Source organism: Jaculus jaculus, chromosome 6 (genome assembly GCF_020740685.1).
Source record: "Jaculus jaculus isolate mJacJac1 chromosome 6, mJacJac1.mat.Y.cur, whole genome shotgun sequence".
Lineage (NCBI taxonomy): Eukaryota > Metazoa > Chordata > Mammalia > Rodentia > Dipodidae > Jaculus > Jaculus jaculus.
Genome location: NC_059107.1, coordinates 26,750,275 through 26,894,453, shown reverse-complemented (window position 1 = coordinate 26,894,453; position 144,179 = coordinate 26,750,275). Strand labels below are relative to the sequence as shown.

The 144,179-nt window shown below is 38.8% G+C and overlaps 1 protein-coding gene and 1 pseudogene across 1 annotated transcript; one reads left to right on the top strand and one right to left on the bottom strand.

The window, feature by feature from the left end:
• The first annotated feature begins 3,822 nt into the window (after positions 1–3,822).
• Positions 3,823–4,359, top strand: LOC105944527 (annotated as a pseudogene).
• Positions 4,360–27,048: 22,689 nt separating this feature from the next.
• LOC123461474 (ran-binding protein 17-like) lies at positions 27,049–92,720 on the bottom strand. Its single transcript, XM_045152175.1, has 14 exons — positions 92,649–92,720; positions 91,117–91,207; positions 85,137–85,303; positions 83,528–83,593; positions 80,821–80,925; positions 77,220–77,385; positions 75,008–75,081; positions 70,941–71,060; positions 67,986–68,132; positions 66,086–66,258; positions 62,175–62,368; positions 42,290–42,395; positions 38,090–38,225; positions 27,049–27,177 (listed from the first exon to the last, which is right to left on the bottom strand). The coding sequence occupies exons 1-14, from the start codon at positions 92,718–92,720 to the stop codon at positions 27,094–27,096; spliced, it is 1,701 nt and encodes a 566-aa protein (XP_045008110.1). The 3' UTR covers positions 27,049–27,093.
• Between the last annotated feature and the right edge of the window lie 51,459 nt (positions 92,721–144,179).

Below are 144,179 nucleotides of genomic sequence, written 5' to 3'. Positions count from 1 at the left end.
TCCATAAGCTAATACCACTGACCTGAAGAGTAACTATATATTTCTTTTCTAAACTGGCATATGGAAGTTGTATATACAACAGGGAAAATTGGCCTCTGCCCTTCATCACTTAGTGCAAATTGAGAGAATCTACAACAAACAACAAAGCCTTCTTGGTGATGATGGGAGCAAATGATAGCCTAATATTCTGAACTACATCAGGTTTCCAGTCCTCTCTCTACAAGTATACATTAAATGCCACTAAAACCATACGGGTACAAGTTTATGCATTCTATACTGATTTTAAGGTGTTATAAGACCCTTACAGCTCAGGAACAATGAAGGAAAACACTGAAGTGTTACATATAAACACCTCTCAATTTTACTATGTCCTTCTTTCACCGTTTTTAAAAGATTTAATACTCACTTTTAGATTTCTGGAATTTAAGATGAATAAGTATCCAGAAAAATATAATACAGTGAACTGAATTTTTCAATAACTTAATAAATCATGAATCACCAAGATTGATTTTAGAATTGAGTAGATAGATAACCTGTGTCTCTCTTTGGGGCCTAAGAAACTCTCAAAAACTAAAGCTGTCTGAAGTGAGATCATGCCTGAAATGTGACTTACCTGACAAGAAAAGAAACTGGCTTAACATACACACTGCCTTGCCCTCACTGGACCCTTAGACTGTGGTCCCTGGTTCAGATGCTGATGGGTCAAATCGTTCTCAAGGAGGAAGAAACCCGACTTGGACAGGTTTGCCACAAGCCCTCCACAGGAAGATGTCAGTCTTCTGTGCAAGACAAAAAGAAAAAAAAAGGTACAGTGGCAGTGAATGAATCCTCCGTTCATGGGAGAAGAAGAGAGTCAGGCATGCACACTCTCCGTTAGCTGCTACTCTTTTCTGTGCACACGGCAAAGAGGAGGGGCTGCAAAGCTGGGAGAGACAAAGGTGTCACGTCCAAAACCATAGGGGACAACAACTGTAACCAAGGACTGTCACAGAATCCAAGTTTGAGGTCAACAGCCAAGCTCTGCATTCATGGACAGAGTAACTGTCCTAAAGTGTTTTTAAAAATCTTAATGAGACTCAGAAGACATTCACAATCTAGCATCAGCCCAGCTGATTAAATTATCTTCACATAGTGCAGATGTTCTAGCAGTAATTCTAACATTTAAATGATCGGATACTTCAGAGGCCAGTACCCGGGATGTTTCTAGCATATTCTAATCAAGTCTTCATGGATACAAAATGCCATTACTTAAGCTTCCAAAGAAGTCTAAAAAATGTGTTTTGTCTCCAAAGTTGATGACTGCCTTCTTTTAATATTAGAATCTGCATTTAAAAATATTATTTTAGAGAATTAGTAAGCTGTAAGATTTAGCAATGTCTATTTTTAACCTCAATATTACTTTATATGAAAAATTTATTAAGCTTTTCACCTTGTTGCATATAAATCTCCACTATAAATTTATATTGCTTTAACTATACTTCCTCATGTGGAAGTCTGGGAATTTCAATGTTCTGTGTATAAGGTATAACTTAATTTTGGGGTCTTACCAAGCTTCACTTTGAAAAAAAAAATCAAGCACAATTTCTGTATCTCACAGACAGAAGATATGGGGGAGCTAATAAATGATACTTTAATAAAGTACTTAAAATAGTACTGGTTACAGAAGTTTAATAGCTACAATAAAGGTTTAATATACCAACTAATTAATAGTATACAAATTTATATAAAATCAGTCTTTCTTCTGCAGTTCTAGTTTTTACTTCGCATTCTACAAAATGACCAGGAACTACTAGGTCTTGTAGTCCATGGTCTTCCACACAGTTCAAGAGGCAAATTAACAAGTTGATCTCTGGAACGAAAGTCACTACACTGAAGGCTACCTAAGTATATAAGGAAATTACTATGAAGGAAACCTCAATGACAATAATACCACTATCATTAATTATAATATGCTACTGGGGTTAGCTCAAATGTTTTACAGACTCCTCTTGCATATACACGAACTAATTTCTTATGAAGGCGAGTTGGCAAAGAGAATTTACAAGTGGAGCTACAATCCTGTTCAGAGCTCACACACAGGAGAACGCTTAGCTCTGCCAGAAGGTCTCGGGCATGCGCATTACAATGCATGAGCATTGTAAGGATTTAAAAGGACCTATGACAAAAAGGACCTTGGCAATACTTAGCAAACAACAACAAAAAGTTAGTTCTTCGTGTCACTGATCTAAAGCAGCTGAATTTTCACACCATGTATTTTGACATAATCCCCCCTTACATGATTTTGTTACCCTTCCCTTGAGGCCATAAGGCAGTTGGAGTTTTCAGAATCCTGCAGCAGGAAGAGGTTCTCATTTGCTTATGTATGTATACATAAGTGGTACAAAGTTGTTTTGTTGTACCATAAGAAATTAAGTTACACATCGCATACAAGTTAAACCCCTAATATTTTGCATGTCTCCTGAGAACAGCAGTTTGCTTATACATAATCACAATACTGTTATTCTACTTGCAATGCAGCAAGGTAAGAGTGCCTGCTGAAAGCTCAGGGGCCGCAGGGGCGTGACACTGCTTCTGAGCTACTTCCCAGAACCCATGTAAACACGTGGGTGTACCAACACTCCTCTAACCCCAGACAAGCTGCAGCTCCACATTCAAAGACAGACTTGGTCTCAAGGAAACACCCAAATAAGTGATAGAGGACAGACAATCAATGTTCTTCTGAGAGTACATCTGTATATATGTGTGCAGACACCATACGTGCTACACACGCAATCACACACACACACACACTCACTCACTCACACACCTAATACAGTCCAAAGTTTCTTCATTTGTTCCAATACTGCCCTCAATAGCATTTATAAAAGTATGGGAACTAAAGGTATACATTATGCTTATTGTATCTCTAAAATATTTTTGTTCCTTTTTGTTTTTACAATATTCACATTTTTTGAAAATTATAATCCAGCTGTTTTTAGAATTCCTGTATTTTCATTTTTCTCATCATTGCCTCAATATTTGATCTGCTTAAGCAATGTTGCCAAGGATACTACATAGCTAAGGAATGAAAATTAATGTATTTTGCAGAGTGCCTCCAGCCAGTGATGAACTATGGCTCAAATATAGAAAAGAAACAGCCAACCTTAAGTTTATATAGTTACCCTGCACATGTCAATTGTGTATCACATAATTGTTGCCTATTTTCATTTAGTTGGCTTTATATATATATATATATATATATATATATATATATATATGTATATATGTATATATGTATATATGTATATATATGTATATATGTATATATGTATATATGTATATATGTATATATGTATATATGTATATATGTATATATGTATATATATATATATATATGTATATATGTATATATGTATATATGTATATATATATATATATATATATATATATATATATATATGAGCTTTTAAACTTTTTTTTAAATTTATTTTGAGGTAGGATCTCACTCTGGCCCCGGCTGACCTGGAATTTACTATGTAGTCTCAGGGTGGCCTCGAACTCATGGCGAACCTCCTACCTCTGCCTCCTGAGTGCTGGGATTAAAGGCGTGCACCACCATACCAAGCGTTGAACTTTTTTTAAAGAAAGTAATCACCCTAGCAATTATTCTATAGCGTTGTTTTTGGATGTGGGGGTCTTTGTTAGTTGAGACGGTTCTACAATTTAGCTAAGGCTCGCCTTGAATGGCCAATCCCCTTGTATCCACCTCCAGAGTGCTAGGAATGCTGGAGTGGACCAAGCCTATCTTTACAGCTACTTTTAAAAATCATGGTCTTGGCAGACATGGTGGCTCCCCTGGGCAGCATGTTCACCGGGCAGCCCCTGGGCACCCCCTGCTGCTTCCAGGTCTCCCAGGCCAAACCATGCTCCTTCAAGTGGCGCCTGGAGCTTCCTGGTCATCGAACAACATGTTGGTGGATGAGCTGGAGTCGTCCTTGGAGGCTTGCTTTGCTTCTCTTGTGAGTCAGGATTATGTGAATGGCACTGAACAGGAAGAAATTCGAACTGGTGTTCATCAGTGTATCCAGGTTTCTAGATGGTGCAAGACAGATAAGAGTGTTTTTCCTACAAAAGATTGCAGTTGTCTGTTCAGAAACTGGAGCAGGTTATCATAGAGGATGTATCACAACTAAGGAATGAACTGCAATGGAAAGCTGCTCTGGTCTAGAAGCACTTGACAAAGCAGAGGCATTGCAGCAGGTGCTGGAGGACGTCAACACACAGCACAAAAAGCCGATGAATGAAATCCCTCAAGGCCCCTGGGCCTCTCTCGAGCAGGCATCTGCCAACATTATCCCTGCATCTATGAAGCACAGCTGAGTGCTCTGGCCAGTGAGGATTCCTGTCCAAACAGTTGACCAAGCTTCCTTCTTTATGGCATTTTAGAAGAACTCTGTGGAAGAATAATGATAGGCTGGGTGTGGTGGCACACACCTTTAATCCCAGCACCTGGGAGACAGAGGTGGAAGGACTGCTGTAAGTTCGAGGTCACCCTGAGACTACACAGTGAATTCCAGGTCAGCCTGAGCTAGAATGAGAACCCACCTTGGTGGGGGGGGGGGGAATAATTTAACACTAATTTTATGTTCCCACTATTATTTTTTTATTTGAGGTAGGTTCTCACTGTAGTTCAGGCTGACCTGGACTTCACTGTGTAGTCTCAGGATGGCCTCAAACTCAGTGGCGACCCTCCTACCTCTGCTTCCTGAGTGCTGGGAGCAGCCCACGATTATTGTTGAGTGTTAGCTCTTACTCTCTCCTGAAACAAGGTCTCACTGTCTACCCCAGGGTGGCCTGGACTGCAGCCCTGCCTTAGGCTCCTCAGTGCTAGCTTCTTGGGTACTTTGTAGAGTGCATGTCTTTGCCAAGTCAAGGAAGGATTTTGTTTTCAGTCAAGTTCAGACAGTCAAGAGTAATGACAAAGATTCCCTCTTGCTTCATGGATTCTTTTGTTGGGTTAAATATCCTTCCATAGCTTCATCTCCATTTTTCTGGTTGCAGTTAGGATCTGAAGGAATAATAATCTGAGAAGCCATAGGCAAGGGTTTGATTGCTGGCTTTAACAGCTATTTGTCCATGGTAGTGCAGACAGATGCATAAATTTTCTGTTTCAAGACTCTGAACTACCTCAAGACAAGGAGTCTAATAAAGCATGTTATGCTTCCAGAACAGTACACGGTGTGCATACTTTTTGAGTTACAAAAGAATAAAGTATGCTGTTAGTGTCGTGAGTATTAGAGGTTTGATGCTGGCTTCTACTTGGGGTGACTTTGTATTTGCATCGTGCTTGCTTACTTGGGGATGGATCGGGAGCAAGCCGCCTCGGCCAGTGTGAGGACAGGCAGACCTTGTCTCAGCAGTGTCACAGTGGGGACACAGGTGAACTGTAAGGAGTTGAAAGATGACGTAGATGATCCCTGCTTTGAGGATGGTACAGTTTGATCTTTTCAGAGCAGATTCCATCCCTTGACCAGAGCAAACACTGCGCTGTCCTGAGTAGTGTCTCCCATTCAATGTCTTGGCCCACATTGGTCTAAATACAGCCTTGATGTCCCTCACATTGACACTCATTAGTGTTCCTTGTCTGGTCTGGATGCCGCCTGGTCCATGGAGCTTCCATTGTTCCCCAAGGTACAGGACTGTGTGTGCGTCTTTTACCACTCTTTTTAGGTTTTCCTCAAGGGTTATGATTCATACTCATCTTTATGTCTATTGCTGCTTTATGTCCCCAAGAATTAGGTATTATTCCCCCTGAACATAAGAGATCATATTTTTTTAACATGGAGTTATTTATCTTTCTTTATGGGCTTGGATGTGTGATAATTGCTACATGGACCATGTGATAATTGGCCACATGCACCTATGCGTACCAGCCTAAGGCCAGCACAGTCCCTCTTACTAGAACAGATAAGGTAAACAAAGTTTCAGAAGTTATTCTAGGTGAAACCCACTGCAGACATGCACTAGCTCCTGGGCAACAGAAGGAAGATCAGTTCAAAGTTATCCTCAGTTATACAACAAGTGTGAGCTCGGACTGGGATTTTTTAAAAAATCATGTTTGGGTGACATGAGACTTTTATCTTAAAAAAATAACAAAAAAGATTGCTATTACTTACATAAGGCTTTGACTGTTGGTCTCATACTAATTATGCTAATTAGAAGCACTGAGCCAGGGCATGGTGGTGCACACCTTTAATCCCAGCCCTTGGAGGAAGAGGTAGGACAGCTGTGAGTTCAAGGGCAGCCTGGGCTAAAATGACACTTTACTGGGGGGGGGGGGGAGAAGCAGCTCTGACTGACAGTTTTAGATTTCTTGGTAAAAACCTAATGTGACTACCTCCTAAAACATAATTATTTGGACCTTTATGAACATTCTGCAAATTAACCATATTCCCATCTGTTTATCTTATTTTGTCCCCTCTTCCACCCCCATACCAATGAGGGCACTCCTCAATGGGGACATAGGTGATCACTAGCTCATGAATGTACCAGTCTGTTCCTGCCAGGAGGACAATACCTCACAGTACGCCTTCCCACCTTGTGGCTCTTAACCTGCTTTCCACTCCCTTTTCCACAATCTGTTACATTTTCATTAGTCTTTCAGTAATAAAGGTGTTCTTGGTGAAAATTAAAAAAAGATCATGGTCTCGCTGGGCATGGTGACACACACTTTTAATCCCAGCACTCAGGAGACAGGAGTAGGAGGATCGCCATGAATTCTAGGCCAGCCTGATAATACCTTGAAAAAAACAAAAAGAAAAAAGAAAAAAAAAAAGGTCTCTAGTTTTGTGCTCTTGATGTAAACATTACCTAGAGCAGTAATATTACAGTTTTTGTTTTACATTTTCCTAGGATATTGTTTAAAAAGCTTTTTTAAAAAATCAGAATTCTGGCTCTTTCTAAGAGGGAAGCAGCACTGGCAAATGTATACTTCCATATACGAAAGCTGATTCAATGTTTAGGCCTAAAGAAAAGATTAGATTGTGTTTTTACCTGTATTATCATCATTTGCTGCTTTATTTTCATTTGTCTAATGAAGGCTAGGGAGAAGGCTCAGAGGTTAAATGGCTCTTGTTTGTAAAGCCTCCAATCCGAGTTTGATTCCCCAGTACCCATGTGAAGCCACAGAAAGATACAAAGTGGGACAAGAGCCTAGAATTCAATGCAATAGCCTCATCAGGATTTAATTATAGTATTAGTCTTACAAGAGAAACTGAACTCTCACTCCTTTGAATGTACACAAATAGTGCTATTTGAGGGCTGGGCAGATGGCTCACCAGTTAAGAGTGCTTGCAGCTTAAGCATGAGAGGGCCTCTTGGGCCAGAGAAATCCAAATTGGAGGCCCCAGAACCCCCACATGGGTGCAGCCATGTACCACTGTAATCCAAGTCCACGTGTGGATTGGATGACAAGAGAATGAGACTGGACATTTTCGTCTGGTCTCAAGGCACACACATGCATACTGCACACATCAGTACAAACGTGCACACACAAACTCCACACACCAAACAAAAATGGAGCTATTTCTTCCTCTTAATATTTGAAAGAATTCATGAGCAAAGTAATTTGTATCTGGAATTTCCTATATTGGAAGATTTTTGGATATAAACTTAATTATATTTACCAAGATATGAACTATTTAGATTTTCATCTTTTGTTAGATTACATTTTATTTTCAAAAGATTTAATCATTTCTCGAGGTCATTCATAAGGCTCCTCAATTGCTTTCAATATGTATAACATCTATACTTATGCCCTTCTTTTATCAGATGTCTCCTCTTTGTCTTACAGGTTTGTTATTGTATTATTAGTCTTTACAAATAGCCATGTTTCTAGGTCATTGATGCTCCGATTATATTTAATTGAGTCCCCCCTCTCTCTACACACACAAACACACGTGTTTTTCGAGGTAGGATTTCACTCTAGCTCAGGCTGACCTGGAATTGGTCTCAGGCTGGCCTTGAACTCACAGTGATCCTCCTGCCTCTACCTCCCGAGTGCTGGGATTAAAGGCACAGGCCATCACGCCCTGCTTCTATTCATACTTTAATGACATCCTAGCATATTCAGTTTGAGTTTAACTTACTCATCTTTTCTAGGAATACAGAACAAAACAGAACTTGCTGATTTTAAAGTCTTCTTTGTAATATAAACACCCATAATTTTATTATGATTTGTTTTGGCCACAGTAGTGTTTCCTTGTTTTCTTTCTTTTTTTTTTTTAATTTATTTATTTGAGAGTGACAGACACAGAGAGAAAGACAGATAGAGGGAGAGAGAGAGAATGGGTGCGCCAGGGCTTCCAGCCTCTGCAAACGAACTCCAGACGCGTGCACCCCCTTGTGCATCTGGCTAACGTGGGACCTGGGGAACCGAGCCTCGAACCGGGGTCCTTAGGCTTCACAGGCAAGCGCTTAACCACTAAACCACCTCTCCAGCCCTCCTTGTTTTCTATATATGCTTCAAAGTGTCTTCTGTAATTGCATTAAAAATGTACTTTTAGAGTTGACATCTACACTTATGGTTTTATTGTTTTTAATTAAATGTAGAATAACATGGTCAATATTTCATTAGCTATTTAGAATCACAATTACACAGGTGTTATGGCTGCCTGATACCTTCTGGGGCCTACAGGCTGTGACAGTCAGTCTCTACTGTCAGCTTACTGGGTCTAGAATCACCTGGAGACAAATCTTTGCATACGTCTGGCAGGAAAGTTGCATTAGGCTAATAGAGGTGCCAGCATTGTCCACATGTTACTGGTTTTATAGGAGTGAAAGATCAAGAATGAGGGGGTTGTGAAGTCTTGCTCGGTGAGTTCAGAGAGCCACCAAAGCCAGGTAATGTGTGGCAGGGTCAGAGTCCCTGTAAGGCCAGTAAGTGAAGCTATGAAAGTGAACCCTAAGTTGCAATAGAGACTCAAGATGTTGGAGATCCTGGGACATCTGCCAGGGAAAGTCAGGCAGGCACAGAGTAGAGCTGGTCCAAGAGGCCATATGTCCTCCATGCAGCCGAGCTCAAAGGCTGAGGCTACCCAGGCTTTCTGGAGCCAACATGGCTCCCATCACAAGTCCTAGACACTAGGCACCCAGCTTCAGGACTAGGTGTTTGTTCTGCTTGGTTGTTTTCTTGCTTTGGCCCAACCTTTTCTTACCATGGCCCCAATTCCTCCCTCTTGGAACAGCACTGTTGACTCTGTGCCATTGCATTTAGAACTCTGTAATCTATGTTACTCGTGTGTGTGTGTGTGTGTGTGTGTGTGTGTGTGCGCGTGTGTGAGAGAGAGAGAGAGAGAGAGAGAGAGAGAGAGAGAGCGAGCGAGCAAGCGAGCACGCACGAGTGAGCAAGCAGGCATGTGTGGAGGGCACCCGACACCTTTCAGGAGTTGGCCCTGGCTCTCTCTCTGGCTTGAGGCAAGGTCTCTTGCTCATTGTTTGCTGCTCCCAGGCTAGCTGGCCTGTGTGCTTTGGGTGGGTTTTACTGTTAAGAAATTGTCGTGAGGTGGTTGCACCTTGCTGAAAGCAGTGGGTATCTGTGGGCACACCTTGAGGTTTTATAGCCCCATTCCACTTCCTGTTATCTTTACTTCCTGGTAACGTTCCTACTGCCATGCCTTCTCCACATGATAGACTGTATCTTCTGAACTTACAAATGAAAATGAACCCTTCCTTCTATAAGCTGCTTCTTGTCAGATATTTAATCACAGCAACAAGTAACTAAACCCAGAAAATGTTAAGAGATGTGTAATAAGGGGAGATTGTTGAGAAGTAAAATACACAGTAAACAGGACCAACAAGCTCACAAACAACAACTTACAGTGTTGTCCCCAGGAATGCTGTCCCCCTTTATGAGAGACAGGGTCTCTAGAGCTCACCGATTATGCTTGATTGGCTAGCTCCCAAGCAGGGATTTGCATGTCTCTGACTTCTTCCCAGTGCTGGGATTACAAACCTATCCAGATTGTGCATGGGTCAGGGGACTGTCCTCATGCTTGCAGAGCAAGCATTTCATTGACTGAGCCATCTCTCTAGCACTCCATTCCCATCCTTGCCCATGTATTCATGATTAAGGTTCAAAAAGATAGTATCAAATCTGAATCATTTAATATTTGTTTATAAATATTACTTATAGCATTGTGAATGTACTTTACAAGACTCCAGCTCTAGATAGCAAGTATATAGTAAGCTTAATATTTCAACTAATAGATGTGCATAATAATAACAGCAATGCTTACACATAATCTTCCTTTATTAGCAGTATAAAATAAAGCCAGTTTATAGCAATTGAAAAACATGGCTAATTTTATAACAGATTACTTTTCATTGTAACAATATGTTAAGGTGGCAAGACACCAATGTGTAACTAGTATCAAGATTTTGTTTGCAAATAAAAATATACTTTACACTGGGCGTGGTGATGCATCCCTTTAATCCCAGCACTCGGGAGGCAGAGGTAGGAGGATTGCCATGAGTTCAAGGCCACCCTGAGATTACATAGTGAATTCCAGGTCAGCCTGAACTAGAGTGAGACCCTACCTTGAAAAAAAAAAAAAAAAAGAAAAAAATTACACACACACACACACACACACACACACACTTTACAAGTTAATTGTGGTAAACAGACTTATGTTCTACTCATGGAAAATGCATTAATGTAATGATTTAGGAAAAATAATTTGGTAAAATCATTTCATTAGGAAAATAAAGGTCTATATTCCAAGTTGTTCTTGCAAAATTAATAGCTATGAAACACTGGGCTGATCTCAATTGTTACTATTATTCTTTTTTTTTTTTTGTAATGCTGGGAATTGAACCCAGGGCTTTGCACATCAGCAAGCCCTCTCCTAAATGAGCAGTATTCTCAGCTGTGAAAGTTCCAATGCTATTTAGTATACATAATAAAATGAAAGCTTGGAAGCAAAAGGGTAAGATGCAACAGTCTACTTTAGACAGCGACCATTCACTTTTTACATCTACAGAAAACACAAATGATTGAAAACCTTTCATTTTTGTTTAAAAAACAAAACCACAGAAATTTAAAACATCAGCCCCAAGTCCTGCAATGCCCTCTAACAATTCTTTCTTTCAAACTGCAATTACTTCATTCTCATTGGCAAAAGTTTTTAGAAGAAATAAAGCACAACAGACTAGTCATGTGATGGACTTTTAACTAGCAGTGGTTAAAACACCTCAAGAACCTCAACTAGAATATCATGCTATTCAGTCAGAGACAGTAAATTTACAGCGCTGTCCAAACCCGCTACTTTTAGTGCCTTCTGGGAGGAGGAGACATTACCAGGGATTGAACCTAAGGCTTTGCTCACGTGAAGCAAGTGCTTTATCATTAAGCCATATCCTCAGCCCTATTTTTCTTTTTTCATTATCTTGAGTCAGAGTCTCACTAGGTTCTCGGGTTAGCCTTGAGCTCACTCTGTAGGCCAGGGAAGCCTCAAACTTATGATTCTCTTACATTAGCCTTCAGAGTATTAGTATTTTTAATACATCCTTTTGTTTTCTCTTTTATAATATGAGAGAGAGAGAACTAGTACAACAGGGCCTCAGCCACTGCACTTGAACTGCAGACTCTTGAGCCACCTAGTACACATATGCAACCTAGCGTTTGCATCACCTTTGTGTATCTGGCTTACATGGGATCTGGAGAGAGATAAAACATGGGTCCTCAGGCTTCAAAGGCAAGCACCTTAACTGCCAAGCCATCTCTCCAGCCTTTGTATGAACGTTTTTTTTTTTTTTGGTTTATTTTTATTTATTTATTTGAGAGTAACAGACAGAGAAAGAGGCAGAGAGAGAGAGAGAGAATGGGTGAGCCAGGGCTTCCAGCTGCTGCAGACGAATTCCAGATGCGTGCGCCCCCTTGTGCATCTGGCTAACGTGGGTCCTGGGGAATCGAGCCTCGAACCGGGGTCATTAGGCTTCACAGGCAAGCGCTTAAGCGCTAAGCCATCTCTCCAGCCCTGTATGAACTTGTAATGTGAACTCCTTTTCTAAAACTATGTTTACTTAACTAATGTAGCTATTATCATTCTGATTTTTTTTTTTTTTTTTCGAGGTAGGGTCTCACTCTGGCCAGGCTGACCTGGAATTCACTATGTAGTCTCAGGGTGGCCTCGAACTCTCGGCGATCCTCCTACCTCTGTCTCCCGAGTGCTGGGATTAAAGGCGTGCGCCACCATGCCTGGCTCATTCTGATACTTTTACATGAATATATATTACTAGGAATATAATGAACTTTATAAAACCAAGGTTATGGGCTGGAGAGAGAGCATAGAAATCAAGGCACTTGCCTGCAAAGCCTAAGTGCTCATATTTGACTCTCCAGGTCCCACATAAGCCAGATGCACAGTGATGCAAGCACACAAAGTCACACATGTGCACAAGGGTCTCATGCATCTGGAGTTTGATTGAAGTGGCTGAAGGGGCCAATTCTCTCTCTCACACACACATTAAAAACAAAGGCCAATCTTCTGGGCTTCATCCCAAAACAAAACAAAAACAAGGTTATATAAATGAGCTTCTATGTCTTCTTATAATGTCTTCCATTTCATAATGGCCTGAGTATTCTTACTGGAAATAGCAACTGCTCCAATATTACCATTTTGTTCAAAATGGCACAGCTAAAAATGTGTGCCCATAAAAACAAAATTCTCCAAAGTCAATGACTAATTTATACATTTGGCAGACTTCAGAACATACTATAAAACTAAATATGAAATTGTCCAGGCAAGCATAAGAGCCTGCTACACATCCAAAGCACCTAACTGCACAACTGTACATGTATGTGTGTGAATTTAAAGTAGTCCATTTCAATGCAATAGCTCTTGAAAGCACTTGTTATTCAGTATATTACAGTGGTTTGTTTCTACTGTGTTGAATTAAACATATTATGTGACTACAAGTTATGTAACAAACTATGTATACAATAAATCTTTAAAAATAAAAAAAACTAAATATGATAAAAATTAATGTGTATATTTAGCTTTTTGTGTATAAAATCAAATGAATTGTGAAGACAAAGGGGCAGATATTTTTAAATTTATGTAGTGAGGAGTGATGATTTTCTAATAAGAGATTTCTATGAATGGGTCAAAGGATATGTACTTTAAAAATATTTTAATTATTTGAGAGAGGGAAGGAGACAGAAAGAGAGATTGCAAACAAACTCCAGACACATGTACCACCTTGTATATCTGACTTACGTGGTTACTGGGGAAATTAAGCTGGCCCTTAGGCTTCCAAGCAAGCACCTTCACTACTAAGCCATCTCTTCGGCCCAGAATATGCACTTTTAAGACAGCTATTCCTGTTTCTACCTCCCAAGTATTAGAATTAAAGGTCTGGGTCACTAGGGCTGGTTGAGTGTACAGATTTTATGGCTTCTAACATATGTTACAAACAGCCTAAAAGAAAAATTAGATTAGTCAACAAGTATTTATTGACCAAAAGATTGGGTTTATAAGATTTCACTAAGCCAACTAGCAGCCTAAATTAAATAACAGATATACTTGTGGGAGGACTTATGCTATCATCATTGGTAGTAGCTCTGTGTGGGCTGGGAAAAGAACTTCGGAATTAATGACCATCCGAGAACACTAGAATCACCAAAATCAAAATTACCAGTAATGCTTGATAAAATATACATTTCTGGGTCCTACGCCAGACTTACTGCACAAAAGCTTCTGAGCGACACAACAACCTGCATTTAACACAGCCTCCCAGGTGAGCCTTCGTGTTCCTATGCACACCACAGGTCTAGACGTCACACTGAAGACCAAGAGCCATAATGGATATTTCAGTGGTTCCTCCCACTTATAGCTAGAAAACACTAATATTTTTATTTTCTTTTTAGAAATTATTACAAAGCCAAATCAGAATACAAGGAAGATTAGTTGATCTCTTGTATTAAAAGGAAGAACTCATGATGACAATGCAGCTTTAGATACATTTTTAATTTTCATAATCAGACAGATATTAGGTAAAAATTAGAAACCTAGGCATGATGTACATATGTTATGCATTCTAGAATAAGATCCACCTAAGTCTAAACTCTGTCTTCATATTTATCTCCAAAACTTTTTATTGTGTTATAACTACAAAAACAAAATTCTCTACAGAAAAAAAAAACATTCTCATATTCACCCAGGATAATGAATGAAAACTAGTTAATACAGTTTAAGTGAAACAAATATGCAATTTCAAATGACCAAGTTAACCAACTTCATGAAATCCATGTTAGCTTCTTTTATATCCTAAGTACTATTCCAGTCCCTCCATCCATCTCTGGTTTCTGCAAACTAGTTTCTACTCCTATAATCTTTCATTGCATTGATACTGTTGTTGACTAGCAACCCCTGTCTTCTTACTCATTGCCTTATTTTTGAGAGGGAAACATAGCTTCAGTTAACATTCAGAGTTACTAACAAGTAGAGAATAGAGAGAGTCCATTGTCACCCTTTCTTTTATACCTTCTAATAAACAAGTTGGAGGTGCTCAAACTATATAGCAGGCATCAGAATCAGTTCAAAGCTTCTTGAGGCCACCCATCCTCACACCTTTGGATTCAGTAGAGTCTGAGAATCTGAAGTTCTAACAAGCTTCCAGGAAGACTCAGTGTGAGATCTTGATCCAACTTGAGATGCTAACCTTTATTATTTCTGGTGAACATAAAAATTTTACCTCTCTACTTCTATGACAATCTCTCCTAATCCACTATATTCCACAGAAACAATTCATTTTAATTCCTTTTAGAATCATTGGCCACTCTGCGGTATTCTCCCTTTGCACACTGCATGAGATATGCACAAAGCTTCTGTCTACACTTTACACATGTATTTATCGAGTATTCAAAATCCTATTAAAAAGACAAAGCAAAGCTTATTTTTAATGTTCTAGATTCCTACTGTAAAATGCCCTTCTTGCTCTCTCTTCTTTTGGTAAACAATTTCTTTGCTTCTCTCAAATTGTTTTTCTATTTTGGTTTCTTTGACCAAATGTATAATATAACTAATAAATAAGATGAAGACAGAGCTGGGGAGATGGATTGAGGCACTTGCCTGCGAAGCCTAGGACTTACGATTGGAAGGCAACTATGCTCACCACTATACTGCCAGTGCCCTGCAAGGATTCACGTTTGGCCCTCTGGATCCCATGTTAGCCAGACTCACAAAGTGACACAAGCACACAAGGTTGCACATGTACACACGATGGCACAAACAACTGAAGTTCAATTACAGTGGCTGGAGGTGCTGGTGTGCCAATTTACTCTCTCAGTCACTTGCTCTCTCGCTTTCAGTCTCTCACATTAAAAAAAAAGGCCAGTCTGTTGGGCTTGCCTCAAAACAAAAAAATGAAAAAAGGACTGGAAAGATGGCTTAGCATTTAAGGTGCTGTGAAGCCTAAGAACCCATGTTACACTTTCCAGATCCTACGTAAGACAGATGCACAAGGGTGAGGCCAGCAAAATGTAGCACATGCCACCTTAGGTGGCACAAGCATCTGGAGTTCGCTTGCAGTGGCTAAGGCCCCGACATGCCAATTCTCTCCTTTCTGCTCTCTCTCTTACTCTTCTAAAAATTAAAATAATTTATAAATCAGCAGACAAGAAGAAATAATAAAGATTAGGGCAGAAATTAATGAGATAGACACAAAAAAAATCCAAAGAATTAATGAAACGAAGAGTTGGTTCTTTGAAAGGATAAACAAGATTGATAAACCCTTAGCAAATCTGACCAAAAGAAAGAGAGAAGAGACACAAATTCATAAAATCAGAGATGAAAAATGTAACATCACAACAGACTCCAGAGAAATTCAAAAATCATAGGGATATACTATAAAAGCATATACTCCACAAAGTATGAAAATCTGAAAGAAATGGATGATTTCCTTGATTTATATGACCTACCTAAATTAAATCAAGATGATCTGAACAGTTATCAATAATCTCCCAACTAAAAAAAAGCCCAGGCCCAGATGGATTCACTGTTGAATTTCACCAGACCTTCAAGGAAAAGCTAACACCATTGCTTCTTAAGCTTTTCCAGGAAATAGAAAAAGAAGGAATTCTACCAAACTCCTTCTATGAAGCCAGCATCACCCTGATACCAAAACCAGGCAAAGACAGAACAAAAAAAGAAAATTACAGACCAATCTCCCTCATGAACATAGATGTAAAAATTCTCAACAAAATATTGGCAAACAGAATACAAGAATATATCAAAAAGATCATTCACCCTGACCAAGTAGGCTTTATCCCAGAGATGCAGGGAAGGTTCAATATATGCAAATCTATAAATGTAATACATTATATAAATGGGTTGAAGGACAAAAATCACATGATCATCTCATTAGATGCAGAGAAAGTGTTCGACAAAATCTAACATCCCTTCATGATAAAAGTCCTACAGAGACTGGGAATAGAAGGAACATATCTCAGTATAATAAAAGCTATTTATGACAAGCCTATAGCCAACATATTACTAAATGGGGAAAAACTGGAAGCTTTTCCACTAAAATCAGGAACAAGACAAGGGTGTCCACTGTCCCCACTGTTATTTAATATAGTACTGGAAGTCTTAGCCATAGCAATAAGGCAAGAGACACACATAAAAGGGATACAAATTAGAAAGGAAGAGATCAAGTTACCATTATTTGCAGATGACATGATTCTATACATAAAGGACCCTAAAGACTCTATTAGCAAACTGTCAGAGCTGATCAAAATCTACACTGATATAGCAGGATACAAAATAAATACACAGAAATCAGTAGCCATATATATGCTACAACAAACACACAGAAGATGAAATCAGAGAATCACTCCCATTCACAATTGCATCAAAAAACATAAAGTACCTTGGAATAAACCTAACCAAGGAACTAAAGAATCTCTACAATGAGAACTTTGAAACACTCAAGCAAGAAATTGCAGAAGACACTAGAAAGTGGAGAAACATCCCCTGTTCCTGGATTGGAAGAATCAATTTTGTGAAAATGGCAATCTTACCAAAAGCAATCTACACATTTAATGTAATCCCTATCAAAATTCCAAAGGCATTCTTCATGGAAATAGAAAAAACAATCCAAAAATTCATATGGAATCACAAAAAAACCCTCAAATATCTAAAATAATACTGAGCAACAAAAATAAGGCTGGTGGTATTACCATACCTGATTTTAACCTATACTTCAGAGCCATAGTAACAAAAACAGCGTGGTACAAAAACAGACATGTAGATCAGTGGAACAGAATAGAGGACCCAGATGTAAGCCCAAGTAGCTACAGCCACTTGATATTTGATAAAAATACCAAAAATACTCATTGGAAAAAAGACAGCCTTTTCAGCAAATGGTGTTGGGAAAACTGGATATATATCTGTAGAAGGATGAAAACAGATTCTTCTCTCTCTCCATGCACAAGAATTAAGCCCAAATGGATTATAGACCTTAACATCAGACCTGGAACTCTGAAACTGCTAGAGGAAAAAGTAGAGGAAACCCTTCAACATATTGGTCTTGGCAAAGACTTTCTGAGTACAACCCCAATTGCTCAGGCAATAAAACCACAGATTAATCACTGGGACCTCATGAACTTACAAAGATTTTGTACTGCAAAGGACACAGTGAAAAAAGCAAAGAGGCAACCTACAGAATGGGAAAAAAATCTTCGCCAGCTATATATCTGATAGAGGATTAATATCTAGGATATACAAAGAACTCAAAAAGTTAAATAATAAGGAATCTAACAAGCCAATCAAAAAATGGGCTATGGAGCTAAATACAGCATTCTCAAAGGAAGAAATACGAATGGCATATAAGCATCTAAAAAAATGTTCTACGTCACTAGTCATCAGGGAAATGCAGATTAAAACTACATTGAGATTCCATCTCACTCCTGACATTTTGGCTACCATCATGAAAACAAATGATCATAAATGTTGGCAGGGTTGTGGAAAAAGAGGAACCCTTCTACACTGCTAGTGGGAATGCAATCTGGTCCAGCCATTGTGGAAATCAGTGTGGAGGTTCCTAAAACAGCTAAAGATTGATCTACCATGTGACCCAGCTATAGCACTCCTAGGCATATATCCGAAGGACTCATCTCATTTCCTTAGAAGTACATGCTGAACCATGTTTATTGCTGCTCAATTTATAATAGCTGGGAAATGGAACCAGCCTAAATGTCCCTCAACTGATGAGTGGATAATGAAGATGTGGCACATTTATACAATGGAGTTCAACTCAGTGATAAAGAAAAATGAAGTTATGAAATTTGCAGAAAAATGGATGGATCTGGAAAGAACTATACTAAGTGAGGTAACCCAGGCCCAGAAAGTCAAGGGCCACATGTTTTCCCTCATATGTGGATCCTAGCTACAGATGATTGGGCTTCTGCGTGAGAAGGAAAATACTGAGTAGCAGAGGCCAGTAAGTTAAAAAGGAGATATAAAGGGAGGAGAGAAAGGAAGGGAGGAGGGTACTTAATAGGTTGGTATTGTATATATGTAAGTACAATGATTGAGATGGGGAGGTAATATGATGGAGAATGGAATTTTAAAGGGGAAAGTGGGGGGGGGGCGGGAGGGAGGGTATTACCATGGGATATTTTTTTTATAATCATAGAAAATGTTAATAAAAATTGTGAAAAAAAAAAGATTACAAACCCTTCTAACCAATCCAGGTCCTGTTCATTTTCAGCTTTTGGTGACCTCTAAAAACAAACCCACTTGCAAGAGAGACATCATTGGTGGTGTAAGTGATCTTCTTCAGGGGGATTGGAAGGCAACCAGCCTTACATTACCACTCTGCTCAGCCTTCCACTGTCTCCCCACCACTGCAAACATCACTCACTTTAACTTCTCTTTTCCATGAGCAAAGTGGGCGGAAGGGGAGTAAGCTGCTGCTTTTAGCAGGCTGTGTTCCTAGAGTCCTCTAGCTCGGGGCAATGAGTGTAAACTTCCCATTTATTAAAGGCTCAGGAGTGGAATTCACTCATATTTCTATAGAGAAAATGCAAACCTTGGGCTGGAGGGATGGCTCTGTGGTTAAGGAGCTTGCATTCAAAGCCCAAGGACCCAGGTTCAATTCCCCAGTACCCATGTAAGCCAGATGCACAAGGGACGCATGCATCTGGAGTTTGTTTTCAGTGGCTGGAAGCCTTGGTGTGCCTATTCTCTCTTTCTCTCTCTATCTGCCCTTCTCCCCCTCTTTCTCAAATAAATAAAATAAAATAAAAAATTCTTTAAAAGAAATGAAAAAAAACAATGAGGATATAACAGAATTAAATTGCCAAAAAAGCAGGTATGTTTTTCCTAATAAGGAAAACAAAGTGTCACACACCTGTTTAGTATATGTTGTATTTTATGACTGCTGCCCAAAAGGAGAATAGAAGAAATGATGAAACACAAATTAAATGTAAGCATCAAAAACAAGAGATATGCAGATTTTAACTAATAATCAATTTGAAAGGGTTAAAAGTCAGACTTGTCTTTTTCTAGAACCGTGGCTTTTGAATCAAGGATGTTTGAATTCCAAATTCTGCCTGATATTAAGAGAAAACATGACCTTTGCTTACCTGACACTATTACCATTCCTTGCCCCCAAAACACAGTTTCTAAATTCTCTACTAAAAGAAAAAAATCACTATGTGATAACCTGGTTAGCCTCCAACATAGATTTTGAATCATATTAAATGTTCCAAAGATTAGATTATATGCAATGACTTCAGAGAATTTCATCATAACTTAATTTTTTTTACAGAGAGAATTTTTAAAACTTCTTTTCTTTATCCAATAAAACCAAACATCTGTACTGTATTAAAATCTTATTTTAGGGATATGCCATATTTAACTTAATCCTCAAGCTAAGTATCACTCTGGTTGACAGCTAATGATGTGAATACTCTGATTGACAGCTAATGGTGAATACTCAGGAAAGGTTACGGATTTGAGGCCAACTCCATGGGAGGAATCTACCTAGTACTAAAACCTGGTGCTTGTGGAAGTCATAAGATCTAGAAGATAAATTACTATTGTTGTTGGGCTAAGTGCCCACCAAACTGCCTTCTACATATTACGTTTATGCTTATGGGTTAGTACAGCTTTCAGCTTTGGTGACTGCTAAGGAGACTCAAAACCAGTCTAAGTGCTGAATGATCATCACTAAATGAGACAGGTATGTCCTGCTCTCCAAGGTTAAGTGGAAGAGAGAGGAAAGAACGAAGAGCCAAATGATGGAGAGGAGTGCTGTGGAACCCTGTCTTATGGACATAATGTAACCATTTCATTCATGACTTCCCTCACAATGAATTGTTACAAGCACAAGATATGCACAATACTGCTCCCATTGACATTCTGTCACGGATAGAATGGGACAGGGAGACAAAGGAGAAGATGGGCTAGCTGAAAAACAAGAAGCAGTTCCCTGGAAGGCCTGTGGAATAAGACAAGGCAATGGGAAAGTATGCTGATCAAAATACATTAAATATATGCATAAGACTTTTCAACAAAAGTTGTGTTTGTGTGTATGTGTGTGTGTATGTGTGTGTGTTTTAAGACTATGGATTTACCAAGAGTTGTAGAAGCTACTACAGAGAACAGAGCTGCTTGGATACCTATCAGACTAAAAGCCCAAGATGCTTCAACACTGTGTCTTTATTGCAAACAGACAATCCCTTTCTTAACAAGACAATTGACAATGACATTATTTTGGGAAAGGAAAAGAATCACAAGCAAAGTTTCTAGGATGCATAGTCTCTATTTCTCCACACTGACTACAGATAAATAAGGCACCCACCTTTGTAATTTCTACCTTGGCTTCTTTCTTAACATATGAAAAATAATCACCCTTATTCGTTATAATATATGACAGAGGTTATGTGCAGTTCTCATGATGATGCTTCCTTAAACTCTTAACTGCTAAACTTAAATGAGAGGCATTTGCTACAATCTGAAAAATATTCAGTTCAATTAAAAGTAATTGATGCATGGTGAAATAATTCTTCCCAAAGCTGCTGTAAAATCTTCAAAAAAATAAACCTACTTAATAATTTTCATCTCCTACAGGCTACAGAGAAGCATTATTGCATATTAAAAATTGGAGTGTAGTTTTCCCAGAGGTAAAAGAAAGTTATTAAAACAACCTATTTATTGTTGATATAACTATCCATTTGTGCCACGCAAAAAGTAACAAATTTCAGTACATTAAAAGAAAAGCTAATTAAGGCATAATTAGTATTTTCTGTATTTTGATAATTAGGGGTTAGTTGGCTATTCCTTTTCAAATTTCCATTTGATGCTCCATGACAATGCCTTTAATGAGCAACTAACGCCACTGAATCCCTCGTGGCAGGGGAGTTTAGTGACCACTACTACATTACTTTCATTTATCACTGCCTCTTTACCTATAAATTAATCTAGCCCTGTAGCAATGCTGATCTACTTTATATCAATTTCTTCATCCATATCAGCTGAATATGTATGGCATTAACCTCATTTGCTAGTTGAGAAAAGCAGAATTAAAATGAGATCTAATTTCTTGTGCACAGCACAATTTCAAAACTGCCTGCTAATTTCCACCACCTGTCAGTGTGAAGAGCCTTTACTTTCTTGTAATTAAATAAAACAGTATATTTTTTAGCAGCTCTAAAAAATGCTAATCTTTCAAAAGTGTCCAGTGATCATTAATCATTAAGACAGTAAAAGATCCTTCTCCATAATGCTCATTTATCCTTTACTTAAGCAAAAACAATTTTTGGCTTTTCACAAGAAAAGAAAAATAAATAAATGTATCATATAAAACATAAGCACTAACAATTATATTTCATTTCATTAAAGGTTGCATTCATCTGGTTTATAAACACATGGTGGCAAGAAGACTATATAACCCAGGGTTGATAGTTTGACAAAATATAAGTAGAAATATAAAACATATATAATTTTCTCTGAAATCAGTAGGCATCTAATAAATGTAAATCATAGCTATTTATGTATAATGGAGCTAAATTCACATGATATTGAATATAGGAAAATTGAGCCTAAATTCACAAAATATTGAATATAGGAAAATTGGGGGATAATTACTGACAACGTACTTTTTAAAACTTCATTTAATAAACTTCAAGTATGTTATGAACTAGTTTGCTGTCCAGAAATATAATCTGAACAAAGTCAGTAGGAGACTCAAACAATCATACTTAAGCACTTTCAATGGGATGTTACTACAATTTTCAAATATATATAACAACCATTAGGAAATATTCAAAACTATAACAAAATAGAAAACAAAGATAATTCATTGTTCTAATACCACAGAGAAGTTGTTCATATTTTATCATATTTCTTATTTTTACTAACATTTAAACTCTTACTGTTTTACATTTATACCACTGTAACAATACCACATCCATGTAAGTTAATAAAGTCAGTGATTGTGGCATAACACTACTATATATTTTTCTATAAATCTAATTTGGTTAGATAAAGCAGGAATTAGTGATGAACAGTATATGTATGTGAAATAAATAAGCATAAGCCCCAATATATTATTAAAATGTTCATTTAGTATTAAACTCTTAGGCTAAACATATTCTTAAATAATAATGTGCCCTGAGAATAATATCCTATGACTACACTTTTTTTATACTTACCTACAAAAATTATGAGATATTAGTACATCAATGGTTAAGTAACTAACATAAGGACTTCTAATTATGAAACAAATATTTAAAAGTAAAATTATCCATGATTTTTCTATGTTTTGTAGGAAACATGTGATACCACTAGAATCACTGTCTTGAAGCATATATCCCCTTCTGGAAATTATCTCCACATTTACTTAAAAGCTACTTTTTATGATAACTTATTTTTAATGGTCCAACATTCACAGCTAAAAGTGAAATGTGGAACTGATAGTTTTACACAGACTGAGTAGCTTCAAGGTTTCTACAGCAGAAGTGGAATGGATTCATGTTAACCATAATTCCCTTCAAGAATTTACCTTGAGCAATTATGATCAAAGGCAAACAGAGATGTTGTATCAGTCTCACTGAAATTCTGACACTAAATTTTAATGAAAATCGCCAGTTTTAGCATGAGCATCACAGGTGAACATATTCTAGTAGGACTTCAGAAGATTTGCATGACTCCATATTCAGAACACTAAAATTAGCGACAAGACCTTCCTTTAAGCAACTGGAATAATTTTCAGAGCAGAATCCATAGCAACACTTTAATAATAAAAGTTCCCTATTTCAATCTTAAAAACTGGTCCATAAAGTATTTGGTAAGAGTCTGAATTTTCAAAAATATCAATTAATGTTCTAGAAGACAAGACTATCAAATAAAGGCAAGGATCATGAACCATTATACAACTTAAATAATGAAAAATATTTTCTCAGGGAAGACTGTAAATCTCATCTTTTGAATTGTGAGGGAAGATTATCCAGTATACAACATCCACAAGACCCAAAGAGCATTGAGAAAAATTACAAGTCAATGTCAGAGATAATTAAGAATTGTAAATTTTTGGCTTAGCAGTTGAGGCGCTTGCCTACAAAGCCAAAGGATCCAGGTTTGATTCCCCAGAACCCAGGTAAAGTAGATGCACAAGGGGGTACATGCATCTGGAGTTCATTTGCAGTGGCCACAGGCCCTGACACGCCCATTCTCTTTCTCTTTATCTGCCTATTTCTCTCCTTCCCTCTCTCTCAAATAAATAAAATAAATTTTCAGAAAAGAATTGTAAATTTTAGTCCTTAAATTTCCTTGAGTAGTTTTAAGCAGTGAAAATGATTTAAAAATACATCAATTTTTACAAGATATTTCATTTACTGTTTTTACTAGTTAAATTTTGTCCAGCCATTTTAAGATTCAAACATCAAAAGTTGTCATTAGCTGGGCATGGTGGCGCATGTCTTTAATCCCAGCACTCGGGAGGCAGAGGTAGGAGGATCGCCGTGAGTTCAAGGCCACCCTGAGACTACAGAGTTAATTCCAGGTCAGCCTGGACCAGAGTGAGATCCGATCTCAAAAAACCAAAAACAAAAAAAAAGTTGTCATGAATAAATGTAAAACAAAACTTAATAAGCTCTTGCAGATCACTTCCATTTTATTTAAAGATTAATTATCAAGTGTATATATTATGCTTACCAAATTTCCCAGTAAGCACTTCTCTTAATATTTATACCCTTATATTAATGCTACTCTCACTTTGGGTAGAGAATCTTCTCTTATCAGATGGCAGTGACCTTGGGATGACTCAGAAGGTATCATAGTGCTGGAAAGAAATGACTGGAGTACTGAGTAACATCTCAATCACACCTTCCAAGGCTCAGGGTCTAATGCAGAAGAGGTGGCGGAAAGAATGTAAGAGCCAAAGGAAGGGTAGGTGAGCTCACTCTTGCTGTTTTCTTCCTACTGAAGTGAAAAGACACCCTGGCTGGCTGGCTGCTCGCATGTGCCACGCTTTCCCTGCCGTGATGAAGCATTTCCTTGAAACTATGAGCTGAAATAAACCCTTCCTTTCCATAAGCTGCTTCTGGTCAAGTATTTTGTCCCAGCAATAAGTAACTAATACTTCTATATATACATGAATTTTATAACTATGTAATTCACAGGAGAGTTCATGCCAAATAATAGTATAATTAATTTGACATGATAAATAGGAAACACCTATATAAAAAAATAGAAGCATGGTTTTTCAAGAATAAATTTAAACTTTCCATTTTATATTTCTCAACTTATATTATAATCTCAATTACCTATGGCAGCTAAAATTTTAACCCCAGGACTATTTGGCCCTAACTTTTTTGTGTAGTGTTTAATGTTTGTGAATCAACATTTAATGTACTTAGGTAAATAATACTTTAAAAGTTTAATTTGGCAACTTTATTTGTATAATCACATTCCTTTAAAATGAAATAAGCAGGCCTTTTGTCTAGTCTACTCAACATTTTAAAAAGTAAGGGACAGAATATGCTTTTATAACTAATGTACATTAATTATCATATGAGAAGAGTTAAGTGCAAAGAGGTATAGAAAATACTCCTTTTAAATGGGGCCTTTACAAATATTATACCATAGTATTCAAATAAGGTTTATTATTTGCAGAATAACCCCCAGGCAACCAAACAATCAAGCCAGATGAATACTAACTTGGATTACAAGCACTAAATACTCACCAAGAATAAAAAACCTTACTAGGTGAGGCCACATCAAAATATTATGATAAATTTATACAGTTAATGACAATCTGATAGACATTAATACTGAATAATAATATTAATTCTTATAATCATACATAAAGGCTGAAGAGACTGCTTAGTGGTTAGGGCTCTTGCCTGAGAAGCCTAAGGACACAGGTTTGACTTCCCAGGATCCACATAGAGCAGATGAACAGGGTGGCACATGCATCTGGAATTCATTTTCAGTGGCTAGAGGCCCTGGTGCACCCATCCTTTCCCTCTCCCTTCTTCTTTCTCCCTCTCCTTCTCCCTTTCCTCCTCCCCCACCTCCTCTTTCTTTATCTCAAATAAATAAGTTTAAATAAAAATAATCATACATAATATATAATTAAAATACCAGAAATAAGCCTCACAAAGTTTTAACCTAATTAATAGAGAAAACTCCAAAATTCATTGAGCATTATTAATAGTCAAGCTTCAAAGCATACTCTTAACTGCCAAAGATACTTTCCCCTACAATTTGCCATCATATTTAGTATACTAGAATATTTAAAATTAAGCCTCACTGCTAAAAATAGTATAAATTCTATGCTCAAAACTGCTTTTCTGTGCCTGTATTTCTTAAACACTTTTCCTAAAACTGTCAAATTCAAAGACAGGTTTTACAATCAAAATGTGTCAGTTCTTAGACATAGCCACTGATACATTAGTTCAACACTGAACTGCAATATTTGCAGCAGTTCCTGTTAGTTTCAGTTATGCTTTTTGGCTTCACTAGTCCAGTGGTTTCCCACTAAATCTAACAGCAACTGCTACCAACATATGCCAGAGGACCGATAGTTGTAGGGAGAGAATGCCATCTGCTGCTGCCTATGTGTACTGGGTGATTATACACATCATTTAGAAATTCATATACTCAAGTCTCATTTTCATTTCAGTCGAGTTACAAATGTTCAGTGAAGGCATACTTTTTAAATGCAAATTCTAAGTAATCCCACAGATTTATAAGGATAAGATATACTTATGCATCCCTAGTTCATGTTTGTAAACAAGGTTTTGATTCAAATACTGAGAAGGGGCCAAAGAAAAGGATCACATGTCTACTCATAAAGATACTTAGTATTTGTAAATTCTTATAATCTCCTATTTGTAAGCATGTGACCTATATATAGGGTGATCATATGATTTATCTTCCAACCAGGGATAACTTCAGAAAACAGAAAATGGGGCATTAACATTTTGCCAGGGTAAGGGTCAGGTTGTAAAGCAGGGGCAAATCTATGAATTAGTGTCTTGCCTTCCCCCTCTCTGCATCATAACCTTCCCAGTGCCTTGAGATCCTTCCTGAAAAGCTACTTGAAAATTTTATGCAAATACCTAGTTTCAGGAAAAGAAAAACAAAACAAACAAACAAAAAAATCAGGCAATTAACACCCAGAAAAGATAATGATTCCAATCAAGCACCACATCACAGCCTGATTTTTTTAAAAGTATTTTTATTTATTTATTTATTTGAGAGCGACAGACACAGACAGAAAGACAGATAGAGGGAGAGAGAGAGAGTGGGCACGCCAGGGCTTCCAGCCTCTGCAAATGAACTCCAGATGCATGTGCCCCCTTGTGCATCTGGCTAACGTGGGACCTGGGGAACCGAGCCTCGAACCGGGATCCTTAGGCTTCACAGGCAAGCGCTTAACCGCTAAGCCATCCTCCAGCCCACAGCCTGGTTTTTATTTCATTGTTACTTCTTTTGAATTCCTCTGAAAGAACTCACTCATGTTCTAGCATGGTATCTTTAAACTAAAATCCTTTCTAGCTGGTATCTGGCAGATTCCATCTACTTGGACAAAAACAAATGTTTATGTCTTCATGTGACTTCCGCTGCATGTTGGAGTGGCAAGAGGAGAGAGAAGATGAAGGTCCTTTGGTTGTGATAGATAGGACTGGATGGAAAAACAGAGCGAGGAAAAGGAGAGAAAATTTGAATTACTCATATTACAATTTAAACCCAAACAGGGAAAAGGGAGTTTTCTTCTCTCCAAATCTCTATCATCCTATACACTGGGAGGCCAGAATTCTGGAAAATCCTAATAATTCTTGTAAACGTATTTTTTATTTTTAATTTTACATGTTCATACATGTATATAATGCATTTGATCTTATTTCTCTCCAGTTACCCTCTGTTCTTCTCCCCCTAAAATAGTTCTTGTCCTCAATTAATCTCTATCCTACTTTCGTTCTTTAAAGTTTTTAACTCACTAAATTAATTAGGGCACCATGAAGAGAGTGGGAACTCTTCATTTACTTGATTATATGCAACTAATCAGTGGGTACAGCATTGAAGACCATGACTCTCCCTCCCCTAACAACCAATGGCTGCCACCAGCTACTCTGGAAGGTCCTATGAGACCTTCCTCCACTCACGATGAAATACTGACAGGCTCAACCTTGTGCAGAAAATCACATCTGCTTTGAGCTCATGAGTATAACAATTAAGGCATATCCAGAAGCCAGCATTCCGCAGACCTCATCCCTGTCCTCCTGCTCTTGTATAATCTCGGGTCCTTCTTCCACAAGCTTCTTTGAGCCTTGTGAGGGTGGTTTAGATGTCCTGATTAGGGCTGAGCACAAAATAGTCAATTATTCTCAGCAATTTTGTTAATATGCATCTTTGCATTAATTCTGCCCACTGAAGAGATAAACTTCTGTGATGGTGGCTGTGGCCAGCACCGGTCTAAGAAAAGCAAACACAATGTTTAGAAGGCAGCTTAGCACGTTGTCCACTTTTCACAGCAGCCAATAGTGGGACTGATGTGCCTGGCCACAGGCTTTTGTCCAGGTTTATAGTATCTGGCATGGATTTCCTCCTATGGAGTGAACCTCAAATCTAATCAGAAAGCGGTTGGTTACTCCTGTAATACTCCTGCCACTACTGCACCAGTGGGCACAAAATGCTTGCCTTGAAGGTCAACTGTGGAGCACTCAGCTCCACAGCTGGGTAGGACTGTAAATGACTACGCTTCCATTATCTTACACAGCACATTCCGGTATGAATACAGCTAACAGGGAGAAAGCTTCCAGCTCAGGTCCTGAATCTATATTTTAAATTTTATTTGTTTATTTATTTGAGGTGTGGGGGGAGAGAGAGAGAGAGGGAGGGAGCGAGGGAGAAAGGCAGTGCACATGAACTCCAGACACATGTGCTAGCTTGTGCATCTGGCATACGGGAGATCTGGGGAATTGAACCTGGGTCTTTTGGCTTTGCAGGCAAGTACCTTAACTGCTAAGCCATCTCTCCAGCCCTTGTGAATCTATATTTAAAGTAAAATATATTCCAGAATTAAAACAATCACATGTTTACTAACTTTTCAAATTTCATTTACTAATGAACATTTGTAAACAGCTAATACAAAATTGGAGGCTATGATAGAGATGGCTTGAATAAAGAAATTTAAGAAAGGAGATCAAAACTTCTAACTGTTGGTAGATAGTTAAAAGCCAAAGTAGGTGTATCAATGTATGTGCCTGTGTATTTTAACAGGTTTTGAAAAAAATCTATTTTAATTGGATTCAAAATTAAAATGAACTTTCCTACTAAACGAATGGGTATCTAGAAAAATAACATATTTAAATGGCTCTCATTTTACAAGTTGAAAAAATTTTAAATTATGTTAAGTGGATACAAATATCATATGATGAAATAAAGGAAAGCAATAGTAACATTTACCAACACAATAACTGATGGACACAAGAATATAAAATAATGCAATATAATCTAACAACACTACACTTAGAAGTATTTTAAGGTTTCAAATTGTATCTTAATGTTTTTAGTAAGTAGATTAAAAAAAACATAGAAATGTATCAAGGTGTGGTGGAACACACCTTTAATCCCAGCACTCAGGAGGCAGAGGTGGGAGGATCGCTGTGAGTTCAAGGCCACCCTGAGACTCCAATGTAAATTCCAGGTCAGCCTGGGCCAGAGTGAGACCCTACCTCGAAAAAAAACCAACCAAACAAAACCCCAAAACATACAAATGTATACGGTTTTAACTTTTTGCCACATTATAAAAAAAACCATTTTATTTACTTAATTATTTGAGAGTGAGAGAAAGAGGCAAATAAGGAAGGGGAGAGAGGGAGGGAAGATGGAAAGAGAAAGAATAGGTACACCAGTGTCTCTAGGCACTACAAATATCTCCAGACACATGGGCCACCTTGTGCATCTGGCTTTATGTGGGTACTGGGGAGCTGTGCTCGGATCCTTAAGACTTGTCAGACAAGTGCTTTAACCGCTGAGCCATCTCTCCAGCCCTACTTGCCACATTTTTTACTAAAATATTTATTCCATGATCACGTGGTATAACTGTAATAATACACATTACTAAACTCCTGGGTAAAATATTTATATATCTTGGTTAGAACCAATGCGACAGTATGATATGCTAGCTAGTCTGTAGCAACCTAAATCTGCTAACGTCTCTTGCCTCAACTCACAAATAAAAACATGAAGGCTGAGTAACTTGATTTATAAACAGAATCAGGGAGATGACTCGGTATTAAATTCACCTGTTTGCAAAGCATGTTGGCCCAGGTTCAATTCCCAGCTACCCATATAACAAAAGATGGATGTACAAAGACCTTGGTTCATGCAAACAGAAAAATAACAAAATAAAACATAATTTAAAAAAAACAAGATACAGAGTAGGATATAGTACAATGGGTGAGAGCACATGCTGCATAAGTATGAGAGGTTAAGAAGGCCAGAAACACCCTGACTTAGATTCCCCAGTACCCACACATAAATAGCTGGACATGGCTACACACCTGCAACTCCAGTCCTGTGGGAAGCAGAGACCTGAGAAACACTGGGGCTCACAGGCCAAACAGTCTGACTGAAAAAGGCAATTCTAGGACCAGTGAAAGACCTTGTCTAAAGGAAAGTCACAGGTGAGCTATAGACACTCAATGTTCTCTGAGCATACATGTGGTATATACATCTACACACACATACATACACCATACCTCCCCCGACCCAAAAGGATCAAAGTATATTGTCTGTAAGAAACACTGCTAGTTAGCAAAGCCATCCACCAACTGCAAGTTAAAAGGATGGAAAGCAACCTATCAAGCAAATGGAAACTTTAAATGAGTGGGCATAGGTCTTACATCTGATGAACCAAAGCTAATCAAAAGGGATAGTGCCAATCATATTAATTAAGAGAATAATTCAAGATGACATAATAATTGTAAACATTTGTGCATCAATTATCAGGGTTCCCATTTTCATAAAATAAATACTAAATGGCGCAAAACTTCATACACTTCCAAACACAATTAAGAGTGGGAGACATTAATACCCTACTTACATATTTACATAGAGCCTCCAAACTAAAAAGTCAGCAAAGATACTTCTAAGTTATAGCACTGGCCAGCTAAAATTATCAGGTATCTACAGAATAATTTGTTCCAGGAGACCAAGAATACACATTCTTAGCAGCACATAAAAGCTTCTAAAAAACTAATCACATCTTAACAACAACAAAAATCAGTACAAATCTCTATATCCCATCTGACCACAGAAGAATAAACCTAAAAATCAATAGCAAGATGAGCTTTAGCAACTACACAAATACTTGAAGACTGAATAATACACTTTTGGATGAATAGTGGATCATTAAGAAAAGATAAGAAATTTGAAAATGTAACAAATTAATGAAAATTATTTTTTAAAACCCTACCAAAAACAAGTAAGAAAACCCTGAGGTAAGTTTTATTTGTAAGTTCATATATTAAAATTCTGAGATCTCAAATAAACAATCTAGGGTACAAGACAAACAAAAGGCAAATCTCAAACCCTCTACATCGGGTATAACAAAAACAAAAGGCCAATCACAAACTCAGTAGATGCCAAGAAATAATGAAGACCTAGGCAGAACTGCATAAAATAAAGAGATAGAAAGAACAGTACACCAAAATCAACCAAGAGCTGGCTCTTTGAAAAAGTTAACATTAACAAACTAACTGCAAGAAAGACCCAAATAAATAAAATTAAGAGATAAGGAATTTTTAGGATGCAACCAAACAAAATCTGGGAGATCCTTAGGGAATACTATGAAAACATATCCAAAAAGCTTGAAAGCCTAGATGAAATAAATCAATTTTTAAATGCATATGACCTACCAAAATTAAAGCCTGAAAATATGAATAATTTAAACAGACCCATAAAAAGCAATGAAACTGAAACAGTAACTAAAACTCTCCCCACAAAGAAAAGTTCAGAACCATAAGGATTTCGCTGCTGGATTATATCAAACTTTTAAGGAAGATCTTATAACACTTCTGAAACAGTTTCATAAAACAGAAAGGGAAAAAGCACTACTGAACTCATTCTATGAAGCTAACATTACCCTGATTTTGTACACACACACACACACACACACACACACACACACACACACAATGATAAAACAACAGAAAACAGATAAAACAAAAAACTACAGACCAATTTCCTTGATGAATATAGATACAAAAATTCACAACAAAATTAGTTAAAAATAGTGAAAGTCATCATTGAGTGGAATGAAGTGTTCAAGCTAAGGCTGCAGAAGTGATCAAAGTCTGATCATAGAATAATTAATCTTGAAAAAAACTGAAAAACCAATAAAATATGTTAAGCATAGGAAAAAGTGTTTCCTAAAGACTGGCAATACATAAAGTCCACAAAAGTAACTATTATGACAATACAAAGAAATAAAAACAACCTCATAATCTAACAAAGCTGAAGATATGTACATTCCATGGTTGGCCTTTTTCTAATCTTACTGTCTTATACGTTAATGAAGAAATAGGTACCAGGAAGAATGTATACAGTAGAATGTTTTGAGAAATTGAAAGACTAGAAATAGTCTAACATCAACAGAAAAAAAAAAAAAAACGAGTATACAATTCCACAGCAGTACACTGTACTACCATTCCAAAACTGAAATAAATTAAGCAGATCTGTATATTCCATTATGGATAAATCTGAAAAGCAGTACTGGGGGCTGGAGAGATGGCTCAGTGGTTAAAGATGATTGCCTGCAAAGCCTTCCATCCCTACACGCCTCCAACAATGGGAGGCAGAGCCAACGGAATCCAAACCTCTTGGGCCAGCTACACTGGCATTCTTTGGCAATGGCAAGAGACCTCACCTCAAAAAAGGTGGAAGAAGAGCACAGATACTTCAAGGCGGTCCTCTGACTGCCACATGTGTGATATAGCATGAGTGTGTGTCAACACACACACACACACACACACACACACCAAGTAAAACAGCAACAACAAAAGGCAGCCATGATCAAGAGGCAAGTGACTGAGAATCTGATTGGCACAATAATTTTATACAAAGTGAACCCACTTTATTTTGTATATAAATACATGGAAATGTGGACAAAGAACAAAACCATGGATTACTAGTGCCAATAAATTTAGATACTTGTTAGTTTTGAGCAAAGAAAAACAATGAAAGCAGCAAAGGGTCAACAATATTTAATTTTTTTAAATATTTTATTTATTTATTTATTTATTTGAGAGAAAGAAGAAGAGAGAGAAAAAGAGAGAGAGAGAGAGAATGGGTACACCAGAGCCTCCAGCCACTGTAAATGAACTCCAGATGCATGCACCCCGTTGTACATCTGGCTAATGTGCGTCCTGGAGAATTGAACCAGGAGCCATTGGCTTTGCAGGCAAATGCCTTAGCCACTAAGCCATCCCTCCAGCCCAACAATGTTTAATTTAAAAATCACAAATCTGAAGCAAATAAAGTGAACAGTAGAGAGTTCATTATATTTTCTCTCGTCCCCTAAAGAATGTGTAAGATTACTACAGCAAGTGTGGATAATGGACTGCAGTGGAGACAAAGAAAATGAAAATAATTTGGAAATCAGTGAGACGTAACAATTATGAGAACAGAGAAGGAGCAGAAGCAAGGGGTAGATCTATAGACCTGGGAGAAATTTAGAGACTAAAGTCAACAAGATTAGGAGACACATCAGAAGTGAAAGCACAGGGAGACAGTCTGGATTCAGTATCATCCTTTATGGGCCCATTTAATATCCCAGGGGAAAAGGGCCAATAAGAGGCAACATAGCACAGGGCTTAGCAGCATGGTTCTGGACAAGGCAACCAGGTCTAGCCACTGAAACACATTAACTCAACATCCAAGCCTCACTTTCCATGCCTATAAAATGGAGGATATTAAAGAACAGTGTTTCCATACTGGTTTTGTGAGAAACAAATTAGATAATGATTGCCAAGTTCTGGCACAGAGTAACTGTTCAATAAACAACTATAGCTACATTTATGTTTCTTTCTTAGAATGCTTCTTTCTCACTCATAGAACACAATTCTCATATGCATCACTTAAGACTTTGGTATTTCTACCTTTGTCTCTGAACTAATTGCTTACGTAAAGTATACTGTTATACAAACAAGTTTAGGTTAAATTATCAAGGCCCTTAAAACCATATGCTACCTACAATTGCTGAATAATTTCACTCAAGTTAACATAATTTTTCCAAATCAAAAATATACCCTAAAAGCACTAAGCAAGAGATGTAGGCTAACTTCTTATAGAATTCTACACCCCATGCATTCAAGTTAGTAAAGCTTGTATAAGCAACATGTCAAGACCCTGGGGTGGTAACAAACAACAGACATGAGACTAACTCAGATTATAGTCCTTGTTTCACTGCAATTAAGGTGCACTCTAAATGACCCCCCCCCACACACACAGCATTAAGAAGGGGATTTGAAGAATACAGTGTCTACTGTGAAAGATTAAGGAGTATGAATAAGTAAGGCAGAGAAGCAAGGGTCCTAGGCAGAGGGAATATTTTACTCGAGTTCCTAGGACTGACAGGTGCAGACCATTAAGGGAGTAGATAATAAGCAGTGCACATTAAGGGTGAAGTGGAAGTATGGAGTCCTACAGCCTGACATGGAGAAAATGTGCAGAAGATATTGGAAGAACCACATAAGTCATAGTCTACATGATGCAAGATCATAGTTAAAGGTGCTTAGGTCAGTTCCTGGCACGAAATAGGTATGCTTTAATTGTTAGACCTTCTCTATGGCCATACCACCATGTGCATGCCCAATCTCATCTTTATTATTAAATATTACTCACCACTAGCCAATATAATCCTCTTTTTGGTCACAATTTGTAATTAGGAAATGCACCTATGAAGTAAGTTTCCACCTAGCTGTCCTTAGGTAGCTACTAAGAGGAGCGCACAGTCATCCTTGAATGTCTGTTCTGTTCCCGATGGTTGTAACAAAATCTACAGGGGCTCAAGTCCCTGTATACAAGATGTCACAGTACCTGCATATAACACCCACACACACACCAAGTTTAAATCCTTCCCAGATCATGTATAGTCCAAATACCATGTGGTTTAGGTAAGTAATTGCCAAGCTTTACTATTTAGAGTATTACAACAATCTTTCTACTTGTTTTGTACAACTGAAATTTTTCTGTTCTGTGAATTCTTCCATTTACAACTGGCTAAATTCATAACTGCAGAACCTGTGAAAATGGAAAGCTGGTTGTATGTAGCACTTACTGAAAGTCACAGAGTACATCCTTTCATTAGTAAGATAGGAACAGTAATGTCACACTTCTGGAAACTTATTTTTGTGGGTGTGTCTTAAGGAAAAAGAGTATGTCAAGTTCTAAGAAGAGTGATGGGCGCACACTCAGAATTCTCCAGACATGGTTCCTAACGTGGACCAGCACACAAACCACAGAAACCAAAAAGTGGGAAGTTGGAGCTTTACCTGGAACTATGCAAGGGGAATGTCACAGAATCTAGAAATACCCTTAGGGGCATGAGTGACAACTCAGGCATTCAAGAGGGGAGTGGATTATGAGAGCTCTAACTTCCCAATGGATAAACTACATTGATGAATTGAAATGTATGGATAAATCCTTAGCTGAATAGACTAACAGGGTGTAAGGCTTGGTCAGAAGAAGAGCATCATGGGGAAAGAGGGTGACAACCTTTGAAGGGAATGGTTTGTACGGGGATCTTCCAGGATACTGTAAGATGAGCAGCTCTGCCTACTGTACCTGCCTGTGCCATGATGCTCTACTTCACCACATACCCACAAAGACGTGGCCAACTGACCACAGACTGAATCTCTGAAATACCAGTGAAATACCTTAAAAATATCTTAAATGTAGTAACTTTGAACAAAATTCCTTTGATAAAAGCTTAAGGTACAAACACCAAAAACACTAGTCAAAATAGATCAACAAGTTTGATGAAATGTATATCTTTTCCTAGCATGTAAGCATAACTAATCTATGATTCACTATTTTCATAATTACCTTAAAGTTAGGTAGATATGTATGTTTATATCTCAAGCAAAAATTTTGAAGACAAAATTTTCTGTTTTTAAAAAGCTACTCGTGGACCTGGAAAGGATTATACTAAGTGAGGTAGGTAACCCAGGCCCAGAAAGCCAAGCGCCACATGTTCTCTCTCATATGTGGATCCTAGCTACAGAAGATTGGGCTTCTGTGTGAGAAGGAAAATACTTAGTAGCAGAGGCCAGTAAGTTAAAAAGGAGACATAAAGGGAAGAGAAAGGAAGGGAGGAGGGTACTTAATAGGTTGATATTGTATATATGTAAGTACAGTGATTGAGATGGGGAGGTAATATGATGGAGAATGGAATTTCAAAGGGGAAAGTGTTGGGGGGGGGGAGAGGAAGGGAATTACCATGGGATATTTTTTTATAATCATGGAAAATGTTAATAAAAATTAAAAAATTTTTAAAAAGCTACTCATATTATATTTTTCAAGTATTTTAAAGACAATAATTAATTTAAAGACTTTTCCACTCCACATCACTTTTCTGAATTAAGAAACAGGCCAAAATAAATAGAAGTTTTAGGAGTTATTCACTTTTCTTAAAGCAAAATAACAAAATCCTTTGGAGACATTCAATAAGACAATCACCGTAATTTAATGTTTAAGTAGTATAAATGGACTTAAAAATAAATTTTGTCTTACTGACAACCTAAATCATTTACTTTTACTCTTTTTTCCTACATAATCATGTTATTCAGTGATAGTGAAATTCTAAGAAAATTTTCAGACTACCCATCTTAAATGGAAATAAAACATCATCATATATTTGACAAAGGAAGTATCAAGCTGTATCACCTATTACAAAGAAGAGAAAATTTTACCTAGAATGTTAATCTAAAGAATTTTGGGGGCTGGAGAGATGGCTTAGCAGTTAAGTGCTTGCCTGTGAAGCCTAAGAACCTCAGCTTGAGGCTCGATAAGTTAGCCAGATGCACAAGGGGGTGCACGCATCTAGAGTTCGTTTGCAGTGGCTGGAGGCCCTGGCATGCCCATTTTCTATCTCCCTCTTTCTTTGTCTGTCTCTCTAAAATAAATAAATAAAAATAAAGAATAAATTTTGTTTTAGTTTACTTATTTGCAAGGAGATAGATACAAACAGAGAATATGGCTGCACAAGAGCCATAAAAACAAAGAATTATCTTTTTTTCGTTTGTTGATTTTTTTTTTTTTAACTTGGGATTGGGGCTGGGGAAATGGTTTAGCAGTTAAGGTATTTGTTTGTGAAGCCTAAGGAACCCGGTTCGATTCCCCAGGACCCATGTAAACCAGATGCACAAGGGGGCACATGCACATGAAGTTCATTTGCAGTGGCTAGAGGCCCTGGTGTGCCCATTCTTTGTTTCTATCTGCCCTACCCCCCCCCAAATAAATAAACTTGGGATTGAACCCAGGACACTGTGCATACTAAAAAGGCACTTTACCACTACAGTGCATCACTAGCCCCATAAAACCAAATATTTATGGCATTTAACCTACACACATCTTCCCTTATAATTTAATCACTTGTAGATTACTTATAATACTTAGAACAAGTGCTATATAAATAAACAGTTGTTTCACCATATTGTTTGCAGAAAAGTGACAAGGAAGAAAACTGCACGGTCAATACAAATGCAATTTTTTTCAATGTTATCAATCCATAGTTGGTTGAATCCATGCATGAAGAATCTGTGAACATCGAAGGCCAAGTGTACTGAATATTCCCTTAGGGTTCACATAAACACCCTTAATAATCTTTCATTATGTCTCAAAATCAATTTATCTAAACTTACTGATGTTAACCTTTCAATTATATTAAATGTATTCCCTACATTAAAATGATTTAACTGCAGTCTGTCAAGTATACATCTAAATTCTCCTAGTATGCATTACTTATCATGCAAAATTGCCAAGAAATGACTTAAATGTACTTGAAAACATGTAAGTAAATGTCCCAAACCCCTCTAGCCTACTAACAGAGTAAACCTTGCTTCTCACCTTGAAATGAAAAGGACAGTATTATTAACACAAAGTAATCCTTAAGAACATAATGACTACCCATGTTAAAAAATATTTACTACTCCTTAGCTGGGCATGGGGGGGGGAACACCTTTAATCCCAGCACTCGGGAGGCAGAGGTAGGAGGATTGTTATGAGTTCAAGGCCAGCCTGAGACTACACAGTTAATTCCAGGTCAGCCTGAGCTTCACAATGAGGCCCTACCTCAAAAAACAACAACAACAACAAAATTACTACTTGTCAATTAACCTTCAGAGAAAAAGGTAAATGTACATATAAAATGAGCAGGTATCTCAATACAAATTCAAATGGGTTCAATGATTACGTGTCTTCTGTAGAAATTCATCAAAAATGACACTCACCCCCCCCCCCGCTGTCTCATGTGTACCTCTGTCATCTCGAATAATGTTTAAAACATCTTTTTATTGTTAAAAACCTACCTTCGAGTTTCTTTGAAGTTGATCACCAACATATGTTTTACGAAACTGATCCAAGAACCACAGAAGTGCAAGCTCTATCTTCTCATTAGAATGCCGAGGCAATCCAGTATCCATTAACGATATAAGCTGAAAAACTCTTCATGAGGGGGGAAAAATGACTCAGTCCAAATTCTCAGAGAAACAATCTTAATGCATACATCACAAATATAATAATCATTCTAATAAGTGGGAAAATACAAAAAGCATATAAAGAAAATGTTTTTTTTAAATCATCTGAAATCCTATCTCTATAAAATACAATTACACTACTTCCTTCTTGTCTTTTTTTTCCCTAACACACATACACAAATAACAATCAACCTAAACATGAATATATAAATATTTTATGAACAATTACATATATAGATACATGGCATATATGCACAAATACATACATGTGGATATAAGTAAATATGTTCATACATTTTAATAAAAGATTTTTTTTTTGCTCATTTTTATTTATTTATTTGAGAGTGACAGAGAGAGAGAGGGAGAGAGAGACACAGATAGAGAGAGAATGAGCGTGCCAGGGCTTCCAGCCACTGAAAATGAACTCCAGATGCGTGCGCCCCCTTGTGCATCTGGCTAACGTGGGTCCTGGGGAATTGAGCCTCGAACCGGGGTCCTTAGGCTTCATAGGCAAGCGCTTAACCGCTAAGCCATCTCTCCAGCCCAAAAGATTTTTTTTTTTAATATTTTTTGTTCATTTTTTATTTTATTTATTTGAGAGCAACAGACACAGAGAGAAAGACAGATAGAGGGAGAGGGAGAGAATGGGCGCGCCAGGGCTTCCAGCCACTGCAAACGAACTCCAGACACGTGCGCCCCCTTGTGCATCTGGCTAACGTGGGACCTGGGGAACCGAGCCTCGAACCGGGGTTCTTAGGCTTCACAGGCAAGCGCTTAACCGCTAAGCCATCTCTCCAGCCCCAAAAGATTTTTTTAATATACAGTTTTTCACTTGACCTTCTATTTTCTAGATAGTTAAATGTTTTAAGCTCATGAATCAATTTTCAAACATCAAAACAATATCATTACATCACTCTAATAGTGAATCATTAAATTTTTACCTTAAAAAGCTTGAAAATTACCTTAACAAAAATTTTAGTGCTAGAGAGTTGGTTTAGCCATTAAGGTGCTTGCCTGCAAAGCCTAAGCCCATGTTCAACTCTTCAGATCCCATGTCAGCCAGATGCACAAGGTGATGCAAGCACGCAAGGTCGCACATGTGCAAAAGGTGGTGTGTGCGTCTGGAGTTTGACTGCCGTGGCTGGAGGCCCTGGCACACCAATTCTCTCCCTCTCCCCCGCTTCAATCCTCATTATATTTTTAAAATTCTTTTTGGCGATATATATACACAATGACATTTTATTCAGCCATAAAGAAAATGAAAGAAATTTGCAGGAAAATGGATGTTCTAATACTCAGTTCCTAGCTTCTAAATGTTAAACATGTAAAATATTTAGGTGAATATGGGTAAAAGTCCAGGAAACAAGAAAGGGGCCTAGGGCTAGAGAGATGGTTTAGTGGTTAAGGGGCTTGCCTGTGAAGCCTAAGGACCCATGCTCAATCTCTCTATAGATCCCATGTAAGTCAGATGCACAAAGGTGAGGCAAGTGCAAGGTTGCACATGCCCACTAGGTGGTACAGATATCTGGAGTTCCATTGCAGGGGCTGAGGCCCTGATATGCCAATTCTTTCTCTAAAAAAATAAAAAGGGGCCTATAAGTTATTTTTAAAAGGCATTAAGGAAGAGGGCAGGGAAGAAATACAACACACAAGACATTAAGGTGGAAGGGAAAATATTGGGGACAAAAGGATACTGTGTAGAAAGTGGGAAGGAGATGAGGATTGTGGGGAGAGCTGGGAGAGGGATAAACAGGCCATGGAAACAAGACAAGTAGGTAGATGACCCCAGTGCCCTCCCTGCTACAGACTTTTTTGAGGCAGAATGGTTCCACAAGACCTCTGAAGATAGGAGAGTTTTGTAAAAGCAAACAACCAATTGGGTTTCTCAGTAATGTGTAAGTTAGTTCACATTCTTCATGACAGTTATGTTCTGTAATGCCATTGAGAATACTGGATTGGTGAATACCAAATCACTGCTTCTAGCAGAAATACAGGTTAGGCTTTGCAGGACTCTGGTTACTTGTTTTTCTATCAATGGATCATAACTTCATTTTATGTCTACCTCTGTTCAAAGATACTTTACTTAGTATTTACATTATTAATATGTTAGACCGAGCTCAGGGGAAATAATACTAAGACTCATGTGCAGCACAAAGATTCCTCTAACTGATTTTTTTTTTTTTCTGAGGCCTACAATAGCCTTATTGTGTTTAAGGACACTGAACGGTACTTAAGCATGACAGCTAGGTCATTTTCAGCAGTAGAAAAAAAACAACAAAAAGCACAAAAACATAAAAAAGGTCCTCTTAAAAAGCCTGCATTTAAAATGGATTCATTTCTGTTATGACAACTGCAACAATAAAGAAGAGACTGCTTGCCCACAGCCTTAATGAGAAGCTGAGCAACAAGCCCCTGGGATCTCTCACCTCACAGGTGACAGGAAGGCATCGTGAGAGTAGTTGGAGGATTATAAACATATGCAACAACAAGGCAAGTTCACAAAAGCAGAATCCAGAATAATGAGGACTGATAATATCTTCTCTTACTCTCTCACCAATTTTCTTTTTTCTTTTTTGCTTTCTTCTCTGAAGAAACTTCACCTTGTCCCAATATTCCAATAAAATACTAGCCCACAAATTCATAGTGAGTACAGGCTGGTACACAAGATAAATCTCATTTGAAGTATGTTTGGCATTTGAAAACAAAATTTTTCTTCTAATTAACACAAAGACACCCACTTTATGTTCTCTTGTGTATGTTGTCAGGCAATAGTGCCAGTGTGTTATTTTTCTGCTTAATGAAGAAAACTTAAAAAATATCAATGGTAACAAGAATATTTGTTCCACATTTTGCTAAATTTATAGTGTTACTTTAAAGATGGCACAAAGGCAAGGTTTTACTTGTTTTTAAAATTACACAAGCATTTTAAGAAGGAACCCAAGTACTTACTATTCATATTTTCCAGAGACTTAATCCAATTAATACATCTTAACTATTCTATAAGAATCTATGTCTAGTTACATTGAATTTTTTAGAAAGACAATTGGTTCATAAGGATATGCAATGGAAATTTTTCTGCTTAAAACTACAACAGTACATGCTCTGGCAGCCCATATACTAAAACTGGAATAGCAGAGAGATTTCATGGCTCCTGCCCAAGAATGGCTTGTAAAATTACAACAAATATCAAACAACAATATATTTAATAATAATAATGAAGGAGGTGATAATAACTACATATGATGATTCTAAGGACTTAATGGAGGGATAATGATATAACAATAAGACTTTTGGATCAATGGGAAAATAAGAAAATATGAAACGCCTGGAGTTTTGTGCAATATAAATAAGTGGCATTTCAAACCACTAGGAAATGGAGTTGGTACTATTTCACAGTTTGATTAAAAAATATATTAGTATCTATAAGCAGGTAAGATACAGTGAGCTGCTATAAGTTGGATAAATGTTATGATCACCTGCTGATATAAAATGCCAGTACACTTTTACCAGTTATTCACCATTTAGGCACAAATTGTACTGTGATTCTTTCAACCTCTGTCAAGCCACTGTCATTGAGATCTTACAATCTGAAAATCAAAGGTCTATGTAAATTATCAAATAGCTTAGACTAATGTCTGTTAAATGTTCACAATATTATGTTTGATTTGAAGAAGTATATGTGTAACACATCACAATTTGTCATGCACTGTTCTAGCATTTTTTAATCTCCTCTTTTTGCTTACAAAGCAGTGTGGCTTTTGTTTTTGAAAACACACACGTAAGTATACACATGCATACATCAATTACATCAATTAAAAGACTCAAAGGATCTTGACCAAATGACAATAATATTCTCTGAACATATGGTTTTTATTTTCAATGGAATTTTAAGCCTTCAACAAGGAAAACTGCATGATCATGCAGGAAACATGCTATTAAGTTAGGATGAAATGATATACTTGCCCTCATAATACTAACTCAACTAAGTTTCTTAACTATATAGTAAATCTCGAGTTATATTACTGGACTTACCGACAGGATAATTCTCCATCCATGGCATCATGTTCATCAGTACTGGTATATGTCAATCTCCCTCCTAAAACTGTCCCAACTAAGTATATCAGCCACGCAAGGCGCCCTAATATGTGGGAAGAAAATAAAAAGAAGTATTGATAGAAATGAGCTTATCTTTCAGAAAATTAAAAAAAAAAAAAAAAAGTAAAACGATCTGTTCTTCCAAACAGGTGATGAGCTATTGTGAATTAAAGTAGAGAGCTGTGTTTAAAGTCTATTAAGGCACTATAATAGTGAAAATGACAGGTCTTTGAGCCAGGTAAGATTGTATGTGAATTTCGGTTCTCCCAATATGCTGTGACTTTGCCTGACTTCCCTCTTTAAATCTTCAGGTTTTCTACAAAATGAAGAAAAGTAAGACTTATGATTAAAATTAAATTTTATGCAAAACTCTGATTTTAATATATAGAAGCAGGTTTGTTACTCACTAAAAAAGGTACTACTATAAAGCTGGGCATGGTGGTGCATGCGTGAACTATCACCTACCTCTCCAGGGACAGGGTTGGCTACGGCAGGAGAACAGGAGGATCTCTATGATCCCAAGGCTAGCCTAGGCTGCAGAGTGAAACTGTCTAAAAAACAAAACTACAACAATGAAAAGTAGTAATATGGATGGTTACAAAAGTACATGCCAGTGTCCCAGGACTTGGCAGGATTAGGCAGAAGGATGACAAGTTGGAAGTCAGGCTGACCTCCATAGCAAGACTCTGCCTTAATATAAAAAATATAAGGGTTGGAGAGATGGCTTAGTAGTTAAGGCATTTGCCTGGGAAGCTGAAGGACCCAAGTTCAATTTCCCAGAACCCATGTAGGCCGATGCACAAGATGGTGCATGTGTCTGGAGTTCATTTGCAGTGGCTACTGGTACATCTATTCTCCCCTCCCCCATAAATAAAAATAATCTTAAGTTTTAAAAAATAAACAAAAACACCAATCTATTTTCATCTGATAACCAGCATTTCTGAATGGTAAATTTCATGACAACTCCAGTCTAATCATTTTCAAACTGTTGCTTCTTAAAACATAGTAATAGATGGTAATGAATCACTGTGGATTTTTTTTTTTGGGAGGGGGTTAAAAGAATAAAGTTTATTTCAAAGTAAGAGGTTAAAAAAAAAAAAAGCAGAGAAAACACAGACTCCTCATGGAGAAAGGAATTCAGAGCTGGAAAATCCCCACTTGGGTTTTAAATATACATCTTAAAGGACATAATTTTGATTACTGATTTAACTTTATGGCCACAGGCATCAAAGGATTAAATAGCTTTAAGTAGTGATATTAATGGAAGTATCTACAGTTTTCCCAAATCTTACTGTAGGAAAAGCCCAAACATTAGGAATGGAATTAGTAACTGAGTGAGTTTTAAGGGAAATTATGCTATGTTGCTGCATTCATCAATCTAAGTATGATATCCTCCATAACTTTTAACACTTTTATGAATTATTAACAACAGAAATACTTTGCTACGAAGGAATTTTATATCATTTTGGAAACTTATTTTTCAAAGGCTATTTGCACAGCTTTGAAATCGATTATGTTTCTTTTACTCAGAAATCTTTTCAAGTGAGCTTAATACTTCTTTACATATGAAAGACGAAAAAGTCTATTAGGAAGAGTAAGTTTTGTTGAACACACTTTTCCTATTTTACTGCACATACAGCAGTCATAATTATACTACAACAATCAGCAAACCACTCCCTTATAGCTGGAAAAAATCTACTGAGATGACAAACTTCCTATAAATTAGAAATATCTGTCAAGTACACCCACTCATCCCTTTGTCTATCACCAAAGCTCGAATAAGTCGGAATTAATAAATTATGCATCCTGTATATTGAAATAGGAAACCAATAAATTAGGAGAACAAGAACATGAGTTTGATCAAGTAAGCCATCACAAAACAGACAAGTTACACGAACATGTCTTAGTGAAAAAGGTAGCAGAACAAAAGCCCAAGGAAACTGAAATGACTCAGTAAAGGACTCTATGTACTTCAGAAGTGTTTCATGGGGGCTAGAGAGGTGGTTCAGGAGTTAAGAATATTAGTCTGCAAGCCTGCCAAGCCAAATTCAATCCCACACCCACATAAAGCTGGACACAAAGTGGCACAAGTCACTACAGTGCCAAAATGCCTATGGCACTGGGAGGCAGAGCCAGGAGAAACACGAAGTCACCAGTTGGCCAGCTAGCCTGACTCACAGCAGCAAACCGAGAGATCCTTTCTCAAAGGGGGCAAGGCCTTCAAGACAGGAATCCCCTGACCTTCACACACATTATACCATCATGGAACACATGTGCCCATACACCCACACATATGTACATACATTTCCACACACACACTCAAAAGATGCTTTCTCGTAGTATCTGTAACACAGAGTCTCTGCTAACGACTGCCTTCTCTGTAGGTCCTAAGGCAGCAACTTGTTCTCTTCCAAGCATTTTGGATCTTGTGTCCTAAACCTTGAGTATTGTGTTCCTCATTTCTACTTCCTGAGTACTCTCCTCTGCATCACAAAAGCACTCTACACCTTATAAACAGTAAGTGCTCCAGCTTGATGCAGGTACCCGCTCTCAGACATGATCTCCCCTTATTCTTCAAATTTGGCCTTGGCTCACTGTCACTCTTTCCAACAAGATTTGAACATTGCTGATTTAGTTAGATATTTACAAAGATGAATCTAGCTACTACAACAATGTCTGTTCTAATGAAAATCTTTAATCCATGAATCTATCACATTTTTACCAGGGTTACTTATTTCATTCATATATAACCTCTTTAAGCATATAATTTAATGTTCTGGTATAAAGTCACAGGATTATATAATCATCACAATTTTTTGAGAACTTTCAATATATGAAATATAATAATTTGATCATGTTCCCATTCCATTATCCTGTTTTGTTCCCCTCTCCCCTACTCTCAACCCCTGAGGACCCTCATCTTGCAAGGTAATCCTTCCTGTTTTGTTGTCTCATTCCTTTTGTCCTCCTCTGTCCTTCATGTCAAAATGTTGATGGGCTCAGAACTGTGCAGGTTATGTGTGGGTATCAGTAACCACTGTGGGGCCATGAACACACCAGTACTTCATGTCTGGAAGACAGTGCACCAAAGTATTTCTTCCCACACTATGACTCTTACACTCATTTTGCTCATGCTATGGAATGTTCCCTGAGCCTTGGAGACAGTGACAGAAGTCTTCTTTACTATTGAGCTTTCTTTTGACAGCCTCATTTTTTACCTTGAAAATTTGGTCTCCACCATCTCCACAGAGATAGTTATCTGGACAGCAGGTCGTCACAAACTTTTAAAATATCTTCCTATCTCAAAAATTAAATCCCATGCTTAATAACATCACCGGTTTCCACTCCCACCTCCAATCTCAGCCCTAAACAACCACCTACCTCACACTCTTCCCTTTCTGGCTACTTCGTATCAGAAAATCTTATAGGATACAATATTTGTGACTATATTCTTTCACTCATTAAAATGTTGTTAAGGGGTTGGAGAGATGGCTCAGTGGTTAAGGTGCTTACCTGTAATGCCTAATAACCAGAGTTCAATTCCCCAGTACCCACATAAAGCCAGATGAAAGCATTTGGAGTTTGCAGTGGCTAGAGACCCTGGTAAACCCTTTCTCTTTCACTCCTTCCAAATAATTGTTTTAAAAAATTTTATGTTAAGGTTTAGTACCAGTATTTCAGTTTTGTAATATATCTATTGTTTGGATATGTCATATTTTGTTTACTTACTTAATTGATGGATGCTTGGATTACTTCTACCTTTGGCATTATATATAATACTATAATGAACATCTTGCCTAAGTTTTTATATGTGGCTATATGTCTTCATTTCTCTAGGGTATACTTAGGAATGGAATTCCTAGGCTACATGGTACCTTTATGTTTCATATGCTGAGAAACTCTCAAAACAATTCTCAACAATGGCACCACCATTTCACATTCCACAAGTAATTATGAAGTCCTAAATTCTCCAAAGTGAAGAAGTTAACATTTATCAACTTGATGAATATTAAAATATATACTCATTAAAGATAAACATTAAGGGTAATTAATTCTGTTTCTAATGCTTAATTATCTTACTTAAATTTAACCAATTTATTTTCAAAATATACTCTATGTAAAATACCATATAATTGATCTAATTTATCTGTGAATTCACCTATATAGTAAAACTTATTTGCAACCCCCTAATATTCAAATTAACTTAGATATGTGCAGACTAGTCAAAATACTGAGTTGTCTGGTGCACATGACCCTAGCTCAGGTCGAGCAACATGACACTCTGCCTTGTTCCAGCTTTATACTATAACAACTATTCTTTACACAGTCTGTGTGTTACCATGGCTTCACAAGGTTATGTCCATTGTTAATGATTTTGCTCTCTGGGATGGTCCACATGTCATAGTGAAGTGCTGAGTAATGTTCCTGAATGCAAAAAAAAAACCCATCAGATAAGCTTCCTTTGAGTAAGAGTCAACAGTGATCCTGGGCATGAAGTCAATGTTAACAAGCCATAAGAAACTTATACAAATAAAGAAAAACACGTAAAATAATAGCATGTGTTGACTGGCTGGTAACATGTGATGAGCCAAGATCCACAGGAATGAGTCAGTATTTGTGAATACAGCACTCAGTTATTTTAGAGGTTTTAATGGTCAAATAAAAAGAATCACCTCTATTTCACAGAGTCTTAGAGGCTACTGTACTCTCACTGACTCTAAATGCGTAACAGACTAACAGACTTTGAGTGGGATATGCTAAATATTTTCTGAAATGAATTTAATTCTGAAATATTATTAATATAATTATAGTTAACGGTAATGTTTTTCCTGCCTTAAGGGAGTCAGTATTTTAAAAAATACATCCCATTATAAGCTAGGTATGAATGGCACATGCCTACAATCCCATAATTTGGGAAGGCTGAGGCAGGACTAGCGCCATGAATTTGAGACAAGCCTGGGCTACACATCAAGAATCTGTGTCAAAGAAACAAAACCAAAATAAATAAATAAATTATCCATTTTTCAGGGCTGAGGAAATGGTTCATTGGGTAAACTGCTTGCCACACAAAGATCTGAATTCCGATGGCCAGAATGCAGGTAAATGCCAGACACCATGGCTGTGTCCATTCACCTCAGCACTGGGGAGAAGGAGAGAGGCAATACCTGGGTCCCACAAACTAGCTAGTCTAACTGAATCTGTGAGCTCTAAGTTTCAGCAATAGACCCTGCCTCAAAGAATTAAAAAGTAGAGAACTGAGGAAGGTATCTGACATCAAATTCTGCCTCTACACACAGGTGCACACCACATGGAAAAACAGTGTTCTATACTTCAAATTAAAATACATTAAGTGTAAGTAATTACTTCAGTTTATATATTTAGATGTTAATTGCTGTTCTGCCTGTTTTGGTGCTAGGGACCAAACGCAGGGCCTTCTACATGCTAAATAAGTGCTCTACCACTAAGCTACATCCTCAGCCTTGGCGACTGAAAAAGGAGTTGTTTGCTTGTGTTGCTTTTTTGAGGCAGAGTCTCACTCTAGCCCAGGCTGACCAGGAGATCACTCTATATCTCAGGCAGGCCTCAAACTCATGGTGATCTCCTACCTCAGTCTCTCCAGTACTGGTATTAAAGGCATGAGCCACCACACTTGCTCAGCCCTTGGTTTTTGGAGACAGGATCTCACTATGTAGCCTACACTGGTCTCAAACTCACCAATTTTCTCAGCCTATTTAGTGCTGGGATTATGGGCATGTATACCACGTTCAACACTTCTTAAAAGCAAGCTCTATTATTGCTAAGAAGTATAGCAAACATTTATATAATAGGTCCAATGCACTAAGAACTGTTCTAAATAACTATCTATTACCAAAACCTATATTCATTTAACAATACAAATTCATGTTTAGAAAGGGCACAAAATTGCCATGAGTTCAAGGCCACCATGAAATGACAGTTAATTCCAGGTCAGCCTGGACCAGAGTGAGACCCTACCTCAAAAAACCAAAAAAAGAAAAAAAGAAAGGGTACAGAGCTGTAATTCAAATATAAGCAGTACATTTTACAAGAGGCCAGTTTTAAAGTATTATGTCCTGGGCTGGAGAGATGGCTTAGCGGTTAAGTGCTTGCCTGTGAAGCCTAAGGACCCCGGTTCGAGGCTCGGTTCCCCAGGTCCCATGTTAGCCAGATGCACAAGGGGGCGCACGCGTCTGGAGTTCGTTTGCAGTGGCTGGAAGCCCTGGCGCGCCCATTCCCTCTTTCTCCCTCTATCTGTCTTTCTCTCTGTGTCTGTCGCTCTCAAATAAATAAAAAAACATTAAAAAATTGAGGAAAAAAAATAAAATAAACCTTATTCTGGAGGCTTTACATTACTATTAATCAAAACATGAACTAATTAGACTTTGATAGAACTTAGAAGAGACAAAGACACCACCATGTATATAATCTTCATATTTCTGTTACAGGACATTTCCTTCAAAAAAATAGATGTAACCAGGTGTGGTAGTAAATGATTGTAATTTCAGTGCTCAAGAGGCTGAGGCAAAACCATGGCAGAGTTTAAGCCCAGCCTGGATTATATACCAAGACCCTGACTTAAAAACTAAAAACAAAAATAGGATCAGAAGCTGCATAATAAGCTAGCAAGAGCACAGCTGTGTCCCAAGTCTTCTGTTTACTATTAGTGACACCCACTTGTCTAAGACTTCTACTTCCTCCTTTATAAACATAAATCCAGTAGTTATGAACTAACAGGGTCGTAACAAGTACTAAGTGGGTGTTTTTTTTTTTTTTTTGCATTTAAAGTACTCATAATAATGTACATGAGTCAGCATATTAAGTTCTCTGTAAATTTTGACTATTACTATTAATACAGAAGAGCTACTCCTTTGAATGATGGTTCTGCATCCTAGCTACAAAAATGAAATACACTAAAGTGCAGTATTTATATATTTATTCTGTGTCTTTAGACACTGCTCAAGAAGAGTCACATATTATCCAAGAGATTTAAGTTGATTCCACTGCCCCAAAGGTAAATGTTAGAATGAAGCACATATAATTCATCACATATATTTTCTTGTTTAAAATTCTATTTATTTATTTGAGAGAAGGGGCAGAGAGAGAACTTTGTCTCAAAAATTAAGCTGGACAGCAAAAGACAGAGACACCCAGCACTGCACCTCTGGCCTACAATACACACGCACTCAAACCCACGCACCCAGATAAGCATGGATACACATATGCATGTACACCACAAACATAATAAACACACAAAAAATTAAAGTCAATAAGAAAAATTTGTAAGAAAAGATTTTTTGAAATGCTGTATCATGAGCACCATTGCCTAGCAGATTTACTACTGCACAACTGATATCAGTTTCTCAAATTTAAATTATTTTCAATTTATCATTACCAGAAAATGACACCTTGAATAGCAAAGAAAATGATGCAAAAGTAGCATGTGACAAATCTATAAGCATTTTTTTCTAAAATGATAGAAAGCTTCAAATGAAAATGCCTTTATTTGCTTTTGAGAAACCAGAGTGCAGGCTTACCAGTTCCTTGTTTTAGGCAGTAAACAGTATATGGGGAGCTGAAAAGGTCATACTGCTAAGGAACTGTCAGGAACTTAAGATGAGCAAGTCCGAATTAATAGTAGAATAAATGGTGAAATATAAGTAAGTATAATTAAGCTATGAAATATAACTTTGATACTTAGCTAAAGAGAAGGTGGCATTTCTCACAATTATCAAACCATTCCCTACATTTAAACTTTAAACTCACAATTTCCAAGCTTTTAAAATAGCCATTGAAAAGTTACTATGAAAAATAAGCCACAGACTGAAAAAAAAAAATACTGCATGTTCTCACTTGCATGCAGAATCTACCAGAAGTGAGATACACAGAAACAGCAGAACAGTTATTACCAAAGGCAGAGAAGAGCAAGAAAGTAGAAGGGAGTAGGCCAAGGGTGCAATCCTGCAGTTACAAGGGAAGGCTGAATCTGGAGGTCTACTACTAGACAACAGGAGGAGTATAGTAAATAACACTGTGCTGAATAACGGAAACTGCTGAGTAGACTTTAGGTGTCCTTATCTTTCTTTCCCTCACACAACAGGTAACTGGGAAGTGATAGGTAGAAGTAAGCCTTCCTGTAGTATTCACTTCTTATATGTCTATCAAAACATGTTGTATACCTTAAATACAAAAAAATCACAACCACACAGTTTAAGGAACCATGTAAACACATAAATCAAAAACTGCATTTAGAAAAATATCTGATACATGACTATCAAATCTATATTTTAAATGTCATTTTATAATTAAGATATTTCCATTACTGTTTTCCAGTTTTCATTTATTCTGAAATGTTCAACACACTGTTTGAGCAGCTGTTAAAGCACAGAACATTTTTTCTTAACAAAATAATTATTGCTGTAATAATCTGTAATTATGGTTTATAACTGCAATAATCCCAAAGAAATCAGTCATTACCATAGATCACAAGCAATCGTTAACTACTGTTAATGACCTATTTCTTAGGGATTATTGTTTTCACAAACCATGACCATATCACCACAAATATAAAAGAGCAAGTCAATATAATACAAATGGGATCATAATATAATAACAAACTTATTTTGTAACATTAAAAGCCATTAAGCATCTAAATTAAAGCATACAAAACTAACACATATAATTTTCTTTGTTCAACACTGACTGAACTGTTTAGTCTTCACAAAAAAACAGACACTTCTACATACAATGCACAAACTACAGCAATGTCTGGCCTTTTCTGGTAACATAAAGGCAATTACTTTCAGCAAACGATGGGTATCTTTAATAGGCAGATAAATTCCTCCTCAATGGCACTTTAACTAGAAGGATGGCAACAAATATGCATTACATTTTTTTGTATGTTCAAGGCAGATATTCAAATGCCATTATACATGAACTAAACAGTATATCACACTGTAAAACATTCTCTAATGTGTGTTAATTAATGTTGACAATATAGATCTACTTAATATTACTGAATTGTTAATTTTAGTTAATTCTATTCATATACCTCTGAACATCCAGTTTCATTCAATACCCTTCTGGAGAAAACCAGGTTTTTGATTTAACAACTCAATGTTTTAATGTAATACAGGAACCAGTGGCGCATCAACACTACCACGTGTCCAATCCGTCACTATGCTTCTCCTCCTGTATCTCACCTTAGCAGTAGCCACAACCTTAGATTTAGTGATGAGACATTTTAGTTTTATTATTTATGCATATGTAATTAGACACTCTTCTCGCTTGTTTGGAGCCCTTATTTAAAGTTTCATACTATCTATAGCTACCTGAGAGCTCCTTTTCAGTAAGCATCTGACATTCATAATCACCGAGTATACTTGCAGTTGATTCATTTTTATCACTGTTTAACATAACACTGTGTAATTCTATCATGATCCATGTTGTAAAACTGTATTATCTACCTGCAGGTACTAGAAATGGAAGCTGCTTCCACTTTGACATTATCAACAAGGGCGATGTAGGACTGCATATACTGGACTGTCTTGAGAGTAAGTTTTCAAGAGGATCTATACTAACAATAGAAAAGTCAGGTCAACAGGCACTCAAATATTTCATTTAAGAAGGTAATATCAAATTCATTTCTCTACCATTCTTAAATGATTACTGTTACATTATCAGAAGCACATAAGAAATCCACTTTGGACCCACATTTGTTTGCAAAATTTATTTTTGTAGTCTAACTGGGGAAAAATTGAATTTTATAGAGCTGTAAATTCCATTTCTTATGCCAACTAATGAAGTTAGAAATTATTTCACATATAAGAATCATTTGTTTCTTTTTCAACACAATGCCCACTTGTAACTAGTAACCATTTCCTAAAGAATTATTTTCTTGCCAAGGGTGGTGGCACATGCCTTTAATCCTAGCACTTGGGAGACAGAGGTAGGAGAATCGCCGTGAATGCAAAGCCACCCTGAGAATTCCAGGTCAGTCTAAGCCAGAGTGAGACCCTAACTCAAACAAACAAACAAACAAACAAAAAAAATTATTTTCTTTTACTGAATTTTAGGAATTCCTTCTATGTTCTACTAATGATGATCTTTTGCTTGTTTCATTGCTGTTGCTTCTGTCTCTGTTGTAAATATACTGGTCTACTTCTTCTAACCTTTAAAAATTATTAATCCTAAGTAAATTTTATTATTTATCACTATGAATTTATTCAAGCTTCCTAATTTAGTTGTTTAAATCTGTATCCATATCATCTTCTTTTTTATCTTTTTTTATTTATTTGAGAGTGAGAGCGAGAGACAGGGAGAGAGAGGAAGAGAGAGAGAATGGGCACACCAGGGCTTCTAGCCAGTGCAAATGAACTCCAAACGCATGCGTTCCCTTGTGCATCTGGCTAACATGGGTCCTGGGGAATCAAGCCTTGAAACGGGGTCCTTAGGCTTCACATGCAAGCGCTTAACCGCTAAGCCATCATCTTTTGTTTCTAGTATCACTTACTTGTAAAATCTTTCTTTTTTAAAAAATATTTTATTTATTTACTTGCAAGGGGGTGGGGAGAGAAAGAGAGAAAGGGCATGCCAGGGCTGGTTGCTACTGCAAACAAATGCCAGATGCATATGCTACTTTGTGCATCTAGATTTACTTGGGTATTAGGGAATCAAACCCAGGCCATCAGGCTTTGCAAGAAAGAGCCTTTATGGGCTGGAGAGATGGCTTAGCGGTTAAGCGCTTGCCTGTGAAGCCTAAGGACCCCGGTTCGAGGCTCGGTTCCCCAGGTCCCACGTTAGCCAGATGCACAAGGGGGCGCACGCATCTGGAGTTCGTGTGCAGTGGCTGGAAGCCCTGGCGCGCCCATTCTCTCTCTCTCCCTCCATCTGTCTTTCTTTCTATGTCTGTCGCTCTCAAATAAATAAGTAAAAAAAAAAAAAAAAAAAAACAAATTTAAAATTAAAAAAAAAAAAAAGAAAGAGCCTTTATCTACTGAGTAGTGTCTCCAGCCTCCCTCGCAAATCGTTCCTTTTAAACTCATGAGATTTTTCAATTTTGTTAGTTTAACATCTAACTTCTGATTTTTTTAATTTATGGAATATTTGTTTCCTACTTCACTTATTTCTGATGTTTTTCTGAATCTTCATGCCTGCTTCATCCTTTCTAGTATAAACCTTTTCTTTAATAAATTTTTTTAGAAATAAATTTAATGGACTCCAAAGCTCCATATAGTTCTATTTTTAACTTTTTATGCATGGATGCTCGTGTGTTTGAGTGCACATGTATATAAAGGCCGAAGAAGGGCTGGAGAGATGGCTTAGCGGTTAAGCGCTTGCCTGTGAAGCCTAAGGACCCCGGTTCGAGGCTCAGTTTCCCAGGTCCCACATTAGCCAGATGCACAAGGGGGCGCACGCGTCTGGAGTTCGTTTGCAGAGGCTGGAAGCCCTGGCGTGCCCCTTCTCTCTCTCTCTCCCTCTGTCTTTCTCTCTGTGTCTGTCGCTCTCAAATAAATAAATAAATAATTAAAAAAAAAAAAAGGCCGAAGAAAACATTTGAGTCTCCTTCTTCAGGCACACCTTCCACATTTTTTGGAGATAAGATCTATCATTGGACATAAGCTCATTAATAAAGCCAGAAAGTGATCAGGCAACCTCAGGATTCTGTTGTCTCCACCTCTACCAAACTGAAATCCTGGGTGTGTACCATCATTCTACTTGGCACATTTTAAAGTTTTTATTTATTGAGAGATAAAAAGAGAGAGAGAGAATGGAGGCACGAGGGCCTCTAGACGCATGCGCCGCCTTGTGCATCTGGCTTATGTGGGTCCTGGAGAATCGAACCTGAGTCCTTTGGCTTTGCAGGCAAGTACCTTAACCACTAAGCCATTTCTCCAGCCTCTACTTGGCACTTTTATGTGGCTTCTAGGGAGTGAACTCAGATCATGCTTGCAAGACAAGCACTTTACTAATTTTTTTTATTAGAAAACAAACATAAATCTTGAGTGGATACAAGGTAAGCTATGCCATAAGCAGACCTTGTTATGTAGATTTACAAAGTTTAAAAAGCAAGTAGTAATAAAATGGTTTTGGTAGGGGACCAACAGTATGAAAAAGCAGTGTAGAGAAACATGGAAAACACACTGTCTTGCAATGGTGCTACTTTTAAACAGTTGAGGATCCTGATCCACACAGTAAGAAGCCAACTTTACAACAGCCTGCTGCTGGTTCTTAAAGAAAGCTACTTTTGGGCTGGAGAGATGGGTTAGTGGTTAGATGGCTCGGTTCCCCAGGTCCCACGTTAGCCAGATGCACAAGGGGCGCACGTCTCTGGAGTTCGTTTGCAGAGGCTGGAAGCCCTGGTGCGCCCATTCTCTCTCCCTCTATCTGTCTTTCTCTCTGTGTCTGTCACTCTCAAATAAATAAATAAATAAATAAAATTTTACAAAAAAAAGAAAGCTACTTTTGAGAGGGCATAATCCAGGTGTTCCTTCACTTCACTAACTCTGCCTAACTTTACATGTGTGGAAGGTGCAGGTATACATGTTGCTTGACTGATCTTCTAAAATAAAGTTGTAATGTGAACAATAAATCAAGGAAAAGAATAAAGTCCTACTTATTGTAAGTGCAGTATTTCTTCACAATAGGGGAATCTTATAGTTAAGTTACAAAGAAAGGGCAAAGAATTTAATACTAGAAATCTAGTACATTCTGCTAAATGTTTTCCCTTTGCTGTCAGTTTCCTCTGATGTCACCATCAGGATCTACTTCACTGATCATCTCATCAAACTATCTGTTAACATCTCTCAAGCATCAGCACATGTGAAAGGTCTGTTGCAGAAGTGCAGTCATTACCAACCCTGTCAAACACATGACCTGCTTCTCTGATTTCTTCATCACGGTCTCTCTTTTCTCTTTTCCCTTCTGTGGGGGGCAGGGGGGGGCTGTACTGTCAGATGTGTTATTACCATCAGCATCTAGCTCATTAATTACACCCTGACAGTTGCCATTTCCTTTGCCGTCATAGTTTTTTCTCGTACAGTTCAACAGTTTGTGTCAACTCATTAAAATCCTTCTTTGAGTTTGGCAATATTCTTTTTAAGCAGTTTGGAAGCTAGAAGTGATACAGACTTCTGAGACATGACCACAAAATAAGTTAGCTCACTCCACTCAGACTAATGCTATGGCTTTATTTTTAAATTATATGCGATGGTAATATGCATGTTGCTTTCACTTGTCTGAAATCTCTCTATGTCTCATCCTACTCTTAAAAAACACACCTGCTAGACAGGAATGGTCGAACACTTTTTTTTTTTTTTTTTTAATTTGAGAGCAACAGACATAGAGAGAAAGAAAGATGGAAGGGGAGAGAGAGAGAATGGGCACGCCAGGGCTTCCAGCCACTGCAAACAAACTCCAGACGCGTGCGCCCCCTGTGCATCTGGCTAACGTGGGACCTGGGGAACCGAGCCTCGAACTGGGGTCCTCAGGCTTCACAGGCAAGTGCTTAACCACTCAGCCATCTCTCCAGCCCTCGAACACTTTTTGATTCTAGCACTTAGGAGGCTAAGGCAGAAGGACTGTCATGAGTTTAGGCAATACAAGGGTGACAAAGCAAGCAGTTGACCCCCCCCAAAAAAAACAAGACAAGACACTAAAAGATAAACTTGCTACACAATGGGCTGGAGACAGTATTTTGCCACGTTTGGCTTTTGTATTTACTGTTGAAAAGTTAAGTTAACCATTTGTTTCATATGTCTCCAAGTGGTGTTTCTTCACCAGCTGCTTTCAAGGGTTTCTGTTTGGAGGTTAAACAGTATGGTCAAAGGAATACTGTCTTCTGTTTGTTACTGTTATCTGTCAGCTCGCTGTAATAACAGATTCCTATCCGCCACCATTTAGAAAAATTCTCAGATAAGCTCTTCAGTTATCGTCTCTGCTCCACCCTTTCTATTAACCCCAACTTTGTGGGATATAACCTGACATGTATTAGATTCTCTGAAATTTTTTTACTATTACATTTTCCTTCTTCAGCATTCTTGAAAACTTCAGAACTGAGCAGATTTCTACTTCTAATTTACTATTAAATTCAGCCATTAAATTTTAGATCACCGAGTGTTTAACAAAAATTTAATGGTTTTCAAATATTCCTGGACATTTTCAGTTTTCATAGTCTGATCACTTGTTCATTTATGATTCTATTTTTAATTTAATCATTTCATGCATAATTATTTTATATTCTGATTTACTTGAGGGTCTTAGGAGTTTGGGTTTGTTGTTTACTATGAGAATTTATTTATTCACCTTCATCTACAGGAATCCTAAGGTGCAAAATTACAACTGTCATTCTTGAGAAATTTTAGTTTGTTCCTGCTGGAAGCCAGAGATTTCAGGTTTACACACCTGTCTGACAGATGGCATAAGGCCTGGCATCAATTCTATCCTGATGTTGACCATCTGCCTTTGAAGACAAGCCTGCTTTTGGCCCTGTTTGCTGCCGATTAAGACCACTCATTTGACTATAAAAAGATACAGACTAAATGGGTTAAGTAAAAATGAAGGGCGGGAGAGATTGCTCAATGGTTGCTAAGTGGTTAAGCTTGCCAGCAAAGCTTAATGACCCAGGTTTGATTCCCCAGTACCCAGTTAAAGCCAGACGCACAGAGTAGCACATGTACCTAGATTTCGTTTGCAGTGGCTAAAGGCTCTGGCATGCCCATTCTGTCTCTCTCAGCTTGCAAATAAATAAATAATATTTAAAAAGAAAAAAAACAAGATGGAAAGATGCTCAGAGGTTAAGAGCACTTCCTGTTTAAGTATGAGGGTATGAGGAAGGCTGAAGGAACAATTTCACTTCAGTCCCCAGGACCCAAATAATACCTGGACGTGGTGGACATACTTTAAAAAATATATATTTTATTTTTATTTATTTATTTGACACAGAAAGAGGGAGGGAGAGAGAATGGGTGCATCAGGGCCTCCAGTCACTGCAAATGTGCCCCCATTCCAGACACATGTGCCCCCTTGTGCATCTGGACATAGATCCTGGGTCCTTTGGCTTTGCAAGCAAACACCTTCACTGCTAAGCCGTTCCTCCAGCCCCAACATACTTTTTTATACTCTAATTCCATGGGGAGCAGAGACCCAAGAATGGCCAGAACATGGAAAAAAATGGCAAGCTTCAGGATTACTAAGAAATTCCAACTCAAGAATGATGGTGCGGAACACCTAACATTTCGTTGCAGCCACCACAGGTGCATACATGGGGCACCACAATGACACACACATACCATACAGAAACTATAAACAAGTGGATAGAGCTATTCTTATATGTGATAAGTAGATTTCAAACTAAAGTTAATCAGAGGAGAAAGAGAGCCACTACAGTTTAATGAAGGGAACAATTCATCACGAAGACATACCAGAGGATGGAGAGATGGCTCAGTAGTTAAAGCACTTGCTTGCAAAGCCTGATTGCCCGTAATTAGTTCCCTAGTACACATGTAAAACCAGATACACAAAGTGGCAAGTATCTGGAATTCATCTGCTGCAAAGAGGCCAAGCTTCCCCATTCTCTCCTTACCTGTATTTCCCTTTCACCTAAATAAATGCTAAACAAGAAGCCATAACAATTGTAAATATTTATGCACTAAATCTTGGGACTCCCAACTGCACAAATCAAACACTGACAGACATAAAAGGTCATGCTGATCTTGACAGAGTAATAGTGGGGAGCCTTAGCAGCCCACTCACATACTTAAGATGAGTCCTGTGTGCTTAAAATTAGCAGAGACACACCAGAGCTAAGTTATACCAGAGATGAACTGAACTTATCTATAGAATGCTCCAACCTGAAGATACGGTATATATAATTAATGTAAGTTTCTCTAAAACTGATCACATCATAGGCCATAATTCAAGCCTTAACAAATACAAAGAGAAGTGTAAGAACACAATTAAGATAATTCCTTGTATCTGATCAGACCACAGTAGAATAAACTAGAAATCAACAGCAAGAGAATTAATTATCAGAAATTACAAAAAAAATACTTTGAGACTGAACAAATCAATTTTATAATTTTTTATTTTTATTATTTATTTGAGAACAATAGAGAGAGAGAGAAAGAGAGAGAGAGAGAGAGAATGGGTGTGCCAGGGCTTCCAGCCACTGCAAACGAACTCCAGATGTGTACATCCCCTTGTGCATTTGGGTAACATGGGTCTTGGGGAATAGAGCCTCAAACCAGGGTCCTTAGACTTCACAGACAAGTGCCTTAACCACAAGCCATCTCTCCAGCCTTGAACAAATCACTTTTAAATGAACTGGTTAGTCACTGGAAAAAATCAGTGAGGAAATTCAACTATAACTAGACACAAATGAAAATGGCAACATAATCTGCCAAATTTGTGATAAAGTGAAGGCAGTCATAAGGGCAACGTTTATAGCTACTAAGTGCTCACAGTACAATTTTGGAGATTGTAGACAAGCAACCTAACAAAGTAACAGGATTCTAGAAAAACAGCAAGCCAATCCCAGACCAAGTAGATGGCAACAAATAATAAAGAACAGGGCAAAGATTAATGAAAAAGACACTCAAACAACAATATGCAAAATCACTTGGTTACTTGAAAAAGTTAAGAAATTTGACAAACCAAAAAAAGATAAACCAAATAAATAAAACTGAAAGTTAAAAAGGGTGTTCTACAATACACCCAAATAAAATTCAGAAGCTCAATAGGAGTATTATGGAAGTTACCTCCTCAAAAGCTAGAAAACCTAAATGAAATGGATACATTTCTAAATACAGAAGATATAAATAATTTAAACAGATGTGTCACAAGCAAAGAGACTGAGCTGTAACTATAAGCCTCCTCACAAAGAAAGTCCAGGACAGGTGGATTCACTGTCAAATCACATCAAACTTTTAGGGAAGATATAATAGCAATACTTGAAGTGTTTCATAAAACAGAAATGGAAAGGAACAGTACTAACCAACTTCTATGGGGCCAATATCCTAATTCATAACCCAGATAGAGACAAAAAGGAAGTAGACATTAAAGAGACTGAAGTCACTAAAAGATGGAAAGACCCCACCCCCAGGCTGATGGACCAACAGAATGAATGTCGTGAAAATGGTTTTATTACCAAAAGTGATTAACAGATTCAATGAGCTTTTCCATCAATGATATTCTTCATCGAATGAAATAAAGCAATCCAGAAATCCATACTGAAACATGCAAGACTGAAGGGCCAGGGCAAACCTTAGCTGGATGCCCAATGCTAGAGGTATCACAATGCCACATCTCAAATAATAGTACAGAACCATAACAACAAGAACAGGGTACTGGCAAAAACCAGACATATACACCAATGGAGTAAGACGGAGGAGCTAGAAACAAATCCATACAGTTCTCATGTGTAGAACCTATACTTAAAATTACATATATAAGTATATACATAAATGTGAATATATATGTGGGTGTGAATGGATAACAAAAGTAGAAAAGTAGTCATGAGAAGTAAGAAGAGCTCTTAACAAAGGAAGGGAAGAGAAAGGGAGGGTTATGGATTAGATGGAATTGTAAAGTAGAGGCACAGGAATGTAACTCCAAGGTGAAATGCATGCATGAGGCCCCTTGGTTCAACCCCCAAACTGAGTAACAGCAACAAAGCAAAGACAGGGGCATGGGACACTGAGGGAGAAAACCATGCATGAAGGGCAATGAGGCAGGGGAAAGAACGAGAAGAAAGGAAGATACAAATGTATAAAAATGCCAATTGAAATCTATTACTACCTTAAAAAAAACAGTAATAAAACAGTATGAATCTACCTTCATTTGTATAAAATAGTTATTTATAAGCTCTGGAAATCATTTTTATTCCCTGCTATCTGAAATAATGTAAAGAAATAAATTTTAAAAATAAAGATATAAAGAAACAAATGTACTGTCCCTCAATAAAGGATTTAAAACAAAGTAGGGGCTGGAGAGAGAGCTTATCAGTTAAGATGCTTGCATGTGAAGGCTAAGGACCCACGTTCAACTCTCTAAATCCCACATAAGCCAAACACACAAAGGTGAGGAAAGCACAAGGGTCACACATGCCCACTAGGTGGCAAAAGCATCTGGAGTTCGATTTCAGTGGCTGAGGCCCTGGCACACCAATTCTCTCCCTTTCTAAAATAAAAAAAAAAGGTTCAAAACAAAACAAAGTACAGAGTAAGCTAGAAAGCAAACAGAAAGGGAGGAAGGGGGGGAGGACTTAAGGGATGGTATTGTATATATGTAAGTCAAACAGATTAATGGGGGAGAAAAGGCCTAAGTGAGTCAGGGGAAGAGACTGAGTAAAGGAAAGGTGGAGGAAGAGCTAATCAAAATCTGAGGATATAAATAAGTCATATGGAAACCTATTTTTTTGGACAATGGAACACTCAGGAGCCATACATTGTTACTAGAAAATTTTCAGTGCCAGTGATGGAATACCTTCCAGGGAGTTGTTGGTCAGGGAGGTCCTTGATGCCCCCAAAACATTACAGGCCATTGCCAAGGCCCTTGGTTTCCCATCAGGAATAGATGGCAAGACCCTATTGCTGAAGATTCCACATACATGGGCTGTAAGGTCACTGAGCAATCCTGATGGAGCTGAGCTAAAAACTGCCTCCATGTAGACGAGCTGACAGAAAGCTGGAAAAAGCCATGTTGCATGCAGTTCAATAGGAGAGAAAGAAATCATAAGTGATACTCAACAGTGGACAATACAAGCCTTGTATTTGACTACCCAGGTCAAATGAGCCAACGGGTACAATAGTGGCATGTTTGTTATGGGGGAGTCCTGCTCCATGGGAGGGAATACATCCCTGATTCTGAAAACCTATAACAGGGGTAGTCATGAGCCCTAGGGGTGTAACGTCTGCTACTATCTGGCTAAATGTATATTCTATTCTCATCAAATTGCCCAGTAAGCACTTCTCTTAATGTTCATGCCCATATATTAATACTAATCTCACTTTTAGTTAGGAAACCTTCTCTTTTCAGATGGCAGTGACCTTGGGATGACTCAGAAGGCATCATGGTGCTGAGAAGTAACAAAGGAGTGCTCAGCAATGAAATATCTCTATCACGCCTTCCAAGGCTGAGGGTCCATTACGGAAGAGTTGGTGGAAAGAATGTAAGAGCCAAAGGAAGAGCAGGACTACTTAGAACATGCTCCTCCAGACACAAATGGCCTGGACATCCAGGACCTCACAGTGCCTGACACTACGTACACAAGACCATCATAACAGGAGGAAAAGACAATGACATCAAAATAAAAGAGAATGATTGAGAGGGGAAAGGGATATAATGGAGAGTGGAGTTTCAAAGGGGAAAGTGGTGGGAGGGAGGGATATTGTTTACAATTATGGAAGTTGTCAATAAAACATAAATAAATTACAAAAAAAATCACAAAGCCACAATGAGGGCTAATGCATAACAGTAAAATCATGATAAGATCTTAGTACTTTTTTGTACTAGCTACAATTTGGCTCTCAATTTCAACTGACTAATGGAAAGAAGGAAACATGATCAATCAAAAATGTTATGTCATCTCTGCTCAAGGATCACTATCAGTTCTTCTAGATACTGATTCCATAATAAAATTAAAAATCACCTATCAAGACACCAAAATACCCTAGCAGCTTAATAAAACTGGTGGGTAAGGGACCAGAAACTGGGGAAATACATGTTAATTTGTAGTTACATTATTAACGTGATTAATGTTACTTAATATTCAACATGATATTCATAATTATTAACCTAATTGACTGACCTTCTTGAATTGCCATGTCAACAGTTATTCCAGAAGCTGAATGCCGAAGCTCTTGGTAATTCTGTGCATTTTGGTCAAATAGTTGTATAAGAAGAGTACATGTCTTTTCATATTCACATCTGCTGACAGTGCACAACTGTTCTAACTGCTGAAACACTGTAGCAGTATCATCCAGGGGGTCATCTAAATGATCTCTGGAACATAAAAGAGGACGTTTGCACAGAAAATTAAAATGTAATGGACTCTTACTCACCACAAATAACCTTGGTTATACCAGACTGTTGTGATAGATCAAGAAATAAAAAACAAACGTTATTTGTTTGGAAGGTAAGAAATAGCTCAGCAGTGAAGGTGATCGTCTTCAAAATCTAATGACCCTAGTTCGATTCCCCAGTACCGACATAAAACCAGATACACAGGATGGTGCATGTATATGGAGTTCATTTGCAGTGGCTAGAGGCCCTGACGTGCCCATTCTCATACTCTCTCTCTCTCTCTGCTTGTAAATAAATAAATAAAAATATTTTAAAACAGCTAAATATAAGAAATAAATAACCATACGATACAAAGTCACCAAAAGCTATACAACATACTTGAGACCTGAAAGCTAAATAAAAAAATGTGTTCATTGGCCAAAAGATCTGATATTATTGTATTCTCCCAAATTAATGAATGGCTTCAATACAATTCCAAACAGAATCCAAGAATTTCCTAGTGGAAACTGATAAAGTGGTCTGGAGAGCTGGCTCAGCAGTTTAAGGTGCTTGTCTGCAAAGCCTGATGGCTGGGATTCAATGGCCCAACACCCAACTTAGCCAGAGCCACTAATTGCCTCATACCCCTAGAGTTTACTTGCAGTGGCAAGAAGCTCTGGTATGTCCATCTTCATCCTCTCTCACTCACTCTCTCTGCTTGCAAATAAATAATAAATAAATATTTCAAAACAAGAAATTGATAAAATCATTGTAAAATTTCCATGGAGAATGAAAGGAAGTACACAGCTATAATTATTTTGAAAAGTAAAAATTAACTTGGAAAACTCATACTATCTGGTTTAGGTATTTATTACAAAGCTGGAGTAACTAAGATAGATCACCAGGGAAAGAAATGTGGATTAATTGCAACAGAGTCCTGAACAGAGTAGAAGAACATCAATATAAAAAGGATAGTCTTTTCAAGAAATGGTGTCAGAGAACTAATTGGTCACCCACAGGTGAAAGAGAATACGGAAATATACACAGACACACACACACACAGAGAGAAAGAGAGAGAGAGAAAGTGTGTGTGTGTGTGTGTACATGAGAACAGGAGAACAAGTACCTGAACTTTACCTTTTGTAATATATAAAATTAACTTTTTCTGCTTTGAGACAGGATCTTCCTACTTAGCCCAGGTTGGCCTTAAATGCATTATATAGAACTTGTGATTCTTCTGCCTCAATTTCCCAAGTGCTAGGATTATAAACATACATTTCCACACCCAGAGCAATAATTAACTTGAAATGGGTCATTAACTTAAAAGTACCTCCTAGAGGGTCCATTGGGAGGGGGTAGATCATGAATGAGCCTAAACAATGGTACCAAACTGCCTGTATTTGCTGAAAACTAATAAATTTAATTTTTAAAAAAGTACCTCCTAGAACTACAAAAGTTCTAGAAGAAAAAACTAATAGACAATCTCTATGACCAGAGGTCAGATGAAGAACTTTCTTTTACAAATGAAGTCAAATGTCAGGGAGACCCAAGAGTCATCTAACCGAGAGCAGAAAGCCCACTGCTTTGCACTGGTCATCTCTACTACACCTGTGGGCTCAGGGGACACTGCTGAGGAAGTGGCACATTGAATATGAGTGCTGCTCTAAAAGCTAGCCAGAGTGCCTTCTCCAGGGAGATGGTAGCAGACACCAAAGAGACTCAAAAACTCATCAAAGAAGATAAAAAGGCTGCCGGCTGAGAGATCAACACTAAAGAGATTTCTAACATGCCATCTAAGGCTCAGGGAATATTGCAGAAGAGGGAGCAGACAGAATGAAAGAGCCACAGGATACATAGGCATCCTCTGAGACCCTGTCCTGTATGAACTGACTGACTGCATTCATGACTCCTCAGTGGATACTGATACCCCAACAAGACCAACATGGTTCTGAGGCCATCAACATTTTTGCCAAGAAGGACAGACAAGGACAAACAGAAGGAGACAACAAAACTACAGAAGGACTACCTTGAAAGAGAAGAGTCCTCAGGGGATGGGGCAGGGGACAGAGGAAAAAGGATAATGGAATAGGAACACAAAAAATTACTGTGCATTCATATATTAAGTTTCCCAATTAAAAAATGCTTCTTTATGCATTATACCAAACACATGATATGTATGTATGTGTGTGTGTGCGCATATATATATATATATGCGCACACACACACATACATACATATATATGCAGGTATATATATGTATATACATATACATATACATACATATACATACATATACATATATATATGTATATATATATACATATGAGAATAAACTTGAATGCATCAAATTTCAAAACTTATAATCCTTTGAAGACTCAATTTTAAAAAACAAAAAGGGGGCTGGAGAGATGGCTTAGGCATTAAGACATCTGCCTGCAAAGCCAAAGGATCCCAGTTCAATTCTCCAGGACCCACATAAACCTGATGCACAAGGGGGTGCATGCATCTGGAGTTCATTTGCAGTGGCTGGAGGCCCTAACGTGCCCATCCTCTCTCCCTCCCTCCTTTTCTCATTCCCCCCCCAAATCAATAAATAAAATATATTTTAAAAATGGCAAATGATGGGCTGGGAGAAAATACATAACAAAAAGACTTGTGAACAGAATATAAACATTTCTCAAATCTCAATATAAGAGAATAACTTGGTTTAAAAAACAGAGAGGAGGGCTGGAAAGATGGCTTAGTGGTTAAGGCACTTGCCTGAAAAACCTAAGAACCCACATTCAATCTTCCAGGTTTCATGTAAGCCAAATGCAAAAGATGATGCAAGTGCACAATGCATATATGCACCTGGAGTTTGATTACAGTGGCTGGAGGCCCTGATACGCCAATTCTCTCTCTCATTAAAAAAAAAAAATGTGTCTGTTGGGTTTGCTTAAAAAAACAAAAATAAAGAGAAAGAGAAGACAACAGATTTGACAGGCACTTTGCCAAAGACAACATACAGATGGCCATGAAAAAAATGTTGATCATTATGACTCATTAAGCAACTACAAATTAAAACCAAAATGAGGTGCCATGACTTACCTCTTAGAATATGAATTAGTCTAAAAAAACTACCATGTACTTTAGGATATGTTACAGCCACTGTGGAATAGTTTGGCAGCTTTTCTTACAACAAAATGTTTAATTACTATGCCACCCAAGAAACCTATCATCTAGGTATTATCCAAAAGAAATCAAAACTTAGGATCATACAAAAATACATATAGGAATATTTACTATTGCTAAAAGAATAACCCAAATGTCCAACCGATACACAAGATGGAATTTTATCTAGTAACAAAAAGGGAACTACTGATAAAACAGAGGAATTTCAAATGCATTATGTCAGGTGAAACAAACCAGGCTTTAACAGCTAAATACTAAATGATTTATTTTACACAATATTATAGAAAAAGCCAAAACTACGGAGGAACAAAACACATCAGTCATTGCCAGAGCTGTGAGTTCACTACAAAGGGACCCATAAAAATCTTTGGAGTGATGGAACTATTCAATATCTTGATTATGCTGGTAGTGATACAACCGTATATACTTAGTGGGACTATAAAACTTTACACTAAAGTAGGTAAATTTTAACATTTGACCTCAATCTTTAAAACTTCCAAGATAAAACAAATGAAAACAAAACAGAAAAACACAGTATTTTAATACCTCACAACTATGGCAACAGATTCCAATCGGGAAGTGATAAAGGCCTTGGTGATTTCAGGTGCATAAGTATCTAGCAAGTGGGGTTGAGTTGACTTCACAAAAGGAACTGATGCTACCATCCTTTGCCACAGAGTTAATAAATAGTGAACACTGTTGGGAGCAAACTCCCAATGCTACAAAGAAACAAAGCAAATGTTATTTAAGATGACAGAGCTTTCTAGATTAAGAATCAAATAGCAAAATTACAAAGATAAACAACTTTTTTAGCTCTATTTTTGTTTTGATAGAGAGACTCATATACCCCAGGTTAGCCTCAAACTTGCTATATAGCTGAGAATGACCTTAACTTTGGATCCTACCTCTACCACACCCAGTATATGTGGTGCTGGGGATCAAAGCCAGGGCCTCTGCCAACTGAGTTACAGACCCAGCCCCAATAAAATTAACTGTTAATCTAATTATATAAGGACCACTTAATGCAAAAAGTTTTATAAATGCAAAAAATATTAAGTAATAAGTATTACTGATTATCCTACTAGTGAACCATCACTATTAAAATGTCATTATATTTTCTTATAATCATTCCAACAAATGTTTTTAATACAGTTGACAACATATTCAAAATATGGCTTTTAACATCTCTCAAAAATTATAAAGGCAGGCTAGAGGGATGGCTAAGCAGTTAAGGCACTTGCCAGCAAGCCAAAGGATTCCCCAGGACCCATGTAAAGCCAGGTGCACATGGTGGCATATGCATCTGGAGTTCATTTGTGGGGCTCCCAAATTTCTCTCAAATAATGAATTAAAAAAATTTTTTTTTGTTTATTTTTACTTATTTGAGAGCAACAGAGAGAGAGAGAGAGGAGGCAGATAGAGAGAGAGAGAAAGGGCGCACCAGGGCCTCCGGCCACTGCAAAGTACTCCAGATGCGTGCGCCCCCTTGTGCATCTGGCTTTACATGGGTCCTGGGGAATCCTTTGGCTTGCTGGTCCTGGAGAATCAAGCCTCGAACCGGGGTTCTCAGGCTTCACAGGCAAGCGCTTAACCGCTAAGCCATCTCTCCAGCCCTCAAATAATGAATTTTTTTTAATTATAAAGGTATTTTTCCATAATAAATCCACGAAAGAACTTGTTTCTTCTGATTTTGCCACAGCTTCTCACATCATCTTCAAATACTTAAGAATCTCAATTTTTAAGTACTGCAACAATTGTTTTACCTAAACTCTATAAAGAACTTTTTTTTATTTTTTAAATAAAATTCTATTTTAAAGTGTTTTTTAATTTTTATTTATTTATTTGAGAGAGACACAGAGAAAGAAAGAACGGGTGTGCCAGGGCCTCCAGCCACTGCAAACTAACCCTAGGCTCATGCGCCCCTTGTGCTTCTGGCTTGTGTGGGTCCTGGGGAATCAACCTGGGTCATTTGGCTTTGCAGGCAAGCGCCAGACCACTAAGCCATCTCTCCAACCCAATAAAGAACACTGTCATGAAAATACTCAAAAACTACTTTAAAAAAGAAACCACCCCTATCATTATCAAGAAATTATTTTTTTTTTAAATACTTTTTATTTATTTATTTGAGAGCGACAGACACAGAGAGAAAGACAGATAGAGGGAGAGAGAGGGAATGGGCGCGCCAGGGCTTCCAGCCTCTGCAAACGAACTCCAGACGCGTGCGCCCCCTTGTGCATCTGGCTAACGTGGGACCTGGGGAACCGAGCCTCGAACTGGGATCCTTAGGCTTCACAGGCAAGCGCTTAACCGCTAAGCCATCTCTCCAGCCCAATAAAGAGCACTGTCATGGAAATACTCAAAAACTACTTTAAAAAAGAAACCACCCCTATCATTACCAAGAAATTATTTATCTATAGTTTAACATCAACTAGACATTTTTACCTACCTGTAGGCTAGTAATAGTAAAATCAGCAATCAATCTGATTACTTCAGGATACTCTTCTACCATAACTAATTCTCCCAGCTGATAATTTGTCTTTAAACGAGCCAAAAATCGACAAAATTCATGATAATTACCTGGATCAGACAAACCCTACAGTAAAAGATACAAAGAAAGATTTTTCAAAAATGCGAACAAAATTCTAATTTATTTTATCATTTACCTGGATTTAATGGGCACCTTCTTTGTGATAAAATGGTTAATAACAATATAAGAAATGAGGAATGAGTGGTGCCAGATAAAGCTAATACTATTGTCAGTTATTAACTTATTAATAAGGAATACAAAGTAGAGATTTTGGAAGCATTCTGCCAAGATGACTAAAGTATTTTGTTTGAGAACCTATTACATTAAAAGTATGTATCTGGGGCTGGAGGGATGGCTTAGTGGTTAAGGCATTTGCCTGCAAAGTCAAAGTACCTAGGTTCAATTCCTCAGGACCCACATAAGACAGATGCACAAGGTGGCATATATGTCCGGAGTCCATTTACAGTGGCTGAAAGCCTTCGTATGCCAATTCTCTTTATCTGCCTTTTTCTTTCCTTTTTCTCTTTCTCTCCTCTCTCTCTCAAATAAAATAAAATTTAAAAAAATTTAAAGTATGTGTCTGAGTGTATATGTACATTTGTGTGCACAACAAGAGAAGTTTCTTTAAAATCAACAATTGTTGAGTACTTATATGCACAGTGGCATCAAGTTTACTCTTTGAAGTGAACTGTCATTCAAACAAAACAAATAACTCTAGTGCTGGGAACAAAGTTTAACAAAATACCTCCAAATTTCACAGGTGATTTTGGGAGAAAGATTTTTAGAAAGGCCACCCCAGTTATCAGTGATGTGCTTGGAAATGGGGCATGTACTATCACCCCCACAGTCTGAACACTTTGCAGTATGTGCTGTATCTGACATGCAATCAGGTTTTAAAACTTGAAATCTAAAGAATCTAAGCAATTTCACTCAGGGGCTCCAGGAAAAAAAATATCTAATTTTTAAGGACAACTTCCAGAGAGACATTTAAAAAATGTGTCATTTTTGGGTGTGTGCATGTGTGTAGTAGGTATGGTGTGATGTGGAGAAATGGAGAGAAAGTATGTGTGTGTCTGCGCGCGTATTGCAGAGAATGTTGGTGCCCCCCTCCATTGCTCATTTATTTGTTTTCCTTGAGACAAGTTTCTTCACTGATTCTGGAGCCTGCAGTTTCACAAGCCCCAGGAGGTCTGTGGTCTCTGCTCACCACAAGGCAGGAGTTTCAAACTGCATGGTCTTACATAGATATTTAGGTGGGTACTGGGGACTCAAAACTCAGCAGTCTCAGGCACCCTCAGGCCATCATGCTTCTGTAGGAAGTGCTCTTAACCACTAAGCCATCTCTCCAGTCCCAAATCACAAGTCTTTTAATACACACTCGTGATTCTAAATAATATACCATTCAGACTAACTTTTACAGTGAAATATCAACATTAGGTTGTAGGAAAATCATTTGAGAGGGTATCTGCACTGGCATAATATCTCCCACAATGTGACATATAACTGATGATAATGAGTTAGCAAGCAAATTAAAATTTTTATATCATGCTGGTAAAATCCTATTTATTAACAAAATGGGTAAATATTACCCTGTACTAAGACTGAAAAGGTAAAGAAAGGCATAACCTGTAAGATATAGATAACTTGAAGTAACAATTGCATTCATAAAATATTTTTAATTTTTTTTTAATTTAAGAGTGTGTGGGGGTCAAAATGGCCTGGATATCCATGGCCTCACAGTGCCTGACACTACCTACACAAGACCATCATAAAAGGAGGAAAAGATCATGACATCAAAATAAAAGATGCTAATTTAGAAGGGGAGGGGATATGATGGAGAATGGAGTTTCAAAGGGGAAAGTGGGGGAGGGAGAGTATTACCATGGGATATATTTTATAATCATGGAAGTTGTTAATAAAAAATTTGAAATAAAAAAAGAATTGGTTAACAGGGCATGATCAAAATAAACAAACCAATGTAGGTAACAATGGTATCAATAAAATATACCATAGCAAAGAAAAAAAAAGTGTGTGTGGGGGGGTGTATGGATGCCCCAGGACCTTCTGTCAGTGCAAATAAATACAAGACATATGTGCCACTTTGTGTACCTGACTTTATGTGGGTACTGGGGAATCCAACCCAGGCTGTCAGGCTTGCAAGCAAGCACCTTTAACCACTAGTCAATCTCTTTAGCCAGACTTTTTATTTTTATGCAAAGCTATTATTTAATATCTCCCCCCAATTACAACCAAGAGGTTTAAGTAAATTATTTTAAGTTCCTACTTATCATTTTAAAATCAATAGTTTAGTTATAAATGCTTTCAACCAAAAACCAAAATAAAAGTGAAATAAATATAGCTAGGCATCCAATCTCACTTATTAATATCTTTTGAAGGTTCTGAAATGCCTATTACCACTAAAGCTCTGAAGCTAATGCAGAGGAAATTTCTAAATCTACAAATTCCAAAATGTCCACAAGAGGGCAAAAGACACTTCATAATTCAAAGCTTCTTATTTCATCAATATTAACATCTAGGCTTGTATTGTCCCCTGATTCAAAAGGTGGATGTAATTCTGAACCAATCTCTGCAGTACTTTATCAAATGCAAAGAAATGAAGCACAATGATAAAAGACACAAGCACATGATATATGGCCTATTTACCTAAAAGAAAAGAAAAACAAAATGAGAAAGAGAGCAATATGTTAAGCCTGCCATGGAAATTCCTCTTCACATTACAAATGAGACCTATGCTCATGAATATGATGCTAAAGATTTTCTTCCAGAATAATGACTTCATGGTTTATGACATGCCTTGGAACATTAAGTATTATTTCTATATGCCAAATGTTAATTAAATTATTCCATAAATACCTGAGGGTTTTCAAGTATCCTTTTCACTCCTTTAATTAAATTACTGAGATACTTGGCACGTTCAGAACTGCTAAATAAGGATCTTCTTGTAGACGCAAACTGAACTAAACATGACAGTACCTAAAGACAACAAAAAGTATTAATTTCAACTTTAATGTAATTATGGTTACTATACCACCACCCACAGTCCTTCTGCACATTTGTATGTATTTCTTTCACATTTCCTTAGTTTCCTTTCCTAGGATTGTTTCGTTAGCTTTCTACTGACTTTTACAACTTACACTTTTTTTTTTTTTTTTGAGGCAGGCCCAACAGACTGGCCTTTTATTTATTTTTAAAGTTGTAGGTTTTTTTTTTAATCATTTATTTATTTGAGAGCGAGGGGGGGGAGAGAGAGAGAGAGAGAGAGAGAGGGAGGGAGGGAGGGAGGGAGGGAGGGAGGGAGGGAGAAGGGGAGCGCACATAAGAGAGAATGGGCATGCCAGGGCCTCCAGCCATTGCAAAGGAACTCCAGATGCATGTGCCCCCTTGTGCATCTGGCTTACATGGGTCCTGAGGAATCAAACCTGGGTCCTTGGGCTTTTTGTTGTTGTTGTTTCATTGAGGTAGGGTCTCACTCTAGCTCAGGTTGACCTGGAATTCACTATGTAGCCTCAGGGTGGCCCGAAACTTGTGGTGATCTTCCTACCTCTGCCTCCTGTGTGCTGTGATTAAAGGCATGTGCCACCACGCCCGGCTTTTTTTTTTTTTTTTAATAAGAGAGAACAAGAGTAAAACAGAAAGAGAGAGCAAGAGAGCGAGAGAGCACACACGAGCATGAGAGAGAACTGGCATGCCAGAGCCTCCAGCCACTGTAACTTAACTGCAAATGTGTGTGCCACCTTGTGCCCATGAGCAACCTTAGGCATGCATCACCATGTGCATCTGGCTTATATGGGATATGAGGAGTCGAGCATGGGTCCTTATGCTTTGCAGGCAAGCACTTTAACTGCTAAGCCATCTCTCCGGCCCACAACCTTGACTTTAAAAATATATATATTTGGTTAACATAAAGGACATGGGTTTCACTGTGATTTTCAAATACACATACAAACCTACATACCACTGTACTTTGGTCTCATTTCACCTTTACCCTCCTTCAAACCCCTTCTTCTCCTTTGTGCTGGTTCCCTTTGTTTTCCTTCCTATTTCAGGGCATACTCCACTACTTTCATTTGTATACGATAAATCTGCTGAAGCGGGGGCACTGCATGCCCATGTTCAGAAAGCTAACCACTGCTTATGATGCCCATTCTGTCTGTGAACCAATGAACTTGGTGTTCCAACAACAAAAATATGCTTTTCTGTAAAAATACGTTTAGGAATATTGTAACTTATGCATCATGGATCCTAAAAAAGAGGGGAAAAATCCTACAATTAATCCAGCCTATTTCAAATCTATTTGGTTATACAGTATTTTATCGCATCCATTAATATCTTAGGGAAGAATTTTGAAAACGCTGCTAGAAGAGTTCATTATTTTCTGAAAGTTCCTATAAATATTACCCGTGACCTAGTTATCTTCCTAAAAATTTCATATAATTTCATTACTTAAGATTTTTTTTTTTTTTTGGTTTTTTATGAGGTAGGGTCTCACTCTAGCTCAGGCTGACCTGGAGTTTACTATGGAGTCTCAGGGTGGCCTCTAACTCATGGCAATCCTCCTACCTCTCTACCTCTGCCTCCCAAATGCTGGGATTAAAGGCGTGCACCACCACGCCCAGCTCAAGATTCTTATTTTAATGACACCTGCTGAAGTCTCTTCAGTAAGACAGCCCAGACTGATAAATCTAAGGCCAAATGGGCTAATGTATGCTTTATTTTGGTCCACATGTTCAATTGCCACTTAAAAAAATTGCCATCCACAGCCAATACTAAAACATTTCAATTAGGAGATTGCATAGAAAATATCTGGCACTTGTGGTAAGGGTGCAAGATAAGGACAAAATCACTAGTACTTTTGTTTTGTCTCAAAACATAATTATATGAGCATATGCTTTGTAAACAACTAATAGCAACTGTTCTGGTTGAAAGACCAGAGGCTATGGTACCAGCTGGAAACATGAGTACCCTGTGGAACCCAGTGTAAAAACTTCCCAACTCAAGATTCAATAGCAGACATGTTGGCCTGGGGATGTAGTCAAGTCTAGAACGCTTGCCTAACATGCCTAAATTGGATCCCTACCATTTTTTTAAACCTCTGTTTAACAAGCGGAGCATTGTGTGAATATGTCCTTCCTTCTAAGCAATAATGTATCTAAGTATTTGTTGTGCCTGTCAACTTGGCAGGATTTAGAATCACCATGAAAACAAATCTCAGGGCTGGTCTGTGATAAGAGATTTTCTAGATTAGGTTAATTTAAGTGAGAGGATCCACCCCAGCTGGGTCCTAGACTGTATGAAAAGGAAAGAGACAGCGGAGCTGCAGCATTCATCTCTCTCTGCTTCCTGACTGCGGACTGCATGGGAGCCATCAGTTGCTGTGCTCCCGTGCCACGCCCTCTCCACAAGCATGCACTGTATCCCCCTACTGCAAAAGCTCAAAGAAACCCTTCCTCCCATACAAGCAGACCTGCGAAGCACATGCAGTCTGTAATGCCTTTTTCAGAAAACAGCAGTATTAGAATTCCCTCAACTTCTAGAAGCTTACATATCAAACTTAAAATTTTTCAGCTTCGCCACATCCATTTTAGACTCAAATATGGTGCCAATAGACTCAAGTTCTATGTAACAGTTTCAAAAAATTTCTGAGCATGCAGCCTACATAAGACTAGGCCCCACCAACATTCTGACATGTATGGCAGAGGAACACATGAGGCCCCACACCTCCTTAAATAGTTATTGGCAGTGGATCTGTGGGGGAGAGGAGTCATTTTTTTCAGTGGTATTGCCAATGCCAAATTGCCCATGCTTCATTAAATAACCTCCCCCCACCATATGCTGATGCAAGCAACCTTAGTTAAATTCAGTAGGGTATGGACAGACGGACACACACAAACAGAGAACCTAAGTACAGGTGGAACGAGTTGGCAAGTAAGGGTTCAGTATCAGGAATAATAGGATAAGAGAACGTAATGAGGGATGATCAAAAGATACTACATATAAATGTCAAAAAACAAATGCTGAGCATGCAATAGAATCTGATTCAAAACATACATGAGGGCTGAGATGGCTTGGTGGCTAAGGCCCTTGCCTGCAAAGCCAAAGGACCCAGGTTAGATTCCCCAGGACCCAGGTACACAGGTAGTACGTGCATCTGGGACTCGTTTGTAGTCACTGGAGGCCCTGGCAATCCCATTCTTCTCTCTCTCTCATAAATAAATAAAAATACAGCATTAAAAAATACATGAATAAAAGGAGACAAGAGCACAAAACCAAGTACAGAGATCCCCCTTGTTTCTCACACAAATTTCTGATGTAGCCTATCAAATCTAAGACAGGGAGCCAGGCATGTCTGAGAAAGAGTTAACATAAAGGAAGGTTCTAGCTGAGAGGTCAATGCTGCATTTGGGCCCAGTGAAAACTGTTTAGAGAGTAAGGTCTATTTAGAGGCCTATTTATCCTGCTCTGGCAGGAAGATAATCAGTAACTGGTTCTGACTTTAGTTATAAAGTGGAATGGGCTGTTAATAAAATAAAATCTGACAACCAGCTTAAGGAATATACATCCAGAAAATGAAAGAACTACTCGAGGTCAACACAATCAAATATATTAGATATGCAGAATTGTTATAGTGCATGTACATCACCTTTTTCTTTCATTTGATTAAAAAAAAATCACAGGTACTAACTGAGCAATGTGGCATATAATCTGAATACTAGGGAAGCTGAGGCTTGAGAACTGCAAGTTAAAGGGCACTCTGGGCTACACAGCGAGCCCTTGGCTCATAGAAACCAGAAAGATTGGGGATACAGCTTAGTTACAGCACTTACCTAACATGCATGAGGCCCTAGGTTCAATCCCATTTCTAAAAATCAAAACAACAAATAATCACAAGTACTTTTTAATGAATAATGATTTTTACTTACTAACTGAGACAGAAGTGGTGGAAGTGAATGATACAAATTGAAGAAAAGATCCAATGTTTCTGGTTCCAGAAAAACTGGGGGGAAAAAGATTATTTTCTAATACCATTACTTTCAATAGAGTAATCTTTCAAAGACATTATCAAGTAAACAAGCGCCACTAGACCTGTATGTGAACTGTTTCCAGTACCTTCTTTCCTCTGAGATAAAACAATATGAAGGCTTAGGGAGAAGACTCAATGGGTAAAAGTGCTTGCTTGCACCACATGATAGCCTGGGCTCAGATCCCAACATCTAGGTAAAGCCCGCTGTAGCAAGGACAGACTCTCAGCCCACTGATAGTGAAAGAGGAAACAGAGACAATAGAATTCCTGAAGCTTACTAGCCAGCTAAGCCTGCCATAGGGATATGCCTCAGTGATTTTTTTTAAAAAAAGTAAAAAAAAAAAAAAAAGAACCTGCTTCAAACGAGGTGGATTACGAGGACTGACACCTACAGTTATCCTCTGACATACCATGGCACACACATGTATGTACTCATGGGGACACCCAGTTACATCACACACACACAAAACCAAAAACATTATGGAGATGAACACTAGCCAGCCAACAGTGGGCTAATATTGGTCCTTATTTCTATGTAGCATCTACATTTCTAAGTAGGACAACCTTTTCATTTGCCTTCAACATTGACAAAGTATCAGAATGTGAAGGGCACAAGAAAGCTTACAATAAAAAGCAGAGATATTCTGCCACCTTGCAACATACTTATATTTACAAATATCATTTACTGAGAACACCACTTCAAGCTGGGTGTGGTGACACATGCCTTTGATCCTAGTAATAGGGAGGCAGGGGTAGGACAATTGCCATGAATTTGAGGATACCCTAAGACTACAGAGTGAATTCCAGGGCAGCCTGGACTAGAGTAAGACTCTACCTCAAGAAAAAAAAAAACCTACTTCATTTGTTTTAATGGAGATACACCAGCTGAATTCTTGTTTCAGTGTATGAGACCTTAGCTAACTAACTTACTCTGTAACCCTGTCTCCAATATTCTCTTCAACAACCCATACCGTCATTTCACTATGATTACATTTGTAAATGTTTACATTTAACTACGCAAAGACCGTTAAGAGCTGAGCCACGAAATATGCTACAATTAATTCATATTAATAATACTCAGTTTACTTAACTTTGGCATCTTTTCTATACTTAGTTGTATATCTGTCTTTCACTAATTCTTTCCAAAAGCTTGGCAATTTGGCAAGATGTTCTTCCTAAAATTTCAACACAATCAATACTATCAAATAACTTATTTCCATTTTGCTCTCTCATTCCTCAACTTGAACTGGTTATTCCTTATTTATTTAACGTTTTCCTTTTTGTGTATTCACTGCCATCTTGCTAAGGGGTTCTTTTCCCAAATCCCCTTCTTCCATTTTCTTGGCTGACTTATCAAAAGGTTACTGAAAGCACCTTTCATGTGCATGAGGAATCAACTTGGGAGGACTTACGTGACTAAGGTCTTATCTTATGCTTAAGAATTTCTATTTTGTTTGAAAATTATTTTCCCTCAGAAGTCTGGGGATACAAGAGTATTTACTTCCAATGCTGCTACTATGAAGCCAACTATTATAGACCCCAATCCCACAGGTGTCAGAGAAGGTCATGTTTTAGAATACAGTCAATTCATGAAACCTTTCAACACCACTCCAAACCACTGACTTCAGGGGCTACCTACACCTATCATTTTTTTCTGGAATGTAGGGAAAACAAAGCAGCCTAGTTCTTTTTGCTTTTGTTTTGATAGTCTTCCTGCAGTAAAGCAAACTGCTGCCTTGATTTGCTAAGTCACTTATGTGAATCCATTCACTTTATAACACTCAAAAACATATTGTATTTCAACTCTTTCACATTGTTTATCTCAGTTTATTCCAAACAGGTTCTGACTTGATTTCCTAAGTTTGTTTTCTACATGCTCTGGAGTTAGCTTCCTCTCCCCCGCCCTGCCAAATGCAATAAATGGCAGTCATTAGGATATGAATCTGAGTAAAGCATTTCCACGTTGGGTATGAGTAGCTACTCTGAATTATAGATTGTGCACATCTTTTGCATTCCTTAATGGAAGTACAGACAAGTATATGTAGATAAGCATGCTTCTCAACCCCACGTGAGCAGACCACCCATGTGTGAAGGCGTTCTCTTTCTCTTACGTGTTCTCCAGGGTGCTGGTATCTGCACTGTGCAAAGATCGTCCACAGACTCATCTGCTGAACTTCCAATGAAGTCAAAGGTCAGGCAGTTGAGAACCAGTTTTAAGACCTGCATCACCAGGTTTTGTTGACTTTGATCTTGAAGATTTAAAGGTTTGCCCAATATCTTCAAAAAGTTCAAAATAAAATAAACCATTATGAATAAATCAAAGAATTTGAGCTTCACAAATGTTAACACTACTTTAGTGACAAATGAATTTTTAAAAAGTTTACAAAGCAGTATTGTTCTAATTATTAGGTAAAATCACTATCGACAAATTCCTACAATAATAAACTATTTTCAAATTTCATTTTATAAAATAGAAATAAAAAAAGACTACATTTTTCAGGCCACCATCAAAAGTTCTAAAGGTAACAGTACCACAATTCCAGAAGTACAGAATTCATTAAAAGGTTGCTTTTGAATTATGCTAAAATATAATTTTCTTTAGGAAAAGCCAAGTTAATTTCTTTTATAAAAGACCCATTTTTATGTAAGTAGAACAGCTTACAGGGAGGGGAAAGCCCTAAGTGAGGTCAGGGGAAGAGAGTGTGTAAAAACGGGGGGGGGGGGAGGGTCAATCAAAATTCGAGATATTCTGAGTAAGACATATGAAAATCTGCTTTCTTGAATAGTGTGGCATATCCAGAAGCCACAGATTATTACTAGAAAATTTTCAGTGCCAGGGATGGGATACCTTCCATTGAGTTGTTGGCCAGGGAGGTCCCTGTTGCCTCCAAAACATTATAGACTTTGGCCAAGGCCCTTGGTTTCCTGTGAGAAAGAGACGGTAAGACCCAATTGCTGAGTGGCAGTTACTGAGAAGTCACGCTGGTGACGAGCAGAAAACCTTCTCCCTGTAGCCCAGCCAACTGAAAGCTGGAAAAAGCTGCAATGTTTGCAGCCTTATAGGAGACAGAAGTCATCAGCAGTGAAAACAGTGGACACTGGAAGCCTCAAGTTTGGCCAGACAGACCAAATGACTGAACAAGTGCAATAGGGGCATGTCTGCTCTGGGGGAAAACAGCTGTGCTCTAATTGGACTGAAGGCCCGCTATATGGGAGGGAATACATGCCTGGTAGTGAAAACCTAATCAAAAGTCTATGGCAGGGGAGGTCATGAGCCTTAGGGGCATAAAGCCTGCTCTTGTCTGGATAAACACACACACACACACACACACACACACACACACACATGTATGTATATATATGTGTGTACATATATGTGTGTATATATATATACACACACACATATATATACTCTCACCAAATTGCCCTGAAAGCACTACACTTAATATTCACATATTAATGCTAATCTCATTTCTGGTTAGAGAAGCTTCTCTTTTCAGATGACAATGACCACTGGGATGACCCAAAAGGCAATATAGTGCTGAGAAGAAGGGACGGAGGAGTGTACAGCACTGAAACATCTCACACACTCCATGGCTCAGGGTCCATTGCGGGAGAGGTGGTGGAAAGAATGTACAAGTCAAAGGAAGGGTACCACTCCTTACATACAACTGTCTGGACAGAAATTGGCCTCAATATTTAAGACCTCACAGTGCCTAGCAATACTCACACAAGACCCCCATAATAGGAGAAAAAGATGATGAATCAAATTAAAAGAGACTAATGGAGAGCAGGAAGGGATATGCCAGAGACCAGAGTTATGGAGGGGAGAGAAATGCCATGGTTTGTTGTCTATATGTATAGAAATCATCAATTTTACATACATACATACATATATATATATATATATATATATATATATATATATTTTTTTTTTTTTTTTTAAGAGCCATTTTTAAAGCCAGGCCTGGTGGCACATGCCTTTAATAGCAGAACTTGGTAGGAGGATTGCCATGAGTTCAAGGCCACCCTGAGAATACAGAGTGAATTCCAGGTCAGCCTAGGCTAGAGTGAAATCCTACTTAGAAAAACCAAAGAAAGAAAAAGAGCCATTTTGAGCCATCAAAGGCTGTCCAGACTGTGTGGGTAAATAGAGGACATCCACAAGCTTCTGCAGACCAATGGTGACCATCACAATCATGTCCACTGTAACACAGCCAGAAAAGATGTATCTTTTAAGGACACATTATGAAATATTTACAGAGAAAATGGTAGGACACTTGGAACTGTCCAGCAATACAAAAGGAATGTGGTGGTTAGAGAGAGATGCATATAAACTAGACTGGTCATGAACTGTTCCTGCTTAGCTGGTTGACAGGCTTAACACCAACCATACTGTTTTACCGACCTTGGAAATGGTTACATTTTTCCACACTTAAAGACTATCTTTAAAAATAATAAAGGATAATCCAAAAATCTAAAACCTGAAATAATCTGTAATCCAAAGCCTCTTGAGCACTCAAGGAGGTCTGAATTTTGACAATTTTCAGGTTTTCAGGAGATAAGGATGTTTGCTGGTAAAGTCTATGCAAATATTCTAAACTTCCCAAAACTCCCAAATCTGAAGTAATTCTGGCACTAATTATATACAATAGGAGACATTCAACCTATACCAGAAACTAAAATAAAGAGAAATAGTACTTAGAGAAACATGCTTCAGGAAATGTTTTGCTACACCGAATTTAGTATGGACAGCATGATGGAATCCCTCTACTATATCAGGCAGCAAAATTTAATTATGAAACATGCAATCACAAAAGCTTAATGGAGTACTAAGTAACAAGTGAGGTGTTCTTATTTCCCAAGGAAATTATTAAAGGTATCTTGGCAAAACTTATGAATAAATATTAACAAATGATTAATTAGAATAACTTACTATCATTGTATTTTTATCTGTGTCCAATCAAAGCACGGAGAGGCGGATAAAGAAATTTTAAAACTCAGTTTTCTTCTGCAACTGAGAATCTACAGTAGGAAGAAATTACTACCTAAAGATGAGAATTAAAGTTTCTAATAATTTTATCATCTGGGCCCAGTGAGTAAAAGTGAATTTTTTGGACTCTTCCAGAGATTTATACAAATTAACTACATTTAAAAAACTGTTCATCCAGTTGTGGTGGCTCATGCCTTTAATCCCAGCACTTGGGAGGTATAGGTAGGAGGATCATCATGAGTTTGAGGCCAGCCTGAGACCACATAGTGAATTCTAGGACAAAGGTTCAGGAAACTGAGGAGATAGCTCAGTGGGCAAGAATGCCTGCTACACAAGCATGAGGGCCTGATTTACCCAGAGTTCAATTCCCTAGCATCCATGTGAATAGCTGGACATGATCACACAGTCTCGAGAGGAGCAGAGGCCAGAGAATAAGTAGGAATGACTAGTTATCCTGTCTGGATTCAATGAAAAACTGTTTCAAGTAGACAATACAGAAAGAGTGTGAAAGAGAAGAGGACACCTGATTTCTCCTACAGCCTCTGCATGTGCGCGTGTATGCACGCACACACACACATACACACACACACACACACGACTGTCCACGATAATTTTTTAAGGTAGAACTCGATAATAATCCATTAAAATTATTTTTTGCATCTCTTAAAATTTCCATAATACTCTAAGTGAAAAATAGAATTAATTATAACATCACTTACCTCTTTGAGAAGAGAGCATGCTAACACTAATATGTCTTTGAGAGAAGTGTCACGAAATGAGGTAGCTATTTTTCTGTGTTTTGCTGAGGGTCTGGAATAATCAACCTAAAAAGATCAAGATGATCGTTAACCAAACCTACAGAAAAGAAAAAAAATTTACTTAAAAAAGGACAGATGTAATGATTAAAAAATTATAAACTAAAAATCTACAAAAGCTTTTAAAAAAGCTGCCAGAGTATGTGACCAGCCTGATCACTCAATGGCAGAGTCAGGGTTTGAACCCACATTTCTGGACTATTTCAATGTTCTTCCAGAAGGCATATTGACCCCAACATTAAAAGGCAGAGTCGATTATACTTTCAGAGACAACATAAAAACATGCTTAGTCAGGCATGGTGACACATGCCTTTAACCACAGCACTCATGAGATGGAGGTATGAGGATCACCATAAGCTCAGAGTTTTGAGATTAGCACATATAAAAGCCCAATAATGGACATGTAAGATTATTAATCTATTTTCTTCAATTTTATGAAGTATTATTTAACTTCAGTGGTTGGGCTGAGGCAGGGTTTCACTCTAATCCAGGCTGACTTGGAACTCACTCTGTAGCCCAGGCTGGCCTCAAACTAATGACGATCCTCCTACCTCAGCCTCTCAAGCGGCAGGATTAAAGGTGTGCACCACCACACCTGGCTTTATTATACTTAAAGAAACCCACCATTATTTAGACTTATTTAGAGTTTAATGAAGGTCAGTCGATGTCCCTGTCATAATATCCCTGGCAACCCTATTAATTACTATTCCTGGAAATAGAGCACACAAACCTTCGGAGTCTGGGTGTAGAGGCAGGCCATGGTAAACTAAAAGATCAACATTAAGTTGCAGAAATCTATACATTCAGAACATTTTTTTCTAATTCCTCACTGAACATAAGCAAAAACTAGTGATTTTTACATTATTTTTTACATTTTTATGTATATATGTATGTGTGCATGCATGTGTGCCCACACAAACATACCAGGGTCTCTTGTTGCAATCCAACACCTGTCCAGCATGTCCATGTAAAACATGGATGGCTAGAAACTGAGCCAGAGCTAGCAGGCTTTGCAAGCAGAGGCCTTTAACTGCTGAGCCAACTCCTTAGCCCTTATTTTACATTTCTGAAACACTGTTGCTATGTTGTCACTCCAAAAGGAGTTGACAAGTAGTCCCGAGGAAGCACGTTTCATTGTACATTCATACACATCCCATACATGTGCTGAGGGAAGGATCAGGCCTGCTGGTTCCTCTCTAGGGGTTGAGGGGGTGATGAGTGTCGGACGACCCAGACCTCTCCTGGCCACTGGAGAAAAACCACACTAAGTCAGAAGTCTTGTCGATGCAGGAACTCACAGAAAAAACTCGCTTTATTGCTATGAGCAGTTGCCTATATCATGTTGGGGACGAAGGCGGGGATTTTAGTTTTTTTTTTTTTTTTTTTGGTTTTTCGAGGTAGGGTCTCACTCTGGTTCAGGCTGACCTGGAATTAACTCTGTAGTCTCAGGGTAGCCTTGAACTCATGGCGATCCTCCTACCTCTGCCTCCCGAGTGCTGGGATTAAAGGCATGCGCCACCACGCCCGGCTTCGAAGGCAGGGATTTTAGGATGGGGGAAGAGGTAAGGGCCAATAGTAAACTGTAAGTATTGAAATGGTAATTACAATTGCCAGGCAGAAGTGGCAGGCCAGAAGCCATTAGGTGTCTTGCTGAGTCCTAGCTGGTCAGAGACAGGTCGCCAAACTTTAGCTAGGCTCAGGAAGTTCCACTAGGCCGCACACCTGGGCCTCTCAGAGCCCAACACATACACACAAACATCATGTGTGAGGATAATGACAGTTTTTAAATTTAAACACGATAATGCTTTTATAAAATTATTCCATGGCTAGTGAGATGGCTTAGCAATTAAGGCACTTATCTGCTAAGCCTAAGGACACAGGTTTGATTCCCCAGTATCCATATTAAGCCAGACGAACTAGATGGCACATGCATCTGGAGTTCGTTTGCAGTGGCTAGAGGTCTCAGTGCACCCACTCTTTCTTTCCTGTCTTTCTCTGTTTGCAAATAAACACATAATAAAATTATTCCACATAGAACCCAACTTGTGCTTCTGTCCCATTTAGAACTATGCTAAAAGCAAAGGAAAGCAGGAGCAGGAACCGTGTCCTCAGATGCTGAGTTTATAAAGAGCATTGCTGGGGCAGGCATAGCTTCTGGAAATGATACTTGTACAGAATAAAGATTTCAGCCTTGAAGTGGAGAACTGCCAGTGAGTCCTGCTACCTATCCACAGCTGAGAATCCATCTACCAAGCTCTTTTACTTGTGAGGGAATAAAGGTTTGTTTCTCCTTTCCATCTAATTTATGTCTTGTGATTAATATGTTACTGTATCTACCTAGGATGAAAAGACAAGTACCATTAGAGCAAGTCTCATTTTCTTTTTTTGTTTTGTTGGTTTTGTTTTCTGTCTTTTCTACTAAGGCTGTGATCTTCAATAATAATGAAAGTATTCCACTAAATTTTCCAACAAATAAAAACAAATGTACAAAAAGACTTGACTGGTTAAGAGTTTTATGCCACACAAAGGTACATTGTGCCATAAATAAAAGTAGCAAAGAAACACCTTTGTTTAAGCAAACCTTATATCTCAGTAGATGGGGAAGGCTTACCAGGTTCATTTCCTGAGTCAATTCAGAAAGGATCATTACTCCTGTTATGCAGTGTTCCACTGTGCCCTGGAGAAAATAGCAAAGTTTAGGCTAAGTGAAGAGAGGAGCTTGGTTTTTAATGTGTAAACCAGGTAACACTTACAAAAAAAAAAAAAAACTAAGTATCAAAACATTACATTTACCCAGTAATATGTCTTTAAAGTTACATAGAAGAGTTACTATGACTTCTACAAAGAAAAGAATTCCGCCCTCAGTTTTCAAGGATAAGCTGGGTCCACAAAGCTAAGGGGAATGCACAGCCATCTGAGAACTGCATGGCACTTTTATGTAATGTCTCCAGTATTTAAGATGCATAAAACTAGATTCAAAATATAAGAGTTTACTTTAGTACTTTCTCTAAGACCATAAGTAAGAATGAGAAAAAAATATTTTTATGCTTTAGAAATGTGCTTGAGGCCTAATGTGATAACTACTTTCAAGTAAATTATTAATAAGCAGCTTAGGAACTAATTTAAATTCCTTGATCTAATACCAGAAAAGATCTCTTAGGCCCTTTTAATATTCTTTAGTGGTACACAAGGTATGGAACTGTTGAGTGCCTATAATGAATACATCCACAGTGAGTACCCAAGGTAGTAGGGTAATTATGTCACTATCAACATGGCATATAGTTTCATAATTTCCACAATGTCTTATGTTTAATTAGCCTCTAATTTAATCTCAAAACTTCCTACATATCAAAATTCAGGTTGCATAAGCACATTACCAACAAACTGCCCTATTGCAAAATACCACTGGAAGTGCAAAGATGAAACATGTAGCACGAACTGACAGTGCAATAAACCAAAATATAGACACATATGATATGCCTTTCAAATCCTAATAGATATTAATAGCTAATTCTTAACAGATACTCCTGGTAAATGACAAGCGGTGGCTCGACTGTGTCAGTCACATTACAAGTTCTGGTCTAGAGGAAGAGTTCATTACTTCTGAATAAACAATCTTTTGTCCCAGTGCACCCTTCACTCGCCAAGCTAAGAAAGTACTTACTTCTAAGTATCAGAGACTATCAAATACTTGAGTCTTGACAACATAAATACAAAGAGCTGTACAGTCTAGGATTTCTGAGGTTTTAAGCACAGCACTAAAAGATAGTTATGCCTTACAATAGAATTAAAATACAAAGTTACAGCACGTAAGTCATTTAATAGGAGCCTCAGTTTTCTAATTAATAAAATAACACCCACTTTCTAGAGCTGTAGTGAGAATTAAATATGAAAAGCTTTATGCACATGGCTTGTATATACGTACATATCATCAATGAAAGAATGTACATTTTTGAAATTAGAAACCATAAGTACTTGCATTCTTGTGGTGGTTTGGATATTATTTAACAGCATGATTTTTAGTTAATGGCAACAAACAATAAGGAACTCAAAGGATAAATAGTAAATGACAATATAAGAATAATGCTACAGAATAAACCATACAGCTTTAAAGAGAGCAGTATATTGAACCAAAAAAAAAAAAAACACCAAAAGAAAGTAACAAAAAAGCAGATAGTAATATCCTAATAGTAATCATAATAATAATAAAGCCTTTTTACCTGAAGGAATTTCTGCACATTAGTAATAATGTCTCTGAAGAGAAACTCATCTTTTTGAACTTCAAACCACCCCAACTTAGTGAGTTTAGCAATGACTTGAATAAGAGCTTGGAGCACAAAGGGAGCCAGCTTAGGCTGTGTTGCCACATAATTCAGGATGTAGTTTCCTAGGAAAAAAAGCATGCTGTGATCACTCAGACACTGGGGAATACAATGAAAACTGTGAAGAAAAAGAAGGGGAAAGATGCTCTTCAACAGGCTGAGTTAATACCCTTGCCTCAAAACATTAGCCGGGCATGGTGGCACACACCTTCACTCCCAGCACTGGGTAGGCTAAGGTAAGAGCATGGCTGTGAGTTTGAGGCCAGCCTGAGAGTACATAGTGAATTCCAGATCAGCTCCGGAGCAGGACCCCACCTCGAAAAACCAAAATAATAATAGTAAATAAAATGTGCTTATTTATATAGTCCATTCTATAAAATACACGGAGCATAATATGACAAAGTACATAAAAAGGGTATTTGCCACAGATGTCTACCAACCACTCTGTTTCATCTCATGTGTTGCCAGCCACATCTCATATGCTGCTACAATCTGCCATCCTACAGTAATCCAACAGTCTCCTGTCCATCACTGCCGGAACCAGCGAACCACAACCTCCATGAAGCACTGCACAGACTTCCATCTCATGGACACAGTGCTCTCCGCTACACTACTGACATGTTTCATCATCATCTAACACACTCAACTCTACCACTCATTCTTAGATTAAGAGAAAAACCAAACCTGCCACTAACAAGGTTTCTGAACGTTGTCTCCACAATCTAATTTCTCTCATAAATCCTGTGGTTTTAATTAGGTATCACTGTACAAATATGCTATAGAAAAACTAACTACACAAGCGAGGGAGATGGCTGTGTGTGTAAAAAGCTCAAGCCCTGAAGACCTGAGTTTAGATCCCCAGAACTCAAAGCTAGACCCAGGAAGAAGCATCTACAATCCCAGCCCACCTACAGAAAGGTGGAAGGTGAGACAGAGAATGCCTGGAAGTCTTCTGACCAGTCAGCCTGGGATACAGGCTGGTGACTAATAAAACCTGCCTCCAGCGAATGGAAAACAAAGACCAACACCCAAGGTGTCCTCGGACCTCCACATACATGCTGTAGCATGTGTACCTCTTCATTCACACCCATGAACTTGCACACATGTATACACAAAAAATAATTTTTTGAAGACTGGCTAGGGAGATGGCTCCATGGTAGAGTGCCCACCACACTATTTTCTACCTTTACCAGGCAATAGCTTTACTAGTACTGATTTTCTCAGCTTGATATTGAGCTTGTCATTGAAGGGCCATTTTTTTTAAGGCAACCCAATAGACTGGCCCTTTTTTTTTGTTTAGGCAAGTGAGTGAGTATGTGTGCATGGGGGAGGTGGGGGTGGAGAACTGGCCCACCAGGGCCTCAGCCACTGCAATCGAACTCTAGATACATGTACCCCCTGGTGAGCATGTGTGACCTTACACTCTTGCACCACTTTGTGCGTCTGGCTTACGTGGGACCTGGAGAGCCAAACATGAGTCCTTCCGTTTTGCAGGCAAGTGCCTTCACCACTAAGCCATCTCTCCAGCCTGAAGGATCATTCTGATAGGTAACCTTTTTATCTTCACTAATACCAACCTACTCCTTGTGTCAGAAGATCTTATGCCAATTTGTTTCTGCCTTAGCACCTTTTCCTGTGGTCTGTCTATATGGAAATGCAAACTTTCACTTCTTCAAATGAGCTGTGTAGCTTTAGAATGGTTGCTTGTATAACTCAATCCTTCCTTCCTTCCCACCCTCCTTCCTTTTGAGGTTTACTCACTATAATATACTATACCATAAGGCTAACTTCTTTGAGGTGTACAACTGATGAGTTGTATTAAATATATAGATGTACAAACATCATGACAATTTGGTATGAGAACATTCCATCACCTCAAAAAGATTTTTTTTTTTTTTTGAGGTAAGGTCTCACTCTAGCCCAGGCTGACCTGTAATTTGCTATGTAGTCTCAGGCTAGCCTCAATGTCACAGCAATCCTCCTACCTCTGCCTCCCAAGTGATGGGATTAAAGGCGTGCACCACCACGCCCGGACCCCCTCAAGGGTTTTTTGCCTCTATAGATTCACTTTTCTATGAACATTTCATATAAATGAGATTATGCCATATATAGTCTTGTATCTGGTACCTTTCATTTAAGCAAAATATCTTGTTTCATCCATAATGTGGCATCACTATTTCATTCCTTTCTATTACATTCTTTTGTGTGGATACAACTCTTTGAAAGCATCTGCTTACTAGCTGAAGGAACATTTCAACCATTTCAGTTTCATTACTGGGTCAACATGACTAATTTTACTATGAACATTTATGTTGGAGTGTTTGTGTGATCCTATTTTTTTCTTCATTTCTTTTAAATAGCAATGCAGGAGTGAAGTTGCTCAGTTATAAGGAAAGTTTATGCTAACTATAAGAAATTTCCCAACTGTTTATCCAAGGACTCATGTCATTTGACATTTTTAATCAACAGTTGTTACAGGTTTCATTTTCCATAATCTCCACCTCAGTGAATCTTGATCATCTCTTGGCTCCATTTGTTCCTTGTTTTCACCTCTGCATCAGGTCACAGGCTACTCCAGTTTACTTCTTCCAATGTTCTTCCTCTCTCTATTTCTCTCAATAAGAATACTTTTTTTAAAGGGGGGATAGAGAGATGACACCACAGTTTAAAGGCACTGTCTTGTTAAACCAAGTGGCCTGGGTTCAATTCCCCAGTACCCATGTAATGCCAGATGCACAAAGTGGCATATGTATTTAGAGTTCGTTTGTAGTGGCAGGAAGCCCTGGCATACCCATACTTTCTATCTATCTGTCTGTCTGTCTCTCTCCCCAATAAATAAATTAAAAAAAAATAAAAATGCCAAGTGTGGTGATGCATGCCTGTTGCAGTCAGGTTCACATTGCTGGTAGAAATCCGCTTTGGGGGGGAGGTATTTTGGCTTACAGGCTCGAGGGGAAGCTCCATCTTGACAGAGGAAAACGATGGCATGAGCAGAGGGTGGACATCACTCCCTGGCCAACATAAGGTGGACCATAGCAATAGGAGAGTTTGCCAAAGACTGTCAAAGGGGAGCTGGCTATAACACCCAATAGCCTGCCCCTAACAATACACTGCCCCTAGGAGGCATTATTTCCCAAATCTCCATCAGCTGGGAACCTAGCATTCAGAACATCTAAGTTTATGGGGGACACCTGAATCAAACCACCACAATGCCTTTAACCCCAGCACTTGGGAGGCAGAGGTATGGAGGATCACCATGAGTACAAGGCCACCCTGGGACTACATAGTGAATCAATCAGCCTTGGCTAGAGTGAGATACTACCTTGAAAAACAACAACTATATGTATGTATGTATATATGTGTGTGTGTGTATGTATGTATACACACACACACATATATAAATTTTCTTGCAATTTGAGTAATTTCTTTCAAAGCATTTGGCATTGAGTAGCTCATTAATAATTTTGCTGTGCTAAATAGCATTTTTATAAACATCACTTTATTCTTTATGCTTTCTTTGCATGCTTGTTTTATCTTGTATTACTTAACTAGGATAACATACAGTGAGGTTTTCCCATTAGCCTGAAAAGAGGCATCTATTTTAATATGTATAGGTAGGTGTGTGTGGTGTGTATATGTGGTATATCTGTTCACATTTGTGGGTGCACATGTGGAAGCCAGAGGTTGATGCTGGGTATCTTCTTCGATTGTCTCTGCTTTATTTATTAGGGCATCTCTCATTGGAATCCAGAGCTTTTCAATTCAGCTACTCCATCTAACTAGTTTGCCCTGGGCATCTGCTTCTCACCATGCCTGCCTGGCATTTACATGGGTGTTGGAGATCCAAACTCTGATTCTTACTAGAAAGACACCAGCTTTATCAACTCAATCATCTCCTCAGTTCCTTAAAATATCTAAGAACTTGTTAACTCAAGCCAGGCATGGTGGCACATGCCTTTAGTCTCAGCACTTGAGAGGCAGAGGTAGGAGAATCATCATGAGTCTGAGGCCACCTTGAGGCTACAAAGTGAATTCCAGGTCACTCTGGGCTAGAGTAAGAGCCCACCTTGAAAAAAAATAATAATAATTTGTAAGTCAAATGGACAATCTGAATGCTTGTAACTATTAAAGAATTGGTAAAGCACACTATTATAAAGATTGGTAATTCACACTTCCGGATGTGTCTATGACAGTATTTCCAGTGAACATTAAACTAAGGGTTAATGTAGCTGGGTTGAGGGTCTGGAGAGAATAAAAGGAGAAAAAAGCCAGTTAAGTGCTAGCATTACACTTTTCTCTCCTTCCCATCGACCAAGACATGAACCTAAGTCTCCACCACAAGCTCCACTGCCATAATGTTCTGGGCAAACACGTGGGGCCAAGCAATCATGGACTCCACACTCTGAACCCATGAGCCAAAACGAATCCTTCCTCCTTTAAGTCAAATTTTGGTCATAGTTACACAAAAGTAACTCATAAATAACCATTCAAAACAAAAGCACCAAGCCCACCCACATGGGTTTACTAGTGGTATCGTAAAAACAAAACACATTCTCACCACACAATGTAACAATCATTTCCTCTGGTATACCCAAAGTAACTGAAACCATGTCCATAAAAACCTGCACATAGATGCTTCAAGCAACTCTACTCAGAACTGCTAAAACTTGGAACCAACCAAAACATCTACTCAATGAAGTATTACTGTTACTATTATTCAGAACTAAAAAGAGAAATAAGGTTGTTAAGTCATAGAGAGCCATACGTATTACTAAACAAAAGAAAGAAATGTGAAAAGGCTGCATACTATATTGTTCTGAGTATCTGACAGTCTGGAAATGGAAAAACTGTGAAGATAAAAGGTCAGGGGTTGAGTGAAGTGAGGGAGGGATGCATAGGTAAAATTTTAGGGCAGCAAATATAATACTATAATGACAGACACATATTATATATTGTCAAAACCCACAGAATATAGACCAGTGAACTGTAGTGTGAATTGGTCAATGTAGGCTCATCAATTATAAAAAAATGTACCACTGTGGCACAGGATGTTCCTAATAGGGGAAGCTATCCATGTATGGATACACAGGGCATATGGGAAACTATAGTTTCTGTTCAGTTTTGCTATGAACCCAAAAGTGCTCTAAAAATTTTGTCTACTTAAAATGTATATAAAAAAGTGTTCAGGCATGGTGATGCATGCCTTTAATCCCAGCACTCGGGAGGCAGAGGTAGGAGGATTTGCCATGAGTTCGAGGCCACCCTGAGACTCCATAGTGAATTACAGGTCAGCCTGGGCTAGAGTGAGACCCTACCTCGAAAACAAAACAAAACAAATCTGTGACTTCTGAAAAACATATTGCTACTGTGTATCATCAATATTCAACTAAAATAGATTTTCAAATGCATCCAATTTGATCCTGATGTAGCATCCTGAGAAATACTGGAGAGCTACTTTAGTTCCATCGTTCATTTGCGTATCAATATACGATAAAGGCTAAGAGCATGGATTCAGCAGACTGGGTGGATCTGAATGGCAAATAGTAGTGCTTCCTAGCTGAGTGATCCTGGGAAAAGCCTATCACATTCAATTTACTTATTTGTAAGATGAGGATAACTCCTTGCTTGGAAGATGAAATAGGGTAGTGAAAATCTTCACTAACATTATACATTAAAATAGAAATCATGATTAGTAAGTATTTTTATAATTATACATTGCTTCATATAGCAAATCATCATTCACACATAAGACAACTATTCCTCTTAAAAGAGATAAACAAAATCAAATTAAATTACAAGCCTGGTAATAGTTCAGTAGACTTAAAAGGAAAAGTATTTTTAAAGTGTCATCTTTTAAGCAGCATAATCAATCACTTACTGATATCTATCCTTTGTTCAACAGGTAAAGGACTGATCCGGGTAACAAGTTTTGAAAGACATGTTGCAGCAAGAAGCTGGGCGTAGGATGTCTGCAAAAAACAATACTTTCATTATTATCACCAAAAAAACAGACTGATCAAAATATTATGATAGAGAATTTTTTCTTAGCAAAAACATCAATTTTTCTGGTTTTCAAAGTGGCATCTATTTGGGAGGCACGTTTGTAGAGGCACACATCATCATATGTAGACACACACAGGCATATGATGTCTCATAAGGATCATCAGTTGAAGGAAGAAGCATGCAGAGCCATCTCAACAACAGCAAGTGATGAGAAAACTAAATGACGATAGGCGAGTTTAACTAACACACTCTCCTGGTGATCTACACAGCCTAATCTGCCGTTCTCTCCTCAGGTTCATCAGTTCCACACCACAGTGTGCTGCCACCACAAAAGCTTTTTGGTTTCTTGCATTGCCTTCCCTGTCCCTACTTTCTGGTCATCAGTCTTCTTACTAGTATATTTCTAGATGTACAATCATCCTTCAATATTCAGTTCAGTTATTTGTTCCACTCCCTGAAATTTCTTGCCAAAATTATTTTTTCCCCCTAACTAGAGACTGGTAAATAAATAAATAAATAAATCAGTCCTTCTATCAAGTCTAAAAGAAACAGTCCATAAACCAAAGCCTATTTTTTGCATCATCTGTGAGCTAAAAATGGCTTTCACAGTTTTGATCAGTTGAAAATTTGAAGAACAGAAATATTCTGTGACATGTCAAAAAAAAAAAAACGTCTAGGAAGTCTGAATTGCAGCGCCCATAAGTAAAGTTTGTAAGGCATATAGCCTTGCTTGGTCAGGTACACACCATCTACAGCTGCCTGCATGCTGTGAAAAGGCTGGCAGACAGAGCTCAAGAGTTAAGGCTGACCACCTGTGCTGCACAATGCTGCTGATGCTCAGCGCTGCAAAAACTGCAATGACATAACCCAGTGTCTCAAATGCCATGGGTACAGCAATTGTATGGCACATACCTTTCTCCAGGAAAAAATAAAGATAAAAGTGGGCGTGAAATATTTTATTTGCAAGACACAATATGAAATTAGCAAAGTAATGTAGCTTTTTCATTTTTTTCCACAATGGTGCTATAACTGTCCTAAAAGAATGCAGTATATGTTAACAATTTCAAACTAGGAACTCTACAACATTCCGAACTCACAGAAAATCAGGAGTCAGAAAAAGGGGAAATTTTAAATACAACTCCTAGGCACTTAGGAGGCTGAGGCAGGAAGAATGCCTTGTGTTTAAGGCCAGCCTAGGGTACAGTAAAACCCTGCTGCAAAAAAGAAAGACAAAGACTCTCAGAAGAGCAGAATTTCCTTTTCATTTTAATTTTTACTTATTCATTTGGATTTGTGTAGGCATGTGCATGCACATCATGAGCGTGAGGTCAGAAGACAATTTCAATGTGTCTCTGCTCCAGCTCCTTTGAGACAGGGTCTCTTGACACTGCAAATGAACTGCCAGACTGCTCGAGAAGTCAAAACTGGCTGGCCCACAAGCTTCAGAGTCTCAGGCTCCACCTCCTGCTGCAGGTGCATTGGGATTATCTGGCTTGAAGTGGGTACTGGGGAGTAGAATCCTAGCTGACAGGCTTTGCAAGCAAGTACCTTTAACCACTAAGCCATCTTCCCAACCCAGAACAGCAGAATTTTTTGTACAGAAACAAAAAACAACCGAACTTAAGCTTCCAAGTGGCTCATTTGTTATTCAAGCAAGGAAAGCAACTTAATATTAAAGGGTTAATTAAATCACCACTCTTTTATTGTAGCAGCTAAAGTTAAATATGTAAAGAAATAAACTTTACTAGGCTTTCTGTGAGAACAAATGCTCAGAGTTGAAGACACTGAAACAACATCAAAAGACTATTTAATTTTAAACATATTTCACTTATTGTGCATCTGATTTATGTAGGTACTGGGGAATTAAACCCAGGCCAGCAGGCTTTGCAAGTAAGCACCTTTAACCTTGGAACCATCTCCCCAGCCCTCAAAAGATAATTAAAAAGCAAGACAATGACGACACGCCTTTAATCACAGGACTCAGGAGGCAGAAGCAGACCATACCTCAAAACAAACAAATAAAAACAAATGTAAGATAAATAACTGGGAAAGATTGCTACAATGTTCAATGAATAGAAAGATGTTACTAAGATTGCTTGTGATGGTGATGTTTTAGACACTTGCTATCTTTTTACTCTAGAAGTCAATATTTCATGTTAAGCAACTAAAGAACTAGCCTCTAATAAGAGTCTGTGGAACTACAAACCAGAATATTTTCAAGGAAACATTAATTCAACATAACCTTAGGTACAATCTGTAAGACACAAGGAGTGACAATATATGAAACAGAGAAAGGCTTAGCAAGGCATACAAAAATAATAAGAATTTATAGCTGGGTGTGGTGGTGTATCCCAGCACTTGGAAGGCAAAGGTAGGAGGACTGCCATGAGTTCGAGGCCACCCTGAAACTATATAGTGTATTCCAGGTCAGTATGAGCTAGAGTGAGACACTACTTCAAATAAAAAGAGGGGGGTGGAGGCTCGAGAAATAGCATAGTGGTTAAGGTGCTTGTCTGCAAAATCCAAGGACCCAGGTTTGATTCCTTGGTACCTACATGAGCCAGATTCTCAAGATGGCACATGCATCTGGAGTTCCTTTGCAGTGGCTGGAGGTCCTGGTGTGCCAATTCTATCTGCCTCCCTCTCTCTCTTGTAAATAAATTTAAAAAACCACATATAATATATATAAATATATATATGAATTCAAAGCCTATGATCATTCATTGTAGTAAAATTCATTTACTTTTTTGAGTTTACCTTCTGTTCTGCAAATTTTTGTCAAATACAGAAACTAAATATCCTCAACACAGTAGTTTAACAGCCTTCCAGTGGTGAAGCTGTATTGTAATTTTTTGGTTTTGTTTTTTGAGGCAGTTTCATTCTAGCCCAGGCTGACTCATTCTCCAGCCCCAGGGTGAGCTCAAACTCACAGTGATCCTCCTACCTCAATCTCCCAAGTGTTGGGAAAGTAGGCTAAGAATTCACACCTCTAAGCTCAGAGCTGAGAATGAAATTGTTGGATAAAATGGCCAAGTCACTATTGCACAATACTAAGTAGCTTGAGAAACTACTTTTTAATACAAACTTGATAACTGCTAATGAATTCAGTCTAAAACTGCCTAAAAGGTAAATATACTTGTATGCAGAATGACAGCAGTGACTGACACTGAAGTCATTTCAGTAACAAAACTGTATGAATCACAAATTTCAAACTATTTACACACTTCCTACATTGTTAAAAAAATAAATCTCTTTCAGGCTGGAAGAGATGGCTTAGCAGTTAATGCACTTGCCTGAGAAGCCTAGGGACCCAGGTTCGATTCCCCAGTACCCACGTAAACCAGATGCACATGTTGGCACATGTGTCTGCAGTAGGTTTGCAATGGCTAGAGGCCCTGGTATGTCCATTCTCTCCCTTCCCTGTCTCTCCCTCTCCCATATAAATAAGCAATGGTAAAAAACCTCTCTTTCTAATATATTTTCTAATCACCAAGTATAGTCCCAGCATCACTGTTAACTATGAAGCAAGTAGAAAGGAAATTTCCATACTTCAAAATCCCTTTAACTGTGCAAGTGAGGAACTTGCCCTTCATCGTCCAGTGGAGAGGACGTCCTGCCATGCAATGACAAGCTACCAGGTAAACATCAAGTAAGCACAAGTCAGAATTCTATACCTGCCTTCTAAAACATAAACATGCTCAGCCAAATCATGCTCACATGCTACACCTGTTTTTGTGAAAGTTATTTTCAAAGATCAGATATGTAAAATTTCATCACAAAGCATCATGAATACATGGACTATGAACATTTGAAAATAATAGGAAGCACCAACTTTGAACTCCAATTAATCCCCAAAAGAACTGAATTACTTAGTAGACCCATAAGTATGAACAAAAGAAGTATATTCAATGATGGTATTTTTAATTTTCAAAAAAAAAACAAAACTTCGTTGATATTTTTTTCTCACCTATTACAAATGTTCTTATAAAGGATCACCGATTTTGCTTCTTGGCCCACGATACATAAATATTTGCTATGTGTCCCTTTACAAAAAAAGGGTATCAACTCTGTTGTAAATCATACCATCTCTTACTGTAGCATTTTGTATAAATATAAATAGCTTCATACCCTTGTAGTTACACATCTAAGGCTCTATAAACAACAATCTATTTTAATTCATGTACATAAACCAAGCAAGTAGTATAGCATTTGATTTTATAAAGTATTTTCTGACTGCTCAATGAACAGCTATGAAGGGAGGCCATAAGGAAAAAGGTAACCAGCATTCTTCTGAGCAATCCTTTCATTTTTTAGTTAATTAAAACATGCTTAGATCACTGAGATTTTCAAAGTTGTTTCTAACATGTAAATTTCAGGACTAGGAAAGTATCTCAAGGCCCTGGATTTATTCCCCAGCACTACCTTCCTACTACGGCAGAGAGAGGGAGACAGAGAATGGCATGCCAGGGCCTCCAGCAACGGAAAACAAACTCTAGAGGCATGCACCCCTTGTACATCTGGGTTACGTGGGTCCTGGGGACTTGAACCTGGGTCCTTTGCTTTGCAGGCAAATGCCTTAACCACTAAGTCATCTCTCCAGTCCCACATAAATGTAGTTTTGACCACTAATATGAAACATTAAAGGGAACTGAGGAATCAAGAAACTGTTAATTCATCTACTTTGTGGCTCTAACCTAAGTTTCTTTCCTTGGCTTTCCAATTCCTTCCCTGCAAATTCTTCACTTTGACAATGAAATTAATCATAATAAACAGGTATATGGCAAAACCTATGACTATCATTGCTAACACATTGCTGTCATCATTAACTATTCTTTCATGTTTAATCACTGTTATCACATACTTACTGTTCCTTGTTCTAATAAAAGTTGGCACTTGCTGAGGCATTCTGGGCTGTCAATGAGTTCCAAGAGTGCTTTCTCAGCCTCTATTCTTTGTGTGAGATCAGTCCCTATGTAGAGATGAGTACATAATGCTTCCAATTCAGGCAAGCTCTTCAGAAAGGGAAAAAAAAAGTTATCACTTAACATTTGAGTTGAATAAAAACTAGGATAAATACATTAATCATAGAAAACAAGAAATGCATATACTATGTTTGCAGTCAGGTGTGCATTGCTGGTAGCAATCGGATCACCCAACCACAGGCAGCTTGTGGGAAAGAGGTTTATTTCAGCTTACAGGCTCAAGGGGCAGGGGGAAATGATGGCATGAGCAGAGGGTGGACATCAACCCCTGGCGCACATAAGGTGAACAACAGTAACAGGAGAGTGTGCCAAACACTGGCAAGGGGAAACTGGCTATAACACCCATAAGCCCGCCCCCAACAATACACTGCCTCCAGGAAGTGTTAATTTGTTAATTCCCAAATCTCCATCAGCTGGGAACCTAGCATTCAGAACACCTAAATTGATGGGGGACAGCAGAATCAAACCACCACACTATGCCGGTATGTTAACTCAATCACAGTCATTGAGCTGCAGCCACTTACTGAAGGATACAGGAGCAAGTAAGAGACACATCTCCTACTTCCATAATTATTTACTTATAATTATGCAATGAAAATATAAGGGAATGAATAAAGAGAAAGGAAGGCTTACCTAAGGAATTAGAGAAGGTATACCCAAATAAGTAGCATTTACACCTAAATGTTCAAAAAACGGTGCATCAAATCTAAAAGGGTATGCCAGAAGATAACAAGACTACAAGTTCATCCAAACAAAGAAACGGCATGTACAGTGCCCTGAGGTAAAATGTCACTTGCTCATTTTAAGGGCATCCAAAGGTCATTGTGACTGGTAAGCATCAAGGAGATGCCTGACAACACTGCAGATGGGGAAGGGGATGACCACGCACAATTGCAAACAAGTTATCATCATTCTTTTTATATGGGAAAATTTCAAATTATGTCACCTATAAAAAAGAACAAATAATAATTATACATATGCTGACTTGGGCCTTTTAAACTCAGAATACTTCAGGTGAACTAGGTCATGATTTATTTTTTATTTTTTTGGTTTTCTGAGGTAGGGTCTCACTCTAGCCCAGGCTGACCTGGAATTCACTATGTAGTCTCAGGGTGGCCTTGAGCTCACAGCCATCCTCCTACCTCTGCCTCCCAAGTGCTGGGATTAAAGGCGTGCGCCACCACACCCGGCTTGGTCATGATTTTTGACCCTACAGTGTTTCTAATAATGTAGTTAACAATATTATTATACGGGGTATCTTATAAGCACAAAGATTCACCATTCTGTTTATAAATTTGCTTTTATATGATGATAGGTAACATAAAAACAATCTGAAAGGAAAATTTTAATTTTTTGTTTATTTATTTATTTTTGTTATTTATTTGAGAGTGGCAGACAGAGAGAAAGAGAGAGAGAGAGAGAGTGCAAATGGGCATCAGGGCCTCCAGCCACTGCAAACAAACTCCAGACACATGTGCCCCCTTGTGCGTCTGGCTAACGTGGGTCCTGGACAATCGAGCCTCAAACCAAGGTCCTTAGGCTTCATAGGCAAGTGCTTAACCACTAAGCCATCTCTCCAGCCCCAGAAAGGAAAATTTTTAAATGAATTCAGGATCCCTCTTAGCTCAAAAGAATTTTTGTTAAGCCATCTTACTAAATTATGTTACTTGGAACTGGAATTACAGACTTATCCCTTGGAGAACAAAAAAGGCTGGCACAGGTTTCAAAATCAGACAGCCAAATAGACATAATGGGCTATTTCTGAAGAAATGCCAATTATGATCTACTCTGATAAGCGGCAGCCTCATAACCACACTAGCGCACACATTCCCTCACGTATACAAACCTTCTTACAACAGGAAGACACAAGCAGCTCTGAAGTGGATTTTCCTTTGGGTCCCAATTATTCATCCAGGTCTAGGATTCTTTGAAGTACACTTTAACTACAAAAGGAACTAAGCCAGCCAGGCCTGGTGGCGCATGCGCACGTCTTTAATCCCGACACAGGTAGGAGGATAGCTGTTGAGTTCGAGGCCACCCTGAGACTCCATAGTGAACTCCAGGTCAGCCTGAGCTAGCATGAGACCTTATGTCAAAGCAAAACAAAACAAAACGCCAAAAGGAACTAAGCCAGAAAGAATTGTGAGACCCCTTTAAGGCAGCAAAACAAAAGAGACTAAGAGCAATGCCTACCTCACAGGTTTGCTTGGAGCATTAAGAGTTAGAGCCTTGCACTGGCACATAGCACACATTATAGAGGCTTATTATTGTAATGGGGTAAATTCTACCATCTAAAATATATATTCAAGTTCTACCCACCCCACGACCTATAAATTTAATCTTATTTGACAAAAAAAAAACAAAAAACAGTCTTGGGGCTAGGGAGAAGCCCAGTCAGCAAAGTGCTTTCTTTGAAAATTAAGTCTTTACCAGTATTTAGTTGAGGATCTCAGGATTATCCTAGATTTAGAGTAGGCCCTAAATCCAATTAATGGTATTCTTACATGAGAAAGGAAGGGAGCCGAGTGTGGTGGCACACACCTTTAATCCCAGCACTTGGGAGGCAGGGGTAGGAGGCTCACCTGAGTTTGAGGCCACCCTGAGACTACATAGTGAATTCCAGGTCAGCCTGGGGCAGACTGAGACCCTAACTCAAAAAAAAAAAAAGGAAGGGGAAGTCAGGGATAGTGGCAAATGTATGTAATGTCAGCAGCACTTGGGAGGCTAAGGCAGGAGGATGAAGGGTCCCAAGTCAGCCTGGGGTACATACGAAAACCCTATCTCAACAAAACCAAGAACAGAAAGAACAAAAAAGAGAGAGAGAGAGAGAGAATTTATTCTCTGGCAGCCAGAAATTGCTGTCCACTTAACTATGCAGTATGACCTGATCCCAAAAATGTATGGAAGTATTAGGACTGGTCAGGGATTTAAAACATTCCTTATATTAAAGCACCACAACCACAGGGGAACATGTTACCCACATGTTCCCACACACTTCTGAGATTCTTAAAGCACTTTTCAATTTGAACACAAGACCTGAGCCCCAAACATAGAATGCTCTTATTAGTCTTAGATCTTCACTTTACTTCAAGTTTTGTTTGTACCTCTTTTTTTTAATCCATTTTGAGAGACCGGGGGGGGGGGGGGGGGGAGGGAAACGGGCACACCAGGGCCTCCAGCCACTGCAAAAGAACTCCAGACGTGTGTGTCCCCTTGTGCATCTGGCTTACGTGGGTCTTGGAGAATTAAACCAGGATCCTTTGGCCTTGCAGGAAAACGCCTTAACCACTAAGCCATCTCTCCAGCCCTATTTATACCTCTTAACAAAACTGTTTGCAACATGGCAGCTGTTTATACTTTTAACAGTCACTACCAACAATGTCACCAAAACAAGAAATATTGCTTTCTGAAAAGAAAAAACAGAAATAAAAAGGGAGGTTTCAGATGCAGAAAGACACAGGGGCGGAGACTTGGGAAGACTAGTCCAGGATGGCCAGAAGCTGTCAGAAGCGTGGGCCAAAGCATAAAACGATTCTCCTTTGGGGACTCCAGAAGGAACCAACCCTGTCTGCTTTTTGTTTCAGCTTTCTGGCCTTCAGAACTGTGAGAATAACACTGTGTTTTAAGCTACCTTATTTGTAAAAATGTATTACATGGGTTTCTCATGTTGATACTAAGTCTTGTATAAGCTTTAATTACTCAAACCTGATGTATTAACAAATTGAGACAGGATCCACTTCTGAGGCAGTCTCATGTCAACCGTAATCTCTCTCAGGTGTCAGTTTATAAAACTTAGATGTGCGTTTACAAATCTCCTGTGAAAAAACAAAATACAGATAGATTCTCTGCAATCAAGTGCTAGTCAGAAAATTGCTTCATTGATTATCAGTGCCTTTTATCAGAGTTAAGTGTCTTTATGTACCTGTTTATCTAAAAAAGTTCAGCATACCAAACCTTTGTTTATTATTACAGTGAAAGAAAACTTGATGCTCCCTTTGAATCTTTTATAAAAGAAAGTTCAGGTATTTCCTTTTTAATCTTGTAGAATTTTTCACTTGCTAGTAGTTGCTAATAATTAGTAATGCTGATAATACCTTTGGAGAAAAAGGGTGATTGGTAGTGTTGACTAAAGTACTATTTAACTACCTTTCAATCTTTATCTGTCTGGAGGATAAATCAGTATTGCAAGGCAAATTTCCAAATTTTTCCAGAGTCTTTCCAAGTAGGTTTTCTTAGCTAATTAGGTACCATTGAGTTTGATAATACTAATATTTGTATTTTCTATTTATTTACTAGGTCTTTTGCACTGATAATCAATGAAGCAATTTTCTGACTAGCACTTGATTGCAGAGAATCTATCTGTATTTTGTTTTTTCACAGGAGATTTGTAAACGCACATCTAAGTTTTATAAACTGATACCTGAGATTACGGTTGACATGAGACTGCCTCAGAAGTGGATCCTGTCTCAATTTGTTAATACATCAGGTTTGAGTAATTAAAGCTTATACAAGACTTAATATCAACATGAGAAACCCATGTAAATAAGTAGTAAGTACAACAGCATGACATACCCACAATAACTATCAAATCTAAACAAAAAACATTCGCCACATGCTAGCAGACAATGACCATTCTGCCTTCAATCTAAATAACAGCTTTCCTAATTCTGTACTTACTTCTGACCTTCAGGTTTTTTTTTTTTATTTTTTTAAAAAAATATTTATTTATTTATTTGAGAGCGACAGACACAGAGAGAAAGACAGATAGAGGGAGAGAGAGAATGGGCGTGCCAGGGCTTCCAGCCTCTGCAAACGAACTCCAGATGCGTGCGCCCCCTTGTGCATCTGGCTAACGTGGGACCTGGGGAACCGAGCCTCGAACCAGGGTCCTTAGGCTTCACAGGCAAGTGCTTAACAGCTAAGCCATCTCTCCAGCCCTGACCTTCAGTTTTGTGGTGGTTTCAATTAGGTGTCCCCATAAACCCATGTGTTTTGAATGCTAGGTCCCCAGCCCATGGCAATTTGGCAACTACAGCCTTATTGTAGGAGGTGTGTTTTTAGAAGCATTACAGCCAGCTCCCCTTGCCAGTGTCTGGCATATTCTCCTGCTGCTGTTATCCATCTGATGTTGGCTAGGAGGTGATAGATATCCCGTCTCTGCTCATGCCATGGTTTCCCCTGCCTCGAGTCTGTAAGCCAAAATAAACCCTTTCCTCTCAAAAGCTGCTTTGGTTAGGTACTCTGCTCCAGCAATGTGATTGTAACCGCAACAATATTTGACACAAAATTGGCCCCAAATGATGTGACTTTATATAAAGCAATTCATACTAATCTATCTACCAACAGATAATACTGAATAAAAGCCATGACAAAAAAAAAAAAGAATATGTATTTTGTGGTTTGTTAGTAGAAAGCACACACTGGTGTCCTGGCTGGATGGTGGAGGCAAGAAGGAGCAGGCAGCCAGGAGGGTGACAAGGGTCACAAGAACAAAAAGGAACTTTTGGGGATGATATTTTCATTGTCTTGAACTCAGAGACAACTTCAGAGATGTGTACTTGTGCCAATACTCATTCTATTTGCACAGTTTAAATACTTGCATTTTATTGTGTGCTAATTATACTCCAATAATGCTAATAACAGAATAAGGGCTTTTGTTGGTGGGGGGGAGAAATCCCTAACAATAAAGACAGAAAGAAGCCACGAAAGTCCCATTTCGACTGAATTTAAGTAAAGTTCTTTTCAATTACTTCTCTGTTTCTTTCCTGCCTTCTGGAACTAAGCTTTTTGCTTGCCGTTAATAGAAACTGCCTTCATTTTAAAGTCACTCATTTCCCACAAACTCTTTGTTTCTTCTACTTTCTAAGCAACTGTGAAAGCTTATTGGAGAACCTCTTGGAAAGCTTCCTTCTACAATGAGTTGAGTAATTCTTGTTAAGCACTTTACAATGTACATGTGTATTCCTCTTTTTCCAAACCAATCCTGAAAAACCAATTCCTGCAAAGTACCTATTCTAGTTATGCCAATATTGTTTTTTCAGCATGCTAATTTCAAAGATGAGAAAACTAAAGCTGATAGAACAAGCACTCATAAGGTTCTCAATAGCAGAGTATTTTAAATCAGTAACTACAAAACTATAGCTCCAAGCGTGTTATCTCCTCACTAGATGCCCCCTTACACATCTACCTGCAAATAGCATCTGAATCCTAAAATTATCTATTCGTTGTCTTGGTATTTGTCTACAAAGGCTTCCAAATGTCAAGACTGAATTGGACATGTTTCTCAAAGATTTCCACTTGCTAGTTTTAAAGGTACAAAGGGGTCTCACCCTAGCTTAGGTTGACGGGGAACTCACTCTGTAGTCCCAGGCCAGCCAGAACCCATACAGGGATAAAAGATGTGGTCCACCATGCATGGCTAGAATTCTACTCCAATAGTTTCAGAAGTAGACCAGAATCAAGATTTATCAGCCTATTCTTCTTTTCCCTCTCCTTGGTCAGTCCCTCCTGCATAGTTAAAAAAAAAAAAAATTAGCACTGCCCAAATGGAGGTCCACAATCGATGTTATCCACAAAGGGGCTACTTTTGTTTAGGTCAAGAGCTGTACAAACCTGGTAGGCACCAGTTGGTGGGTTTGTGTTTTAAGGTGATGCCTTTGTTCATAAAGTATCAGTGGAACTAGAGACAATCAATCATGCCTCAATAAAAATCCTCCAGACTGAAGCTTGGGTGAACTTCCCTAGCTGGTAATATTCCATAATGCATACTGCTACCTATCTGTGCCAAGAAAGTAACATGTCCTGAAGATAAGAGAAACTTTGTTTTGGAACTTTCACAGTGTCCTACTTGCAACCAATTTTAATCCGAATTTTTTTTCTCCATAAGAAACTGTAACTGAATTGGTGGTTTGAAGGTAAAACGTCTTCCTCAGCCTCATGTGTTTGTGACTAAGCCTCAAACTTAATCCTCAGCTGGTGGAGCCTTAAGGAGGTGAGGTCTTGCTGGAGGAGGTATGTCACTGCGAACTGGCCTTAGTTCAGCTCCACTTGCCACAGTCAGAACCTACTCTCTCTACTTCCAGCATGGAAGGGTTTGGGTTTTTTTGTTGTTGTTGTTTTCCCTCTAGACAGCATGCTGTCCGCTCCTGCCATGCTTTCCCTGCCATGATAAAACAGCCCCTCGAGCTGGGCTTGGTGGCACATGCCTTTAATCCCAGCACTTGGGAGGCAGAGGTAGAAGGATCACTGGGAGTTCGAGGCCAGCCTGAGACTACGGTGTGAGTTTCAAGTGAGCCTGGGTCAGAATGAGAACAAAACAAGAAAGAAAGAAACCTCCTCTCAAAACTACAAGCTAGAAATAAACCCTTTCCTTCCATAAACTGCTTCTTCTAGCCGGGTATTTCACCCCAGCAATGAGAAGGTAACTGCTACAATGGCTTTCAGTGTATTTTGTGAGCCTCTAAGATGAACTGTCAGACCTTAGGGTGGTTTGGGGAAATCCCTGGACTTGAAGTTGTTCTTAGCAGGTCTGGCTAACTTCAGATATATACCCTAATTAGTTACAGTTATAAAGTTTTATCAGCAATACTTCCCCTATTTTCTGACCATGGCCTACAGTGCAATGGGTTTAAGAGCTTGCTTTAGGAATGAAAGTGGAAGGTAGTGGGGCCTTAAAAGCATCTGTAAGATTTGAAAAACCACTGACCCAACATAGGGTCACAGGCTTTGGAATCTGCTACTCACTACCTTGGGAAACATATTTAGCCTTTCTAAGACTCACTATTGACACTGCAGACAGAAAGTACTTACCTTCCAAAACAACTGTCAGGATTAAGACGGACAAGTCAGGGAAAGGCAGATTAAAATAAATTATAATTATTCTCTTAAAATATTAATGATAACAAAAGACCATATAAATCTTCTAGTTTCTCTCACTCAAATCTATGAACACTTTTCCAAATTTCTGTTTCATTATATTACCATTATGTTGTATGTACATATGTATGGCTGACTGTCTGTCTTAGCCACATCTAGATCATCCAGCCTAAGGATTAAAATGCATGGCTATAAGTCTCTGATTCAAAAATAATCTTGACAGAAAAAAAAATTTTTAAAAAACACTATCAACCAAATCTTAACTACATTTTTTCCTAGTATTATCTCTTGATAATATAATGCAGATATAGGTCATCTGTTCTCAGTTCTCTTTCCTCTCTTCTATCTGGACTGCCTGCTGCAAGATAACCCAGATCCATTTTTTCTTTGCACATTAAGTACCAAAACAACAGCTCCTAATCAGAATAGATGTGACTGAAAGGAATGGCATGATCCTTCTACCTGTCCTCCAGAGAGCCCCAGGGAAGGGTTTAGGGGGTCAGGAGGAAGGGCACAACATGGGACACTCCACACTTGAAATATCTGCCTGCGGGTAGTTTATGACAATGAGTCACATCATTACCACGATGTGAAAGACTGTGAAGCAATGCCCTAAAAACGCTACCCTACTGTATATATTCTTGGGACATCAATATGAATAGTCCAACATCAGCATTTAATTTTTCTTTTGTGGGGGAAGGATCTCTCTGTAGTCCAGACTGACCTAGAACTTATTATGTAGTCTAGTCTAGGCTGGCCTGTCAAAGCCATCCTCCGATCTCACTCAGCCTCCTGAGTGAGCCACACCTGGTTAGCTTTCAATTTTTCCACCTCTGCACCTAAGTATGCAGAAGTCTTCCAGGATTTCATCTTTCCAAAGCTGAAAAAGTTCTAAAGTTCCCCCATACCTTTTAATTTACTCTCAAGATTTATATCTGCACTATGAACATTTGATTATCTATTTACAATCCATAAGCTCTCCCTTGAGATTCTTCCTATGAAAATTTCCCAGAGGGTATATTTACTGAAGTGGTAATAAATACATTATTTTGACCTGGGGACCCTTTAAAATAGTAAGAAGTGAAAAGGTAACCTGACAAAAGAGTGGCTGGTTGAAAAGATCCTTTAGCAGCATTGATAAATAAAGAGAAGCAAATAAGCCAGTGTGAGCAGAGAATATACGAGTGAGTCTACAAGGGAAATGTGATATTTTGATACTGTTAGCTTAGTTATGAATCTCCAAAGTCATCTGCCACACTCAGCCTCTCTGGGTCTCTTCCTTTTCAAATGAAAATTCGTAGGCTTCAAGAACAACTTTCTTGCGGCGTGTCATGATCTTCCAGAATTTCTTGCCTCGCCTCAACATCGTCTTTCTGCCTCTAGAGCGTTCCCTTCCTCTTTCACCTGGACGACATCTACAATCCCTTCAATGTCCACCAGCCTCCCAAGCGTCCCGAGAACACATTTCACACGGCGGTTTGCTGTGCATGGAAACCACAACTGAGCAAACTGCACGAGTTAAGTACTTTAAGGACCCGTTAAACAAGTGGCGGCACGAAGCTGGAAAGAGAGAGAGAGAGAGAGAGAGAGAGAGAGAGAGAGAGAAGAGAGAGAAGAGAGAGAAGAGAGAGAGGGAGAGAGAAGAGAGAGAAGAGAGAGGAGAGAGAGAAGAGAGAGAAGAGAGAGAGGGAGCGCGCTCGCGCACAGCACCCCACTTCCCATATGCCGCTGACTGTGCTCCCCAGTTGCCCGGTGACCCAAGTCTCCAGTAGCAGTTTCCACGTGCGATTCGCCTAAGCGCTCTAAGAGGGGGGGGGGCCCGGGTGGTAAGAGGGGGTCGCTCCCTTTCTTCCCCGCAGTCTCGGCCGTGCGGGGCTGCGCACGAGTGCGGTGAATGAATCCACTGAATGGATGCTTCGGAGCGAACGCGTCCGTCCCGCCTCCCGGTCCCGCCTCCATCCAATGAGACGCCCAGCTCGGCCGCCGCTGGCCAATGGCAGCGCGCCCGCAGCGCTCCCTCCCACACACACACACCCCCCCCGCCCGCCCGCCCGCCCGCCGTCTCCGCGTCTACTTCGCCGGGCGCCCACAGCCGAAGGATGGAGGGATGGAGGGCAGGAGGGATGCGGGGACGCGACGACGCGGGGATGAGGGAAGGCACGGAGGGCGCCGCCGGCTCCCACCCGCCCCGCCCCGCCGGCGCTGAGGAAGGGGCGCGGCGGCTTGGGCTCGGGGTGGCGGCCGTGTGCGGCCTCCTCCTCCTCCTCCTCCTCCTCCGCCCTCCTCCAGCCGGCGCGGCGAGCCGGGGCGCAGCCGTCCGCACCGCGCACCCACTGACCTGGAAGCGCAGCGCCATCTTCCCGGGGCGGGCGCCGACGACCCTACCCCGAGGCGACGGCCCAGGGAGGCCGGCGGACGCCACAACCGCCCGGGGAGCCCACGCCGCAGCTCGCTCCGGCTCGCTCGGGCGTCTCGGGAGCGCGGGACTGGGCGGGGCGGGGCGGGGCGGGCCGGGCGGTGACGGGAGGCGCGAGGGGCGGGCGGGGGGCGTGTCCTCTGAATTCCAACCACCGTCACCCCCCAACACTCACCAGGGATCCAGCTGCCACCGCATCTCCCTGGATGGACCCAAACGCTGACCTCCGACCTAACCACCACAAAGCAAGTCACGGCTGCTGTTTTGTTTTTGTCCCCCACCCCACCCCCTCCCCCGTTCCCCTTTTCCTCTCTGTTGTCTTGCTAGGGCATACCTGTTTGGCCTAGAACTCTCTATGTGGACCAGGAGGGTCTCGAACTTGTCGTGAGCCCCCTCTTGTGCCTTCTGAGTACTGCCTTGAGAAGTGTGCACCATCACACCCACCTCCACTGACCCTAAAAAAAATATATATATATATTTATTTATTTATTTATTTATTAGAGACAGACAGTGAATGGAGCGAGCCAGGGCTTCCAGCCACTGCAAACGAACTCCAGACGCATGTGCAGCTGGCTGGCTTAAGTGGCACCTGGAGAATCGAATCTGGATGCTTAGGCTTCACAGGCATGCACCTTAACCACTAAGCCATCCCTCCAGCCCTCTCTGACTCTTAAATCTACCACAGGCTGACTTGATTCCTGTCAGGACTCTGCAACACAAACATGGCCTTTGGCTCCCAATTTCCCCATCTCCACAGATTTTCTTATGCTAACACACATTTACCGCAGATACAGCCAGCTGTCACCTTTGATCTCCCCCCATCACTACCAAGCCCAATTTCCTTTTTTTTTTTTTTGTTATAATTGCATTTGGTCAAATTTAAACTGACAGTATGTACATGTTTTTAAATTATAAAATTCTGACTTATATTTCCATATCTACAACTTCATTTTGTGTGGACTTATATTTTAGACCTAGGAATTTTATTGGAATGAGCTTACTGCAGACGTGGGTCAAAGACATACCAAATGCTTACATGTCTAAGCATTTTATTAAAGGGGAAATCTCCCATAAAGGTGTCTTATAGTTCAGATCTGTTAACAAATTCAGCTTTTGTTAACTCAAAAGTGTTTTTTATTTTGTATTAAATTTTAAAAGTTGTTTGGCTGGGTATAAAATTCTACATTGACTTTTTTTTTGCTTTTTATCTTTTGGCATTTTGATGTCTTTCCATTGTCTTCCAGTTGCCATTGTTTCAGATGAGCAGTCAGTCATCAGTCTTATTGTTCTCTCTTGGAAGATCCCCTGCTACTTGAAAATTTTCTCTTTCTTTTTTGTCTTGATCATTTAGTTTGTCACTAAGTCTGTTACTGTATGTGTTGTCCTTATCCATTGAAATGCATAACATTTCTTACATCTTCCACCAGTGTTTCTTTAAATACTGTTCTTCTCCCTTCTTGTTCTATAACACAAAGTATGTTAGAACTTTTGTACTATACCTTATGTCTCTTACATTTTTTTCTGTATTGTGTGTTTAATCTGGTGCCCACTCAGTAGAAAGTTAACTTTGTTATGCCTAAGCTGCTATACAATCCCTTTAAATTAATTTTACTTATATTTTCAATTTCAAAATTTTCATTTGATCCATCCTCCTTTTGTTAATACTCTTTTTGTTTACTTATTTCTATGTGTATGTGCATATGTGTGTTTGTGTGCTAGGGAATGAATGTCTGTGAGCATACATGCATGTGTGTGTGAGAAAGTATGGATACCAGAAGGTAACCTCCGGTATAATCCTCAGGAATGTCATTCACCTATTTATTTTTTTTTTTATTTTTGAAATAGAATCTTTCATTGACCTAACTCACCAATTAGTCTAGACTGTCTGGCCAGTGAATGTAAAGATCCTACTATCTCCACTTCCCCAAATAAAGGTTTGTAGGCATATACCACCATGCTCAGCATTTTCACATGGATACTGGGTATGGAACTTAGGTCCGCAGGTATGTGAGTCAAGCATATTACCAACTCAGCAATCTCTCCAGCCCCACCCCTTCTGCTTTTGAAATAAGTTCCAAGGCTATGGTAAAATTCTTTACCTTTTCTCTATTTTCTTGAAATTTTAGTCATAGAATTTAAATTCCTATTTAATAATTCCAATATCTTAATAAGCTGAGTCATCTTGGATTGTGGTATATATCCTTTTTTTATTCTTTCTTTGTTTTTCTGCCTGATAATTTAGTGTTGAATTTAGGTAGTATAGAAGAAAACTTATAGAGGTTCTAAGCCATATGTCAGCTATCTCCAAAGTAGGATGTTTTCTTAGTAGGCAGATAAGAATAGATCTTATCTTAATCACATTAAGAATTGTATTTAGGCTTTTTAAGGTTGGTTTATTTAAATTTTGTCCTTACTCTCTGGTCACGATCCTTGCCAAGTCTTAGACTCTGCAATGTCCACCTTGTAGAGCTTAGGTACTAATCTCTGTCCAGTGCTATGCGGCTTCTAAAATCTCTGTTTAATGCCTTAAGAGCTGCAGGTCCACTGGGTTTCCAGCAGTTTCATAGGAATAGAAACCAAAAGTCAGAAAACAAAAAAGGAATAGTTTGCAGGGAATTTGTAAACAAAATTTGGACCTTATATTTTCTAGTTCTTTCTAGGATATTGTTCCTTAAATCCCAGCTGTATTTGTTCCCAAGGTCTAACATCATCTCCTATTCAATTAAGATTGCTGCTGTCAGTTTTGTCTTGTTACTACTTTCTACCACTTAGAAAATGCTGTTTGCATGGGGTGCTTTTATTCTTTCAAGGATTGTGGCCTATTAAGTTCTGTCATCACTGGTTGTTCCCTAACGCCTTAAATTGTTAAATAATCCTTTTGCTTGTCTGGTATAGTCTGCATATATGAGGATATAATACTTATGAAATACATACTCATAGTTTTTTGTACATTTAATATGTGTAATAAAACAGACACACAATTTGTTCTGTTTAAAATGTTTTCGGTGAGGGCTCTAATCCAATTTAAGACACATCATAATTACCAGACTGTCTGCAACTCTACTTTGGACCCTAAGTTTCCATAGCTTTTCCACATCATGTGACCTTTCCTACCACTTAGCTCCCAAACCTTAAGATATATAGTTCTTGTATAGTCCTTCATCACAGTATCCCAACTTTTCTGAATCTGATATCCTAAGTTCCATTTTCATAACATGGTGTATGTGTGTTTGTATGTGATGCGTGTGTCAATGTTTGTATATGAGTGTGGAGGTCAGAGAACAACTTTTGGGTATCTGTCCTTGTCTTCTACCTTGTTTGACTGGGAATGTCTCAACGTTCATTGTTCCATTCATCGGGCTTGCCAGCCCACATGCTTCAGGGGAGATTCTCCTCAATCTACCTCACTTCTCAAGCCTAGGCAATTACCACATTCTCACACTTCTGAGTCCTGCATCCCAAACACCAAGGATGCTTTCTGACCTCTCCATCACACCTGCTGTGCAATAGCCTGTGATCATAGCCATGTACTTTCTTTGCTTACCGTTTGGATCCCAGTCATGATTTAAAGCTATTATTTGGAAGTCACACTTGTATCAACTCCAATTTCAGGTCCTGAGCAGAAGAATAATTGATTTTGAGAGTTGGACATTTTTTTCTACTTCAGAATATCATTTGCATAAATGTAGGATTGTAAAACCAACGGCCAAGAATGCTGATTGTCCTATGAATTCACCAGGAAATTCTAGAAACAAGAAATCAATTAATTTTTACCTTTAAATTTGAGTGATGGTTTAAGATATCTGTTTTAATTAACCCTCCCTTCTATGATTGTCTATCAACAAAATATGCATTTAACTCTGTATCTTTTTGTCAGTTAATAAAATTTAAGATAGAATTATGTCACTATAGCTATTAAAATTAGCAGAGAAGGAGCTCCAGGATGTCAGATAATTCATTTCTATCACAAAACTCAATTAAGAAAGAACATTAGAGCCCTTAGGAATTACAGAATTATCTTCTATTATACCAACTAGCCTTCTGAGAAAAAAGCAGATGGGTCTTTGATCTTTGTGATTTTTTTCATGCAATTTAATTAACATTTGTATTTCTGATACCTTAGGAAATTTACCTAATGTTTCTGAGTTATGAGTTATTATTTCTTGGATCAAGATGATAAGTCCACAATACAAATAATTCTATAAATACTGCTTATAAAACATTGTTGTAATGATAACATAAGTCTGTAGATAATAGTGGCTAGGAAAATGGTCTCTGGAGCTAAATAATTTGGATAGATTTGAATGTTAACTGCATATATTAGTTATTTTTCTCATAGCTATGATAAAATACCTTATAAGAAACAAATTAGACTTTATCTCAAAATGAAAAACAAATAGAGGAGTGGGGATATAGCACAGTGGTATATCACTTATCATATACAAGGCCTTAGGTTCAATTCCCAGCATTACAAAAGCACAATTTCATAAAATATGTGTCACTTATCTTGATAATCAGAGAAAAAGTAGTGTTAATGAAAATCCTTTGTGATATGATTAAATCTCATCTGTGTTTTTATTAAAGATGGGAGCTGGGTAGAACTTAGAGAAAGGCCAATTAGTAAAGGGGAACTTAACCTTATAAGCCACAAATAATTTTGACTAAGGCAAATACAACCATGTATACACACACACACACACACACACACACACACACACACACACACATCTTTGAAAAATAATGTGACTTTAAGGAGCTAAAGAGATTGATGAGTTAGTAAAGTACTTGCCTTACAAGCCCAAGGACCTGAGCTCCATCCCTAGTACCCACATGAAAATGACAGGTTTAATAAGATATATGTATATCTATATAGTTATTGTATATTAAATATATATATATAAATGACAGATTTGGTGGTGCATACCTATGATCCTAGCATGAGAAGATAGAGATAGAATGATTTCTGGGCTCACTGGTAGTATTTACCTAACAAAAACGATAACCGTTAATAAAATTGTGGTTTGAGCCATTAAAAAAGTTACCATATGACCGACCCAGCTGTACCACTACTGGGTATATACAAAGGATTCTCTAGCCTACAACAGAGATACTTGCATAGCCATGTTAATTGCTACTCTACTCATAATAACTAGGAAATGGAATCGGCCTAGGTGACGATCAACTGGTGAGTGGATATTGAAGATGTGGTACATATACACAATGGGGTTTGATTCAGTTGTAAGGAAAAATGAATTTATCAGAAAAATAGATACAACTGGAAAATATGCTGAGCACGGTAACCCGGGCCTGGAAAGACATGCATATTTTCGTTCATATATGTATCCTAGTTCAAATTCTTAGGTTTATGTAGTTTCATTGGCACAAAGGCCTGTAGTGGCCAGGAAACTGAAAAGGGCCCGAGGGGAGGGGAAGAGGTCAGTGGAACACATGTGATATGAAAGTAGATGTGTCTGGTTGTACATTGCCACTGGGGAATCAAACCTAGACCAGCAGGTTTTGCAAGAAAATACCTTTAACTGTGAGACCACTTTCCCTCCTTCATATCTTATATTGGGGTGTGTGTGTGTGTGTGTTCTCTTTGGATTCATTCATGAGTTGTTTCTTTTTCTTCTTTGATTTCTTTGAACATACTTATAATCATTCTTTTGTGTCTCTGCCTGGGAGTTCATATAATTCACTCTCACCAGAGGCCATTAATGTGGCTTAGTAACCTTTGGTGGAGTTGTTTCTTGACTTTTCTGTTTGTCATATTATTGTATGGGGATTTATGCATGTAGGATTATTTTGTTGCTTGAGGTACATTTTTGCCCCTTTACAGACAGAGAGAGAAAGAAGCAGATATAGAGAGAGAGAAAATGGGTATGCCAGGGCCTCCAGCCAATGTAAATGAACTCCAGATGCATGCGCCCCCTTGTACATCTGGCTTACGTGGGTCCTGAGGAATCGAGCCTTGAACTGGGGTCATTAGGCTTCACAGGCAAGTGCTTAACCTCTAAGCCATCTCTCCAGCTTGAGGTATTTTTTTTTTATCAACTGCTTTCCTAGGTGCATATTTCAAAAGTTATATGTCCAGTCAGGAGGTCAAGGTGCCTGGTGTATACTCTGTATTATTTCCAGAGTCATATATTCATTGAAGGGTTGACAACAGTGGCTGGATATGCCTACTTGTGCACATTTCATACTCACCAATTAACCACCGCAATCCCTCTGACTTCAGTAAATGTTGGAAGATAAATGAGCAAGAACTGTATGGAATATACTAGGACTTCCATTACTAAGACTAGCTGTAGAGTGGGTGAGGCTCGGGACTAGTGTAAGGTCCACTTCAAGAGAGGTCAAGGTGGGGCGATATCTAGAAAGCAATGCTGGGATAGTGTTGAGGTCCACAGATTTTAGAGATTGTTAAAACTATGAAAGCTTGCATTAGGAGGCTTAAAGAGAAGAGTATAAGGAAGATTGAAAAAGGACAAGAGGCGGTATGAGAGGGAAGGATGAGTTGTTCATGGCAGCACATGTGTAGTCATAGCCGGTGTGGAAAAACGTACAGAGACAGTCTTAAAACCTGATACGCGATATGCAAACAAAAACAAAAATGTTATATCATATGCAAGGATGGAGATCAAAAATCAGCACTAAAAGATAAACTAAAATAAACAAAAAAAATCAATAACATAATTTTTAAATGGCAAGGTATGCTTGGTGTGGTGACGCATGCCTTTAATCCCAGCACTTGGGAGGCAGAGATTGGAGGATCACTGTGAGTTCAAGGCCAGCTTGAGACTACATAAAAAGGCAAGGTATATTAAATGTACATTAAATTAAACAAGAAAAATATGGCCTTGGTCAGTATTTCTCCCTCGATGGGATGTTTTGATTTCTTTCCCTCCCTGTGCTGTTTCGTTTAGCAACCTGTAATGCTAGTGGAGGTGTAATTTATACTCTCAGTTGAAAACTACAGAAGCAGATTTGGGGTGGAAGTAAAGGTCAGTCCAGTCACCCCCTTTTTTAAATTTTATTTTTAGAGAGCTAAAGAATTGGTGTACCAATGCCTTGGCTGCTGCAATCAAATTCTACACGCTAGCGCCTGCTAGTGGTCATGTGTGACATTGCTCTTGCCTCACCATTGAGCATCTGACTAAGATGGGGTCTGGAGTGTCCAACATGGGTCGCTAAGCTATCTCTCCAGCCCCCCTCCCCTTTTCTTTGAGGCAGGGTCTCACTCTAGCCCAGGCTGACCTGGAAATTACTCTGTAGCACCAGGCTGGCCTTGAACTGATGGTGATCTTCCTATCTTGGCCTCTCAAATGCTAGGATTAAAGGCATGTGCCACCACACCCAGCTAGTTACCTTTGGAGTGAATTTCTAACCCAGTTGCACTGGGTTGAGGAGTCAGTTACCTCTAAGAGACACTTTCTGCTAGGCTTGGACACATGCTGTGTGTGTGACGAGCTAAAGTCTCAGGGTTCTCTGTGTGGCAAAAGCGAGGTTGTGAGAAACTGCCTGAGAGTCCCCTGAATATAACCCAGTCCCTTTCCATTTCTTATGATCCCTCAAGGCTGAAGTGTAGGGGAGAAGCACTTCTGTAAAGCCAGTCCTGCTTGGTTTAGCTGAGTGTGAGGTCCCACCTGGCTCTTCACAAAGAGTTAACTCCACTTACTAAGTTTGTTGAAAGATCTTGTTTCTTATAGTAATTGGGCTTTTTGCATATTGTCTTGGCTGTTTTCCTTCCCTAGGTTTCATTGGTGAGGTTTATAATCTACCATCTTACCTGAAAGTCTATTTCATCTTCTGTCTCTCTCCACTAAGCCTGAGATTACATAGTGAACTCTAGGTCAGCCTGGGCTAGAGCAAGACCCTTCCTACAAAAACTGAAAGAAAAACAAAATAAAACAAGACAGGATCTTGAAGGGAAAACTTAAGTCTCATGAGTAATCATTAACGATGAATATGGCACTGATCACTGGACTCACATGTATACCCATGGTGCTGTTACTCTGGAGAAAATAGCCCTTGTTTCTTGTGAGAATACATTCATAATTCATAATACAATTCATGATATAAAATATAATCATAGGTTAGAAGCTAGTTGGAGATTTTATTTTGAACATATATATCTCAGGCAAGAGCATTCTCCTTACCCAAACAATGAGTCTTTGGTCATATTGATGAGATCACATAGAAAACATAAGTTTTAAAATCTTTAATTATCTTAAATATGTAAGCATGACAACAAAGGAAACATTTTAATATGTCAAACTAGGAGTATCAATGTGGTCTAGGTAAAAGAATTCATTAATACCATTAGTCTCTTGAGTGTCTGTATACAATGTGTAAATTATTCATATCTTGAACTAAAATATACCTATCCTCATGAGGAGGGAATGTTTCATCTAGATTTTCCTTCCACTAAAGATGTTCAACTGGACAGACCAAAACATCACAACCTAAAGTGACACCAGCCCAGAGGTCTTTTGTCTTTTGAGGAAGAAAATCAATAACAAATTTATGTCAAAAATGCCACTCATGGACTGGAGAGATTGCTCAGTGGTTAAGGTGCTTGCCTACAATGCCTAATGACTGAGTTCCACTCCCCAGTATCCACGTAAACACAGATGCACAAGGTGGCACATGCATCTGGAATTCACTTGCAGTGGCTAGAGGCCCTAGTACACCCATTCTTCTGTCTGTCTGTCTCCTCTCTCTGCTTGCAAATAAAATATTAACACAAAAAATTTAAAAATGATACTAATAGTTGGGCATGGTGGTACACACCTTTAATCCCAGCACTCAGGAGGCAGAGGCAGGAGAATCGCTGTGAGTTTGAGGCTAGCCTGGGACTACCGAGCCAGTTCCAGGTCACCCTGGGCTAGAGCAAGGCCTTTTCTCAAAAACAACAACAAAATGGCACTCATGCCCAAAGAAACATATATGAAAACAACTTGTGCACATTTGTAAACTCAGTTGGTGGAAATAATTGCAGGTTTTTATTTCTAAGCACATGCATAGTCTTTAGTTAAGATTGCTACAAAAATGTGTTGTTCCATTTTTGCAGCATGAAAGAGGAAGTTCCAACAACCAAGAAGCTTTAAATTATAAACCTATTTAGTGCTGTGTATCTTTAATGTGGGTTAATTTTTTTTCTTTCTTCCTTCTTCCCCTTTCCCCTCTCTCTCTTTCTTCTTCCTTCCTTCCTTCCTTCGTGTGTGAGAGAGAAAGAGGCAAAGTGAGAGAGAGATGGGCACACCAGGGCCACCAGCCACTGCAAGCAAACTCCAGACTCTCGGGCCACCTGGTGCATCTGGATTTATGTGTTTACCGAGGAATCAAACGTGGGTCCTTAGGCTTTTCAGTCAAGGTCCTTGACTGCTATAGCATCTCTCCAGCTCTCCTTCTTTCTGTCTCTCTGTCTCCTTTTCTTTCTTTCTCTCTCACCCTTTCCTTCCTTCCTCCTTCCTTCCTTCCTTCCTTCCTTCCTTCCTTCCTTCCTTCCTTCCTTCCTTCCTTCCTTCCTTCCTTCTCTCTCTCTCTTTCTTTCTTTTCTTATGGCAGGGTCTCATGTCCCTGGAAGTGATACGCAAAGTTACAGCTGAAAATGACCCGAAACTTCTGATCCTCCTGTCTTCACCTCAGAGTGCTGGGGTTGAACATAGGACTTTGTGTACACTAAACAAGTTGTCTACTGACCAAGCCACTTCCCCAGTTCAAATGTAGACTATTTTCAACGGAAAATTTTTGTGTTAAAATTTCTAAAAGAACTTGTAAAAATTGAAGCTTCGAAGAATGTTGGGCTAAGTTGGATGAGACATGTTGCAAAGGGGCAAAAATCACAAAATAGTGATTTAAAAATCGTATGTCTGGGCTAGACTTAGCTCGGCAGTTAAAAAGGCTTGCTCATAAAGCCTGCTAGCTGGGGTTTGAGTCCTCAGTACTCATGTAAAGCCAGATGCACAAAATGACATATGCATCTGGAGTTAGGCCCTATCTCTCCCCTTGCAAATAAATAAAAAAAAAAATTTTAAATCATATGTCTGCCAAGAAACTTCAACTGATAATGTATAAAAAACTATTACAACTTAAGAACAGAAGGATAGCTGTGTGTGGTGGCACACACCTTTAATCCCAGTGCTCGGGAGGCAGAGGTAAGAGGACTGCCATGAGTTTGAGGCTAGCCTGAGACTGCATAGGGAATTCAAGGTCAGCCTGGCCTAGAGAGAGACCCTACCTCAAAAATCCAAAAATAAACAAATAAATAAAAATAGAAGGATATGTGACTGATTTAAAAATAGACAAATGATCTGAATAAAATTTTCTCCAGAGAAAGTCAAAAGCCAACAATTATATGAAAAAGAAGCCCAATTTTGTTAGCCATCAGGACAAAGCAAATTAAAATGTGATGAGATATCACTTCATAGATACTTGGGAAGTTCTAATTTAAAGCATACACATATGAAACAGCAATAAATGACAACATAGAAAAAGCAACATCTTCATATGCTGCTTGTAGGAATCTAAAATTTTGCATATGAAAAATATTGCCAAAAGGACCAAAAAAATTCATATACAGATTGTCTGGAAGTTCTCAAAATGATTAAATAAAGAGTTACCTTATGTTACAGCAATTTGCCTACAAGTAAATACCTAAAACAACCAAACAAACAAAAAACTGGAGCTGGAGAGATGGCTTTGTAGTTAAGGCACTTGCCTCTGAAGCCTAAAGACCCAGCTTTGATTCTTCAGGACCCACATGTGCCAGATGCACAAGGTGGCACATGCATCTGGAATTTATTTGCAGTGGCTAGGGGCTCTGGCACGCCCATTCTCTCTTTCTCTCTGCCTCTTCCTCTCTCAAATAAATATTTTTTATAAAAAAACAAAGACTAGAAAATGAGTGTTTATACCAGAAGTATTCCCAATAGCCCAAAATTATGGGGAAAATCCAGATGTCTATCACTTGTTGAGTGGATAATACATTTGCAATCCAGTATTATGCAGCAGCAAAACAGAAAGAAGTGCCAATATATGCTCTATTGGAAAACATCACAAAAGTGTAAGTTAGTCACAAAGGAAACATGTTATGTACTTCCACATGACATGGTCATGACCAGTTTGTTTTCCATTGCTATAACAAAATACCCAATGATGGATAGTTATAAAGAAAGAAAATTTAAGCCCAGTTCTTTGGAGACTGAAAGTACAAGATTAAGTGTGGTGGTGGGGGCTGTGTTGGTTCGGGCTCAGGCAAAGGTCTCTTTTGGCTATGCCAACACATTACAGACAGCATCATGATGGACTCTCTTTCATTAAAAGCAGAAAAAAAATCATATGACAAAACAGGAAGCCAGAAAGTAGAGAGGGGATAGCCTTTCAATTTTATTTATTTATTTATTTATTCATTCATTCATTTATTTATTTATTTATTTATTTATTTATTTATTTATTTATTTATTGCAAGGAGAGAGAAAGAGAGAGAGACAGAATAGGTATGCCAGGGCTTTTAGCCACTGCAAACAAACTCCAGACATGTGTACCACTTTGTCCATCTGGCTTTACATAGGTACTGGGGAACTGAACCCAGGTCATTGCGTTTGCAAGTAAGTGCCTTAACCTCTGAGCCATCTCTCCAGGCTCAGCCTTGCTGTTTTTATAACAACTCATCCTCACAGGAACCCATTAAGGAAGCCCAGCATTAATCTACTAATCCATTTGAAGTTCAATACTCTCAATGACACAACCATATCCACCTCTTAAAGAGTCCACCACCTCTCAGTCTTGTTATACTGGGCACCAAGTTTCCAACATGTGAACCTTTGGGACATATTGTGCATCTGGTTTATGTGAGTACTCAGAATCAAACCCAAGCCAGTAGGCTTTGCAAGCAGGTGCCTTTGACCACAGAGCCATCTCCCCAACCATGTCTTTGTGCAATTCTTATGTCATATGACTAGTTAGAAAGATAAGTATTTTGTTGTTTGTTTGTTTTTTTTAATACCTAACCCTATTCTTCATTTATTTGACAGAGAGAAAGAGGGAGAGAAAAAGAGAATGGGCATGCCAGGGCTGCAGCCACTGCAAAGGAACTCAAGACGTGTGTACCCCCTTATGCATCTGGCTTATGTGGGTTCTGGAGAGTCAAATCTGGGTCCTTGGGCTTTGCAGACAAACACATTAGCTGCTAAGCCATCCCTCCAGCCTGTATTTTGTAGTTTTTTTTGTTTTTGTTTTTTTTTTTTTTTGGTTTTTCGTGGTAGGGTCTCACTCTGGCCCAGGCTGACCTGGAATTCACTATGTAGTCTCACGGTGGCCTCGAACTCAGGCAATCCTCCTACCTCTGCCTCCTGAGTGCAGGGATTAAAGGCATGTGCCACCATGCCCAGCTGTATTTTGTAGTTTTAAAGATGATCTCAAAGAAGTTAAGCACTGTGTCCCAAGTCAGTTGTATCTTAACTGATAAAGCCCAGATTGAATCAAGGGTTGTCTGTCCACAAAGAAAATATTTTACCATGATACCAGTTGATCTTTATGTAATAATTGGCTTTATAAATTGTTTCCAACAATGTAACTAAATATAAAACAGGTGCTTTGTTCAAAAGTTAGATATCAGGGCTGGAGAGATGGCTCAGTGGTTAAGGCATTTGCCTGCGAAGCTGAACGACACAGGATCGATTCCCCAGTACGCACATAAAGCCAGAGGCACAAAGTGACACATGCATCTGCAGTTTGTCTGCAATGGTTAGAGGCCCTGGCTCACTAATTTTCTCTGTACATCTCTCTTCTTTGTCTATCTCTCTGCTTATAAATAAGTAAATAAATTTTTTAAATGAGATATAACTAAAAATATAGTAGATTCTGTTTCAGTTTTATTTTTACCTTTTAGGAGGTTTGTTTTTTTTTGAGGTAGGGTTTCACTCTAGCTCAGGCTGACTTGGAATTCACTGTGTAGTCTCAGAGAGTCCTCAAAATCACAGCGATCCTTCTACCTCTGCCTCCCAAGTGCTGGGATTAAAGGCATGTGCCAACACGCCTGGCTATTTTTACCTTTTACAAACTCATATAACCAATGCCATAAGTTTCTCATAGTTGCCTCAGAGCACATTTTTATCCATTTGGAAGATAAAATGCAAAATATATGTTTATGCATATGTATATATTTAATTAATATTTAATTATATCTGCTAAAATTTTTTTAATTTTGGTTTTTTGAGGTAGAGTTTCACTCTAGCCCAGGCTGACCTGGAATTCACTATGAAGTCTCAAGGTGGCCTCAAACTCACGGTGATCCTCCTAACTTTGCCTCCTGAGGGCTGGGATTAAAAGCATGTGCCACCATGCCCAGCTTATATCTGCTAATTTTTTTTCTGGAAAGTAATGTATTTAATATATCATTGTCGCATGGCTCAATTTTTATACCAAGTGATACAATATCTTGAAAATTAACTTTGCTTATGCCCAGGGTATAAAGAAAAGGCAGTATTTAATCCAGCTATGTGAATTGTCTTGTGATTGATTCATTTATCTGTTTATTTGTTGTAGTCTACACAGTAATTGATAAAGGCTGACATGGCATTGTTATTTCACGTAATATGAAAGTAGATCACATTCCTGCATTTTATGCCCCATAACTTCTGTGGTGGTCTTAATGGGATGTCCCCCATAAATTCGTGTGTTCTGAATGCTTCATCTCCAGCTGTTGGCAATTTGGGAGGTGGAGTCTTGTTGGAGGAGTTTTGTTGTTGGGGGCAGGATAAGGGGTGTTATAGCCAGATCCCCCTTGCCAGAACTTGGCTTACTGTCTTGCTACTGTGGCAGAGGTGATGTTTGCTGGGTCAGTGTTTTACTGCCTGAGCCCAAACCTATTTGTTTCCGTCCTAAATTAATCCCAGCGCTCAGGAGGCAGAGGTAGGAGGATCCCTGTGAATTCAAGCCAGCCTGAGACTACATAGTGAGTTCTGGGTCAGCCTGGGCTAGAGCAAGACCCTGCCTTGAATACCTAAAAAAAAGGTTGGGGGATATTGGAGGGAGAACTTAGTCTCATGAGTAATAATTGGTGATAAATATGATCAGGGTCACTGGACTTACATGTATTCCCATGGTGCCATTACTCTGGAAAAAATGACCCTTGTTTCTCACAACAGAAGACATTCATAATAATAGGTTAGAAGCTAACTGGAGATTTTATTTTGAACATGTGTGTCTCAGGCAAGAATATTCTCCCTACCCAAATTGTGTATTTCTTAGAAGTCTCTGATTTTAGCATGTGAAGTACTATCATGCTCTGCAAGCCTTGTAAATGTGCATGTATATTGCTAATGCTGTATTACAATGGCCTGTCCCCATGAAAACTTATTTTATTTCATGAAGCTGTTTCATGGAACCCCAATTGTTTACTTGTCAGAAACAAATGTAGAGGAAATTGCACTATCAGGTACTTTTGAAAATGAAACGAAATGACCATACCCTGAAATACATGTGTTTTCTAGTGTGTGCATGTGATAGCACCCTCCTCCAGAACCACATTTTGAAGTGTCTGGTAAGCAGCCTGTAACTGCACAGGATGTGCATTAGTACAATGGAAAAATTCCAGAAGACACTGGAGTGACTCGGCTTTGAAGAATGAATTATACTAAGGCAGGGCTGTAAAACTCTCTTTGTAAAAGTTGCTGTTGTCATCGCTTTATTTTTCTTCATCTTCCCCAACAACTACAGAAGTTTTTATGTTGATTTTGGCTTCTTTATCCTATCAAAGAAAATGCAGCCTTACAAAGAACTTTATTTTGTCTTGTTATGACTTTTTAGTGCACTGAAATTAATGTGAATGATTCTTTTCTACTCACTTATCACGTGATGAAGATTTACACCCTATATACATCTGCTTCTTTCAGAGGTTGTTACCTTTCTGACTCTCGCACTAAAGCAAACTTCCATCCAATTAATTATGTATTATGTTCACACTTGTAAAGATAAAATCAGCACATATGCAATTCATTTTTAAAATATTTTATGTATTTGAAAAAAATATATGTACATATATATATTAACTTATATAGATAGATGATAGAGAGAGAGAGATTGAGAGAGAATGGGCATGCCAGGGCATCAAACTGTAGCAAATGAACTCCAGATTCATGTGCCACCATGTGTATCTGACTTTACTTGGGTACTGGGGAATCAAACCTGGGTTTTCAGGCTTTGCAGGCAAGCACTTTAACTGCTGAGCCATCTCTGTAGCCTACAAATCATATTTTTAAGATGTTTACCTTCCTTTGCTTCTTATTTTTTATTTTAGGTGGTGCCGTGGATCAAATTCAAGGCTTTATGCACACTAGGCAAGAGCTGTACCAGTGACCCCTATGCTTCTTTTTTTTAAAAATTTGTTTTTTGTTTTGTTTGTTTTCGTAGCATCTCACTCTAAGCTAGGCTGGCTTGGAATTCACTCTGTGGTCCCAGGCTATTCTCAAACTCACAATGATCCTCCTACTTCTGCCTCCGGAGTGTTGGGATTAAAGGCATGTGCCACCACACCCAGCTTCTTATTTTTAATTCCATCCCAATATCATTAAATTATCATTAAATAAAATATTAGTTGATTTTGTATATCCCTAGAAGAGGTACAGAAATTATGTTATTGTTAGAAAATACTAGAAACACGGAAGCATTTGCTATTACTCAGTGAAGCCATACAGTTGAACTCTTTTTAGCTGATTTTCTAAATTTTTCATAATTTTATCTAGGGAACACTTAGACTCTTGACAACTAACTACTGAGGGTTTTGAATCTGTTGAAGTCCTAGCAACCCAGAAATTAAATCATATTATGACCACAAAATAAATACTAGGCTCTTACCTCACTTTAAAACACATGGTTAGGACTTCCAGTCAAGATGGCATCTGAACCACACCACACCTCCTGGGGAAGGAAAGGCAAGACGTTTAGGGTTCATTGGGTCTTCTGGGGTGAGCAGACTCTAATAGACCTCCAATGGGAGGGCGTGGAGGAGCAAAGTAGGGAATCCACTCATTCCTGTGCTGTCAGATAGCGCATCAGTCTCCTCAAACAGCTGTCCTAGCCATAGCCCCAGCCACAAGTTCCTTCTGCACTAACAACAGGCAAGGGGACCCAGGCAAGCATAGCTCCACACGGGCCTCCAAGCTCACCAACACCGTCCCACCCCTCTCCCCACCCCTGTGCATGAACCCAGGCCAGCAGGCTAGCGTTCCCCCAGGGAGCCTCCATGCGTGAATGCTGTCCCACCTGCCGCCACCCCCTACCCCAGGTGCAGACCCACGCCAGCAGCCTAGCATCCCCCTGAGGCATTCCTGCCACAGCAAAGCTCCACAGGAGAACTTTGCCGTTCCCACCCCACCCCCATGCGTGGACCCAAGCCAGCAGGGGACCTCCAAAGGGGAACACCATTCCACTCACTGGCACCCCCTACGCCAGGGTTCCAACAAAGGCCAGCAGGCTACCCTTCCTCCAGGGGACCTCCATGAGTGAGTGCTGTCCCATTCGGCACCACCCCCACCTCCATACCCCCTGTCCCACCCCTTCACCCTTCAGCATCCTCCACAGACCAGTCACAACACCAGTCTCCTTTGTCCCATTTCTCCCACTCCCTGTCCCCTCGGGCCACCTGACCAGGCAGTCCCATACCCTAAGTCACAGAACAAGAAGCCCCTTCATCTGGTCCCAGGGACCCCACCAAAGCCTCATGGGCTCCTTCCCTTTGAGCAGACAGGCCCCATTGCCATTAGAAGCAAACATAAAAGGGAATAATCACTGAAGACACTTCAAGGGTAGACTATAGCTTTCTCCTAAACTTAATAAGACCCCTACACTGTGATGGGCAGACCACAGTGCGAAAGGGATAACATGAAAAATTGAATGCAAGTAAATCCAAAAAGATTTCTCAGCCCCACAATGGATGTCTCTAATCAAAACATAGCATAGACAATAGGATCAGAACCCCAAAATGAAGACAAGCTACGCAATCCTGACCAAGCAAATACCAGACCTCGTAGAAAAGCAACAAAGTGCCCATGATTGTATGAATACTGTTCCCACTAGACTATACCTAATAGTAGTGAACCAGGAAGGGTTCCAAAGACAGTTAAATGATCTGAAAGAGAGTGAAAGAAAAAAAAAAAAGAGGACCTCAATAATCAGCTGGCTAAGCTCAATGAAGACATACAGAAATCCAAGGATGAATTCCAATAAGCATTAACAAAATCAGAAAATGACATGAAAAGGGAACTCAACAGAGGGATGGAAACCATACCAAAAAAAAAAAAAAAAAAAAAAATCAAGAGAAAATACAAACCAAATTGAACAAGCCCCAAACTCTAGAGCCAGCCATGTGGAGAACAGAAACTCAGAACTGGAAAACAAAAATAGAAGGAATAGCTTGTAAGTCCAAAAATTTCAATAAGTTCAAAAATTTTTGTGAACAGAACATAAGAGAACTGTGGGATACCCTTAAATGTCTCAACATTCAGATCATGGGAATACCAGAAGGGGAAGAAATTCAGACCAAAGGCATGGAGAACTTATTCAACAAAATTATTGAAGAAAAATTTTCCACTCTCTCAAAAGAAAGGCCCATCAAGTTACAAGAAGCTAACAGAACTCCAAACAGACTGGACCAAAAGAGAAATTCTCTAAGATATACTAACATGAAGACTCTAAACACTGATACCAAAGAGGAAGTCCTAAAAGCAGCTAGGGAGTAACAACACATTACATATTAAGGTAACCCCACCAGAATTACTTCAGACTTCTCAATGGAAACTCTGAAAGCCAGAGGGGCCTGGAATGAAACACTGTAAAGTCTAAGAACCTATGGATTCCAACCCAAACTACCCAGCAAAAGTATACCTAATAATAGATGGTAAAAGAAAAACTTTCTACAATAAAATTCAGCTTTACAAATATATGAACACAAAGCCACACCTGCACAGAGTGCTTCAGGAAATGCTCCACACAGAAGAATCAAATAATTAACCTCAAGTGCCTACAAGAAGCACATCACAATAACCAAACTCAGAGAAAGCACAAAAACTACAAAGACCAAGAAAATACCAAATCACAGAAACCACCACAATATGGCAGGGACTAAATCAAGCCTCATAGTCATTACCCGAAATATTAATGGCCTTACTTCACCCATTAGGAGACATAAGCTAACAGGGTGGATCAGAAAATTAGACCTGTCAATCTGCTGTCTTCAAGAAACCCACTTTACCACTAAAGACAGACACCTCCTCAGGGTGAAAGGGTGGAAAATGATTTTACAAGCATACAGAAATAAGAAACAAGCAGGTGTAGCTATGCTAATATTGGATAAAATAGTCTTCAAACTAAAAGTAATCAAAAAAGGCAAAGAAGGCCACTTCTTACTTATTAAGGGAATGATCAGACAAGAGAATATCACAATTATCAATCTTTATGCACCAAACATAGGTGCACCACAATTCATAAAACAAGACCTACTTGACAACAAAACAGAAATAACTACCAACACCATCATAGTTGAGGACTTCAGTACTCCACTATCAGCAATAGATAGAATATCCAAACAGAAAATTAACAGAGAAGTGAGAGAGCTGAACAAAACCACAGATCAATTTGACCTAATGAACCTCTACAAAACATTCTACCCAAAATCCACAGACTGCAGATTCTTCTCAGCAGCCCATGGAAACTTCTCTAAGATAGATCATATACTGGGTCATAAAGTCTGCCTCCATATATTTAGGAAGATTGACACTTTCCTGCATGATTTCAGATCACAATGCTGTATTGCTAGAAATTAACAGCAAGAGATGTGCCAGGAATCCCATCAGCTCGTGGAAAACAAACAGCACAGTTTTAAACAATAAATGGGTAGTGGACAAAAGAAAAAACTGAGATTGTGAAATCTCTAGAAATGAATGACAATGAGAACACATCGTACCAAAACTTATGGGACACAATGAAGGTGGTCCTCAGGGGAAAATTCATAGCACTAAATGCCTTCATGACAAAGACAGAGACATCCCAAATCAATAACCTAACCATCCACCTAAAGGCACTGAAGCAAGAAAAATCCAACCCAAAAAGTTCCAGATGAAAGAAATAATTAAGATCAGAGAAGAAATTAATGAATTGGAAACTAAGAAAGCAATTTTAAAAAGTTGATGAAAGAGAGAGCCAGTTCTTTGAAAATATAAACAAGATTGATAAACCCCCTGGCCAATATGATCAAGTGAAAAAAAAGAGGTATTTCAAATTAACAAAATTAGAAATTAAAAAGGAGAGATCACAATGGACATAAGTGAAATTGGGAGAATCATCAGGACTTATTCAAAAACCTCTACTCCACAAAACTGGATAATATGGAGGAAATGGATGAATTCCTGGACACATACCACCTACCAAAGCTAAACTCAAAGCAGATTAATCTCCTAAACAAACCTATCACAAACACCAAGATTGAAAGGGTAATCAAAGCTTCCTCAAAAAGAAGAGTCCAGGACCAGATGGCTTCTCAGATGAATTCTATCAAACCTTCATGGAAGAACTGAAACCAATTTTTCTCAAACTGTGTCACACAAGTGGAGAATAGGGAAAGCTTCCCAATCCTTCTATGAAGCTACTCTCACCCTAATACCAAAACCAGGCAGAGATGCCACAAGAACAGAAAACTATAGGTCTATTTCTTTGATGAACTTAAACACAAAGATCCTGAGCAAAATTCTCACAAATCGAATTCAACAACACATCAAAAGCATTATCCACCTTGATCAAGTAGGCTTTATGCCAGGAACACAGGGTTGGTTCAACATAAAGAAATCTGTCAATGTAATACACCACATAAATAAGTTTAAACACAAAACCCACATGATCATTTTGAGAGATGCAGAAAAGGCCTTTGACAAAATGCAACATCACTTCATGATCAAAACATTGGAGAGAATAGGGATGAATAGTTTATGTTTCAACACAATAAAGGCTATATATAAAGCTCCTAAAGCCCAAATAATATTTAATGGGGAGAGACTGAAGGTATTCCCATTGAGATGAGGAATAAGACAGGGGAGTCCATTCACACCTCTGTTCTTCAACATAGTATTGGAAGTCCTAGCTCAAGCATTAAGACAGGAGAAAAAAATAAAAGGGATAAAAACTGGAAAGGAAGAAGTTAAGTAAGCCTTATTTGCAGGTGACATGATTCTATACATAAGAGACCTGAGAATCACCATCTCAAAACTCTTAAAGGTGATTAACTCCTTCAGCAGAGTAGTAGGATACAAAATCAACGCAGAAGATCAATAGCCTTTCTATATGCAAAAGACAAAGTTACAGAGAAGGAAATAAGTTGACATTATCCAATTTTCAGCAGCAGCAGCAGCAACAACAACAACAAAAATACCTTGGAACAACATTAACCAAGGATGTAAAAGACCTATACAATGAAAACATAAAAACACTCAAGAAAGAAACTGAAGAGGACTTGAGAAAATGGAAAGACCCTCCCCCTCCCAGCTATGTTTCTGGATAGGCAGAATTAACATTATAAAAATGTCAATCTTACCAAAGGCAATATACAGATTTAATGCAATACCAATAAAAAAATTCAACATTTTTCTTCACAAAGATAGAAAAAAATTATCTCAAAATTCATATGGAATGGCAAAAGATCTCAGATATCCAAGCACATCCTCAGCAAAAGAAACACCCCTGGAGGCATCACCATACCTGATCTAAAGCTATATTACAAAGCCATAGTAATAAAAACAATATGGTACTGGCATAAAACAGGATTATAGACCAAAGGAACAGAATTGAGGACCCGGACTTTGGGTCAAGTAACTACTTGATATTTGAAAAACGCCCTAACAATGCAGACTGGAAAAAAAAAAAATAGCACATTCAGCAAATGGTGCTGGACAAACTAGGTAACCATATGCAGGAAAATGAAACTTGATCAACACATCTCGCCATGCACAAAAATCAAGTCCAAATTAAAGACCTCAATACAAGACTGGAAACTCGGCTACTACTGAAAGGAAAAATAGGAGGAACTTTCCATGATATAAGAATGGGAAAAGACTTCCTGAACAAAACCCCAGTAGTTCAGGAACTTAAACAATCACTCAACCATTGGGATCTCATGAAGCTGAAAAGTTTCTTCACAGACAAACATACAAAAAGCAGAGCCAATATATTACCCACAAAAATGGAGAAAAGTTTTGCTGGCTAGACAACTGACAGAATCCTAATTTCTAGAATCTACAAAGAACTCAAAAACCTAAACAATAAAATGTCAAACAACCCACTCACAGAATGGGGCAAAGAACTGGATAGGCAGTTCTCAGAGGAAGAAATAAAAATGGCAAACACACACTTAAGAAATTGTTTATCATCCCTAACCATCAGGAAATGCAAATTAAAACAACTATGAGATTTCACCTTACCCCAGTAAGGATATTAAACATTAAAAAAAAAAATCAAATGAAAACAAATGCTGGCGAGGATGTGGAGAAATAGGAACCCTCATTCACTGTTGGTGGGAATGTAAGATGGTACAACCATGATGAGAAACAACATGGAGACTTCTAGAAAGGCTATCTATAGAGTTACCAACAGACCCAGTTCTTCTCTTACTGGGCATTTATCCTAAAATCTCCATTCCTCAGTTCAGAGAGATTTGCTCATCCATGTTTATAGCTGCTTAATTCATAATAGCTATGAGCTAGAATCAACCCAGATCTCCATCACTAGATGAATGGATAACCAAGATGCTGTATATCTACACAATCGAATTCTACAAAGCAATAAGGAAAATGACACAATGAAATTTGAAGAAAAATGGTCAAACCTGGAACGATCATTCTCAGTGAACTCACCAAATCACAGAAAGATAATGATTGCATGGTCTCACTCATCTGTGGCTCCTCACCTAAATCTACCCAAGGTGCTGACATACCTAATATACATCTCAAGGACCAATAGGAAAGGTGGGGCAGGAGGGGAGGGCAAGGGTGGAGGTGAGGGACACAAAACTGGATCCAAATAGCAATATACCATAAACTTCTACATCCTAAAAGACAGACTAAATGGTTGAACCTTCATCAAGTCCTTAGAGGGAACACCTGAATCACAGGGACCTAGAGAGGGTATGATGAAGACTAACCTTAATCTTCTCCTGTTGTTTTTTTTTTTTTTCTCTCTCTCTCTACTCTTCTCTCTCTTTTATATTACCTATCTTTTTCTTCCTTCTTTTCCTTGGTGCTGGGCTGTAACTCCCAGTACCAGCATGTGGTTAACAGCCACAATGAACTGTTGATCAGAGAGACTTACAAAGTTTCCCAAAAAGAAGACAGATTTCTGTCAGAGTACTTGATGACCCACTAAAGGTTAGTGGTAAGACCCTACTGCCAAAGACATCATATGCTATTGGTAGAGAATGTGGAGTGACCTAGGTAGAATCTGGAAAGAGTCATTCCCCAGACAGTAAACTTGCCTAGTGCCAGAAGGTGCTACACACAGTCATGGTGGGTAACCAACTGCTCTTGATTTTGGCTGACTGATCTGCTCAGTGGAACGGAACCCATAGCTGGAGCTAGGAAACAAGTCAGAACCATATCCCCAAAACGAGCCTGCTCTCCATTATCACGCTCCTACCAATCGTGGGCTACAAGAGGACCTATACCTATTAAATTCTCTCTAAAGTAATAATGGCTATCCAATGTATCTGGTGCTGACTTCACTCTCTGTTGGAGAATTTGCTTCTCTTTTTCAGATGGATGCAGATCCTGAGGAGAGAAGTAGCCCATCATACCTCATCAGGGCCCCAACTGAAACCAAGAGTAAATGGGGAAATGAGCAAGAGTGCTGCTTTCTTGGTGAACCTGGTACCAGCATAACGGTGAAGGAGGTAGACACAGAGAACACTCAATTCCTACAAAAACAGAGATCCAGAGACACAGAGGCTTCCAAGACCTCATCACTGAAGGACACCTAAACGAACCCAACATGGCTCAGGGAAATTTGCAGAAGAGGCAGAAAGGTTATTAGAGCCACATGTTGGGATATTATGCACAGAGACGTTGCCCCTGACCCATAACTGATGGCTAACCCGACAATGCATGACCCACATTCTCCAATGAGGAGGGGCCCTGTGGAGGGGGGAGTACAGGGAGGAGACTACTGATGGTACCAACATGGCTGTATACACATTGTGAACATAACTACTTTAAAAAAATGGTTAATGTTGCACATAGATAAACATATGCAAAAACTTATATACTGTATTTTAAAAATTCCATTTCCTGGTGCAAGCATTGTGTGTTATCTGGGTCACAGAGTCCATTGTGTTACCCTGCCCATCTGGGAGTTTTCCTGGAATCGGCAACATCCTCACAGGTCTTTGTTGGAGGCAGGCACAGATGGCTTTCTGGTCACAGAACTCTAACAGAATCTCAGAGTTCCGAGGCTGGCAACAGAGTTCTAAATCATTTTTTGCATAGCCATCACCTCCTCCCTTGAATCTTGGCCAGTGCACATATCATAAAGTGAGGAGACGTTAGAAAGCACATTCCATACATCCATACATAGCCAGGCTGAAAGCACTGCTGTCTCATCATAGACTTAGTTTCCAAGGCAATGGACCCCAGCCTTGAGTCTCTGCTTTAAAGGCTATAAGCCAAAAGAGGAGAGAGTCCATGTGTCTTTTCTCCCATCTCTTTTTCCCTCCAAAACATTTACAAATCTGGCACAGATAATTTTTTTTTAACTCAAAATACAGTTATATGTCAAAAAATAATGACACAGGGCTGGAGAGATGGTGTAGCGGTTAAGCGCTTGCCTGTGAAGCCTAAGGACCCCGGTTCGAGGCTCAGTTCCCCAGGTCCCACATTAGCCAGATGCTCAAGGGGGCGCACGCGTCTGGAGTTCGTTTGCAGAGGCTGGAAGCCCTGGCGCGCCCATTCTCTCTCTCTCCCTCTATCTGTCTTTCTCTCTGTGTCTGTCGCTCTCAAATAAATAAATAAATAAATAAAATTAAAAAAAAATAATGACACAGAGTTAACATTTCCATTAGAAAAAGAAGGTGTGGCAAGGAAATACTGAAGAAATATAGTTGGGGAAACAAGCAGGACAAATTTCAAACTTTGCTGCTTTACCTTGGGATCATGAGAAAAAAAAAATCACTTATTCTCCATATTTAATCGCTCCAGCACTCAATGCTAGCACTATGGGGAAATGAAACTATGCCAGCATGATCTTTGTTCCTTGGTGACAATTCCCAGAAAATCCAAGCAGTTATGCTGAAATACTTTTCATCTTCACAGCTTCCTTTTTGACATCATAGGGTTTCCACTCTAGAACTTCATGAATTCCCTTAGTTGTAAAGTGGCAATCTTTTTTTTTTTTTTTTTTTTGGTTTTTCGAGGTAGGGTCTCACTCTAGCCCAGGCTGACCTGGAATTAACTATGTAGTCTCAGGGTGGCCTCGAACTCTCGGCAATCCTCCTACTTCTGCCTACCAAGTGCTGGGATTAAAGGTGTGTGCCACCATGCCCAGCTAATTGGAAATCTTAAGGGTTTCTGTACTTCCTGACCCCTCTTTCCTGCATTTATTCTACCACAAAAAGCAGTATTAGGTATGTGATCAAAACAGAACAGTAATATCCTTTAGTATTGTTATTACAGACCTCTTCTATTTTCAGTGATCACCAATACTTGTACTGTTCTAATACATATCAGGATTCACATGCTCAAAGATGGAAAACCTTACAGAGTGGTAGTTTGCAGCAAATAATGCTTCTATGTCTTGAAACTCAGTGCTCAAATTAACTCTTCCAGACAACAAAAGATGATTCATTTTAAATTAACAGTCTTTCAGATGCCAGGAACTATTCACAACATAGCAAGTGGTTATCACACCAAAGTTCTCATACTCAGCACTGCTTTTAGCTTTCCCAAACATCACAATTTCTGTTAAGCTTTGGATACATAACTACATGAATCCTGAAGTGCAAATTCTTAAAGCAATCCATATACTTCCCACAAAACAATTACCAAAGAAGAAAATCAACATGTTTTCAGAAATTCACAAAGCTATGTTTTAAAGAATAAAAAGTATGTTTTCTTCAGTTTCATGAAGATTATCTGCAGATTTTCAACATTCATTGTATTCATATGATTTAAAAGTTATATGAATTCTCTCATACATAGTAGGCTGTGACTGAAAGAAAAAAACTTTTACACATTCAGTACATTTATATAGTTTCTAACCTGTGTTAGTTCACTGATGCACAGTGACCTGTGACTGGGAAATGCCACATTTTAATTTATATAGTTTCTCTCCTATGTGAATTCTCTAATGTAGAATTTGGTTTGACTTCCACAAGAAACCTTTCTCAAATTTATTATACTTAACTGATTTTTAACTTTGTGAGTTTTCTTATAATTTGTGATTTATGGCTTCAGTAAAAAAGCTTTCTCACTTTTAGTACATTCCTGTGACTTTTCAACTGTCTATGATGCACACTGAGTTATGACTTCTGTCAGAAGGCCTTATCACATTCATTACACTAATAATTACAGGGATATGAATACATTTTCATATTCATTATATTCACAGGGTATCTTCCTATATGAGTTCTGTGATGTATAGTGAGCTGTGATTTGAAAATAAAAGCTTTCCTACATTCATTACATTCATATGGTGTCTCACCTGAATGAATTCTCCAAGGATTATTAAGAACTGACTTGGCAAGACAAGCTCTTCCACATTCACAACACTCATGGCTTTTCACTTTTGTGAGTTTTCAATTCATAGTGGGATGTCTCTTGGAATGGCACAGATAATTTTAAGACAATATTGATATCAGATTCCAAGTCTAGAGAAGATAAATAGGATATTTGAAAATCCATAAATGCTCTTCTGGGATATTTATAAGGATTTTTATAAGGACAGTTTTTGGGTTTAAAACAAAATATACTCTTGACAACAGAATTGTATTTTTGCCTCTTGAGTGATTTTAGAAAACAAATCCCAAGACAGCTATATGGTAATAGAATTGCTTTATACCACCTAATAGTAAAGCCAAGGCTGTATTAATGAAGAGAAATTATCTAAAGTATAAATTATTATCATGTGTGATTAAAAAATCTCTTAGGGGGCTGGAGAGATGGCTTGGTGGTTAAGCGCTTGCCTGTGAAGCCTAAGGACCCCGGTTTGAGGCTCGGTTCCCCAGGTCCCACGTTAGCCAGATGCACAAGGGGGCGCATGCGTCTGGAGTTCGTTTGCAGAGGCTGGAAGCCCTGGTGCACGCCCATTCCCTCTCTCTCCCTCTATCTGTCTTTCTCTCTGTGTCTGTCGCTCTCAAATAAATAAATAAAAATTAAAAAAGAAGCTCTTAGGGAATGACTTCCTTCCCTCCCTTACTCCTCTTTTCCCTTCTATTATTCCTTTTCTTCCTCCCTCTCTACCTCCTTTCCTCCATCCATTTCTTCTTCCCTCCTTTTTTTTTTTTTAATCTTAGCCTTAAAAATAACATACACAATACATGTAGACTACCACTTAATGAAATACTACTGAATATTCTATTGCCCAGCCTCATTGGTCTCTGTTTATCTAAAGTTCAAGTGAGGATCTGGGTCAATATTTTAAGCATTATGATTCTAAGATAACTGCTAAATAATAATAAAACATAAGCATTCTTGTCAAACACAGTAAGTGTTCTACGTATTCCTGTTCTTTCCTCAAATCCACTTAAAATGACACTGGAAGCTGGAGGAATTTTGAAAAAGTGACAAGAGCAGAAAGAAAAGGACAGGGCTGTATTCCGTTGCCAAAAGGGAAGCTTACATCACAGTCTTGAAAGCCTGAAAGCAAACTAAACAGGTAGTAGCCAATTTTAACATAGGGAGAGAAAGAGAGAGAGAGAGAAGACAGGACATGCCACATAGATATTAGGGTGAGGTGCAGGATGGCAAGAGGCCAGCCATATTGTACTGCTAGAAATCTATAATCTATCATGTATAATGAATACATGCAATGAAAAAAATTAAAGAGACAAACAAATAAATATACCAGCTACCTGGTTTGTATTAGTCATTTTATTTGAAAAAAAAAAAAAAACTTGTGAACCTCTGGAGCTAGAGTTGAGGAATGAGACTAAAAATAGCATGTTTTGAGAATGACAGTGCAGAAAAGTAAGAGCCCCTTGCTGGTCTATGATCAAAAGTAAAAAAAAAAAAAAAAAAAAAAAAAAGAAGAAGAACAGAAATAGAAAAAGAAAAAAATAAAAACATGGCCAGGGACAAGATGCTGTCCTAAGACAGTAAGGTAATGCCCAGGCATACTGAACAGGGAGACCTCAGGGCTTCCAGAAGCTTGGCAGTCAGGTTTCACCTTCTAAGAAAGGAGAATGAATGATCCTTCTACGGAGACCTAGTTAGGAGCTACAAACTTCAGGTGGTATACATATTACTTAGCTAAAGATAAATTTTAAATTACAAATGATAGTATAAAGCAGAATCATTTTTGGCTTAGTTTGAATCATGGCTCTAACACCAGCTGGTGGTTATCTTGGATAATTTCACCAACTTTATCTTAAAATTTCCCAAAAAGTTAGAAACCCATTGCTGAAGTGTGATGAGGATGAAATGTGATATACATGTAAAAGCTTCCAAGGGAGCTAGAGACATTTAATAAATAGCATCTTATTTTTTTCATTAGTTCATGGTGATCAATAATTATAGTAAAGTAAGTCCTCTTGGAATAATTAGTCTGGCATAGTAACCTTTGGCCACATATTACTTTGAACAGGATATGATATTGGCTCGCTTTAGACTCTTGCTAAGTGGCCTGGCTGTTGCTGGAGAAACAGTGATTTAAACTAGACATATGGATTTCTGTCTAAGAGTGATAGATGAGGTAAGATAACAGAGGGAAAAGAGGGATGCTCCAGAAAGAAGGGGAGAGGAAATTGATTACAAGTTTTCTTCAAAGAGCTGGTGTCATTTTTCTTAGATATGTCATCATGTCTTGTTTGATCACTTGAAATCAAGGTGTCAAATACCACTTCAGGGCTAGAGTGATGGCTCAGTGGTGAAAGGCACTTGTTTGCAAAGCCTGACAGCCCAAGTTTGAGTTCCTAGTGCTCATGTAAAACCAGATTCACAAAGTGGTGCATGCATCTGGAGTTTGTTTGCAGTGGCAAGAGGCTGTGCTATGCCCATTCTCATTCTTTCACTCTCTGCAAATAAATAAATAAACAAATAAAAATTAAAAAACACCACTTTGTGCTTCCTAGAGGCAGCAGGGTGGCAGGGATTTGAACGGTATAGACAGAGAACGAGCTACAGCTAGAGAGAGAGAGAGATTGAGAGAAAGAGAGATAAGACATATTGCTTGATTGATGTCATTTGCTATCCTGGAGAAGAGCTGTGACAGGACAGGAATGAACACACTGAAGGACCCCTGTAGGGAGGCAGCATTAGAGGAGCTGGCTGGATGTGAGTATATAAGGGAAACGCGCATACACACACACACACACACACACACACACACACACACACACACACACTGTGGCCCACTGTGTTCGCTAGGTTTCAAGTTTGAGCTAGTCAGTTTCCCTTGAAACTTTATATCTCCAACCTTAACTAAAACAGCTATCCCATGATATAGCTGTTTCTACTCCTCATTTGAGGGGATAAAAATGAGAGAATATATGCAGCAAGGAAGCTAAATAATAATTTTCCCTTGTTTGAAGTCTTAGCAGGATCAGAATTGGCACTCAGGTGAAGCTCACTTCTAAGTCCATCTACTTTTTCCAATTTTCACTCTCTCTTTCTCCAGACATGACTCGTTTTTATGAAATAAGTGCATGAGATCCTTTGTAAGGCATAATATAGAGTATAAATCTAAGACATTTTAAGTATCATTTACATTTAAAATCAAAACTCATCTGAAAACCAGAGCAGCAGTGGTGGTCATAGAAGACTCACTACTCACTGCATTTCGTTTGCTTTCTGTTGGTGGGACATGGTGGGGAATGGAAAGGTGGTGAATCCACTGGTGAGTTTCAGTATTTCAAGAGAAAAAGAATGAAATTATGTCATGATACTAGAAATTTCTCAATTTAAGCATTTGATTCCTATATTGTAAAGTTTTATAAGTACATTGTGATTTTTTTCTGGGTATGGAATTAAAGAGAATTTTGAGAATAAGCTACCAAAAGTATATATTCTCACAACTTAAAAGATGGTTGGAAACAAATTACATATTTTTAAGAAACTATGACTGGTGCTGGAGAGATTGCTTAGTGGTTAAGGTGCTTGCCTGCAAAGCCTAAGGGCCCAGGTTCAATTCCCAAGTACCCATGTGTGGTGGTTTGATTCAGGTTTCCCCCATAAACTTAGGTGTTGTGAATGCTAGCTCCCCAGCTGATGGATATTTGGGAATTAATGCCTCCTGGAGGGAGTGTTTTGTTGGGGGCGGGCTTATGGGTATTAAAGCCAGTTTCCCCATGCCAGTGTTTGGCACACTCTCCTGTTGCTATTGTCTACCTTATGTTGGCCAGGGGGTGATGTCCACCCTCTGCTCATGTCATCATTTTCCCCTGCCTTCGTGGAGCTTCCCATCGAGCCTGTAAGCCAAAATAAACCCCTTTTTCCCAGAAGCTGCTCTTGGTTGGGTGATTTCTACCAGCAATGCGAATCAGACTGCAACACCATGTAAGCCAGATGCAAAAGGCGGCACATGCATCTGGAGTTCATTTACACTGGCCCTGGGACACCCAGTTTTTCTCTCTATTTGCCCCTTCTTCTCTCTCAAATAAATAAATAAAACATTTAAAAAATGATGGCTGCTGTAATCAGCTCCATGGTGCTGGGATGAACCTTCAAAACCAGACAATTTATGGGAGGGATAGAATTTATATGACTCTTACAGATCTAGGGGAATTACATGATGTCAGAAGAAGCTGGCTCCCTTTCACAGACCTAAGCAGAGAGCCACAAACAGCCAGCAAGCATGAACCTGCAGCAGGCTGAACCCCCAAAGCTCACTCTGTATACCTTAGGCTGGGAATCAGATCCACCCGCAGTAACATCTTAGGGCTGGACCCCAAGGAAGGGGAGCACTGCTTACAAAGTTGTCTTCTACACAAAAAGTGGCCTTGATATTCTGACCTCATAGTGGCTGACACTACCTATACAAGACATGCATAAAAATGACATCAATATAGTAGAGCCTAATGGGAAAGAAGAAGGGGTCCAGTGGAGGGGAAATTTGGGAGGGGAAATGGGGGTCCTAGGAGGGGTTATGATCATGGTATATTATCTATATTTGCTGAAGTAAAAAGTAAAAAAAAGTAAAAAAAAAAAGTAAAAAGTAAAGTAAAAAATTAAAAAGTTAAAAAATATGCTATTTTGGTCAACTCACCACCATGTATTTAGTAAGCATGTCTTTGTACAATATAACAAATTATAAGCCTTAAACTATTTCTTTCAGAACTTTAAAATTCTGCAATAGAACTTAAAACCCCATAAATAGTAGGGTATTCTATGGAGAGTTCAATGATGTCTGCTGGGATAGGAGAGAACATTGTAGTAACTCACTGCCTGCCTTCACAGCTTGATGGTGGACAAGCATGCTCAGAACCAGAGGGACTTTGATGGTTTGAATGTGAAATGCCCCTCGACCCCCCCATAGCCTATCTGTTTGTTGATTAAACCTCATACTCCATCCCCAACTGGTGGAGCCTTTGAGAGATGGATTCTTGCTGGAGGAGAAGTGTCACCGGGGCTGGGCTTTAGGTTTTTTAGTCTAGCCCTACTGACTATTTACTAGCTAGCTCACTCTTTCTGCTGCCTCCCCGCTGATGTGAGAAGATACAGTGCCCAGCCTCTGCTCTGCTATGCTTTCTCTGCCATGATGAAACTTCCCCTCAAAACTGGAAGCTAAAAAAATCCCTTTCTTTACAATAAATCTGCTTGTGGTCAGGTGCTTTGTCCGAGTGATGAGAAAGTAATTGTGGGCTGAAGAGATAGCTTAGTGGTTAAGGGTGCTTGCTGGCAAAGCCAAAGGACCCAGGTTCAATTTCCATGTAAAATCCAATATCCATGTAAAACTAGATGCACAAGGAAGCACATGCATCTGGAACTCATTTGCAGTGGCTAGAGGCCCTGATGTGCCTATTCTCTCTCTCTCTCTCTCTCTCTCTCTCTCTCTCTCTCTCTCACACACACACACACACACACACACACACACACACACATCCAGCTATCTCAATAAATAAGTAAATAAATAAATAAAATATTTTTTAAAAAGAAAACTGCTATAGTCAGGAAATCAATTTTTTTTTTTTCCATTTTAAAAGCATGGAAACCAGTTTGGAGAGGTTTCATGACTCACCTTGCTAGTAAATTGGCAGAGCTAAATATGAAGTTGGCTAGATTTCACAAGGGAATAATCACTCAGATGATGGTGAGGAAGGAGGAAAGATGAGAAGGACATCCAGGGACTCTCCTTCAAGAATATTCCTGCTATTCCTTCCACCAGTGTTGTTTGTTCTGGCTGAAGTAGAAGAGCGAGTGGCTTCAACCCACTAACATTAGGATCAACAGAGACTGGGCATCACAATGTGATATCAGCTCAGTTGGGACTTCTGAGAAGTGGATGGAAGCGAAGGAACCTCATCGTTACGCACAAATTGAGGTTTAAAACAAAACACAAAAGCTTCACTAAATGCATCTGGCAAGCATTTCGTCTTCCCTTAAATAAAATAAATTCCCTTAATAAAGCCAATGGAGGCAGGGGCGGGGGCAGGGGCGGGGGCAGAGAGAGTGTGCATGATTGATGATAGAGCAGGGACAGGGACTCTGACACTTCGGAACTACCTACTTAGAAACAGCTGGCTGTAAAACTAAGTTGTACACTGGCTTCTTTTTTTTGTGCCAATCTTACGTTTTTTTTAAAAAAATATAACTTTTATGAATATCATCATTAGTGCTATAAGCACAGGGAAGTATAAGTTAATTCTACAGTAAAGTGATTATTAAATCCATTAGTCATATACTGGGAATCCATAATTAACTTATTCTCCAGCATCAAGTAAATGATTCTACTGTGTGCTTTAAGAAAGCAATTGTTCACTAATATGCAAAATACAGCAGAACTATTAGATCATAAAGCTATGCAATCTTATAATTAAATTATAAATTTTACATATTTTAATAATGCGCCTTATATACTTTAATTGTTTTCTACGCAAGATTAAAAGGAGATGCCACAGTTTTCCTCTGACATATTATATCTTGATCTGAACTGCGCAATACTTAATAATAATTGATGATTATCTACCAGGGATGACAGCAGTCTTTCAGCAGTGTCAGATATGTCTGTGGGTTATTGCGGAGGACTGGGATGAAGATATGCATTAGTCTTAAATGGAGTCCCAGCTATACCCTTGGGCTTTCTTTGTTTCCCCCTTTTGCCGTCATAACAACTATAGGCCTCCGCACTGTCTCTTTGCAGACCACACAAATGGACCGGCCCCCAACCACACTGCCTTCACTGTCAGTATGGGTAAAAGCAGCATGCACATTAAATCCTCTGTAGGGGACTTGTGTACCCACAAGAGCAATTGTTATTGTAGTTTAGATTAAATAATGACGCCATTATTTTCCATGGGCAGAATTAAATGTATGTGAAAGAACCGGGAAATACCACAGATCTGGGCTAAGGGGAGTTCCTTCTATTTTGCCAAACCCCGATTGTTGCAGAGGGAACAATGTGTGGGTTCCTCTTTTTCTTCTTTTGGATATAGCTAAACTCTCGCTGGCATGCTTATTTTATTCCAATGTGCTTTCTGGTGTCTAGAAGTAATGCTTCACAGAAGATGCCCTCTCTAAGAGCAGAGTAAGTGGTTCATTCATTCTGCCATTCATTTAGCAAACACTCATTTGAGAATATACTGAATGCTCAGCCCTGAATTCAACACCGGAGGCTCAAAGACAAAAGCAGATGAGGCTATTTGACTTGAGTCCATGAATAAGTATGTCACCAAGTCTCATCTAGGATGTTAAACTCATCAGTCTACTAGGGCTGTCATAACAATGTACCACACAGGTGGAGTGATTTAGCAGAAATTAATTTGTAAGATGTTGGAGGCTAAAAGTCCAAGATCAAGGCACTGGTCAGGTTTATCCTGAGGTCTCTCTCCTTAGCTTGCCAATCTTACAAATGGCTATCTTCTCCTTGGGTCTTTTATTTTATTTTTTGTTTTCTTGAGGTAGGTTCTTACCCTAGCCCAGGCTGACCTGGATTTTACTATGTAGTCTCAGGGTGGCCTTGAACTCATGGTGATCCTCCTACCTCTGCCTCTTGGGTGCTGGGATTAAAGGCATGCACCACCATACCTGGACTTTAAAATATATATATATATATATATTTTTTTTTATTTTTTTTTTTATTTTTATTTATTTATTTGAGAGAGGGAGAGAAAGAGAGAGAGAGCACGCTAAGGTCTCCACCTACTACAAATGAACTCCAGATGCATGTGCCCCCTTGTGCATGAGGCTTACATTGGTACTGGGGAATTGAACCAGGGTCCTTAGGCTTAACAGGCAAATGCCTTAACTGCTATCTCTCTAGCTCTTCATTGGGTCTTAATTTTATTTTTCTACTCTGTGGATCTGAGTCCAAATATTCTTATTTAATTAGATCTACCATCATGGCCTCATTTTAAGTTATTCACCTCTTTTTAAAACTATTTTTTAAAAAATATGTTACTTATTTATTTTCAAGCAGAGAGAGACAAAGAAAGGGAGTCAGGGAGAGAAAGAGAGAGAGAATGGGCATGGCACGGCCTCTAGGAGCTGCAAATAAATTGCAGATGTATGCATTACTTTGTGCATCTTGCTTTACATGGGTTCTGGGGAATTGAACTCAGGTCTTTAGGCTTTGAAGGCAAGTACCTTAGCTGCTGAGCCATGTCTCCCAGCCCTTATTTCCTCTTTTAGTTCTCTGCCTTCAAATACTTTTATGATGAGGTGGTTGGGTTTAGGACTTCAGCCTATGAATCTTAGAGGACATCATTCAGTACCTAATATTAAGGGATCAGCAAGGTAGAGAACTGAGCCAAGCCTTGCTTGGGAAGGTTTCCTAGAGGGGTAAAACAGAGCATCAAAAGACAAATAGAGGCTGTTCAGTTGAAGTATGGGGAAGGAGAATGGGCAGCCCCTTTGGAAAGGCAGATGTGTGATTTATTTTGAATATGGCCAGGCTGAGTGCAAGGAGTGGGGGAAAGGATTGACATAAGTTTGGCTCGGGAAGGTGGGACATTGCTCCTTAGATACAATCCTCTTAATTTCTTTAATGGCAGTCACTGGGACCTTCATTTATTTCATTCATTTCACATGCTTCTGTGGTCTATCTTCTTGGTGGCATGTTTACCCCTCTATCTCCTACAGCTAACACAATGCCTCACAAATAGTAGGTGCTCAATGCATATTTGTTAAAAGAATGAATGAACATCCTAGTGAGGGCAACACATGACTATTCAAGCTGGTAAGTTGATTCAGAGTGGCCATGGGAATTAGACAGAGTTCAGAGAAAGTTTGGAAATGTTTAACAGAGAAGTGAGGCTGGTGTGAGGCGAGGGCAGGAAAAGGAAAGCAGCTGGAAAGCCATCATTCTGGCCATTATCTCACTGGGTGGAAGTGGGGGAATAGGAATTAGCACATAGAAACAATTTGCACACTGGCTTTGGAAGCCAGATAGCTTGTCTGTGTCTAACTAGCTTCATGATCTAGGGGGGATGACTTGCCTTTTCTAGGTCTCTCTATTTCCTTGCCTTGAAAGGAGGATAGTCATAGCTCCTAATTCTTAGGATAGTATGGGGATTAGATGAGCTGATTTTACAAAGACTTTTTTAACAAGATATGACATGTCATAAGAGTGATGTTAATCTTGGCAATTTTAAAATTTGGAGGAGGCAAATTTTAGTTTTCTTGACTTTGATCATTTCTCACTATTCCCTCTTTAAAGGTGTGATTATAGTATTTCCCTTACTCATAGTCACACTTTATGCAGTTGCATTATCAAATGTAGCTAAAAACATGAAGTAAATATAAAGAGGGAGAGAGAAGGGGATGGAGGGAAGAACCCATTCATATACTGATTATTATATTATGTTGCTACGCTTGTCCATTTTTAAGATTGTTAGTCATAATCTTTCGCTGGGACTGATTTGTAAATTCAGCTTTGTCACAGGTATGTGCATGGGTGGCTGGGGATTTGAACCTGGACCAGCAGACTTTGCAACAAGTGCCTTTAACAGCTGAGTCATCTCCCTAGTCCATACAGTGTTCTTTCTAAGGAATTAGTCCCATGTTAGACTGCCCAGAAGAAAGCTAAGGAGACTGAGGAAGATACAAGCTCTTGGTCAAAAGGAGATGTGTGAAGAACTCAAACCCTACCAGGCCTTCTCACTTGGATCTTCCTACACCATGGCTATCCAAACCAAACTTGGCTTCCCAGAATTGGCTGACAGAGCAATTGCTTGTTTAATTTGTGAATCCTGGACACAAAATCATTCTTTGTGGCAGCTTTGATATTGGCACAGAGGAGATTTAGCTCTGTCCTGTTTATATAACAGCAGTTGATAGTGACTTCATAGTTGGATATTTATGAGAGGTTTCATTTCAAATAATATAGTTTTGGCCCATGGCAATGCTAAGGCTCTTACCCATTATTACGGAGAAGCTAAATCTTTAGGATATTGTAAGTATAACTGCAGGGTCCGTTTGATCTACCCGAAAGAACTGGAAAAGTTAATATTTTCCCAAGCAATGAAAGCTTTATTATAAAAGGTCTTATTAGGAAGTTATCTGTCCCTAAAACACATAGGCTACCAGAAGATCAGGTATATAAAAAAGTCACTTTTCACACTCTTCTTTCACCTTGTGACTTCTATCACATAACAAGGCAATTAAAAAGGGGAAAAAAATCTCTTGCCTTCTATTTCAGAAACCAAGCACCTTGCCATGCCTGATCTAAGGGAATCCAGCAAAGTCCATTCTTTCTAGTGTGAGGACAATAGCCCTGGCTGGGTTAAGTATTGATGCCTTTCCTTACAAATGTCATCCCTACCTCTGTAGGCAGCTATCACATTGTGGGTGATTCCTGGGCCCAGTGTGGGATCTTTGGCATCTGTGGGTTTATGTCTTTGTGAAATAATGGGTGATCCTTGGCATCTAGGGAATTGCTGGGTCTGGAGAAGGAGGATAGGCTGGTCTCTGGGAATCAGCAGAGACGTACACAGTTACCCTCTGCAGCTTTCCTGGAAAAGAAGGGAGGTGGCCTAAAAGGACCTGGGAAACATGGAGCAACAGCTAAAATGGTTGGGGAGAAAATAGGCAAGAAATGAGCATCTGATAGCTTAGCAGAGGGCTTGTGATTTTTCTTTTTTGTTTTTGTAATACAGAAAATTAAGCAGGGCCCAGAGTAGCCCCTCAGTCTTTGGGGATATCAATGAAAGAAATTATATTTGTTGTTTGTGCTAAAAGGTATCATTTGTACCCTCCCCTCCCTCTCCCAAAATTTATGTTGAAATTCTAACCGTCACTAATTACCTCACAACGTGATTGTGTTAGCTGAGAAGACCTTTTAGTGATCAAGTTAAAGTAAGATTGTTTAGGTGGAGCCTGGTGTGGTGGCGGACACCTTTAATCCCAGCACTCAGGAGGCAAAGGTACGAGGATCACCATGAGTTGGAGGCCCCCCTGAGACTACATAGTGAATTCCAGGTCAGCCTGGACTAGGGTGAAACCCTACCTCAAAAAAAAAAAAAAAAAAGATTGTTCAGGTGGATTGAAATCCAACGTATTATAGTTACATATAGAGAGAAAGCCATAGAAGGTACAGGAAGCCTTTCACAAGCCAAAAAGAGAGGTTTCAGGAAAAACACACCCTGCCAATCCCTTGGTCATGGACCTTCTTAGAATCGTGAGACAGTAACTTCTGTGTTTGAACTACTCGGTCTATGGCACTTTGCCGTGGCAGCTCTGGCAATCTATTGTACCTAGTTAAGTAATTTGGAGGAAGACAGGGAGAAGGGAACTCTCGTCTGTAACTGCACATGGTCATATGTAAGGGGTTTGTCTTTTCAAAGTGTGAAGCATCAAGTGTGGAGCTCTACCGTGACTTGTCACAGCCTTCACCTGTGGACTCTGTTCTATTCCCTCATCCTCATCCTGAATAAAATGTTAAGCTTTAAAGATTTAATGTCAGACTTTTTTCTTCATGTGTTTTTTTCACACAATTAGATTTTAATAAGAGTTATTGTCAACGTTTCTTTAGGATCTATAATTTAAATAAATTGGTCCCAAATATCTTTCTCTCAAAGAATTTAATTCAGTATTTCCTAACATGTGTCCCACAAAGCACGCACAAGGCTTTCTAATATGATCTACTCACAGACATGAACTTGACTTGAGGCTTTCAGACAAGGAGGAAAAAAGGGTTCCTGGGAAGTGAAAACAAAGCCTAAAAATAATTCTCTTAAGACCTAGACCTGTGGGTGGGTGACATTTTACCAAACCTCTCATAAAGTCTTGTTTTAGTTTGACTTGTCCAAAATTATGGGTGTTA

Coding starts and splice junctions, on each gene's coding strand:
- LOC123461474 (XM_045152175.1), bottom strand. CDS start 92,720: ATGCACCTGCAGCAGGAGGTGGAGCCTGAGACTCTGAAGCTTGTGGGC. Junction 91,208..92,648: donor CAGTTTTGACTTCTCGAGCA/GTCTGGCAGTTC, acceptor TGTTTTTTGCAG/ACATCCTACGCCCAGCTTCT. Junction 42,396..62,174: donor TGACATGGCAATTCAAGAAG/GTCAGTCAATTA, acceptor CCCACATATTAG/GGCGCCTTGCGTGGCTGATA.